The sequence below is a fragment of the Parasteatoda tepidariorum genome, chromosome X2 (assembly GCF_043381705.1).
Source record: "Parasteatoda tepidariorum isolate YZ-2023 chromosome X2, CAS_Ptep_4.0, whole genome shotgun sequence".
Taxonomy (NCBI): Eukaryota; Metazoa; Arthropoda; class Arachnida; order Araneae; family Theridiidae; genus Parasteatoda; species Parasteatoda tepidariorum.
In genome coordinates, this window is record NC_092215.1 from 33,935,208 (window position 1) to 34,079,386 (window position 144,179).

At 27.3% G+C, this 144,179-nt stretch overlaps 1 protein-coding gene across 2 annotated transcripts; it reads left to right on the forward strand.

Annotated features, from left to right (window-relative positions):
- Window positions 1–47,987: 47,987 nt before the first annotated feature.
- LOC107450205 (nuclear receptor subfamily 1 group D member 2) lies at window positions 47,988–115,428 on the forward strand. Of its 2 annotated transcripts, XM_016065950.3 has the most exons (5): window positions 47,988–48,182; window positions 56,848–56,913; window positions 81,908–81,985; window positions 104,279–104,423; window positions 113,525–115,428. In XM_016065950.3, exons 2-5 carry the CDS (start codon window positions 56,869–56,871, stop codon window positions 114,304–114,306), a joined length of 1,050 nt encoding a protein of 349 aa, XP_015921436.1. In that variant the 5' UTR covers window positions 47,988–48,182; window positions 56,848–56,868; the 3' UTR covers window positions 114,307–115,428. The 2 variants fall into 2 exon arrangements, with proteins under 2 accessions (XP_015921436.1, XP_015921437.1); XM_016065951.3 differs by lacking the exons at window positions 47,988–48,182; window positions 56,848–56,913 and adding an exon at window positions 68,869–69,366.
- Window positions 115,429–144,179: the final 28,751 nt, after the last annotated feature.

A 144,179-nucleotide genomic window follows, 5' to 3' on the forward strand; every position in this document is an offset into this window, starting at 1 on the left:
AACACACACTGTACAAGCCTCGCTTTTATTGTCATCTTTTATCCTTAAGTTCTGACTACATTGGATTTATTGGCAATAGGTCTTGCCAGTGAATGGCACTTTCATTTCTGTTTTGCATACTTTATTATCATGGAATAAGCTATATCCATACCAAATTTCATTTATTTATATTCAGCATTTTTTGAGATATTTGGGAAAATGTCTTCCATCTCTTAATTTTGTCGACCAGTGTATTAAGATTCTAAAATAATGCAGTTTTACACCAAATTAAAATAGCTTTCACTTTATATTTTTGAAACAAAAAATTTATTTTTAACCTCTACTATTCATGAAAATCCTCCGTATTTGAAATGTAAAAGTTTCGAAATTGAAAGAAAATGATACACACGCAATTGATTCCCCATGCAATTAATTAAATTAAAACCTGTAATGTTCCTTATACATTTTATGAATAAAAATAAGGATTTCGAATATAAATAATACAATATAACACCTTATTTGCAGAAACCTATGAACTGCAAAAACCCTGAAATAAGCAGGACAAGAATTATTAAGATTCTAAAATAATGCAGTTTTACACAAAATTAAAATAGCTTTCACTTTATATTTTCAAAACAAACAGTTTATTTTTAACCTCAATGTACTATTCATGAAAATCCTCCGTATTTGAAATGTAAAAGTTTCGAAATTGAAAGAAAATGATACACACGCAATTGATTCCCCATGCAATTAATTAAATTAAAACGTGTAATGTTCCTTATACATTTTATGAATAAAAATAAGGATTTCGAATATAAATAATACAATATAACACCCTATTTGCAGAAACCTATGAACTGCAAAAACCCTGAAATAAGCAGGACAAGAATTATTAAGATTCTAAAATAATGCAGTTTTACACAAAATTAAAATAGCTTTCACTTTATATTTTCAAAACAAACAGTTTATTTTTAACCTCAATGTACTATTCATGAAAATCCTCCGTATTTGAAATGTAAAAGTTTCGAAATTGAAAGAAAATGATACACACGCAATTGATTCCCCATGCAATTAATTAAATTAAAACGTGTAATGTTCCTTATACATTTTATGAATAAAAATAAGGATTTCGAATATAAATAATACAATATAACACCCTATTTGCAGAAACCTATGAACTGCAAAAACCCTGAAATAAGCAGGACAAGAATTATTAAGATTCTAAAATAATGCAGTTTTACACAAAATTAAAATAGCTTTCACTTTATATTTTCAAAACAAACAGTTTATTTTTAACCTCAATATACTATTCATGAAAATCCTCCGTATCTGAAATGAAAAAGTTTCGAAATTGAAAGAAAATGATACACACGAAATATTAAAAAAATATATATTATTTCAAGAGCAATATTTACTACGAACAATGAATATCTTTGAGCCCAAGGCGAAAACGAGGAATTATCCGAAAGTGCCGAAAACATGACAATGTCATCTTATCTTTGCACGTCATTCACAACATTGAGCATTATTCTTTAACAGTTTTAGAATCAAGCTTCTTTCTTGCATAATAAATTAAGATCAGACCTCACATTTTCCTCATCCATATGTTTACTAAGACTCATTGTTTGCGAATAATGATTAAGAAGGTTTCGAAGCGAGGCAATGGACAACTTACTCTGTTGTTATTGTCAAACAATTGACCGTTTCTCATTTTGATCCTAATGCTTATTCGTTTTTGTTTGAACATAGGAAGTTGCGTTTTATGCGTATGTCATCACCATCTTTCGAAATTGATTTCTGTAGAGAGTGAAGAAAGACTAAAAAACTTGAACACTAGTTAAATTTTAAATCATTCACTTAACAATGAAATAATTCAATTATCTATTCGCTAGTTGTAAACATTTATCAATCATTTTTATTACTGTTCTTTTAACTATTATTCTAGTTAAATTAAGAGATTATTTAAGATAATTTTAAGTGCAGTAAAAGATTGTTGCATTGCAATGCATTGATTCAAATCAAGCAATTATTTTTGATGTTGAGTGAAGTGCAATTATGGAGTTCTAATTTTTTTCCCGCTCAAAATTGGTGATTATTTGGATTGATCCTAAAAGCAATTATAATCTTTGATAAATTATTCTTATTTTTGACCGATGTGAACTGGGCATAAAGTTAAAATGATAATCACCATATAAATCGATAACATCATTATCTAAAATGCAATATATAGCATTATATGGAAGTGGACGGATAGCATCATGCTCCATAATGTAACATATTACCTAAAATGTAAGTAGGTTGGTAATTCTAGGGGCCGTATAGGGATATAGAAAAGCAATCGATCAAATGGTTTCTGATTTATCAAATTTTTAAAAAAAGTCGTATATTTAAAATTTGATTTCACAACATTCAACTTATTTCGTTCTATTTTTGTATTTTTCCATATGAAATTCCATTCTTTAAAATAAGTTTTATATTTGTGTAAAAGTTATTCAGATCATAAGTTATTCAGGGTGTTCCCTTATTTTATTTTATTTTTCTCTCACTGTATTAAGGTTAAATCTCAATATACAGTTAGATGTGTACTGAGAAAAAAAGTATGGTTAGAACTATCAGAATATGGTAATTCTGGCTTTATGGGAACACTAAAAACCCAAGCAAAGAATTTTGATAAAATTATTATAAAAATCTCGTTTTAAAATGGGTAATAAAATTTAGTAAATGTAGTAAAATTTTTTAATTTTATCATAATACCTTAGAGCAGGGTATCAAAAGCATTTATTCGGTTAAATTCACTTTTCAGTTTTGTACTTTTCAGAAAAAGTGTTGCTTAGAACTATAGCTTTGAAAAACAAAATTTCTGGTAAATCATTACCATATGAACAGAAAACTTATCAAATGAATAGTTTTATTACTGTATATTTTGATTTTAATTACTTTATATTTTTTTTTACCACAAAAGTTATTATCATACAGTACTGTAATATTATTTGGATATTTTTCTCCGTGTGCCACAGACGATGTTGTCTGACAACTCAGGATTTAGAAGTAGTGTGAGACCATCACTGAATTTAGCTTTCAAAAATATATGGAAGTCTTAAAACATTTAAATGTTCCTCGTGTGTGAAATTTTAAAAACGATTTACAAAAATCTGTGTTTAAAATATTTCAAAAATATATATAAAGAATTGTTTCGTTGGATACACAAGTTAGGAATAGTAAGAAAAAATTAAATTGTATTTCTTTCCTTTTTCAATTTCAAATTTCTTAGTCTTTCTTTAATATTTTAAACATAAATTTATCTAACTATGCAATTTTTTTTTAAAAAAAATAGAAAAATGTTTATTTATTTATTCATGTAATTTATTTATTTATGTGAGTTTTTGGGGGGCGTTAAATCACATAACTAGATGTTTTTTTACTGGAATAAAAATACTTTTTTAATATTTTAAAATATAATTTGCATGTAACTAAATTAATTTTATTTAAAAATTCATAATAACTATTGCATTTTATGCTAAAAGATGGTATGATAAAATACTTTAAATACACCAACAATTTGAAGATCCACTAAAAGTAGTTCATTTAAATAAACTTTCTCTTTTTCAATTCATTAATATTATTTTCAAACAAAACCACTTTACATACCTTCAACAGGAAATCTAGTGCCGCCATTAAATTCAAACATAAGCAATTCATAATTAAAAAAAGCTAGTATGAATTTAAAAACGAAATAACATTTTTTTACTTAACAATTGCATAAAAAACACAAACAATTTTAATTCGCTTACAAATTAAAAAAAATAAAATCATTAAATTCCGAAGATTTAGCTCAATGTCAGCTTATTATTATTATTATCAAAGGAACTTAGACGAATTAACTCACGCTAGTAAAAATGGTTACGACGATTAAAATATTTTCAACTAATATATCGATGAATTTTAATTCATTCCTGTTCTATCCTCTAAGTAAAGTATAACCTTTGAAATTCTAGAAAATTTCTCATTTCGTAGGTAATGATTAAATCTATCCCTTTGTTGGATATAATGAGTGTGAGTCTAGTTTTGTTTATTGGCCACAAAGAAAAACATATAAGTGAATTTCCTGTTGGTAAAGTGCCAATATAACTTGCAAGAAATACCACTTAATTAATAGAGACCGGGGTCACTATCTTGGTTGGCTTAAACGATGATGATGACGATTAAAAATAATGCGATTATTAGAAAAGCACGATTTCGTGATCGTAGTGCTCCGATCGTACGCCCACACTGTGACGTCAGTTGTGGAAATTCCTCAGTAGAATCCGAACTAAGTATGTTGGGTTGGATCATAAAAGGAAATCCGGATCTGAGAAAATAGTTGCATGATTTCATTATTTCTCTTATTGTTAAGATTATTGGAAAATATTAGGTGAAAGAGCTGTTTTTTTGCACTTGAAACAATTACTTTAAAGAATGCCGTAACGCGTAATTATTCGTTATTATTTAAACCTTATTATTAGTTTTGTTAATGACGCATATGTATTTAAGATGTTGAGTTAGTTTTCTACTAAATTGTTGTTTTAAATATAAGCTTGAAACAGTTGCTCCATTTGCCTAAATTTTTTGGACTTGAAGCAATTACTTAAAAATAAAGGACAACGCATCTTCAAACTATTTAATCCTAACTATTAGTTTCCTTATTGCCGTTTTTGTAGCGTATATGTTTAATGAATTTTTGCTACTAAATTGATGCTTGATATATAATATTTAATATATGAAGGGCTGGATCATAAAAGAAAATCCGGATCTAAGAAAATAGGTGCTTGATTTTATTATTTCTCTAACTGTTAAGATTATCGGAACATAATTGGTGAAAGAGTTGCTTTTTTGCACTTGAAACTATTACTTTAAGAATGCCGTATCGCTAAATTATTCATGATTATTTAAACCTTATTATTCGTTTTGTTAATGACGCTTCTAGTTGTTGAGTTATTTCTACAAAATTGCTATCTGAAATAGAAAGTTGAAACAGTTGTTCCGTTTGCCTAAATTTTTTGGACACGTAGCAATTATTTAAAATAAATAATAACGGAATTCTAAATAATTTATAAACTATTAGTTTCTTTATTGACGTTTTTGTAACGTATATGTTTAATGGGTTTTTTCTACTAAATTAATGCCTGAAATATATCGTTTAATATAAGTTGGGTTGGATCGGAAAAGGAAATATAGATCTTAGAAAATAGTTGCATGATTTTGTTATTTCTCCTATTGTTAAGATTATCAGGATATATTAGAGGGAATAACTGTTTTTTTGCACTTGAAACAATTACTTTAAAGAATGCGGTAACGCGTAATTGTTTGTGATTATTTAAACCTTATCAATATTCTTGTTAATGACCCTTCGTATTTTAGTTGCTGAGTTAATTTTCTATCAAATTGCTCTTTTAAATGTAAACTTGAAACAGTTGCTCAGCTTTCCTAAAATTTTTGGTCTTGAAACAATTACTTAAAACTAAAGAATAACACATTTCTAAATTATTTACAAACTGTTAGTTTCCTTATAGACGTTTTTGTAACGTATATGCTTAATAAAATTTTGCTACTAAATTAATGCTTTAAATATAACGCTTAATATATGTTGGATTGGATCATAAAAAGAAATCCAGATCTAAGAAAATAGTTGCTTGATTTCATTATTTCTCTTATTGGTAAGATTATCGGAAAATATAAGGTGAAACGGCTTTTTTTTGCACTTGAAAAAATTACTTTAGAGAATGCCATAATGCTAAATTATTCGTGATTATTTAAACCTTATTATTAGTTCGCTTATGTATTTAAGTTGTTGAGGTAGTTTTCAACGAAACTGTTATTTTAAATATAATCTTGAAACAGTTTTTCCATTTCCGTAAGCTTTTCGAACTCGAAACGATTGCTTAAAAATAAAGAATAACGCATTTCTAAATTATCATTCCAATGAGATGACCCAAGTTCGAATTGAATCGTTGATACGAAATCTCTTCTCGGCTTGCATCGACATCAGTGGGAATGTAAAATATCCTCAGAAATAGACGGCTCGTGGGCTATAATCTCCTTGTCATCGGGCAAACTGTGGGGGGAGGTTTTCGTGGCTTTCTTTTCCATGTAGCGCAAATGGGTGTTAGTTCCTTCACAGGAGTTCCCTTGTCTTCTGGGTTGGGCTCAAAATTACAAGGCTCTGAGTTGAATTTTGATTGTAACTCAAAATTGATTCTGCTGTAAAAAAATATTAACATGAAAATCAACTGGAGAAGATGATTTAACTTTGAACTGTGCAAGATTTACAAACAACCTGATATTATTAAATACATAAAAATAAATAAAAATGAATTGGATTACCCACTTGATTCAAATGAGTGACGACAACACAATAAAAAAGATACTGCTTTTTAGACCCTCTGGAAAAGCAAAGCGGGGAAGGCCGCGGTTGAGATGGGCTGACTCAGTGGAGTCTGATTTTCTCGCAATTAAGGAAAAAAAAATTGGAGATCAAAGATAAATCGGAACTGGTCATGGAGAAATCTTCAGAGGAAGGCATTGGCTCACATTGGGCTGTCTGGGCAACTATGATGATGATGATTAACATGAAAATCGAAAATATAACAATAAATTCAATGTAATATTATATCAGTTCTAACAATAATACATTATATAATTTCTATAACCTAATATTCTAATTTCTAATAATTTAATATATATAATTTCTTATATTAACGTATACAAGCTGCAAGTGAACCAGTTATTTATAAATTTTTTAACCTATACATAACTTTAATTTGTTATCAACCTGTCGCAATCTGAACTTGAACTATGAAGTGCTTTATTTCAAGGACTTCGTCTTTTAAGCAGGTAATGACAAATATAGTATAAACCACAAGATTTAAAAACGCTGACTTTTTCTTCATCAAGATCAAATTCTTCGCGTTCACCTATGTCATAATCGACCACCATTATCATATTGACGTTACTCTGTAATACAATTATGTAACGCAACAAGATCGCTTTGGAGAACAAAAACAATGAAACCGCAAGATATTCTTAACATTGAACAGAAAGTTGAAAAACGAACTGAGAATTAAAAAAAAAAGCCACCACAAAATATTAACCAGCAATTGCGTAGTAAAAGTTTCTTGCACACGCTTGGAGAGTTTAACCGCTGAACCATCAAATAGTAAAAGAAGCATCAAATTATTATCCACAGTTCACCAAAGATTTTTAACAACTGGACCTTGAGGGATCATAATTTGTTATAACAAACCGGAAGTTTCTACTGTGGTCATCGCATTTAACAAAAGAATTCATCAACCAAAAAGGAATCCTTTTAATTAAGTATATGATGGTCAAAGGCGTCTTAAGATATCTTTGAAGGTCGTTTTGAAAAGGGCAACTTCAAAGCTTCCTACTAGACAACCTTCTAGATAAAAATACTTTAAAGCACTATATGATAGTCGTTTTAATAAATAAGAACTGTGTATAAATCTATTTTCCTTATAGTGCCATGTTTTAATTAGATTTCTCAAATTTTTATCACTGCAGGAATAGGAAATTTATTACCGAAGGATACAGAAATCTAGTAAAATACCTAAATTACCATGGTACTGAAGGAAATTTGTAACTGAAAGATACAGAAATCCTGTAAAATACCTAAATTACCATAGTACTGTAGGAAGTTTGAATGATTTTATGGAAATTTATAACTGAAAGATACTGAAATCTAGTAAAATACCTTAATTACCATGGAACTGAAGGAAATTTGAAAGATACTAAGGAAATTTGAAACTGAAAGATACAGAAATCTAGTAAAATACCTAAATTACCATGGTACTGAAGGAAATTTGAAGGATTCTAAGGAAATTTATAACTGAAATATACAGAAATCTAGTGAAGTACCTAATTTACCATGGTGCTGAAATTTGATACATAACTGAATTTCCTTGATACAGATATCCGGAAAATTTCTAGAATAAAGAAACTGAATAAGCATCCAATAAAAATGTTAAAATTATCACCATGGTACAGAAATTTTACACATATATAGATTGCCATATTTAAAGAAATCTGATACGTTTCTCATAATATATCGCATGATATTAGATAAAACATCCTACAAATATGCATGAAAAACATGTAAAACTCAAAACAAGTTTTTTTTCAAGCATTTCTTTTAATGCGCATTTTAGAAATAAAATATTTTTCTTTCCAAAATATAATTAAATTGTATGTCAAGGGGATCGAAACTTTTTGATAAACACTAAGCGATTATAAAAGACTTACGCAATTTCTCTTTTCAAAACTAGATTAATTTAATTATTCTTTAAAACAATCCAACTCAAATCGAAACATATTTTGTTCAAAAACTTTCTTACCATCCAGTTTTAATTTAAACTTTTATTCTTATCTGGATTTTCAAGGTATTATAAAAGAAATTTAATAAACAACTGGATAAAATTATACATACTACAGAAATCTTTTTTACATTTGGTTAACATTTGGTGCAGAAATATAAATATTATCTGAATTACCATAACACAGAAATCCAATATATACATAAATTACCATAGTACTGAAATCTGATGAATATCAGTATTTCTAGAGTACGAACATCTGATAAACATTTAACAAATATGTAAGAAAAATCACCATAACACAGAAATATGAAAGATATCTAGCGTGCCATGGTACAGAAATCTGACATATATTTCGATTATTATGTAAAAAAAATCTGATATGCTTCTGATATCAGATAAAAAATTCTACAAATATGTATAAAAGAGCCGGTTTGGCTCAGGGGATAGAACGCTTCCCTCCCAATGAGGTGAACCGGGTTCGAATCCCAGCGATGGCAGATCGATACGAATTCCGTCCCCTTCTCACACCTTCCACAGTGCTAACACAAAATATCCTTAGTGGTAGACGGATCATGGGTTGGAGTACCCCTGCCGTCAGGCTAACTGTGGGAGGTTTTCGTGGTTTTCCTCGACATGTAACGCAAATGAGTTAGCTCCACCCAAAAATCCTGCACAACGGCAAATTTCTCCCAATACTTGATCCAGGGGTTCCCTTGTCTTCTGGATTGGGTTCAAAATTACAAGGCTACGGACTTGAACATTAGTAGCCGTAAGCACAGAAATTTTTTTTAAATTATTTTCAATTAATTAATTAATTAAATAATTAATTGGGCAAAGTACAAAGGAAAAAGAAAAAAATTACAAAGAACCAGAATAATTGAGTCTGCTTTTCAACGACGGTTATAAAATAGAATAAAATATGCATAAAAAAAGCTTGTAAAATTCAAGACAATTCTTTTTTAAGGAAAAAAAAATTTTTTTGAAGCAAATTTTCTTTTTTTAAAAATTATAAAGAAATTGCATGTCAAGGGAACCGAAACATTTGGTTTGACTCTAAGCGATTAAAAAAGTCTTACACAATTTCCTTTTACAAAAGAAGATTCATTTAATTATTCTTTGGCATGAATCCAACGTAAAACCGGAGCATTTAAAATTTTCCTACCATTGCATTTTTGATTTTAACTTCTACTTATATCTGGATTACCCTGGTACCGAAATCAGATAAGCATCTTTATTTTGGTGAGAATAAAACTAGTGTTAAATCAAAATTCTTGATAAAATCATTTGACTATTCTACTATAATTTTATTGCTTTATTTTTCTTTTCATTATGAAACTTCATGTAAATGTGACGTCACGATTTCGATATTTGTAAAGAGCTGGAGAATAACAAAGATTCTCAATTATGGCATTTTCTTTTTTAGCTTAACTTTAAACAGTTTGAATTTTTAACAAAAACATTTGCAGTTATCGTTTTACATATCTTTATAAATAAGTATCGAAATTGTTCGCTAGTTTGATATCTAATCGAGATAAGTGAAGACCTGTTTGTAAATTACAATGTAGACAATCTACACGTTTCTGATGATTGTTTATAGGATATTGTTTTTTGATAACTAGGTAGAATAAAAATACTTTTTTATTCCATCCAGGAAAAGTTGTTCATTATCTTCTAGTTTCATTTTAAGAATGAAACTTTTTCTGCCGAATTCGTGTTTTTCCGTAATTAAGAAAAAAAAAGCTTTTATGAAAAAAAATTCAAAATTATTTACATTAAGTTAATTTAGATTTTAAAATAATTGTATGTCTATTTCCTTAAGCTACTTATTTGTATTTAAAGCATAGCAACTGCTAATTAAAAAAAAGCTTTTATGAAGAAAAATTCGAAATTATTTACATTAAGTTAATTTAGATTTTAAATTAATTGTAGGTCTATTTCCTTAAGCTACTTATTTGTATTTAAAGTATAGCAACTGCTAATTAAAAAAAGCTTTTATGAAGAAAAAAAATCAAAATTATATACATTAAGTTAATTTAGATTTTAAATTAATTGTATGTCTATTTCCTTAGGCTACTTATTTGTATTTAAAGCATAGCAACTGCTAATTAAAAAAAAGCTTTTATGAATAAAAAATCATACTTATTAAGTTAATTTAGATTTTAAATTAACTGTATGTCTATTTTCCTTAAGCTACTTGCTTATATTTAAAGCATAGCAACTGCTAATTAAAAAAATGCTTTTATGAAAAAAAATTCAAAATTATTTACAATAAGTTAATTTAGATTTTAAATTAATTGTATGCCTATTTCATTAAGCTACTTATTTGTATTTAAAGCATAGCAACTGCTAATTAAAAAAAAAGCTTTTATGAATAAAAAATCATACTTATTTACATTAAGTTAACTTAGATTTTAAATTAACTGTATGTCTATTTCCTTAAGCTACTTATTTGTATTTAAAGCATGGCAACTGCTTGATTATACAATAAAATATTTAAAGAAAACTGCGTAAAAACTAAAGTAATGAATTGTATACATTAAAAATCAATGTAATTGCAGAACTCGGCTCGATATTATTATAAACAGCATTTCAACAGTTTTTTTTATGATGAATACGCACGCTAATTTTTGAAATTTGTTTGTAAATCAAACATACGCATAGTACAGAGATAATAGTACAGAGACGAATTAGAATTAGGCTTAACAGAAAAAAGGCGGATAAAAAGAAAGTATTCTAAAATAATTATTTAAAAATTAGATACATGAATAATCCTTATTTATCAATTCAAAGCATGCAAACATTTTGTAACTGCGAACTTTTGTGTCTGTCTAAGTTTGGCAGCATTCTTTTTTTGTAAATAGTTAAAAAACCGTATAGTTTCGTATTCCGTAGTATTTATCCATAGTAGTTGTAAATGTTCCAAAACCGTAAACATTAAAAATGTTTTTTTTTTACCGTAAACTTTACGGTTAATTGGATGGACAGACTGCTGCCGGTTATTTTACCGTAATTTTAGAATGAAAATTCTATTCTAAGAGTGCAATGCGAATGCGCTTGAGCTTGGTGTAAACATTCTCAACTATTTGTGTTTAAATTTAAATACCCTTTTTAAAGTACACTGAGTGATTAAAATGATATTTATTTGAAATACGATGTTCTTTACCGCAATCTTTTGGGTGTTCAACGGCAAATTCGGAGAGCTATTAAACCAAAGTTTTTACAGTGTGGTTCCTGAAGCAGCCCATTGTAAGCCAAGGGGTTATGGAGGTTAAGGAGGTCAATTTCGTACTTTAGCAATATTGTCACCTTAAACCTGCTTTTTACATCCTTGACAAAATCGATATGAAGATGGGTACAAAGTGCCATTGAGGATGAAATCCCTGTCATGTACAATAACAGCTCTGTACTTTTAAAAACTGAGTTACTGCGGCTCTTTTAAGAACAGTGCAAGAGGCATTTTCCTAACTTCCTTACAGCACATGAATGGTCCTCTTCTTTATCAGACTTGAATCCAATAATTTTTGTCATTTGATTAATTTTGAAGATGTGGATTTGTACTAATTCCTCTTCACTCTTCATATAGTTTTTATTTAAGGAATGAGACAAAATATTAGTAGATGAGTTGTCTCTGATAACAAAACGCTGACACCATCAAGTTTCCATATTTGCATTAAAGCCAAATGTTGTCCCATTTAATTTCTGTAAATACGCTAAACATTTGCATATTTTCATATTTATCTGAAAGAGTGACTAGAAATTTGTTTTAGTATTTAAATTAAAAAGTTATGAATGTCGAAGTTATGCTTTGTTGTTGTTGTTTTCGTATGCCTGCTTTAGGCAGAGAGGTGCGATTGTTGTTGTTTTCCAGTTGTGCCATCTACGGCCAAGAATTCGACTTCTGCCACACCCATACGTCACGCCCGTTTATAGGGCGGACCCATTCATACATATATTCATTCATCCACAGATCGTAATTTTTGACCTGAATCAGAGAACGATCGATCTCCCATCCAGTACCCCCAGAGGTATTGATTTGTTATGGGAACAAGGAGGACTTTGCGACTCGACAGATTTAACGTGCATCAGTCACCATCTTCGGCCGGTGAGGCTCGAACCCACAAACTCTTGGACATGGACCCAGCTCCCTACCGACCAGGCTATCTCGCGCAAGTTATGCTTTGTTATCACCTTTCAAAAATCCTCATATTTGATGTGAAGGTTTACTTGTCAGTAGATTTTTAGCCTAGTGTGTGAAAATCACATTACTTTAAGATTTGGATTCTTGTGGGATTGCAATACTATTAAGTGTTGTAGAGTTTCTGAAAATAATAGCTTAAGAAATACTTAAAAACAACACGAAATAATACTGAATATTCCAAAAAAACAAGTTGAGAATCACCATCTAGCACAATTTTTCATGTCAAAATTACGAAATTGGTCGCACTCATTTTTTGTCGTAGCATAATCGGACTACTAATTCATAAACTTTGCATAAGTGGTGTCATTGGTGCAAAATTTATGTTTGTTATTCAAACATTGCGAAAAATGACACTTAAAACAAACATTAGATACGATGTGACACTAATCTTTTGGAGCTATTATTTATTACATAAACCAGCAAAACCTCATCCAATACATCACGGGCAATAAGATAGTATCAATCCTCCCTAAAAGAATGACTTTACGAACACTTTAGAATCAAACGTGAGGTGCATCATTGAAATTCTTGAAATTCAAGAATCTGAATTAAACCGTTCGATCTGAATTAGATCATCAATCCAAATTTTTGAACTAATCCAATATTAAAAGGTATTTGAATCACGTTCATCCACTCCCTCTGAAAGTTTCAAATGTCACTGTTTTGACTCAGTAAATCAAAGATGGTAAAGGTCACTTTATTCAAGCTAAGTAAATAAATAACGTTTCATTTATGTCACCAAACACAAATAATCTTGTCAGTGAAAAACTTTTTTATATCATTTTAAACCTTTTGATGAATAGTAATGCCCTTAAGCTTGGATTACACGTGTTAGAACTGAAAAAACTGGTTCACTTCGTCAGAAGCTGTCGGTTTTGTGCATTGAAAAGTGCCGGGTTTTTGTCTGTGTAACGTTTTTATTGTAAAGAGGATTATAGGTTGTGAAACGGTGTTCAATTAATAGCAATATGAATGCACTCAGCGATGAAAAAAGTTAACTAGAGCTTTTTAAACAGCTAAAATAAGCTCTGATAAAGAAAGAAATGATCCTGAAAGGTTAAAGTTCATTGGAGATTTAAAATGAATGATGATTTTCTGCTCCTATTTAGGTTTTTTTAAGTTAAGATTCAAAGTTATTTTTTGTGTGGTTTGATTTTAAAGAGTTTGATATAATAGAAGTTTACATTTTCGGCAATCTCTTGTAAATAAATCTATATTAATATTTCTACTAATTTTGTCAGTGAATTTCTCTTTCTTTTTGTATTTCAAATAGTCATGTTACAAAGTTGTAGTCAAATTTTAATTTAGAGAAATATTTAATTAGTTATAAGTTTATTGAAATGTCAATAAAATCATCCCCATTTTTTACGGTAGGTGAAACAACCAGATAATTAAATTACATTCCACAGTTCATTAGATTAAACACATCTCAACCACAACCCAACTTCAATACCGCTACATAACGAAAACCCTGGCTCCAATGTCCTGTTAAATCTTTTTTATGATTTTGAAACCATGCTAGATACAAATAGTTGACAAAAAAACCATATAATTTTGTATTCATGGTTTTTTAATCATACTAGTTATAAACGGTTTCAAATCCGTAAAGGCAAAAAATGATTTTAGCCGTAAACTTTACGGTTAATTTGATGGATAATTGAACTGCTGCTCGCTACCATCATGTAATTTTAGAATACAAATTTTAGCAGTGTGTATTAAAACATTGCAAAAGACAAAAAACGTAATTACACATAACTAATTATTTAAGTAACCTTCGAAGATAATTTATTTTCAAGCAAATATATCTTGTTCATTCAATTCAATAACTTCGGAATTAAACTTGAAAAGCGTGAAATTAGTGTTTCTAATGTTGATTTCACGATTTTAAGCAAATTGTGTTTCGAGGAAATGTCACGAAATATTTAAACAGTTATTTTAACAAAAATGGTGTAGTTTCTCTAATTTAATAATTGTAACCTAAGAGGTTAAACTTAATTGGTCAAGAATTACTTATCTTCATGCATTTACAAACAAAATAGAAAGTACAAAACTAGCATAGCTTTATATTAAATACCTTTCGCATCTTAATTGATTAATTTATTTCATGAATGTTTATAATTGTTATGGTATTTTTTAGAAAAGAAATAACCCTTCAAAGTGGGTTAGGTGATTTTTCATAAAGAGGATAAGCTGTATAATTGATTTATAATTTATGCTGTATAGCATAGCATTTTGAAGAAAAGAGTATTAAATAGGTTTCACGGTTTTTTTAATAAGAATTATTTAACAGATTCATTCAACATATGTGCAAATGAGATATTGAAGGTATTGAAGAAAAAAATAGCGCAACAGTACAAATATAATAATTTAGTTGCATTTGAATATAATTTATTGTCATGCAAACAAATTTAGTTCAATTATTTCAATAACTAAGTATCAAATTTGAAAGGCGTGAAATTAGTGTTTCTAATGCTGATATCACGAGTTAAAGCAAAAATTAATTCATAAAATTTGTCATGATGTATTTAAAAAAATCAATTTACAAGAAACGGAACAATTAATTTCAATAAAAATTAATTTCAATTCTGACCTTATGAGTTAACCAAAGTAGCCAATGACTAAGCATCATCAATTTGAAAATATGATAAAAAGAGCCTAACAGCCCACTGAGAGAATTAAGTGTGGTCAAAACTACCGGAATGTGGTAAAATTTACCGTGTTTCTGGCTCTATGGGAACACTAATAACGATAGCTCTTGTCGAAGCATTTTAGTAAAGGCTTTTGATAAAATTAACAAATATGATTTTTTAAATATATTTATCAATATGTATCATTGTTTTTTTAAGGCTACTTTAATACGTTATTAAAGGAATTCAAGTATGGAAATATGTTTAATTGCTTTTTTTTAAAAAAAGCTACTTTTATTGGTTATTAAAGGAATTAGCTGAAAATATCGAAACTATATAAAAATAATTATTTAGTTGCTTTTGAATATAATTTACTTTCAAGAAAATTAATCTATGTCAATTATTTCAATAACTTAGTAGCAAATTTGAAAGGTGTGAAATCAGTGTTTCTAATGCTAATACCACGAGTTAAAAGCAAAAAATTTTTTTATAAAATATGTCATGATGTATTTAAATTTAAAAGAAACGGAAAAATTAATTTCAATAAATAAATTTGGTCTAAAGCGTTAAACAAAAGTAGTCAATGACTAAGCATTATCAATTTGAAATTATGATAAAAAGAGTATAACTGTAAATAGAGAGAGTTAAAGTGTGGTCAAAACTACCTGAATGTGGTAAACTTTACCGTATTTTTGGCTATATGGGAACACCAAAAATTGCGATAGTTTTTAATGAAGCTCCTTGGTAATAACTTTTGGTAAAAGTAATAATTAAATGCGGATTTATGACTGTGCTGTTTGGTAGTAAATGTGGTTTTATAAGGTAATTTTATTATGATATTTTAGGGAATATTTTGATTTTATTAATTTATCATAATTATGGGTGTTTAACCAGAAATGTTATTTGCCATTCAAGTATTGTAATTTTACCATAACTTTTTCCAGAGTATAATGCATGCATTTCTCCTATTAATTAAATCTTTAATGTTATGATTATTTAGAATCATCCTGGTATTCAATTTTTAGAATCATCCTGGTATTAAATTTTTAGAATCATCCTGGTATTCAATTTTAAGAATCATCCTGGTATTCAATTTTTAGAATCATCCTGGTATTCAATTTTTAGAATCATCCTGGTATTAAAATTTTAGAATCATCCTGGTATTAAATTTTAAGAATCATCCTGGTATTCAATTTTTAGAATCATCCTGGTATTCAATTTTTAGAATCCTCCTGGTATTCAATTTTTAGAATCATCCTGGTATTCAAAATAAATTGCGCCTCAAAATGCGAAAGGAAGTTTTGAACACAAATGCAAGTTTAATACTTCATGGAGAGAAAAAATCTGGTAAAATAACCGTACTTGTGTGGCAATGGGCAATGACATTTCTGGTTTAAAAAAACAACATAGTTTTGACAATTAAGTCAAACTATGTGCGTTTAAATCGTTCATTTGGTAGTTCTAATAATTATTCCTTTCATATTGTAACGATTTACTGGAAAATCTGGTTTTTGAAATTATAGTTCTTATATCCACGCAATTAGTAAAAATACAAAACTGGGAAGTTAATTAATAATATAAAATATCCTCTCGGTTAAGCAATGAAAGCCGTTTACTTGCCATAACGCAATGTTGCATTTACGCCTATTCGCAAGGAGTAAGTTAATTTATTTTGGTTAATACGAAGGAAGAATTTTAAAAAAAATATTTTTTAAACACCACTTTTTACTTTTTTAATTAATTTATTTTCAAAGGATACTAATCACTTATGGATCGAAGCTCTCTTTAACTGATTTGCTTAGATAAAAAGTAATAAAACTGAAATTGAAATCATATTGAAAATAATACGTTAACAATCACAATTGTAGGAAATAAATCTAGCATATTTTTGTGAAACATTCAAAAGCAAGTAGAAAATTTTAGGCGGATTTAATGTAAGATAGTGTCTTATCTTAATAAATGAGGGAACGCCTTTTTGACACGTGCATGCCCTATCTGGGCTGACCAACTATTAATCCTATTGTAAGGCTTAAGATAAGACATTGTGGTGAGGTTTGACCTTTTTTTTAGAAGTTGATCGGATGCTTGTCTCTAAACTTCGAGATATGCTTGTAGTAGCTGAAAAACGAATAATATTTTTGGCAGGAAATTAAAGGTTTTCATATCCAGTAACCCAATATATATATATATATATATATTTATATATATATATATATATCATATCATGTATATCATATCTTGTGGTGCATACTCAGCACAAAACAATTTAGAAATTAAATTGTTTTGAAATTAGTTGTTAAGTTAATTAATTAGTTACTTACTTTAATTTATAACTGATTAAGTTAATTGAATTAGTCAGAAATTAGTTGTTCTGTTAAATTGAAGTGGTTTTACAACTTGTTTTTTCCCTTTCTGTAAAAAATTCTAGATCAAATTACGGTAAAAAGCAATGGCACCCAGGGTGCATCATCCGTAAAAACCATTTTACTGTAAAATTCATTTTTACTGAAAAATTTCATACTGTAATATTTACAATAATATTTATTTACTTACAGTGACTCATTAATTTTACAGTAAATAATACTATATATGAAATTTGCGATACACACGATTTTACGCTTTTTACCGTAAAATTTTAAGGTAAAAATGTATTCTACAGTAAAATGTACCGGCATCTCGAGTGCCGATACTTTTTACCGTATATTTTTGCAGTGTATTTCCTATTGAAATTCCTTGCGAGAGTGTTTCTCACAGTAATTGGTCCTTGGAAGCTTTTGGATAAAGAATAAAATCTGTCACGATATGATTTGAGTGTAATAAATTCTCTCTTAGAAAAATTATATCTTAAAAAGTTTCTTGTCTCTCATAACCATGCATTTGTATTAGATGAAAAGAATCCATTGCATTAAATGATTAAATAATCTTTATAAACTCGAAAAAGATGATTAAGAAAGGATGATTAAGACTTTTTCTATTATTAAGTGATAAATAACAATTAATTGATTAATGTGAAATACGTTTTCTTGTTGTTTCATCCTTTGCTTTGTAATGGATATAATTTTAATTTTTGGTAAAGACATAATTGATGTTATCTTTTTCTTTTATTTGCAGCATATTCTTATGCTTTGCATAGCAAGTCTTTTACAATAGATTATTATATTTCGATTCCTTTTGAATAATACTAGTTAAAAAGCATACCACCAATACATTTTAAAGCATATTCTTAGTTTTTCATACAGCCGGTGTTCTTACCTTCTACAAGGAGAAAAAAAATTCTGTTAAAATTACCGGGCAATATGATAAAAAATAAATAGTCTTAGTTAATTAAACCAAAATATACGGTATTTAAATCAATCATTTGGTAGTTTTTTCCTTCATATGGTAAAGATTTACCGGAAATCCTGGTTTTCAAAAATATAGTTCTTATTAACACATATTTAATAAACTGAAAAATAAATTTAACCGAATAAATGGGTTTTATGCCATGTTCTAAGGTATCATGATAAAATTACCAAATTTTACCACGTTTACTAAATTTTATCACATAGTATAAAATCATATTTTATTGTTAGTTTTATCAAAATCATTACCAAAACGCATCGGTAAAAATTGCATAGCTTTTGATATTCCCACAAAGACTGAAATGCGGTAAATTTGCATCAATTCTGGTAGTTTTGACCATACTTCTTTCCTCTGCATAAATTTGTAATATCATTGTCACTCTTGTTTTCTTCGTCATCTTCACTTTATTAAATTAAGGAAATTCTTAGAAATCTTTTAAAATATTAAATAAAAGGAACAAATTTCGTCAATGTTCTAGCTAAATAAAGTAACATTAGTGTAAAAAAAACAATTATAAAGATGATTGCACAAATCAGGGAAATATTTCCGCCGCAGACATTTTTTATATATTTCTCTTTCCGTTCCGTTTTGCAAGAACGGAAGTAACTGTGTCCGTATTAGGCAGATTTTAGCACATGCAAACTAAAATATTAGTGTTACCTATTGCTGACGCATCCTACAAAATATGCGAAATAGTTTTACCAATGTTAATGGTCTATATCGGAGATGTTTAATTATTATTTTTAAGTGGAATGTTTTCTAAGCCAATTTAAAAAAAAATTTAAAAACATTTGTTAAGAAAAAGAAATTTAAATAAATAAATTTTACAATTGGAAAAAACAGTTACTTACACTTATTGTATTTTTTTTCTAGTTCGAATTGTTTTTATCATATATTTTAGCAGACATACAAAGTATTTCAAGCTATTAAGCTTATTATTAAAAAAAATCATTAGTAATTTCAATGCAACGTAAATCCAAGAGTTAAAAATGCGACATTATAGAAGAAAAATAAGTAACACTTTCAATGCAATAAAGAACTATAATATTATATATAGAGAATATTGAGCGAATCGGGATATACTTCATCATTGAAGAAAAAATGAACTTTTTACTTTATCTAATGAGATGTATTTCATAGAGTCATCTAACTTTCATCAAAAAAACCCTGTGTAAAAATTCACATCAGTTACGTTAAAAAGAACCGGCGCTCTGAGTGCCGCTCCTTTTTACTGAAAATTGCACTTTTATTGGAACATGTTACGGAGCAAAAAATCAAACACCCTGTAATTTTTACAAGAATAATTTCCGTAAAATCACTGAATTACTCTAATTAAATAAATATTGATGTAAAAATTACGGTATAATATTTTAAGGTATAAATGGATTTGACGGTAAAATGAATTTTACGGATGATGCGTCCAACGTGACGTTTTCTTATACCGTAGTTTATTACGGACATTTTTACAGTGTAGTTTTGTACTTACATTACAAAAAAGTTATATATTGTGTATTTTATTTAAAATGTGCCACCCCCATTTTGATATCGATCTGTTTAAAAATCAAGTTCAAGTTCAAGTAAAGTATAATACCGGCTTATTTACAGTGTACTTTTGTACTTGTATTACAAGAAAAATTATATATTGAGTATTTTATTTAAATTGTGCCACCCCCTTTTTGATATCGATCTGCTAAAAATTAGTGTAAAATTTGCATATTGCTCAATTATTCTGTACTTACATTCAGAATTTTTAAAAATTTTTAAACGATGTAATTTTTTTCATTCTTTGATGAAAAATGAAGTATTGTGCTACTATACAGTAATGATAAATTTTAACGAATTGGTTTAAAAAACACAATTGTATGATTTTATAACCAAATACAGATTTTCAAATTACATATTCTCGTTGTTATGCACATCCTGGTAATAATTATGGTTAAATACCATATAATATATTCTGGTTAGTATGATTATTTTTCCTCCTTATAAATAATGCTAACATTAAAAGAATTGAGTTACTTTTTTGCGTGACGTTTTATTCAAAATTGGAACATTGGTGCTCAAGCGGTTAAATTTAACATTAAATTACGTAAAGTGCATTAGCAGGAAGTCAATTATAAGGTGTTACATTTCGATTAGAAAAAGAGAACAGACCTTCCCCCGCCAAAACTCAGACATGAATCGCCCACGTCTATAAGTTTCCCAAATAGATCGCTGAAGAAGCGCAAACAACAGATTGCATACACCCTTTTCCCAAGCCGATAAAAGTGTGCCAGTCGTTGTTTAACGCCAAGCAAATAATTTAGGCGACCTCGAAATGTTCGCTTAGGATACACCTTAGTCAACATCAAGAGTATGACACCAGCATTCCATTTTTTTCCCTAGAACGACAATAGTCTACCATGGCGAATCCTTATCGCCTGGTACTTGGCGAAAGGAAATAGATCATCACTTCATTATCATACTTAGCTTGTAATTGCCGTTAACTCATAAAAGAACCAAGAACAATTCAAGGTTTTTTCAACATCAATCATATCCTCAACTCATGCTGTTCGTTTCCTGTGCTTTTTCTGGCTGATAATTTTTAGACCTTAGCTAAAGCATAACTCGATAACTTTATGTATTATTTATGCTTAGGGGTACATTTATTTTTTCTGTATTTAAGAATACAATCGTCTGTATTAATAACAGAGGCTTTCAAAAATGATAATAAATTTTTATGAGAAAAGAAAACATAGGTTTTCATGATGGTTTACATAATTACAAAGGAACAGTTTCCTATTTTTATGCGTCATGTTATGCGTTCTATTGATTTCGGTTGCAGAACTTTGCAATTATACTATGCCTATCAGTAATAAAAATTGTAAAATTATCAGAAGAAGGGAAAAAATTCAGGTAAAATTATTGCATTAAATGGGAAGGACATTTCTGGTAAAGAGAAAACTTAATTCTGGTTAAAAAAGTAAACTATATGGTATTTAAACTATTCATTTGGTAATTTTTCAGTTCATTTGGTAGTGATTTACCAGAAAGTTTGGTTTCCAAAATTATGGCTTTAATATCCCACATATAGTTAAAAATACAAATCTAAACATTAAATTTAACCGAACGATGGTTTTTAGGCCATGCTCTAAGGCAGGGGTCGGCAACCTGTTTGTCCTCAAGGGCGCAATACTAAATTTGAAAATCACCGAGGGCGCATATTTTACAGATAATCATGCACAATCCTAAACTCAACTGACAACTTGCTGTATATCGCCGTTTGACAAGAGTTAAGTAAATCGCTCTTACTATCATACATTTACATTAGTCCAGCGAGGGCGCATTAAAAATCGATCGGGGGCGCCATGGCGCCCGCGGGAGCCGCGTTGCCTACCCCTGCTCTAAGGTATCATGATAAGATTATCAAATTTGACCACACTCACCAAATTTTATCACATATTAGAAAAAAGTATTTTATCGTTAGTCTTACTAAAATCATTACCAAATCGCTTCCTAAAATTACTGAGCTTTTTGGTGTTCTCATAGAGCCAGAAACACGATAAATTTCATCATATTCTGGTAGCTTTGATCATACTTTTTTTCTTAGTGTACATAAACGTTTAGTTTTGTTGTGCAAGAACTATAAATTCTGCACTTTAAATTTTTTATGTGTGTATCTATATATTAAGACCAAGGGGAAAGGGCGGTTAATACCCATTTTTCAAAAGAATGACGATCGAATCGTCATCTATTGCATTTTGAAGATTAATAAGTTTTGATGTTCAAAAACATGAAAATAACGGTAATAATAGAACATGAAAATAACGGTAACAAAAATAATGGTACAATAACAGTTTTCCCCCGAAGAGTTCTACACGGTGGGACGCAAAAGGAAAAATACCTTACTTTCCGGCCCTTAAATCAGATTTTATGGACACAAACCGTTATTTCATAATACATTTTTTTTCTTTTTTTTACAAATCAAACGTTATTAAATTAAGACTTATTTTTTTAGCCTACATTGCATTTTTGACTCTAAATATCAAGACATTTTTAAGAAAATGAAACTCAAAATTTGATTAATTTTGTTTTCCCGTAATTGAATGTGAATTGCTGCAGAATAACCGTGATTAAGATAAAAGTGTAAGTCACATTTTTAACAGCTATCTTACTATCTCAGAAAACATGTCAGAAATCAAAACGCCCAATGAAAATGCAGAGTAAACATTGTAGCAAAAGTACAAAAAAATGAGAGTATTTTTAGATTTTTTTAAATTGGGTGGCCTATTATTATTGACATTATATCTGATAAATCAAATAACAATACAAAAGTTGTCAACAATATTTTTCTAAAATAGTCAAAAAAAGTAAATTGTTAGACATCTACAGCATGATCGGAAAAATATATGCTGTGTCATAAGTTAATTTTTTATTTTATGTCTTGATGGATATACAAGTTTTGAGTTTTTTCATTCAAATAATAGTAAAAACAGGTTTTTTCCCCTGAAAACTTAAAATTTTATTGCTTAAAATTTTGATTTTCATTTAACATTTGTCAAGAATTCAAAAATGTACGTACTAGTAATACGCAATACGCTATAATATATCAGTAAGTGTTAATATAAATCATATATAAATTCTCAAATAACTACACTTGTGAACACTGGATTATTTCGGTACTTTCATCTTTAAATTTACATCCAACTGAATTTTAATTCATTTTAGAAATTTAATAATCAATCCAAGAAACTTTTTTTTTTTTACATCATATACTAAATCAGAGAACTCATCGAAGTTTGAAAAGTTTCTTTTTAATAGTTTTGAATGTATTTGGGTAAAATATGAAAATAAAAGAAGTATTCTTCATTAAAAATAAAATTAAAAATTATTTTTTTAAGCAATTCAGTTCTGGTATGAATTAAGGCAGGCATTGAATTTTTTCCCGACACTGTAAAAGTAAGTTTGATCAAAACTATATGACAATATGGAAACATCAAAAAGCAACGTCATTTTTACCGAAGCTCTTTGGTAATGGCTTTTGGTAAAATTAGCTGTAAAATATGGTTTGATTACCATACTATTTGGGAGTTAATGTGGTAAAATTCGGTAATTTTGTCATGACACTTTAGACCATGGTCTGAAAGGCATTCATATGATTAATATTCATATGATTTACTTTTCAGTTTTGTATTTTTGCAAAATATGTAGTAAGGAGATAAAATTTTGAAAACCAGAATTTCTGTAAATCGTTAAAAGAACAGAAAAATAGAGAAATAAATAGTTTAAACACAGTATATTTTGTTTTATTACCAAAATTATGGTTCCCTTTTTACCATTAATTACAGTAATTGTTTTTCTTCCAGCAGGATTGGCTAAAAATAAAATTTACTCCATCCTTTATTTTTTTTTCGAAACATTCGCTTTTCCTTTGCTTTCAAAATATGAGGGAGGTAGAAGCAATCTGTAAAATATTGTCCAAATGGTTAAGTCAGAATAGTAAAAGTTCGGACAGTTCAATTACCCATAAATACCCATTCAAATAAAAATAATTTAAAAATTTGCTTATCAAAACGAAAATCTCCTACTGAAGTATGTGCTAATAATTACTCAATATTTCTTATTATTAAATTTATTGTAAAGTAGACAATTTTTTCCTTTTTATTAAAATACATAATTTGCAGTTAGAAAAAGTACAAAATTTGAACAAATTTACCATTTGATAAAATTGTTAAAAAATTGTTTAAAAAACATTTCTCAAGAACTATTTGATGAATTTTGTTTTCTTTTTTTTTTCACTTAAAATGGCATATTTTAAAGAGGCGAAAAAATTTGCGTACACAAAATAATTTTGCATTTGCATATACAAAATTTAGATTTGAATTTGAAAAAAAAAATCCTAAAGGCGATAATCAATGTTAATATTGTGATGCCAAAACAAGTTTTCAAGCTTTTTACTAAACTAAACTGCATCATTACCAAATCTTATAAATGATAGAAATTGCTGTAATCATTGTTTGAAGCTTGTGTTATTAGTTATTCGCTTTTAATTTACGTGATAAGTAAGTAAAAAGTAATAAAATTATTTTGCGATTATCTTGTTTACCTATACTGCTTTAAGATATAATAAAATTACCAAATTTTATCACATGATACTCGTATTATAATACCACATTTTATTGATAATTTTAGAAAATCATTACCAAAGCGCTTTGGTAAAAATTATCTAGCTTTTCGGTGTTCCAAAAGAGTCAGAAATACGGTAAATTTTACCATATTCTGGTAATTATTACAACACTTTCATTTCCTGTTTATTTCTCTTTACAATAGAACCTTTTTCACGACATTTTAAACTGTATTAAAATGCAAATTGCAGAGTGTACTTCTTTGAATGTCTCTTTTCAAACAAATTAATTTAAATAAAATTTAATATACGCACTCTATTTATGTCGCGGTAATATAACAGAACCCCCACTGAGCGCATTTATATCTAAATCCTTATATAATGTACTTTATAATATAATATTTCTTAAACGTGAGTATGTTTAGCCATTTTTTCTGGGCTTAAAGTGCTTTTCTTTATCAACTCTTGCATGTTAAAAACTCGTATTCACGTTGGTTCTAAGAATTTTGAAATTTATTATAAAACCACCTGTTGACTTTGACGTGAATAACCGAAAAGATCTTTTTTCGTAAGATAACCGATTATATAATTTTTCTAATGTTGTTGTCTGGAAAATAAAGAAATAACATAAAAAAATTGTTTGATGTGCCGCAAAAGATTTTTTGCAATTTGTTTATTTCATCTTTTAAGGTTATATGTCATTTGTGTCGAGTTATTTTGCAGTTTATTCTTCATATTGTGAAAAAATCGTAAAACATTTTAAGGTGATAGTTATGGAAATTTTATAGCTCATCTAAAGCTATTTATAACACTTAGAAAAAGGTATGGTCAAAACTATCAGAATATGGTTCCGTGTTTCTGGCTTTTTGGGAACACCAAGAGCTAGGTAAATTTTACCGAAGCGCTTTGGAAATTGTTTTGAAAAAATCATCAATATATTATTGTTGTATAACATGTAATATAATTTGGTACATGTGGTACATTTTGTTTTTTCATAATATATTAGGGCATGGCATAAGAACCATTTATTCGATTATATTTACTTGTTAGTTTTTAGTTTTTTCTAATCTGTGGTCAAGAGAACTATAACTTTGAAAACCAAAATTTCCGGTAAATCGCTATGAGCGGAAAAATCACCAAATGAGTGGTTTAAATACCTTATTTTTTTAAACCAAAGCTATATATATATATATATATATATATATTAGAGCCAAAAATGTTATTACTATATTGTAAGATAATGCATAAGACCTTTTTTCTCCGTGTCAATACGTGAACAAAATCTAGTAATTAACAATGGTTTATGATAAGCTATTGTTAAACCGATTTTGAAACATTCCAATTTGATGATGAAAATTAAATCATTGTATTTATGTGAAACAATCTAAAACTTCTAGTAAAGGTATTGAAAGATACCAAGTATTATCAACGTATTATGAAAAGCTATTGTTAAAACAAGTATTGACAATTAAAATTAAAAATGAATTCTAATCCATGGTAATCACGTGCTGTTGATTAAAAAATAATAATAAAAATAAAATTATTGCGTGAAAAATTTACACTGTATTTGGAACAAACATTGCGATATTAGTAAAATTAAATTTTCTAAGAAAATGAAAATGCTCTAGTTAAAGAAGCAAAAATCAAATATCATATTTTTTTGAATTGATTATGTTAATTAAAAATTTATCAGATATTACCTGAACAGGAAAATTTAGATCCTATGAGCGTTTATTTAATTTAACTTTCAGTTTCCATTAAATTATTTAAAGCCTATTAAAGACCAAACCATTGATAGTAAAACAAATTTCATTACTGGACCAAAATGACAATTCTGAAAATCCCTTTATTTTAATTTTTAGTCAGAAAATGTTTTCTAAGAACTTCCTTTAGAATAACAGATTTAGAATAAAGTAAGTTTAAAACTTTGGAATAGTAACAATTCTAAATGCTTTTTCTTTCTTTTCGCTCACAAGCAAACATATTTGATACATTTCTTTGAAGTTTAATTCATAGACAAATAGGTGTTTCTCAGAATTACTCCTTTTATTTAATTTTTGCTTCCTGTTTTTCACGCTTCATTTAAAAATCAGTATAGTTTAAGAACACGGAAAACTTATATGTAACAAAGTAGAAATTTTAGTTTGCATTATGGATTTGGCGACAAAAAACTGCCTCATAATGTATCTCTAAAACAAGAAGGGCGGTACTTTTTTTGGAAAAGTGGCAAATTGAGAACTCGAGGTCACCCTCAAGGTCAAATTTGGAGAACTGTATTTGTTCAAGTTCACAGAGTCAAATCCTTCAGATTTTCTTTCACCTTTTTTTTATTTATTCTTATACTTGTGGGATATGTTTGGCGAAATATGCTAAAGGGTCGTAGAACTGCATTTTTAGGGCAAACTCTAATTGATGAGCGTCTTCAACTATTTCCATAATTGCATTAGTTTGAATTACAATGGTGTAAACATGCTCATTTCGGAAAAAAAGAAGATGGCAGAAATAGGATATTTTTGTTTTTAGTACCTTCCAAGGAATAAATTCTATAAAACACTTGAACCTGATGGAGCACTTTAACCTTTAGTAACTGAATATAAATTTAAAATTATTTAGTAAATGAAGATAAATTTGTCGAAGGCCAAAAATTTAGTCGTGCATTAATTAATCTTCAGAAATATTTTTACATGAAAATATAATAAAAATAGATTGAATATTGGAAATTAATCAAATAATATAATATCACATTTAATATAATAAGTTGTATAGATTGATATTATTTTTACCATCAATTCATTTGTCATTACCGTGAATATATTTGCCAGCAGTTGGTTTGTGTTTACCATTATTAATTGATACTGTCTTAAATCGATTTTAAGTGCTAAGATATTCAGTTAAAATTTGGTAATCGAAATAAGAACAAATTCACTTATGAAAAAAATTCAAGGGATTTTTACATATTCTAAATGAGTTTATTGTTATTGTAATTGTGAACGGAAAAAAAATCTGGTAAAATTACCGTACTGTATTGTAATTATTTTTTTGATAAAACTCCACATAATTCTGGTTAATTAGGCCAAAATATCCTGTATTTAAACCATTCATTTGAAAAATTTTCCGTTGATGTGTAAACGATTTAAGGGAAATTTTGGTTTTTATTAGCACACATTAAGTAAAAAATACAAAACTAAAAATTATGTTTAACCAAATAAATATTTTCTTTTTCTTGCCTTGCTCTAAGAAGGTATCATCATAAAACTACAAAATTTTACCACATTTAACAAATTTATTGTTAATTTTTGAAAAATCATTACCAAAGTACAATCGTAAAAAAAACTGAGCTTTTTGGTTATTCCATAGAGCCAGAACCACGGTAAATTTTCCCATATTTTGGTAGTGTTTACTTTTTTCTTAGTGTGGCAATTAATAATTCTATTTATTAGTATGGCAATTATTAATAATTAATTTTTATATTTAAAGCTTAATTGATCCTAAATTATACATCGTTTTAAATATTTTAATTTTATTCCATTTTACTATTGGTTATTACTTTGTGTTTAGGATTTAATAAAATAATTTTGTAGAAAAATACTGTATAATGTAATAATAAGCACTTTACAAACTATCTAACAAATTTCTAATAATATGATTATGAAAGAATTTATCTGAAGTAGCTCTATCTTCGCTGAAAGTAAAACAAAATCTTTGCAAATAATGGATTCCGTGTCTATAAATTGAACAAAAAATAAAAATTTATGGAATCTATTGTACTGATGTACAAAATTGGACATTTCCTTGGATTATCAATTTATTTGTTTATTGTCATCTACATATTTGTCATCAATTGGTTTCATATTTCTCTATTCTAATCAGTTTAATTTATCATTATTTAATTTTTAAAATTTAGGAAGCCATAAAATTTAGAATAAAAGTGGATATTACGATCTAGATTAATGAAAAAAAAAAAGAGAACAAAAAGATAAATTTTTTTATGCATTTTTACAAAATTTTAATAAGTTTTTCTGTATAGTAATAGATGTAATTAATGTTTCCATACTTAATGCTCATTTTCTCAGAAGGACATTTCTTTTAGATAATTTAATCTCCTTCCTTTTTACAACTCGCCATTACTACGTGTTTGTTATTACGTTAAAATTATTTTTATGAAACTTGCAAAAAATGTTATACCTATTAAAAACAATTTAAAAGCTATATCACAAATCCAAATTAAAAAAAAACTCTTAAACAATCTAACTTATGAGATTTTATCTCCGTTGAAGATATAAAAAAAAAAAATTTCTTTTGATATACATTTTCCGAAACTATAAATTACACTGAACAAAAACATGGTTTATCAAGAGCTAGTTATTACCATGATTGTAAATCCATTCCCTTAAGGCGCTGTGTATTAAATACGAAAAAAGATCTGCATTAAGCATAGCAAAAGAATCCATTCTTTTGTAGCTGAAGTAATTAAGGATCTTTATTAACGTCACCCTCTGACCTAATCCAGGAAAACAACCATGGATTCTACGTGCTTTACTGCCTGTAGAAAACACGCGAGGTTTCACGTTCAAGACGAAATTTTCCCCTCAATTGATGGAAAATCAATTGAGAAGATAGCACCTGGAGCTATAATTTCATCTGACCTGTAAGCAAAGAAAAAAAAAATATAGAACCAAATAATAACAAATAAGGATTGCTTTGTAATGATTACCATGGAAAATAGATCACGATAGTTGCTGAAAGTGACTTTAAAGTTAACTCAAACAAATTTTATTCTAAGTTCAAAATACTTCACAATGTTATGTCTCGTAAATCCATTTTACTACCTGACTCAGATCACGGAATTTTGGTGTCGATTTTTCTACTGCGTTCGCAATAATTGAACGAAATTAACAGGTATTTCAAACTGACAATACTATCCGATGGGATTTTATGATTTTTTCGCAGTGATTTATGTTTTAAGTTCTTAACAGGTCGAGTACTGTACATGCATAAGAAAAGTCTTTTGCGCCGAAATTCTTTACTCTTGTTTGAAATTTATATCCTTCTTTTTTTTGTTGTTTTTGGAGTTTTATTATCTAGTTTATGACTTGCTTTGTTTTTAACAATTGAAAAGCATGACCAATTTGCTTAAGACCATACTTTACAAAACTGTCACTTTTTGCGGGCATACTTAATATCTGTTCTAATAATCCTTCAGTGAATTAAATTGTTTTAATGAAAGTATATAATAAAATCTGTAATTTTTTAAAAACATTCTTATGAAAAAGCAGTTAATTTATTATTTTTTCCGATTGTCTTAAATTTCAAAGAAGACCAATTACACAAAACTGCGTTTATGAATATCTTAATCTTATGAATATCTAACCTTTTAAAAAAATAAAAAAATATAATCAAAAAGAGATTTTTGTTAAAATTTTATGAATTATTTTTGAAATCTTCATTTTGATGGTGACAAATACAAAAATTCTCGACAAATGCTAATAAAGTAATAAGTTTGCGTGTAACAATGAATTAAAATATACCAAAGAAATTATTAAAATAATTAAAAAATATCAGAAACAAAAAAGCGGTAATTTTTCTTTAAAAAGTGGTGTTTTACCAACAAAATTTATTATTAATGTAAGTATTTTTAAGAAAAGAACTTGAATTATTTTATTACATAATAATTTCATTACATTGTTTTCTTGAAAATGTACCAAATGAACATATATTAAATTATTACCATTTAGAAAATCATTATCTTAATTTCTCTAAGGATATGAATTTTATAAAAAAGCATCCAGCTTTATGTAGCAAATTGATTAACACAATGAATACAAAGTAGTTACAACATAAAAAAGAGGCATACATAAATGAAAACTCCGACACAGTCAAGAATCGAACCCTAGAAACCAGCTTGGTAAGCGAGCTCACTAAGTTTTCTACTACGCTTCAATACGAAGGGCAGAAAAAAAAAGAAATGTATTAAAGACGTTATCATTATGTTCAAATATATTGAATTTAAAAGGTAACGTTAAGAAAATCACTATATTGCAAAACAAATAAATTAAAACATCTTCATGTTCAGTCTTAAAATTTTGCACACGTAGTAATTTATTAAATAAAAGTCTATTGATGCTTTAATTTTGATCATACTTAACCACCCATATATTTGGTTTGTTTCATTTCAGTGTGTTGTTTCGCTGTTTGCTTCACAGTGCATTGTTTGATTATATTATAGTACAGTGCATCTTTATTACAGTACATTATCAGTTTGATTACCTTGTTCAAATGAACTATTACTTAAATAAGATAATTCGATCGACAAATACTTACGTAAGATGATTAATTTCTTACATACAACTATAACAAAAGTAAAATTTCCTTTAACTTACAACTAATTTAGATTGCAGCAAATACGATTAAGTTTACCGGTATTTTAATGTAAACGCATACCAATTATAACAAGGTAAACTCGGAGAAAAATGGGTAAAATTGAAAACTAATATCGATTGAACACTGAACCACATCGGTTCACCAACGAACCCAAAATTTTTCTGAAACTTTATAATGAGGTATTAACTTTTCCATTCAATTTGAACTTTAGTGTGTTATGAATTTTACAATGGTTTAATTCGTATGCTAATCTAGTTCAACTTGGTACTACTTTTATGTGGATTTAGAAAATTTGCTAGATATTATGATTTAGCACGGTCTGAAATTTCTGTATGGAACTATATGGATAATATGAAACTGTATGGTTGTTCAACATGAACTACTTTTAATGAGCGTAAATGACGTATGTTACCCGATTGTTTTGATTTAAATTTAGGACTATACGTAAACAAGACTAATGCATTCTCCCGGTTTTATGTGTTATTACTTTTTTTTATACCCAAAGCTCGGGAAATATTGTCAAAAATGAGTTCTTTGCCCTTTAGAAAACACGTAGTAGGTTAATCAACTTCAATGTTTAAACTTCATGCAGAAGAATATTTGAACAACGTCAGAATTGCTGTCATAACCCTGAAGTTTAAACGAGTCTTCTTTGACATAGATTGTAACTTTTGAAACTACGGAATTTTGAGAGCCTTATTAAATAACAAAAGGCTCCCCTGAATATGCGTTTTAGTAATTTCAGATGCTTTTTCTCATTTATTCTGTTCACTTTGTTTGCAGTAGCTGAAACTGGAATTTTGAACACGACTTGTCACAACAGGTCAGATTGCTGAACTTTTTATCTTGGTACAATTTTGTTAATTTTTGACAAGGATATTTTCCTGCTAGCAAATTGGAAAATTGAGCTCAGCAAACCTGACAGCAACAGGGGTTCTTTAATCGATGTTCATTGTGCTTGCTTACTCTTTTTTCCGGCTTTCCCATTATGACGGACTTTTCAATTATCTTTGCCGATAACTTACGAAATACAGGTTGCAAAAAAGTTAAGTAATTATCATACATATCTGTAGACCTCTTATTCTTTTCAACAAATTCTAGAAGTGAACTAGCTTTGCATGATAAGTAGAAATCTCAATTTCATTCCGGTTATTGGCAGCTAACTAATCTAATTTATTCTAAATAGGTTACATATTGACAATTAAATTATTTGGATACAAATTTGTTTTAAGGTATCCGAATCTGTGAAAATTGGAAATTTCGACAAAAATTTCGATTTTCGTCGATTTTTTGTTTAAGTAATTTACCACTCGAGTTTTACCATGTTCTTTTTGGTTCGAACATATATTTTTCCTCAGTAATAAAAATACTAATTGAAAATAGAGTACTGAATAAAAATTGAATAAAAATAGAGTAAAATGGCAGTTAAAGAACAAAATAAGAATTTATTTTTCTCCCATTAAGACTTCATTTTTTTAATTAACAAATTAACTATCAAGTGTTTTCTCTTGTAACTACATATAAAAGTTTGACACAGTTTTGCCAATCTGTCAAAAGTTACAGAGAAAATTCGAGTAGTAAATAACAAAATTTTTCATTTGTCTATTTTAACACCGTATTCTCACCACGGTTTGCAAGCATCTGGAAAAAAATTAGACATTGGAGTATCAATTTTATTAAAAAGAAGTCAAAATATTTTTAATATTAACTTCCTTTTAAAATTAAAATTTCAAATCCCCATTCTTTAGATTTTGGTATATTTACTTTGTAATGATTTTTCGGTCTATTTGCTTTGCAATGATTTATATTTGCTTGGTAATGATTTATATTTACTTTGTAATGATTTTGGTATATTTTCTTGGTAATGATTGATGTCCTTAACTAGAAAATATGGTTTTACAATGTGCGATAAAATTTGGTAAATAGGGTAAAGTTTGGTAATTTTATGATAATGCCTTAGAGCAAAGTATAAAAACTATTTATTTGGTTAAATTTACTTTTCAGATTTGTTTGTTTTACTAAATGTATGGTAATAAGAACTATAATTTCGAAAACCAGAATATCCGGTATAAAATTACTATATGAACGGTTAAATTACTAAATAAAAAGTTAAAATACCATATATTTTAGTTTTATTAAAAAGAATTAATGTTTCTTATCAGATATGTCGTTACCATGTAGTACGGTAATTTTATAAAAAAAATTTTCTCCGTTTAGGTGTTATTTTAATTTTAAATAAATAATATAAGACGCTGTGAGACTTAAACTATTTCGGGTTACTGTTGTGTGAACGCAAAATTTGGCGTGATGTATATTTACTTTATTAATACTGACAGGGAACAGAAAAATCTTTATTCTCAAAGATAAAAGCCAAGAATTAAATAAACGAAATATTGGTATTTTAGACATAATTGATAATTCCCTATTTGTAGTAATCAGGAAAATTTAAAATTATCTTAGTCACACAATGACAGTTTAAAAGAAATGTATATTTATTTTATTAATATATAATAGGGAACATAAAGTATTTATTATCTTTTGATAAATATCAAAAATTAAATGAATGAAACATCGCATTTTAGACAGACAGTTCCCTGTTTCAGTTACCAAGAAAATTTAAAATTATCTCAGTCACGCAATCTCAGTTTAAAACGTGTGTATATTTGCTTACGTTTTAAACTGACTTATTGATTTATTATGATTACTTATTGATGTATTATGGGAAACAGAAAATGTTTTGTTCTCTAAGATAAATATCAAGAATTAAATATATGAAATATTAGTATTTTAGACATAACTGATATATTGAAGTTCATGCATAATTGATAATTCCCTGTTTTTGGCTACCAAGAAAATTTAAAATTACTTCAGTCACACAATGTCAGTTTAAAACATATGTATATTTGCGTTATTAATATATTATAGAGAATGAAAAAGTCTTTATTCTCTAAGATAAATGTCAAGAATTAAATAAGTGAAGTATCAGTATTTTAGGCATAATTGATATATTGAAGTTCAGGCATAATTGATAATTCCCTGCTTTTGGCTCCCAAGAAAATTTAAAATTATCTCAGTCACACCATATCAGTTAAAAACATATGTATATTTGCTTTATTAATATATTATAGGAAACAGAAAAGTCTTTATTCTCTAAGATAAATGTCAAGAATTAAATAAATAAAATACCAGTATTTAACTCTTTTAAAAAAAATTACAGAAATGTTGGCTAGGAAGGGATTAAGCATTTTCATAAATCTGCTTTAATATATTTGAATCGACAAAATTATTTAAAAAAATATTCCTAGATCATCAGGTAAAGATTTATATCTAATTCAATTTATTGATAAGGCTCCACATGTTTATTTACTGTTATGTATACATGTCTAAAATAACAAATTACGCCTGACATTCTGACATAGTGAAACGTGATACCATATAAATTCATGACACATTCAATAAAAATTAAATTCTAAGATTGGTATTCCATAAGTGAAAATAAACAAAATTATAAAGAAGAATATTAAATGAAATACATATCTTGCCCCTTCACGTTTTACGAATAGACTTTTCATGATAATATTTATACATCAATTACTTAAAAAAACAAAATTGATTCCTTCTGCAATAATAAATGCCTTCATATTTTATCGCTTTCTTAAAAATCTGCATGAAAAAAACAAACGCAAAAAAAAAAACTTTTTAATACTTTCCGCTGTCAAAAAAGTAACAGATACGCATGCTAGACACGCGTATCTTTTTCCGCAGGCACAAATAAAATGCTTTCAGCCTAAGGCAAACCTTTTATCAGAATCAATCTCATACGCTTCTTGTTGAGATTGCTGTTTAACACAGAAGCGAAAGTATCCGTTACGTAGGTGTTCATAAGCATTTTAACTCTGTTCACGTTCATTTTTACTTAATAGGGATACTCATACTTAAAGCAAATCAAATTCCGTGCGATAAAATTCGATTAAGAAGCGTTATTAAATGGTCCTCTATCATTTAACAAATTGAGTTATTACGTAAGAACAACAGTAAAAATGGATGCGTAAGAGTGAAAACGTATACTTAGAGAGAAAATATTTTTTTTCACTGAAAAATATTAGAATAATTTGAGTTATTTTGATTAAGATAATAAAGAGAATTTTTATTAGTAATTTGTGTTTTATATTATGACATAAATTGAAAAATTTTAAAAAAAAATTAAAAAAGGTATTCTTTTTTTAATACACAATCGAAAAGAGGAATTTTTTTTTCAAGTCAAATTCTTGGAATAATTTGAGTTATTTTTATTAAGACAATAAAATGAATTTTTATTAGTAATTTGTGTTTTATATTACGACATAAATTGAAAAATTAAAAAAAAATTAAAAAAGGCATTTTTTGATACATAATCTAAAAGAGGATTTTTGTTCAAGTAAAATTATTAGAATAATTTGAGTTACGTTTATTACGATAATAAAGAGAATTTTATTAATAATATGTGTTTTATATATTTTGACATAAATTGAAAAATTGAAAAACAAAATTAAAAATGGCATTCTTTTTTAAATACATAATCTAAAAGAGGATTTTTTTTCGAGTAAAATTATTAGAATAATTTGAGTTGTTTTGATTAAGAATATAAAGAGAAATTTATTAGTAATATATGTTTTATATTATGACATAAATTGAAAAATTTAAAAAAAAAATTAAAAAAGGTATTCTTTTTTTAATACACAATCTAAAAGAGGAATTTTTTTTTCAAGTAAAATTCTTGGAATAATTTGAGTTATTTTTATTAAGATAACAAAGAGAATTTTTATTAATAATAAGTGCTTTATATTATACCATAAATTGAGAAATTTAAAACAAAATTAAAAAAGCATTATTTTTTAATACATAATCAAAAAGAGGATAATATGTTCTCAGAATTTCTCAATTTTCATACAGTTATATTTTTTTTGCACAATGCAATAAAAAAGCGGTCTTTTGGTTTAAAAATTGATCTTCAAGTTCTAAAAATTAATCGTAATGATTTGAAGGAATCACCTCAAATATGTTAATTAATTAGTGCACACGATATTTTACGCGACGAAATCAGGTACAAAAACGTACTTCCTCTCAGTAAACAAACCTCTTTTTTTCCGACGCTTTCTGATTTCTGATCTTAAAAATATACGGGGTAACCAAAATCGGGAAAATATGGTCTCAATACTTTGGTCAGACGAACGGTTGAAAGTTTAGATCCCTTAATGTTAATTTTACATTCTGCATATTCATATCTCTAGAATTTTTAATAGAATTAAAAAATATTTGCACACAATCATAAAATTTGTTTGTGCAAAAATAATTCCATGCAAAGAAAATTTAGTTAATATTCATTATTTTGTTTAATAATAGTCGAAGAAAACAAAATACAAAACTAACAAATTATTATTCACAACAGTATCATATAAATTTCCGCATACAAGTTATCATGTGTCTTCATATGAGCTGACACGCAAGTAAAAATGCAAAATTTGAGTGATATCAGTCGTATAGTTTCTGTGTGGAACCGAATTTTAAAAATACGAATTTTTAAAAGCCGAATTTTAAATTTACCGCTTTTTAAATTCTGTGGAAGCAACAAAAGATTGGTAATTTTTACGAAGCACTTCGGTAACGATTTTCATAAAATTAACAATAAAATATAGTTTTATAATGCGTGATAAAATTTGGTAAATGTGATAAAATCTGGTTATTTTATCATAATATCTTAGAATATTGCAATTAATATGAGCTGAGAAATTACCAAATAAATGGTTGATATACCGCATATTTTAGTTTTATGAGACAAAATTGTGTTTCTTTGCCTGAAATGCCATTACTATTGAGTACGGCAATTTAAAAAAAAAAAATTTCCGTGTCATAAGTTCATCGTTTTAATTTTTATTATTGTTATGCTTTTAAAAAATATTCATTTAAATTAATTATAAAATTTTTATGAATGAAATGACCTAATATGTGGCTTAGGGTCTAATTATTTGCCTAAAAAAACATTTTAAATAAATGTGAAATATATCCTTTTACTAAAATAGCGGAAAAAGTAATTCATATCAGCTTATAAAAATTCAAAAAAAAAATAATCCTTTTTATTTTCTGCTTGCTGCATCGTGACAATAAATATATCTTCTGAATTTCGAATCTTTCGCTTGAGGCTATGAATTCTGATCGGGTACATGACAGGAAAGCTAAAAAACTGGCAGTAAAACTTTTATTTTTGGCTCGTTTACGGAATAAATATTCATAACTAATATTATTTATGTAAAAGTGTGTACTATTTATATTACTCTATTGATACCTAGATTCTATTGAAATAGTGATGGATACTCTATTGATACCTAGACTCTACTGAAACAGTGATGGATACTCTATTGATAAGTAGACTCTATTGAAATAGTGATGGATACTCTATTGATACCTAGATTCTATTGAAATAGTGATGGATACTCTATTGATACCTAGACTCTATTGAAATAGGGATGGATAGTTTAAAGTTAGTAAAAACTTTTAGCCTTCAAGTTTTTTTTCACTTTACTTTGAATACTCTTTAAATCAAGCAAATTCATATTTTTTCAACGCATTTTCAGGATATATTTTCTCTTCTTTCATTCTTTTTTCATTTTTGCTCATAATTCAAAATTTTGAACAAAACCTGCCTAAATAAAAAGATTTAACACGTGATGTTAATTGTAAAGCTTATTAAAATGAAAATTTATTCAGGCAGGTAGAAGATGTGAAGGCTTAAAAAATAAGCATAAATATTCATAAGATCTCCATCGAAAATAACCGCAAAATTCGTCCTAATTTATGATTTTTTTAAAGTTGAAATTCACGTACAAAATCACGCAAAGTCGAATGCTAAAAGAAATTAAATGGTTAGGTTGGAAATTATTCTGCAAATTTTGTAAAATAATATCTCAGTTAGTTTTTTTCCTTTGAAAAAATTAAAACTAACGTTACGAAAAGTTGGAGAAACTTGTTATATCTTTTATGATTCGAAATATGAAGCTCTCAATGTTAATAGTTTTTCCGTTCGGTTAACCACGAAATCGTAATTTTAAAGTTTAAAAAAAATGTGTTGATAAATCAGAAAAAAAATTTGCTTTAAATTGCTGGATTCACGGAATATTATTATCTTAGAAACTGGAAAGGTAGGAAATAGGGTCATAATTACGTAAAACTTGATAAGCGCCGTTTACATTTTTTTTTTATGATCACTGAAATAATTTTTGAAAATTTTATTGTTCCTTCTAACTACTTATAGAGCAGCGAGTAGATTTGATGGAATCAATTAAATAAATGCTATCTTTTGAATTTGTTTTCACTTTTTAAACAATATATTCGTATGCCACTTAACGAGTTCCAAAAATAGCGAATGATCTGAATAGCTCGTTATCGCTCGTTATCTAAAATAGCGCATAACGACTGCTATTGCTAAACTTAAATTCATTGCCAAACACTATGTTATTTTCATTACATTTTTGTTCGTATAATGTCCAATTTTTTAAAAGTCCTAATTTTAAATTTTTTCAAGATTCATATTTCAATATTTCAGAATCTCTATATTTCAGGATCAATATTTCAGAATCTGAAACGCAAACCAACTACTTATAAAAAAATGAAGTAATTTAAACATGATCATTAAATTTACCAAAAATGGTTTCAAAGCTGAAATTTTCCTGATAAAATAGCAAAATTTTGTTATTAATAATTGTTACGTAATTAAATGAAGCAAAGATAATGCAATATTTTTCTCAGAAAATAAAAATGCACACCTATTTGAGATTTTAGAAATCGTGAAAAATTATTCGGCAAAATTATCGTACAGAATTATAAATTAAAAAATACCAATCAGTCCATACTACACTGTAAATAATTTCACTGTAAAAAATAACTACTATACTACAATGTAAAAACTCATTTACGTTAAAAAGTACCGGCATTTTTTACTGTAAAATCCATTTTAACAAAAGCATGTTACGAAACAAAAATTCTGATATACCAAAATTTTTACAGTGATAATTACAGCAAAATAACTGAATCACTGGGATTAAATAAAAATTAATGTAAAAATAACGGCATGGTGTTTTACGGTAATAATGGTTTTTACGGATGATGTACCCAAAATGCCGGTATTTTATATCGTTATTTGATCCGGAATTTTGTGCAAGTAGAGATAAACATGAAGAAGTAAATATTTGACATTTTAATGCCGGGATTAAACTCATTATTAAATTTTTATGTATATTGTTAATGAATTCGAAGCTAAACACAATTTCATTTAACACATTAAAAATTAGCAAAAGAAGAACCATCTACAGAACCATGAGAAACATAATTCATTAAATTATATTTATAGCAAGGAGCATATCTAATATTTAAAATGCCCCCCTTTTAAACGAAATTAGCTTTTTTGTGCATTTTCCATTTTCTCAATTATCTGAACTAGATTTTATGCAGTTTACGACTATACGAAACTTGCGACACAAAAAATGCTAGGTTTATTATTTTCTTTAAATTTATATTTATGGAGATGATTGCTCTCGACTGAACCAACAAAACACAAATATTTTATCCAAAATTTCCATCTAAATTACAAATGCTATTTTTTATTCCTACTGGTTTGGAGATTAAAATTTTTCCTCCTCCTATTAGAAGAAATAAACATTTTTGAACAAAAGAAAAGCATCCTGTTTTGTAAATAGCAAATATTATAAAATGATTTGAATAAAATGTCAATTTCAACCCAACAAATTAAAATACATTCAGAAGCCTCATTAAATATACAATTGTTGGGCTCAGTCAAAGAAATAAATTGAATGCGACTGTTGTTTTACCTGTTCATCTCCAAATTCAAAATTATATATATATATATATATATATATATTGGCTGAAAAATTTCTAATTTACAGATTTTCAAGTAATACACTTTATATAATTCCACATAAAATTGCGTTTAAAATTACAGTCCCCTTAGTGCAACATTCATTAAGTTCATTTTACCGAAAAATTCATTTTTGTCTTAAAATTTTACGGAACAAAAAATTTTATGTACTGCAATTTTTAAAATATTATTAATTGTAAAATCACTGAATCACTGTAGTTAAATAATTATTACTGTAAAATATATGGTATGAAATTTCACTGAGCAAAAAATTTTATGTACTGTAATTTTTACAATATTATTTGTGGTAAAATCACTGAATCACTGTAGTTAAATAATTATTACTGTAAAATATATGGTATAAAGTTTTACAAAACAAGATATTTGATGTACTGTGATTTTTAAAATATTTTTTACTGTAAAATCACTGAATTTCTATAGTTAGATAATTATTACTGTAAAATATATGGTATAAAATTTTACTGAACGAAATACTTGATGTACTGTAATTTTTACAATAATATTTATTATAAAATCTCTGAATTTCTATAGTTAAATAATTATTACTGTAAAATCTATGGTAAAAAATTTTACGGTAAAAATGAATTTTACGATCGATTCACCCAGAGTGCCAATACTTTACACCGTTACTTGCGCGATTTTTCTTTTCAGTTTAAGAGGTATTCTTAATGTCTCAATGTTATATTATCATATCTAATACTTTATCTATTAATGAAACAAGACATTATGAAAATTCAAAAATTGAATAAAACCTGTAGAAATTCTACTATAAACAAAAATTTAGTTACGTGATTTTCTTTTTAATTTCATTTCATTTTTCAGAAAATATTTTATCATTGTTATTTCAGATTGTCGCGTAAAATTTATGACACGAGAAGCACTGATAATATGCAAGAGCAAACGCGTTTATTATACACTTCAGGAATAGTTTAAGAAAATAAGATCAGAACCCTACACTGTAAAAAATTTCGGATCAAATTATGGTAAAAATTACCAGCACTCTGGAAGTTTTTTGTCATAAAATCCATTTCTATTGAAGCTTCTTACGGAACAAACAATCTGATATATCGTAATTTTTGCAGTAAGAATTATCACAAAATCCATTAATTAAATCTAAATAAATAAATAATGCTATAAAAATAATGGTTTAATATTTTATGGTAAAAACGGATTTTACGGATGGTGCACCTAAAGTGTTCTTTAACCCAAGGTATTGCACCGAAAGTACTTTATACCATTGCTGCTCCAGAATTTTTTGCAGTGTTAATAAGGACACTGATTTTCGAGTATTTTCGCAATAAAAATTAAATTATCTGAAGTTTTTTCTTCATGCTGTAGCAAAAAAAAAAAATCAAATTTTTCAATCGGCATTTCTGAAATATTCATTTAACTGGTTTATTTTTTAAATATTAATAAAAAATCCTCCGCAAACGGATGGAGTTTTGTTCAAAGAAATAAAATTAACATAAAATTATTTGAGAAAAAAATTTATTGTAGAAGAAAAAAAAATAGTTAAAGAAATTAAAAAAGTTAAATAACTTTTAAATTTCACACTTACAGAAACAACTTCGAATTTATCGTCATTTTAATTGCTGATTCAAAAGGTCAAAACAATAACGTCAACAAATTTCCTGGAAAACTTTGAACTGCTGGGCAAACTAGGGAAGTTAGAGATGGAATATGGGGAGGTAATAAAAGGGTTGCAGTAAGTCTTAAGTTGTCGAAAACCCATAAAAACAAGTTTTTGTCAGTCGCTTACTACAACGCCTGAGTTACAGCAACGTCTCACGCACATTTTAAAACAGCAGGGTGCTTTGAATTAAACATGTAATTAGAGCTAGTCAACATACATTCAAATTCTCGACAACTGTTTTGAAGTAAGGGAAATAGCATTTCACATCTAAATAAAAATTCTTAAGTTGTAATAAATTTCCTGAATGTTTTCCAACTTTAAGAAAACATCGCAATACATTCTACAATTTCCTTCGTGCTAATTTAATTATACAACTAAAACTATTAAAGTGTCACATAATTTAATTATATTTTATTTGATAATTTTATCTTCATACATTTAAACGTTTGAAATTTGAGTTTACACTTTTGAAATAAGGCGTTTCATATTAAAATAAGAGTTATTTCGCTAAAATTCACAATATCTTTTGTCTCTTACTCGAATAATGAGGACACAAAGAACAATTTTTAGGTTGTATTTGCTAAGTAATAACTTAACTTCATGTAAAGAAAGATGTGACAGCTTTAATATGTTTTGTAAAACCATAGTTAACAAGCACTATATAAGATAAATTCTTAGAACCACGGGCAGAAGACATGGCCTTTTTCATTCGTTATCGTTACAGGTAATTTTCTTTTAAATTTAATTATTATAACTAAAAGTTTTAGAATAATTATTGGTTAATCATTAATAATAGTTATATTATGATAACCGCTTTTCTAATACCCGATTTACTGGTCTAATATCAAGTTCCCCTTCTAATAAAGAAAAAAAAATTCTGGTAAAATTACCCCATTGTATAGTAATGACAATTCCAGTAGAAACCTTCATAATTCTGGTAAATAAAATCTAAATATGCAGTATTTAACACATTCAGCTGGTATTTTTTCCTTTTCTATGGTAATGGTTTACCGCAAATTCTGGTTTTAAAAATTATAGTTCTTATTAAAAATGAAAACCTGAAAAGTAAATTTAACCGAATAAATAGTTCGTAGGACATACTCTAATGTATCATGATAAAATAATCGGATTTTACCAAATTTTAACATGTATTTTAAAACCTTATTTAATTGTTAATACCATCAAAATCATTACCAAATATCTTCAGTAAAAATTAACAAGCTTTTTTGGTGTTCCCATAGAACCGGAAGCACGGTAAATTTCATCATATTCTGTTAGTTTTTACCATAATTTTTTTCTTAATGAATAAATAAATATTTGAACTCAAATGCAAAAACTATTTGATATCATTTTATAACTTAATTTTTAATTCATCAGCTGGTGATAGTTTAAAACCAAATGACCATCACGAGAAAATAACGCAACTGCACTTAAACTTTTTTACTTTTGATTTGGGTTTTCTAATGAAAAGAGAACATAATTTAAAATGCAAAAATATATTGATCCTCCTTTTTTGATAAGATGCAGTTAAATTGAAAAATTAAGACTTTTTCTATAAATATTTAGTGTTAATGTTATGGAAATAGAAATATTATTTTTCGTGAAATGAAGCAAAATTAGTTTGAATTCTCTGAAAGTTATAGTATTGAAACCAAATAAGAAATTCCCATCTTAAAATAAGTTCAGTTAAAATAAATTGGGAAAAAAAATCAAGTATCAAACAATCTTGTTTTTCTTTTATATTCTAAAATATCCACAGTTAATTCACCACATTATTAACATTTCAAAAACGTTTTTTTTTTTCAATATAAAATAAATAATTCATATTATGCATATAGTATTCATATTTGTATGATTCTTCAGAGCATCATCTAACACCATAACAACAAATTATAATTCTCACATCGTATCTTTCAGTGGCGCATGCATTCAAAATATTATTTTGCGTTAATGAACTTTTAAAAATTTATTTAAAGCAAAAATTTATATTACGAAATACTTTTCCAACAAAAAAAGCTTATTATTTAAGCAAAGATTGTGATTATTGATAATTTCAAACTGAGAGAAAAGTATAATCAAGACTACCAGAATGTGGTAACATTTACCATGTTTCAGGCTCCATGGGAACACTAAAAAGCTCGATAATTTTTTCTCAAGCTCTTTAGCAATGATTTTGATAAAATTAACAATAAAATATGCTTTTATAATCTGTGATAAATTTTGGCAAATGTGGTAAAATATGGTAATTTTATCATGATATCTAAGAGCATGACATAAAAACCATTTATTTGGTTAAATTCATTTTTCAATTTTGTATTTCTTACTAAATGTGTGGTAATAAGAATTGAAATTTTGTAAACCAGAATTTCCGGTAAGCCGTTACCATATGAGCAAAAAAATTACCAAATAAATGGTTTCATTACCGTATAATTTTGTTTTTAATACTAAAAGTATGGATTTTCTTCTATTAAAATCATTACCATACAGCACGGAAAATTTACCAGTAAATAATCCTTGCAGTAAATAATTTTTTCGCCAGGCTAATAGAAAATAATTTGTGTTCAATTAGTCGTGATAAAGTTTGCATATTTTGTTATCTGAAACTTATTTAGATATGTTCATTGTTTTTGGTTATATTTAATAACAATGTTTCGTAATTTTTTTAAAACTATATTGCAATCTCTCTTGGGTTATCAAAAATATCTAGGATTTTTTTTCCAAATATTCTTCGAAATTTCTTCATTGTGACTTAAATTTTTTAATTATAAACATATTATAAATTAATTATTTTTTAATTATAAATTAAATATTTTCAACTATAAATTAATAATTTTTTAATTATAAATTAATTATTATTTTTCTAATTATAATCATATTGTAAATTGATAATTTTTTAATTATAAATTAATTATTTTTAATTATAAATTAATTATTATTTTTCTAATTATAATCATATTGTAAATTAATATTTTTTTAATTATAAATTAATAATTTTTTAATTATAAATTAATTATTTTTTTATTATAAATTAATTATTTTTTAATTATAAATTAATTATTTTTTAATTATAAATTAATTATTATTTTTCGAACTGACATATTATAACTAAAGATTTTCTTTGATTGAATCCACTAATTTCATTAGCACTCTCTATGTAGGCATGAGAAACATAGTCTTGACTTTATTTGATAATATTCTAAACTACTTAGGGTAATCAAAAATATGTCTATTATGAAAGGAATATTTCGTCAATAATGTTTAAAAATTTATTTATTATGCTTCAGAACATATGTGGTTATTTAGAAATGCAAATTTCTAAATAATGTTTGTGCAAAATATTACTCTCGTAATTTATATGTAAATATTTTTAAAAAAGGATTCAATATGTTCCAAATATAAAATTTAAAGAAGAAACATTTTATCTAAAGCAAAAAAACATTTTTGCCAAAAAATCCATCTCTACCGTAAAAATTTAAGCCGAAATTCTTTGAGTAAAATTTATTTAATTACAGTGATTCAGTAATTTTACAGTAAATATTACTATAAAAATTACTGTTGAATTAGATTTTTATTCCGTAAATTTTTAAAGTAAAAATGGATTTTACTGTAAAAAATACTAGCACCCTGAGTGCTACTTTTTTAACAACAATTTCATTGAGAATTTTTTGTCGTATATCAATTCAGAAATAGTAAAAATGAATGAATCAAGGAATGTTAATCGAAAACTTGTTATTCCATTTGCTTTAATAAAGTTCTCAAACTTCAATAGAATTTAAAAAATATAACTTCTTCAATTTAGATGACGTTTTTTTTTTCCTATTCGTTGCACGTATTGAACTTTTCGGTCAAGATAAATGAATCAAAATTTATCAAAACACCCTTTTTTAGAGCCTCTTTTGACTCCTCGATCAATTACAATATTTTCCCATCCATTTTAAAATTTGATTTGGCCTTGTATTTTACAATTGTATATTCTTCATGTTAAGAAAAGAAACTTGAAAGCACTTTTTGATGAACAGTGTATTTTAAAAGTTCAGCCATTTCCTTTCCGACTTTTGAGCTCCTTTTCATATAAAAACAAACCCAGCTGCACTCGCAATCAATTTAAGTCTAGTTGTTTTGTCAACTCAAAAAACTCTACCTGATCCCCTCTTCAACAAAAAACTCAGTAGGGAGTGATATCGGTTAAAAAATTTGCAATTTAGAATTTATCGTTTGAACTGTCGGTGTCAATAGTGTTTTAAATTTTGAAATATTACAATCTTTGAACAGTTTGAATAAAAAAATAAAGACACTTCACATAAAAATTTGAGTTTTGGAGTTTATTGTTTAAAGTGTAGGATTAGATATTATTTTAAATTCAAAAATATAATTTTAATAAAATCTTTGGTCTCTGTAAAAATTCTGTATCAAATTACGGTATAAAGTACTGCCTCTTTAGGTGCATTGTTCGTAGAATTAATTTTACCGTAAAATATTATACCGTAAATTTTACAGTTATATTTATTTAATAAGAGTTATTCTGCAATTTTACGATAATTATTACTTTGAAAATTATGGTTAATCAAACTTTTTATTCCGTGGCATGTTCCGGTGAAAATAGATTTTATGGTAAAAAGTACAGGTATCCTGAGTTTTGAGAATTGGCGCCTATTTTTAAGCGCTTAAAACGTTTTATTTCCGTCTTCATATTTTTGAAGCCAATGAAGTTTTTTTAATCAAGTAGCACTTTTCAATTATTTGTTAACCTTTAATAATGGAACAATGATTATTATTACTTCAATATTTAATATAATTGTTATGAAATAATAGTCATATTTAAAATTGAAGAAATCTTTATGAAGTATGATTTATCAGACATAAAATATAAAATATTGTTACTATAAATGATAAGTGATAAATTTAGCAATATTTTATGAGAAAGAGTTTTACGATGTCTAAGATGGCTGATTTCTGTTAAAAAAATTTCTGTTATATATATCAGATTTAAGTTATAAATTTCTCTTCATTTCCTTTCGGATAAGACATCCGGTATATTGGACATCGACTTAAAACTTATACACAAACTCTGTTGAAAATACAGACCCTATACACTATGCAAACTCTTATATTCAGATTTTATTACTTATATATAAACTCTATACAGTATGGAATTTCCGTAATCTCAGAAAATATTTCTCTTAGTGCTTAAAATTAGAATTGAAAGTGTTTTGTCCACCACAACGTATCAATGATTTAAATGTAGTATAAAAAGTAAGAGAGATAAGTGATCAAGATCTAAGTTCTGATCAACGCTTTTTGAAAATCATATTTATTTTGAAAAAATATCTTTAAAATGTAAGAGAGATAATTAATCAAGATCTAAGTTCTGATCAACGCTTTTTGGAAATTAGATTTATTTCGGAAGTAAGATTTATTTTAAAAATTATATCTAAAAAGTGAGAAAGATAAATGATCATGATCTAAGTTCTGATCAACGTTTTATGAAAATTAAATTAAATTTCTGCCAAAGTTTACTACGCTGAAAAAAAATCTGGATCAAATTACAATAAAAAGTACCGGGGCACTCAGGGTGTCAGTACTTCTTTTCGTAAAATTTTACGGAAGAAAAATTCGCATAAACCATAGTTTTTCAGCAGTATTTAATATAAAATCATTAGCACTGTAATTAAATAAATATTACTGTAAAAAGTACGTTATGAAATTTATGGTAAAACGAATTTAACGGATGCTACATTCCGAATGCCAGTAATTTTTACCGTTCTTTGATTCGTATTATTTTATATTGTAACACTGGCTTAAGAATATACCATCAGAATTATCAATTAATTTAATTTTCCTTTACGCTTGCAGAAAAATTAATTAATATTATTCATTCCAGTTGTGCCTCAATATTACCGAATCCATGATAAATAAATTACAAGACATTTTCTGGGATTATGTTTAATTATCGAAAACATGAAAAAATTCCTTGAAAACTTGAAAAACTTAAAAAATTCCCGATCAAATTGCGATAAAAAATACGGTCATTCACATACTTTTTACCTTAAAATTTTACGGATGTAAACTCAAGGTGCCAGTTCATTTTACCGTAATTTGACCAATACTGCTCAATACCACAGTACTTACCTCAAAGTCGATGAACTTACAACAAATTATTCCAGAATACTTACAAATTTTTAAAAATGATATTTAACATGATAGCATATTATGAACCAAAAGAAAATTTCCTACCACTGTAATTTTAAAATTCTGACTATAGGGAATTTAATTTTTCTAAGAAATCCATACATAATTTAAAATTTAACAATAACATCATCTTCGGGTCAACATCGAGAGAAGATGTTACGGCATAGGTCAGAAACTTTGCTTTTGCCCTTAGAGTTCTGACCTCAATTCTTGCAGCAGCTTCATCTCTTACCTTACTCACTTGTTCTTAACCATCCACCTTTAACAGTAGTGATTCAACTCTCTCTCTATAGATACTGGATACTTGTTCATCGCCTATCCTTTGTGAGCTATTGTTGATGAACGGCGTGTTTGTAGTGTGCTCCCTCAACTATTCGTTCATGTGTTTCCCTTCAGCTTTTTCGGATAGCTTTGGAAGCGTAAGCCGAAAAGGTAAGCAATACTCGATCCTTCAATAAGTTACAGTTTACTTTTTTAAGAAAGTGTTAAAAACCTTAACAATGCTGTCAAATAAAAAGCAAAAAAAGCATTGTTTTGTAAAACAATAATATTTATTAATATCGTTTGCCGAAAAGAGTTCAAATAATTAAAAAATTACACAATAGTAGCTTTTTTAAAAAAAAAACTTTTTTTTATAAAGTAGTTAAATTTTATTTTAAACTTTTATGATGAAATTTTTTTTTTATTTAGTTATTTAATATTGTATGCTATTTATATTTATTTTATTTTTGAAATCTGTTTCTTACTTCATTTCTTGTTAAATTACAATTTTATTCATAAAACGAAATTAATTTAATCAAAAAATATATCATTGTTTCATTTTTCTTATAAATGTTTAAAAAAGTTAGCGAGAAAAATTAAAAAAATTAATTTTTATTTATTTATTGTTATAACTTATTTATTTATTGTAATTGATTCATTTTATTTTTGAAATCTGTTCCTCATTTCGATTTTTTTAAACTACAATGTTATTCACAAAACAAAATCAATTCAATCTAAAAATATGTCATTGTTTCATTTTTTATAACTGTTTAATTAAAGTTAGTGAGAAAAATTAAAAATTTAATTTTTATTTATTTATTGCTATAACTTATTTATTTATTGTTGTTCATTTATTTTATTTTTGAAATCTGTTCCTTATTTCATTTTTTTTAAAATTACAATTTTATTCATAAGACGAAATAAATTTAATCAAAAAATATATCATTGCTTCATTTTTTTATAAATGTTTAATGAAAGTTAGCGAGAAAAATTAAAAATTTAATTTTTATTTATTTATTGTTATAATTTTTTTAGATTTTTTTTTACAAAGACTTAATTTGACAAACGGTGAGATTTGAGAAATAAATGTGAAAGATTGCCGATTCAACTGTTTTATTAAGTATCCCGCTAAATTTACTTTTATTTTATTATTATTCTAAGAGGAAGAATTGATAACATTTTGTAAAATCGTTATAAATTATATATTTTATTTTATTTTGTTTTAAATTAAACTTAATTAATTTTTCTAAAATACATCAACAATATTAGTTCTCTTCTTGCATTTTAATGAAACAAAAATAAGGGTAAAATCACACCGGATTTTTAAAATTTTATATGGTACAGTTTAATAGTAATTCAGATGAATAATTAATGTTATAAATATATTTATGATATAAAACAAAAGCAAATTGAAGGGATAGGAGAAGCATAAATTGGAACAAAAAAAAATTATTTGTAATTTCCTTGTGAATATTTCTAACATTTTTTCCAACATTCGGCTTTTTTACTTACAATTAGACTAGTTTTAATAATAAACTTGATTATTTTGCTTTGCAAATAAATATAGCTTTGTTTAATTTGCTATGCAAAATATTTCCAATTCCAAACAAACATTTATTTTGTGGAAGATTGCAAGAAGTTAAAAAATTTAGAAACTAAGTTGGAAAGACAATTTTTATCATAACAAAAATAGTTCAAATTGCAACTTATTATACGCTTTCAGCATGGTGAAAATTTCTCAAATGCTACACAAAGAAATGATTATTTTATATTAAAGTTACTTTCGCGTATTCTAGAAAGTCCAGAATTTAAAGTTTGAAAAAAAAAAACTAATTTTTGCTTCCATTTTTTGGAATTTTGTTTAATTGAAAAATTTAAAGTTCCATAGTTAATATTAAGTGCATAAAACATATTTTTTTTAGTTATTACCAATTAATTTTTTTTTCCTTTTAAATATTTAAGGATTATTTTTTCAATTAAAACTTGTTTGAGCTCTTAAAGAGCTATATAAATTTAAATATTAAAATATATTTAATATATTTAAATATATTAATATATTTATGTATATTAAGTAAGCTTTATTATTAAGTAAGCTTCTTAATATATTTAAGTATTATAATATTGTTTTATATATCAAGTATTAATTTTTTTAAAACGCGTATTAAATGTACTAAAAGATAATTTTAAAAAAAAATTTAAATATTAGTTTTCATATGATTATGAAATGATTACTTTTGAAATAAACTCAGGTACTTTCAAGATATATAAGCCTTTGAGAAATTTTGTCAATACTTTTGAAAAATTATAATTTTTTAAATTTTTCTATTAAAATATTTTTACAAATACTTTACAAATACTTGATACCTTTACGAATACTGGATCTTAACTGGAAATGAAGTTTCTTAAAAATCAGATATATTATTTAAAAAGTGTTTTTTTTTCTGGCATATTTCCAGCATGTAGTTTTATACATACTTTATTTTTAACGAATTTTAAAAAGAAAAATTATGTTTTCCTGCTTCTTAAGTTTAAAGAAACAATAGCATTAAAACGTACCTATTCAGTCACTTAGTTTGACACAATTCCATTGCCATATTTAATATGATATTTTAAATCAAAGATGAGAGAAAAAACTGGAAATTTATTTTAATTACAGCTTGTAGAATAGTGTTAGCGATTTTAGAGCATATTGAACATTAATAGACTACAAATATGATACAAATTTGATATGGTTCAAAATTGAACCCCATTATTGCATTTTTCAAGTTTAATTATCCGAAACCATAGTTCAACACTTGAACGGGAGCAACAATGCTCCTGTCCAGGTTGAACTGTAGAACAATTTAATGCTTTATTAAGATTAGAGAGAATTAGCAAAGCATTATGATTAATTTTAACGAAATTATAATTCATATCTGTATATATTATAATTTGAATTAATATTTCAGAGAGAGTAGACTTCTTTTATAGTATATAAAGCTCATGTTTTTTAAGCTTAACCCACTTAAGAATTAGTTTAAGGAAAGTTAATATAGTTCGCTCATTATGGTATTTTTCTGATTTAAATAAAAAAAAAATTTAAAAAACTATATTTTTAGTTTGTAATAATTAAGCCATCATAATATACCATAAAAAGATATATTAGTGAAACATAACACATACATATTGTCCAGTGAATTTGATATTTTATTTCATTTATTTATCAAAAGTAAAAAATTTTTACGATTGAAAAGTGTTTTTACAAGCAGAAAAAAATTCTGGTAAAATTACTACCTATTGTATGGTAATGACATTTCTAGCACAAAGACCTATTAATCTTGTTAATAAAATCAAAACATAAAGTATTTAAACCACTCATTTCGTAATTTTTCCGCTCATATTGTAACAGTTTACCGGAAATTCTGGTTCTAAAAATCATAATTCTTATTACCATACATTTTGAAAAAAATACAAAATCAAAACCAAATAAAGGGTTTTTATCCCATGCTCTAAGCTATCGTTATAAAATTACCAAATTTTAACATGCTTACCAAATTTTATCACAGATTATAAAACAACATTTTATTGCATTTTACCAAAATCATTACAAAAGAGCTTCGGTAAAAACAATTGAGCTTTTTTGTGTTTCCAAGAAACAAGGTAAAGTTTACCATATTTTGGCAGTTTTGACTATACTTTTTTCTTACTGTAGGACGGATTTGTGTATTTGTAAGTCACATTCTTACTTGAACGGGATTACCAATTTGTTCGAATTCTTTTTAGATTCCAAAGCAAACTGTGTATATTTTAAATTTTAAGTAATAACTTATTGAATGTGAATTACATAATAATTTCAGCATGTGACTTACATAATAACTTCATGTTAGTTTGTTAAAGTGACTACGGCGAAACTTTGATTAAAGAATTAACTACAACTGAATAACTGACTTCTCATTTTCTCATTTCAAATTCTATCTCTATGCTGAACTCGGTTTGTTAAACAAAATAAGTAATTAAATCTGCCATTTTTTAACCAATTGATTTCACTTCTACCAACTTCTCATTTTTTTGCGTGACTATGAATACCTTGATCTGATACGTGAACTTATTTAAAAATTTGAGCATTTGAAACGCCTTAACTCTTTAACAACCTTAGAGTTTCTATAATTTATTCATTTTCTTATTTCAATGTGAATTAGAATTTTACAATCATCTAAAAAATAACTTCCTCTTACTTTGCTGTTTCTTTCCCTTTTTAAAGAAAATATTAGTGTCTTAGTATTTTTATTTCGTGTGTACTTAAAAAGAGCAAATATTGTTTACAGTCCTTTTCTTATATTCGTAACACAGTCACTAGTTTAAAGAGCTTGTGATTCAAAAATTTCAAAAGAAAGCATTTTTAGCAGCATATGATTTTCCTCCAACCAATCTATTCAGCAGCATATCCCTTCGCATTGGTTAGTTAAGTCTACAGCGGGCTTACATAATAACTTCATGTTAGTTTGTTAAAGTAACTACTGCGAAACTTTGACTAAAGAATTAACTACTATTGAAGAACTGACTTCTCATTTAAAATTCTAATTTAACGCTGGAACACAATTTTTTAAGCAAACTAAAATACTGATATAATTTATCTTTTTCTATCCGGATTGTTTTACTTCTAATTTTTTACGTTATTGTAAGTGATCTGAAACTTGAAATTATTTGAAAATTTGAGCATGAAAAATTTTATAAAGTTGAAACACCTTAATAGTTATAAAGTTTCTTTAATTAATTAATCTTTTACTTCAATGTTCATTAAAATCTAGCAATCATCTACAAAATAGATTGTTTTTACTTTACATTTTCTTTTATTTTTGCAAAATATTAGTATTTTAGTGTTTTATGCACCGTATGTCCTTTAAAAGAGAAAATATAGTTCAGAGTCTTCTTTTTAAACGAAAGAATTCATTCAGTAGTTTAGTTTTGTAACATATATTATATTTAAAACATGTATGAAACATATATACATACAGATGTTAAATAAAATAATGGAAACACTTTTGCACTTATACATTTTTTCATAATTCTCAAGTAATAATTAGAGAATTATTTTATAACTTCGGAAGTGATTATATAAGGCAATTTCTCATACTTCTCAAGGAAGTTTAAAGCTTTTAGACGTTTGAGGGATCGCCAATAAATTACAAACGGTAAATAAAGTTTTTGAACACCCTATGCCAAAAAATGTAGGAATAAATTTGTAAAAATTATTCTGGTTATTATATGCAATTATTGAAAAATTTCGTTAACCTAGCTTAAATAACTAAGGATATATAGACATTTTTATAAAAATAAACCTAATTTTTTTTTGTCTCACGTTTTTTTCCCATAATTTAAAAATATTCAGTAAAATTAAACCAAATTTTTAGAGCAGTTTAATATTGAACACAGAATTATCGCTTTGAAATTTTAGAAAACTTTGTTTAAAACTGCACAAGATATAGGCAATTAAAGTTACTTTTACACTAAGCATGCGGGGAAAATAAAAAAAAATTTTCACATAATTTTGTAGAAAATGTATTTGGCAACTGATATAAAAGTCCAAATTAAAATCTGAAAAATCTAAGAGATTTTCAGCAATTTTCCATGTAGTTTTCGTACTTTTTAAAGGAAAGCTCAAAATGATAAGGGGTTTACCACAAATTTCATTTTGTACTATTAAACAAGATTTATTACAAATGACACCAGCATAAAAGCATTTTTTCTCTCTCCTATTTACTTTTCTTATAGAATCATATTTGTGTTCAAAAACGTTTATTGTAAGGAATTACCATTTGTTATTTAATTTTGTCTTATGATACAAAGTAATATTTTTAGAAAACACCTAATTATTTTGAGTTTCTTTCAAAAGGTACGAACACTATTTTGAAAATTACTTGAAACTTTTGAAATTTTCATTAGTTGCCAAATACGATTCACAACAAAATTATGAGAAAGAATTGCTAAATAATTTTTTTTCGCTCATGCGCAGTATAAAAGAACTACTTTGATTATTCTTATCTTACGCAATTTTAAAACAAATTTAAGCAATTATTTTGTAATTAATTATAAATTATTGAATATTGAATATTTCGAATATTTTTATTGAGTTTATATTTCATTAAATATTTTTAAAGTTATAAACAACGTAAGACGACCAAAAAAAAAAAGATTTTATAAAAATGTCCATATTTTCATAATTATCTAAGCTATCGAAATTCTGATAAACTATCGCATACAATAACCCAAATAATTGTTTCAAGTTACAAATTTATTCCTACATTTTTTGGCATAAACACTATCTTCTATTTCTGATTGATTGTTGGTCCTTCAAACCTCTAAAAGCTTTAGACTTCATTGAGAAGCATCATGATCTAAAGATTTCTGAAGTTATATAAGGATTCTTTAATTATTTCATGAGAAATACAAGAAAATGTATTAGTACATTTTCATCATTTTGTTCACCCCCTGTGTATTACATATACATAGCAGTAAAGCATATAATTCTCAAAAATATTCATAAATTAAAAATTTCTATATTAATTAACTAATTATGCGTTTTTAATAGCGTAAAAATATTATTAAGGCAATTTTTAAATTTCTTGCTAGTTTCATTTCTTACATTTGAATAAATAAAAGGAAAATTAAGGGATATTATTGATAATTGTATATAAAAATGTGACACACATTTATTATAAGTTATGAACTTTTTTGCCAAAATATATTATTCTAAACAAAAATAAGTCTTTTTATGAGATAAAAATTTATTTTCCTTTGGCGAGTTCCATTATTACTCATTGCACAAAAAATTAATAGTTAAATATAATTTTTAAAAAAAAAACCTTCTTAGTTTGATTTTTTGCATAAAGCTTAAGTAGTAAGCTCCTGTTACAAGAAAATGTCCTTGTATTTGTTGCTAACGCATTCTTTATACTTCTTCTGCACATTTGTAAAGATTAACAAAAAAATTCTTAGAAAAGAAAACAATTACACAAAAGAAAAGTAAATACGACAAATAGGATTGTAATACACTTTCTATATTGTTTTTGTGGCATGTTTTACATCGTGTAATTAAACTTTCCACAACTTATTATAAATGTCTTTTGAGAGAAAGGTTATAATTTAAGAATTGACATTTATATAGAGTATCTCATGAGACGTTTGCGTATAGTATTTCACAGAAATGGTATTGTTAAATCAGGTCGTTCGTGTGATTTAAAATTTCAGACAATTGGTGCCATCGATTCTTCTTCGAAAAATGACAGGCATGTATTTTTGCCTTTTTTTTATAGTTCATGAGAAATAAATCTTTCATCTCATCTTATTTTGGAAAACTACAAAAAAATACTGATATTAGTGTATTTATTTACTTCTTCTTAATTATGATCAGCTAATATTTTTTAAAGAATAAGTCGATGTGTACAGTTACCTATACACTAAGATATTTCAACAATATTTAAACAACTCTGAACACAAAAAACCATGCTGCAAAGCTTTTACATTTCTTTTCGATGCAATACTTTTTCTGAAGCTGAATTTGAAAACTACTGATTTGTCAATTTTTTTAAATTTTTTTTAATAATAATGAGGTGGTAATCATAACTTTATTACAATCCTTCCAAACGCTGTAAGTTAAATTGAATTTTAGAAACTTCAATTTACTGGTTACACTGAAACAGAGATGACTAACCTTTTTCAATTAGTATATCAGTAAATTAAAATGTATTATTTTCTGGTGTCTAGTGTGCCATTTTGTAGTACCTTGGTTAAATCTTCTGGTGTCTAGTGTGCCAGTGTGCAAAGTCTTACTTTTTTCTGATTCCGTTTGTGACAGCTGCTAATATTGAAAATGTTTTCTTAATGCTTCTGAAAATATCAATGAATTTATTAAGCGATTCTCGCGTGCCACCAAAATACTAGTCCTGTGCCACCAAATGGCACGCATGCTATAGGTTCCCCATATCTGCCTTAAGTGATGATATTGTATATTATGTTCTGTAAATAATGTCTAAGAATAAAATGAAAAATTTTTTAAGCAATTATTTTTTTTTTTACGAAACGCAATCTTAATTGGTCCCAAAGGAACGATGTTATAATATCAAAATGTAATTTTGTAGTTCCGCTTTGCTAGATATTACTGAAAACGTATATTTTGTATCAATGTGACTCGTTTTTGATCACAAATGTTTATCTACTTAAAGAAGATTCGTTGTTAAAGCTTTCTCCATTTAGTGATTATTTTTTGATTGCTATTATCTCTAAATAAGCCTTAATATTTTGGAGATAAGATATCTTAGGATCAATATCGAACCTTACATTATTTATAATTTTATATTTTTTAACAAATGTTTGATATCTTCCAATGAATTTGCATTTCAAGCAATCTAATGATAGATTGCTTGAAGTTACATATGTTGCAAACTTGTATTAGGGGAATTAGTTTATCAGTCTACAATACAAGAAAATAGTTGAAATAATTATTTAATATAATTAAAATGGAAGAGGTTTAATAAACTTAAATTTATTTTTTCTCCTTGCATAACTTACTGTTAATTTTTTTTTTCTTTTATTTTATGAGATACCTAATATTTTCGAAAATCTCCTTTAAAAAAATGTTGAGGAAGAGATGTCTAAATGTTTTATGTGTATTTCATTGTGTGTGATTTAAAATAATTTCATGCCTAATTTTAGAAATCATAAAACTGCACAAATCAGTTCTAAAAGTTTTAAACTTTTGGAAAATTTTGTAAGCGTAGATAAATAAAGTTATATATTTTTTATATTAAAATACGTAATTATTGATTTAATTTACTTAAATTTCTTTTTTTTTTTACAGGTTCTGCTTGTGAGATAAATCATGATTGCTGACACTTGTGACTCGCATTTTCATTCTTTGGATAAGGTAAGATTTATCATTAAATTGATACATTAAGAGTATTGATTAATTGATTAAAGATTAATTAATTGATTGATTGATTGATTGATTATTGATCAATTGATCTATTATAATAAAATATTTTATTATAGGAATCAAAAATGTAACAAATCTTATTTAAATTCAGGAAATTACAGTCTAAATAAACACAAATTGAAATTTAATAATAGTCTAATGCACTACTAACAATATATTACGAGCTAACAATATGTAAGTCTAATTATCTATAAATTTGTATTTAGTTGATTACAAACAAATCGCGAAGAAACTGTCTGATTTCAATTTAAAATTTTAAAACCGTTTCGGTTACAACAAGAGAAAAAATTCTGGTTATATTGCCGTACTGTATGTTAGTGGCATTTCTGATTTAAAAAAAAAGAAAAGAAAAACGTATTTCTGGTTAATTAAACCTAAATGTACGGTATTTAAACCATTCGATTGGAGTTTTCAAAATTATAGTTCTTACTACCTCACATTTAGTAAAAAATAAAAAACTAAAAAGAATAGAAAAATATTTTTTATACCAAGCAGTAAAAAATCATGATAAAATTACCAAATTTTACCTCAGTTACCAAATTTTATAGCATATTATAAACCCATATTTTATTTGTAACTTTGCCAAATAGCTTCAGTGAAAATTACCGAAATAATTAGTAAAAATTACAGAGATGTTTGGCGTTCCCATAGATACAGAAGCACGGTAAATTTTACCGCATTCTGATAATTTTGACAGTACATTTTCTTTTCTCATAATAAGAATAAAAAAAATATTGTAAACTGCATGAGTTTATTATTTAGAAAACTGCAAGTTATTTGAGCAACAACAAAATATCAAATAATTTCGTTAGAAAAATGTGTTGATATTAAGATTATTAAATTTATTAATAGACCAGACATTTCGAAATATCAATACCGATCAATAATTTTGAAATATGAAAAAGTAGAATTGAAATTAATTTTTTACCTCATATCCATATACTTAGAGCATTAAAAAATTTATTATTTTTTAAGATGATTTTCGATGGTTTCATTTTGTTTATGTCATTTTTTGCAAAATAACATAAACGTAAACTAATTTTCATTTCTAAAGGATTTTTAAAAATTAATTTTTATTTTCTCTTATTTTTATAATAATGCATCAATTTTAAGTTCTCTTAATTTTCAGATGTCCTATTATGTTTTCTCCTAATCAGTAAGAATTAAAAAAAAAAAATAATAATTTAAAAACGTAATGCTTTTTTTTGGATTTAAGTAATAATCAATATCAATATTAAAAACCATACTTTACGAATTTATTACTCTTTACAATTTGTATATTTGAAAGCAATAAATATATATATATATATATATAACACTGTTAATTATTTATCTATATATATATATATATATATATAGATAATTAACTTAAACAATTTACAAAAAAATAATAACGGAATTTTCATAGAATTAATCATATAGAATATATTAACAAAGAACATAGTAACATATCACTTAGAATACATTAACATATAACGGAACATTGTAATGACTTATTGTTTGGATCATCTGCCACTTGAAAAAAATATATATGTAATGATGTTTTTTAATCGAAGATATTCCTAATTCATACATCAGGGTTCATTTTTACCGGAACTCTAAATTACATATTTGTTTTCATTTAAATAAAAGAGAATAACCTAAATAAGGCAAGAAAAAATCAAAGTTAAAAACGCTGCATTTTTTTAAAGTAATTGCGTTGGAGAGAAGTAGTAATTATTGAAATGCACCATAGGTAGAAAGATGCGCAGTAGCAGGTGATGAAACTGAAAATGTCAACGCACGAGAAGTCAAGAAAAAGCAGACGATTCAGAGAGGGGCGCTAAGTAAGGGGCAGATGGTGTTACAGTGGAAAAATCAAAGCACCCCAATCAGTTAAAGCAGCTGCTGTTGTCTAACGGATAGCATAAAGTAGATAATTACGGGGTGGTATAAAAAATAAAAGAAAAACTACCGTATTTATGTGTTTTTGTTTTATTTTTGAAGAAAATCTTTGCACGCGAATACATAAAAGGAAGTGAGATCAAATTACAAAACAAAAAATATGAGGGAGTGATACAAAAAATTAGGTTGCTTGTTTTTTTTAGATTAATCAGATTTTAAAAATTAGAAATTTACGATTTTTGTTTTTATATATTCAAATACACACATGTATATGTGAGTGTTTGAATATGGTAACATTTTCAATAGTATTAAAATCGTAAGAAAAATTGGGTTATGGGGACAGTAGAACTTTTAAATTACCACTAAATTTAATTAAGTTATATATCTATATTATTAAAATTTATCTAATTACTAAATTTAATTAAATGGCTAATTTTTTATGTAGCATTAAATAAAACATTAAAAAGAACTACAATATAAAATATTAAAAATAAAATATTAATTTTTCAAGTTTTAAATATCATACGTTTCTTTTAGTTCTAAAAATATAGTTTTTGTTATTTTGGTGTAATGTTGAAACACTAATCTTTTCGAAAACCATATTTTCTGTGCATACTTTTTAGTACTAAGATGCTTTAAATCTTTCCTTTATAAATTTGATTTAAATAAACTGAATTTTTAATTCATAGTAAAAACATATTTAGTTTTACGCTTACCTAATAAATACAAAATTAATTGAGACAAAACTATGAAAATAAAATGCGGTCGCTATATCGGGAGGGACATTTTAGTTCTGCCGTATTAAATATAAAAATAACATTGAGTCCATAGAATCGCAAACGGTTTTGTATAGAATGTTATAATAAAATGTTCTCTGTAAAGGGGCTTCTACTAAAAAGCCTACTCTGTTTTTGTTCTTCATTGTTATGAAATAAAATCATAATGCATTTTTAAACATAATATTGTAGGTAACAGAAGAAATTATCCACTTGAATTAAGCATATGCTTACAGCCGCATAAAAAAGGCATTTTTTACATTATGACAAAATTCGTGGATAAAATTATACATATCCAAATGTAGACTCTCTTAAAGTTGATCGTAATTTTACTTGTATCAAAAATTTCCTACGAAAAATAAATCTATTTTCTTTAAAAATTTCATTTTACACGTGGCTGTAAAAAAATACAAAATAAATAGTAAATCCTTAAATCCCTAAGACATTATTTTGTTGAACAGTTACTGGAATACTATAGTAAGCTTTTTTTATTACTGTTATAAATTTTTTATGTTGAAATAAAAGATAATAAAATTCGTTTTGTGTAAATATGTATTAATATATGTACTTGAATTTTAAAAAAAAATTAAGCAATAGTTAATATGTAGAAGAAAGTTTTAAATGTAGTACTTTTTTTATACGAAATACAAACGCAAATTGACTTATATGATTAAAATTTATTTATAGGATTAAAGCGCAATAGTCTTAAAGCTATCACACTCGGTTAAAAATAACAGATTTTTTATAGGGATAATTTTTATAGTAATTGTTAAGTAATACACTGTAAAAAGTCACTCTAAAAGTCACTGTAAAAATAAATCACTGTAAAAAGTCTAAAAATGTCAGCTGGTGTGCCAGTGTAAGACTATTTACTTCACTGAAAAATACTGTTATTTAAAAGGCGGACGCCTGCTTTCTTAAGCAATAAGAACTGCTTTTTTTCGTAAAATTTTTTTTAAAAAGAGCTACGTTAGAACTATGGTTGGTGCGAAGCGAGAGTAGAATTCGCGTGCCCAGTCAAAGCGGGGATTCGAACCCAGGCCATCTCAATGACTCGCGGGTACACTTTCCCCAGATCCGGTAGTTCTTGGCTATAAAGAAGGATCTGAAACAATCATTTTCTTAAAAGCCTTACTCATTTAAATCAAAGATACGTGTAAAAAAGTTTAAAACTAAAATGTTTAATGGTTATGAATAAAAATGTCTGGCAATTAAACTTAACGAAAAATTGTATCTAAAGAGAGATAATAATCAGTTAGAGTATCTGTTCAACAATAAAATAAAATCGCGATTTTATTTATACGATGTTCAAAACCATAAAATAATTGCTGATGAGTAAAAACAAGCAAAGAAAATAATCATAAAATTATTTGTAGAAAGATGAAACAATCTTACAGTAAGCAAAACTGTTAAACTTGCAAAAATTTAAATTGACAGTTTTTATCCTTTTATGATTATGGTGAAAAACAGAGAAAAACTGTTTTGTGAGAAAATGAGCTTTAAACTATCAGATCTATGAAAAGGTGAGAGAGAAAAATAAATAAAAGGAAAAAAAATGAGAATTTTGTAGCTCGCGGAGAACGATTAAAGCCGAAAAAATCTGTCTCTATCTTTATTCAGTTTTTTTCTACATTAAAAAGGCCTTTTTTCTGTAAAATTTACAGTTATTTTTTAACTGTAAATTATAAAATAAAATTTTAATTTTTCTAAAAAGTAGTTTTAGTAAATTTTTTAATAAAAAATTGTAAACGGAAATTCAATCTCATTTATATGATTAAAGGGAGCAGTAGCCTTGAAACAATTGCACTCTGTTAAAATAGATAGACTCTTTTAAAGAATCTAAAAAGATCAGAAAGTACAATTTTAATAAATATACTTGACAATACGTTAATCAGCTGTAAGACACAGTGTCTAATACAGAAAATTATAAAAAAATAATATTCTCTAAACGAGTAAAAAAATTAGATCAGATAATGAGCAAATTTAATTACCACATATGGATCTGACTTGAGAGTCAACCACAAATTCGTGACAAAAGATCATTTAATGAATAGTTGAGCAGAACAGGGGAATATCACCAAGCAATTCCAGAAATAAAAAAATTTTAACTACAAGGGTCTTTTCTTTACCAAAACAATCCCTTCCTTCCTGTAATAATCAATTAAAAGCAACGAATATCTCTAATTACGAATTAATATTAATCACACAAGGGGTAGAAAAACGCGGGAAGAATACAAAAGACGAGGCACCCCTACCACCAAGGATATCCTTTTTCAAGCCCAGTTTATTAAGATCACGTATTTAACGACAACGGTTAGACTCATTTAGAGCTGCGACCTAAATGAACCAAGATCACGCTTTTCTTTTGGTTGGTGTTGGTTAATATCCGGTTCCTTTTTACATCCAAAATTTTCCAACGGTTTCCTGTATTATATCAAGACCAGCGCGACGAAGTGTTACAGTATCACCTGCCAAGGTATGCCTGTATGTGCGCAGAGGATGAGGTTAAAATGTATGGTGTCAGTCTTTTAGGGGATCTGATTTGCTGTTACCCTATTATATTTATCATTGACCCTTAAGATTCATTTCTGGGGCTATTAAAAGACCCGCTTAAGTTGTTCAGAAATTCCGCAATAGAGCATAGAGCGTTTCTGGTTGAACGAATCTGGTTAGACTTTTGCACCAGTCAAAAAGTTCCCGTTATATCCGCTGCATTTTAAAAATTATTTTGCTTCGATGAATTAACGGGAAACCGTTGAACGAATTCTTCAATTAGTTCGTTAAAAACTGAAAAAAGGAAACAGATTTATATTTGTTTAAAAGTCAAACTGATTGCCTGTAACGTAACAGCGGTTCCCTACTTTTTAACCTTTACGAACCATTTACTATCCATGAAAGTTTTTGCGCACCATCTGAGTTAGAACTTTTCAAAATTGTGAAAAGTTAATTTTAAAACTGCTCTCCTCATGTGATCTGATACAATGATAAAAATTTCGGATGAAATTACGATAAAAAGTACCGGCACTCAAGGTGCTGGTTTTGACCGTTACGTAACATATTACAGAACCAAAATCTGATGGACGGTAATTTTTTGCAATAATAATTCCTGTAAAATCACTTAATCTCTTTAATTAAATAAATATCACTGTAAAAATTATGGTATAATATTTTACGATAAAATGCATTTTATGGATATTGCACCAGTATGTGCCGATAGTGTTTACCGTAAATAATAAGCAGAATTTTGATCCAGGTATTTAAATAATTTCGCCAACCATCAAAAATGGAATTTATTACTAACTTGAAAAGAATAAATTTAATTTTTTTACATAAAGAGCTAAAAAAGATTAATAAATATAACTGGAAATTTAATTCCAGTATAAAGGTAAAATAATTTATCAAATTATTGAAAAGTAGAATTTGATTAAAAGTTAAATAAATAAAAATGAAGTTGTTAAAATTTAAAAAAAAAATTAAAATATTAAATTATCAAACACGAATAAAAGTGCAAATGGTAAAAATTTAAAAAAGTTTTTGGCTTTACAACAATATAAAGAGATATAAAAATTGTGCTTATCGGTACAATTGCTTTAATAATCTCTAAACAAAAGTACTAATAAATACATGTGTTATAATAATCTCTTAACAAGTGTCCTTATAAATACAATTGTATATTGTTTACCCATTCAGTAGCTTTTGTCATTAATGGTTCAAATAGCATGATTTGTTAATAGTATGATAAACAAAAGCCATTAAGCTTTTACTCAATGAAGCAAAGAAGTACAACACTTTTAATCTGCAAACTTCTTTAAAATGATTGAATCACTTTCCCTTTTCAAAAAAGAATCACGTTTTTAAAACTGGATTTTTATTGAAAGTATGAGTAATTCTTAGTAAAATAGTTTCATCGAATCGTTGAAGAATTTTAATCAACACTGGAGTACTTTTGCTCATTCAAGATTTGGTGAAAGAAAGAATTTAACCATTTGCGGGACACCGGTTTTTCAAGGAAACCATTTATTTTTGGAAATGATATAAACAAAGTTTTGTGTATCAGTTTTATTTTTCATCGCCACACTTTTTTATCAACCATTTTAAAGTTTGAAAATATCGTGGCAAAGTAAATGGCCTCAATCTTAAAATGAATGATCCGGCCATAATTCGTACACTAAGAGAAAAAGTATGGTTAAAACTACCAGAATATGGTTATATTTACCATGTTTCTGGATCTATGGGAACACTTAATAACTCGGTAGTTTTTACCAAAGAGCTTTGGTAACGATTTTGGTAAAATTAACAACAAAATATGATCTTATAGTATTTGATAAAATTAAGTGCATTTGGTAATTTTATTATGATATTTTAAAGGATGGCACAAAATCCACTTGCTTGGTTAAATTTACTTTTTAGTTTTGAATTTCTTCTAAATGTGCATTTGTAAGAACTATGATTTTGAAAACCAGAATTATCAACAAACCGTTACCATATAAACGGAAAAATTACCTAATGAATGGTTTAAATACTGTTAATTTTCGTTTTACGCGATAGGATTATGGTTATTTTACCAGACATTTTATTACCATACAGTAAGGTAATTTTACCAGAACATTTATCTCCGTGTATGACTCTTCTTTTCCAACAATTTAGTTCATTCTTTTTCCCTCTCTAAGAGTTAATCCTTTGAAGGTAAACATTTATATGAAATTTCTTAAAATTCAGAGCACTGTTAGATCAATTATTTCGCTTTTAAAATTCCTCTTAAACAAACAAGATATTCATGTCTTAGTTCATAGTTTATATAAATATCTATATATTCTGATCTAAATTTATAAAATTGTGATACTTTAATTCTAAAGTGCTGCCAGGCAGCAAAAATATTAATTAATCTAAGCATTAAGCCTTACCACTACTTTAAAGGTTCTTTTTATATTTTTAAAAGTGTTGCGTTTAAGCAAAATAATAGTAACTTTTGTAGACACGTAAACTGATGTAACTTTGTAGACGCATATTGTTCACAAAAACTAAAGATGCACAATTATAACACTTGCACCTGAGGCTTAAAAATTCTCAACTGGGCTATCCAAGTTAATTTAAATTTTTCAACCAAAGAGTGACTGAATGACTCAAAAATAGCCAAATAAATAAATGAAAGGCACAGACTCTTTTTTTTTAATGCTTAGCGTAAAACAACATTCATTTTGGCATTTGTTGTTGTTGTTACAATAGGATTATATCTGATAATCTATTGTAACCATGTTCGCTAAATTGAGATAAAATAATTTGCACTCATACGGTAAAAGATTTATTTTATATGATGAATTACTGCCTGATAACAAAATAATGTATTGTTATGTCACAAAATGTAGTAATTAAGTGAATAATTAAACCACTCGTTTTAAATATTTTGAAAAACAAATATGTAATATTCATTAATAATAACTTTGTCGGTATGCACTTTTAGAACAATGAAATAGGTAACAAAATAAACTTCCGCAAAATTTCGCCGATGTTTGTTTCTAAGAAAATAACAAAATCTGCACTTTTGCTTACTCAAAACCATTGTTGAGATGAAAGATGATTAAAATAAATGACTTAAATAAATTTCTTTTACCATTTATTTAATTTTTTTACCATGAAAAGAAAACTATATCAAGGTAAGCAAAGAAGAAAATTATCCTGAATTCTCTTTCAAAAGCGAGTATAGCGCGGGAAGTTTAATAAACGGAAATATCTGAGGTAAAACAGAGAAAATAAAAATCAGAAAATGAACTTCCGAGAAAAAATTCATAATAAAAAAAGAATGTCCCGTTATTAAACGGCTCAACCTGCCATACCAAAGGGGGAAGAAGCGTCTCACCTAAAGAAAAAAAATCGAAAAAAGAAAAACGCAAAATAAACCGAGTGAAAAAAAATCGACTTCGCAAAAGTCATCATCCTTATGCGTGGTTGAACCGTTTCACATCGCTGGTCAGTCCAGAAAACGTCCACAACTGGACCTTGAAAGGCGTTTCCCCGGGGGTTACCACACCACGCCACAATTTGTTTATCATAACAGGTGACTTATTTGAATTATTGCGTTTATTTTATAATTAGAATACAAGACAGACTAAAATAGTTTTCCATTGCCGCCAGCAGAAGTCATTATTTTCTTGTCATAAATGGTTCACACGACGATGATAAATAAGATGGTGGCTTCTGCTTACCCAAAGGCTATTGTAGAACTTATTAGAAACGAATAGAGATGTATTTATTAATCGTTTAATTCACAAGATTGCTGCATAGATAAGATCAAGGCACGCTATGTCGCATACATAGATAAAGCATGAAAACAAATATAGATAGGATTCCAACACTTTCTCAACACGGCAAAGATTATAATTATTCTAGCCTGAAACAATTTAACACGCATACTTCCGATTAAGCATTAAGTTCGTAATATATCATTAAAAGAACTTAGAATTCAGATTATACTGCCTTAAGGTTCTATTTTGTCACATGCCACATTTTTTTATCGATGACCATTAGACAGTTTTATCATCTATATCCCACTACCTAATAATTTTTTTAAAAGAATGTATTACTTAAACCATATAAGAGATATTAAATTTTTGCGATTGGATCAAATAATAGAAAGAAATTTCACCCTTAAATGTTATAATTTTTTTTAAATAATTCAAGGAACTTTATTACCAGAATATGCAAAACCTTACACTGAAAGCTTACATTAGCTGAAAGGGCTAATCGATCATCTCATGACTGGCTAAACAGGGGTTCAAATCCCAGCGTTGACACCACAATATTTCTTCCATTCTTTCAATACATGAAGAGTTTCTAGCATCCTTTACTCTTCAATAGGTGACTCTAGACTATTAGAAAGAACCTTTTAACTATTAGAAAGAACTATTAGAAAGAAACTTTCATTCCCGCACAGACCTCCAATGTACGATTTCATCATTTAGAAACGTATAGTTTTGTACTCGCGGTTTTTTAATTGTACCAGTTGTAAACGGTTTCAGGTAAAGGAATAAGGTAAAGAAATATTCTTAAAACCATAAACTTCATTGCTAATCAAATGGACAGACTGATGTTGGTTATTTACTGTAATTTCATAATGAAAATTCGAACAGTGTAGAATATTAAATTAATGATATATTTCGTCGGTATGCTTTGTAATATCGCTAAACTGCCAAATATTCCGGATTAAATTATGGCAAAAGGTACTGGCACCCTGAAAACAGAATCCGTTTTATCGTAAAATTCTTCATTATGGTAAAAGTTTATACCGAGATTTTTGCAATCATATTAATTTAATTACAGTGATTTTACAGCACTTGTTACTGTTTAAAAATTGCGGTTTATCAGATTTTTTGTCCCATAAAATTTCATGTTAAAAATTATATTTTACGGTGAAAAAACTAGCACCCCGAGTCCCGGTACTTTTTACCGTAATTTGATCCAGAATTTTTTACAGTGTACTAGCGGAACTATTTTTAGAATGCAAATTTTAATTAATTAATAGAAAAGGCTTGGTTCACATGAAAATGATAAATTAGATAGCGGTTTTGGTTTACCCAAAGTCATCTTTAGCTCTATTTAAAAAGGAGAACATTTGGAATTTTTAAGCGTTCATATTGTGGAATTGCTTACATTGATGCACACATACGTACGTTACAACGGCACGTTAGCTGCGCGTTAGATGTTCAGGAGATGCTTAGATTATGCAAAGCACGTTAAGTTGCGCGCAAGCAAATAGAGATAGCTTTTTAATATTGTAGACAAATATAGACAACCAAAATATAAACCGAAATATTTGGAATTTTTTAAGTGATTCTAATTTGATTAAATTTGAATTATAAAATTTTGTATTCACGAAAAATTATCTTCTACTATCTAACGTTATAATAAATATGATGTAAAATTGATAAATCTGATATTAAGACGTCTACTTAATATTTAATGGAAATTAAAATTTTAATTCAACGTATTTTAAGTAAGTTGCCGCGCATAATTAGCCCGTTTTCCACTAAAAAATTAGTTTTTATCATTGGCATGTTGTAATTAAGATAAAATAGTTGAAGTAATTATAAGATTAAATTTTTTGTGCTCGCATTCCCTTTCTATTTTCTTAGACAAATATGTTGCGTTCACAGATATTAAGATGGAAAATAGAATTATTCTTTATACTTCAAAATTTGCTATTATACTGGAAATTTCAATGTTAATCAGAAATAAATGCAGATAAAATTAAGATGTCTTAAGCAGCCCCCAGTACTACTGTAAATTATCATCTGTACAGTTTATGGCTTTAGCACGTGAATATTTTCTTCAATATAGCATTTATTGGACATGAAAAGGGAAACATATTGAGAATATAATATATTAGAAATTCCTACTCTGTATCTTGAAGATTTGGAACATTTAAGTTTTCAGTTATATACTTGAATTAATTTTAAAAAGTTCAAATACGTCTTTTATCATTACTGTGTCTTAATTACTTTTTTAAAGTGTTATATTCTAAAATACAAGCCAATTTCAATATTTAAATTAAAAGAGTGATTAAATCAAACTGTTATTGGCTTAAGACAATAGAATTATGCATCCTTGATACTTAATAAATATTAAAATATCGGGAAACAAAACAACATGACAAAGAAACCAAATTCTTTATTGTTTCATACAAAACAGAACAAAAAAATTCTTCTTGCTAAAAAAAAAATTCTTAACTGACATTCCCGAATTTGCCTTAGTGATCTTCTTTAAATGCCCTGTTATTAAGGAACGGTTTGAACCATTTAAAGTTTGTTAAATATAATTTTAAAAAAACATGTTTAAGGAAACCAACTTTTTGATTGTTTAATACCTGACAAAATAAAATATTTTTTCCTAATAAGACAAAAAATCTTAAGTGATGTTGCCAAATTTGCTCTACTGAACTTTTTCAAAAACCCTATCATTAAGGAGTGTTCTAAATAGAGGAAAAAAATGTTCTTGATCATTTAATTCCAACACCCTCCCCCCTTCCGCAAAGTTCCGTTAGAGATGAAAGTCCGCAGTAAAAACATCCCTCACAAAACATCGTTTTCTCCCACTAAAAGATCGTCTGCCTGCCGTATCCTCACTGGTAGACTAGCCGATGCACGCTACAGAGGAAAAATCACCTGCGGAAAAAAAATCAAAACAAAAGCAAAAAAAAGACCCGCTCGCGAGCGATCCGTCCGATCTTACCGAGAAGCAACAGGTGAAAGTGAAGAGAGCGCACCACCACAATACTCAGATGATAATAAAATGAATAAAAAAAGGACACAACAATATAATCAACAAAATAGAATTTAGTTCCGTTGAGCGCGTTGTGTGACGTCACGGAAACCTTGAAGACTACTTTTTAGTGTCAGGTAAATCTCTTAAGAGCGGCAAACGTGATTCTGGTTTTGATTCGAACAGTTCTTGAATCCTCCATCCCTTTAACTTATCCTTTCTTCATCTTTATCCCCATTCCCCGAATGATCTTAGGATAGAGGGACTTTTGTGTTCGAAGAAAATGGATTATAGGGGGATTCGACTAGTGATTGAATGATTAAGATCGATAATTTTTTAAATTGTTTTTATTGATTGGTTGTGGAGGGACTTGGAAAAAATTTTAAGGAGAGTGAAACTTATTGTTTGGAGTGAAACATTTCATCCTTGGATTAATTTACTTGTGATTTGTATGGCTCCTTTAGATATGGTGAGAAATTTATATTTATTTAATTAAATTATAATTTAAATTAATTTAAAATTATAATTTTGCATTTAACGGGATAATAAAAAATAAACTTAAAAAAGAATAATAATTTATTTCTTGCAATTAATTGAGATTTTTAAGCTATAAATTAGAAATAATTATTTTTCTCTAAACTAAACTACAAAATTTTGTTATCAGAGTGTAATTTAATTATTTATATCTCTTAATAAAATACAAATTCAAATGAAATTCTTAATGCAATATAAAAATTTTTTTTAATAAATCTTTAATTATTTTTTAAACAAACAATATTTTAAAACAAACTTTTTAACCATCTATTAAAACAAAGTGTTTTTTTAAATGATTTGTAAATACATCAAATGGAGGGAAAGGCATATTTTTAATACTTTTGAAGCAAAATATTAAGAAATTTTCCATTTTTTCTTCATATTATTTATGTCTTTAAGATTAATATCAGTTTATTTTACTTATTTCAATGCCTAAAGAAAAGAAATTAATTAACTTAATGTGAGTTTATTAATTTCAGTAAATATTTTTCAAACAATCACAGCAAATCATTCAAGTAATAAATAGTAAAAGAAACAGTATCACTGGTTTTACATCATGTTAAATATTATATAAATAGTTATAATTCAGTATTAATGTGTATACATATCGTGAATTTCTCACATTGAATATTGCATAGCTTTTTTTCGACCAAAAAAAAAAGGAATTAATATACTTTTCAGGCAATTCTAGCTTTTCACTTTAGGAAAATTAACTAATCATTTTCTGATATTAATTACATTCATTTTGAAACTTTGTCTGTATACATTTTAGTGTATAGGATTTTTAAAAATCTTACTTCAGTCTATTTCGTGAAATTCCATTTTTTTATATACATATAAAACTGCTTTATATCTTATCATAGTATAAAAGATTGGAATTGGTTGTAAGAGTTAGTTCTAATAATGCGACTTTAAAAATATATTTTACTTATTAGTTAGTTACTTGTCTGTAATTGTGAGCTACCTCAAAAACTGTTAGTTGCCGTATTCTGAGACAGTAAAAATTGCTTCATAGAATATATTGCTTTCCAAATTATATATTCTGCTTTTTTAAATGTCCACAAAAATTTACAAAAATTATAATTCGAAACTTGAAACTAAATTATCTTTTTTTTTGCAAGTTTTCGATATTTTAATGTAACATCGAGGAAAAAAAGTATAGTCAGAACTACAAGAATATGGTAAATTTACCCTGTCTCTGTCTCTAAGGGAACACTATAACCATAGTAATTTTTACTGAAGTTCTTTGGTAAAGAATTTGGTAAAATTAATAATGAAATATGGTTTTAAAATATGTGTTAAAGTTTGATAAATGTGATAAAATTCAGTTCCTTGGAATAAAAGCATAAAAATCATTTATTCGGTTAAACGTACTTTTCAAAATTGTATTTTTACTAAATATTTGGTAATAAGAGCTGTAATTTTGAAAACCATAATTTCCTGCAAACCGTTACCATAAAAACGGGAAGAGTACAAAACGAATGGTTTACATACAGTATAATTTGGTTTTATTACCAGAACTATGTTTTTTTTTTACCCTAAGACCGTTACCATAAAAACGGGAAGAGTACAAAATGAATGGTTTACATACCGTATAATTTGGTTTTATTACCAGAACTAAGTTTTTTTTCACCAGAAAATTTTTCTCCATGAAGTTTCGACTTTGTTACAATACAACGGAGAATATTCAAAAAAGTCGCAACATAAATCAATAAAATTATGTTTTATGAATTTAATATAATAAATAAAAAAAATTTTTATGATAATGAAAAAAAATTCATAATTTAATTTTTTTAAAAATATAATTTTTTAAACGTAGAATATCTGCTTTTCTTTATTTCAAAAAGATTATAGACATTGCTTTGCTAATAAATTGATCGAATTTATTATATTGATGTAAATTTTCCTCTAATATTTTCATTACTTAAAAATGTCTTACACAGTAATGAAAAAGATTAAATTGTTTTCGAAAAAGTATATATTTTTTAATAAGTATATTTTGAGAATAATAATAGAAGAGAGATTATAAAAAGAAATGTAACAAGAGAATATAATGAGAGAATATAAGACGAAATATATTTGTGAAATTGATTTTAATGTCTATTAACATCGATTATAATTTCAAAAACTTTTAAACGTAGGGTGTAGACTATTAGAAGCATCTTCATTTTTCCCAATTCATTAAATTAGCTCAAACAATTTGAGAAAAATAATGCGAAATTTCACCTTTATTAGAACACTCGTTTTGTTGAAAATAATTGTCTCTGTTGAAAATAATTGTCTCTTTTGTTGAAAATAATTGTATTTGAAATTTAAAGGTCTTAAAAAGCGTAAAGAAAATACATTTCTCAAATTGCTAAACAAAATTGTAAAATACATTGAAATAGTTGAAGAAATTAAATTGGCAACTGTGTTTTGAATTTTAAAAATTAATAAATACATTTTAATACTCTGAAATGTGCTTTCATTTCTAACTAACAAAATGTAAAAGCTTAATAGGAGAGATATAATGTAGAATATATTTGGTAAAAAATGCTAAATTTTTGAATTTTATAAGTTAGATACAAGATATTTTCCTTGTAATTGGTTATCTACAGCATAAATAAAAAAGCTTTTGCTTAAATTAAAATATTAAAATATTTTGATAAATAGAAAATCTAAAATTATAACAAAAATAATAAAATAATTCATGTAAAATATGATAATTTTTTTATTTATCAAAAACACGTATATTTTAGTACGAAATTTAGAGTCAAATCATTTACGAACTAAAAAATATCATTTACAATCAAAGAAAAAAACCATTTACAAAGCGTATACTTTAGAAAACAGTCAAAAATACGGGATCGCTAACTAACTTTTACAAATTGTTTCATACAAAGCATTATATGACTCCTTTCTTTTGAGTTCCGTATTTACCCTCTAATTAGAATTCCACTAATTACTTGTACAATTAGAATTTGTCATCTAATTGAGTTTTAAGAAAATTTCCTGTACTTTAAATGTTATTCCATATTTGCCACTCTAATGGATTTCGAAATCAATTCCTCTAGTTGAAATCCATACTAGTCCTTATATTAGAATTCCATATTTGCCACCCTAATGGATTTCAAAATCTATTCCTCTAGTTGAAATCCCTACTTGTCCTTATATTAGAATTCCATATTTGCCACCCTAATGGATTTCAAAATTTTTTCCTCTAGTTGAAATCCATACTTGCCCTTATATCAGAATTCAATATTTGTTATTGAATTAGAGTTTCATACTTGTCCTCAACTAGGAATTCCATATTTGCCATTTAAATTAAATTTTACATTAACTAATCTTATATTAAGCTATATCAGAGTTATTGCCATATTGGTTATTTTATAAGAGTTAATATTAAGTGGTTCATTTCAAAACTTTATTAGATTTCATATTTTTGATCGTATCGAAGCTTCATACTAAGAACAAGATTTATAATAAAGAAGTAGATCCGTTTAGTTTAATACATTGATTGCTTACTTTAAAATGTTACTTCTAAGGATAAATGATTTGTCTGTGAAAAAAAAGGAATATTTTATTTTTTAAATTTTTTATTTAAAAAAATCACTAAATATATTAAAATACGTTCGATAATTCTCCATATTGTATACATTATTATGTAGACCAAAAATTGAAATATATATCGAATATGTAATTTAAAACTTATTTTATATATTTTAATAAGTAAAACTTATTAAAGTACATATTTACTAACTTTTCTCTCGTCAATAATTGCTTTATTGAATTAAAAAAAATTTTAAATATGCCTAAAAGTTTACGGATTTTTCTTTTCATACTTTTTTTATAAATTAGTTGCTAAACTGATGAAAAGAAAATTTCTGTGGTCCAAAAATAGTTTAAGAAAAGATGTTTAAGACAACATCTATTTAAAGCTAGCCAAGATCGATTTCTTACATCCAATATATTTTCACGCAATGGAAATATGGTTAAATATTTAAATTTAAAAATTTCGAAGTAATTTCGACTGATAAAGTAATTGAAAATCTAACTGGGAGGCTATATATTTACATTATATCATTAAAACCCAAAATAATGGTTTTTATCATTCAATCGTTATATATTATATTGTTATACGATGACTTATAGGTTTCTCAAGTATAGGCTTAAAAAACTCCCATTTTTACGAGTTATTGACAAGCGCGTGCTCTTATTTCAATTATTGTTAGACGGAAGAAGAAAACATGATGACATAACAAAAATAAAATTTAGCTAAAGAATTGTGACCTAAAAATCAAAACAAGGTGCAGAGTCAGTCGCTGTTTTCTCAAAATTTTCGTTAAGTCATCCAGTTCAATAATATAGATAAACAAGATGCTCTGAATAATAAACAATAAATATAAATGATTTGACCCAAATTAAATGAACCATTTATTTTACTTCCTAGAAAAATATGTAATCACAAATTTTCGAATTTAAATATTTAAAGTAAACGCAATTAAATTTTCTTCAAAATGTCGAAATTTGCAACCAAAACGTAATAAATCTATGATTGTATAGTTTTTAATCATAGAATCAGACCCGTATACGAATAGATCAATGAATCACCAATTCCTCTAATATTCCTAAATTTGCGAAATTTATCAAAAATTTTAACAAACTTTCCGTTTATTCGTATTTCGTAACTACACTGAACAAAATTCCGGATAAATTTTTTCCTGATCAAATCAAATCCGGAACCAGCACTCAGGCTGCAAGTACTTTTTACAGGGAAATTTCTTTTTACCATTAAATTTACTACGGCAAAAAATTTTATGTACCGTAATTTTTACAGTAAAAGAACTGAATCACTGTAATTCAATAAATATTAGGATATAAAATTTTGCGACAAATAAAATTATAAAGTAAAATTATTTAATTTACGGTAATATGTATTTTGCTGATGCTGCACTCAAATTGTCAATACTTTACACCCTAATTTAATTGAGAAATTTTTACTTTGCATAGAACCGATGCTTTATTTTCTCCACTTTTAAAATACAAATTTACATCAATTATTGTGTATAAGACATAATTTAAAATTTCGTTAAAAAGAGTAAGCTGAATTATCTGAATTGAAATTATTTGAAATAAAAACTTAAATCTTTACCAAAATAATACTCCATGATTTTGAAGCGAAAAAAAAGTAGCATTCACTTAGAAATAATTTAACGTAACTTTTCGTTGAAGAATATTTAATAGTAGTAAAATTATATTTTTAAATAATAGAAAAATAGTATTTAATTTATATTATCCAGATAATTGGAAGTATGGCTGTTTTAGATTCTTCAGTTTCTGTTCTACTTCAGTATTATATGATAATAATAATTTTTATTTACAAACTCTAAGTTCATATATAGTAATTTTATAACACAAATTCATTTAAATGCATTTTTTTCCACTTTTTTTCATATCTCTTTTATTTGTAATTTTATGTTTTTATCACCGGAGTTGTAAGATACCATAGATACTATAAATGTTAGTTGTATTTTATATTAGTTTTTTATTTCCTTTGCATCATTTTAATTTTTAAAATAGTTTTTGAATTATATATGCTATATTAAATAATAAAGGAGCAATGCTTAAAATGAAAAGAAGAACATTAGTTAGTTGTCAATAAACGAGGAAAATAACATGCCAGGCGCATGAAAGCTGCAGTGCAGCGAAGAAAGACGATGACTACAACCAAAGCTGAACAAAGGTTTTATGGGCCTCAGAATAAAATTTATTGAGAGCACAAAAAGAATAATTTTCATATTTTTTAGAGTTATTGAAGACTCTTTATACGAAATTATAGTTCTCATATAGATATAAAGAAATTCTCAGCAAATCTTTACTAAAAAAAATATCCAAACACGATATTTTTTGTAAGAAATTGGAACAACAGTCGTTGGCTCCGGGATAACTAACTCTTCCTCCCCTCTTGAGTACGGCCTTGACTATATCACATGTAAGTTACATGAATACTTTGTATAAATTTCCTTATAAAATAAAAATGTCTGCTACTTTTTCGCTGAAATTCTAGTTTTTCTAAATTTCTCATGGAGTTAACATCTATACAAGGGTTTGTCTCTCTAGTGAGTTAAGACAGGGTGATTTGAATGTTTCAAGAAAAAATCATTTGTAAAAAAAGTCGCATATGTATGACTTTTCAGAAGTGGTATATAGTACACAACTTAACAATGAATTTCAATTCAACTTAACAATGAATCTGTCATTTTCTAGGTTGAAGGGTTAGCTCTAACAGGCTTTCGAATCAATCTACCCAGTTTTGCCCAAATTTTCTCTACACTCACAGAAAACAACTCTTTATGTTGAGTTATAATATTCTTACTTTGAACCATAATACGGAAGTTTATTGCATAATTTTTGCAACCTTTGCTTCGTACAAACTAATTATGACAAAGGTATTAGAACTAATCGCTTTTAAAGGTGTATTTTTTCCCTCAAATAATTTCATTCAGATAGAAATAATACCTCAAAATGAAATAAAAACTATAGAAAGGAATTATTTAATATTTAAAATTCATTTGAATAAGGCTTGAATAAATGTTATGTGATTTGAACCATTAAGAATTATTCACCAGTTTCTTTAGTTCATAAATATTTAACTGTAATTTATTAAAAGAGCTATTAAAAAGATTAATTTAGTAAAAGTACTTTTTACAATGAAAAAAAAGTGCAACGTAAAGTATGAAAGTATAAAGTATATATAAAAGTATTAAAAGTTAAACTACTAGATTATGGAAAAATTACGGTGTTTCTGGTGCTCTGAGAACGCCAAAAAAAACTCGGTGATTTTTACTGAAGCACTTACGCAATGATTTTGATTAAAATTACAATAAAGTATGATTTTATAATATAAGATAAACTATGGTAAACGTAGTAAAATTTAGAAATTTTATCATTATACCTTAAAGCATGGCATAAAAAACCATTTATTCAATTAAATTTACTTAGCAGTTTTTACTAAATATTAGGTCATCAGAACTACAATTTTAAAACTAGAATTTTCGATGACCCTTATCATATAACGTAAAAATTTCTAAATGATTGGTTTAAATACCGTATATTTTGGTTTTATTAACCAGTATTATTGTTTATTTTTTTCTAAAAGAGTCGTTATCATGCAGTCCGGGAATTTTAATAGAAATTTCTTTTCCATGTTGGAATCGGAAAGTTATGAGTCATAACTTTCCGATGTGTCATAACTTTATGTGTCATAACTTTCCGAAAGTTATGTGTCATTTACGAAATGAAACATTAATTATTAATTAATTAATAGTGGCTATGTAAAAGTAGCAGTTACAGGTCTGTCAATTTTAAATTTTGAGTTGATTATTTTCTAAATTATGTTTCAGTTAAGTCTGACCATTCATTAATAATACGGGGCTTTATGTATATAATTTAGATGACAGTAATTTTATTTATTATTCAATGTTGGAATAATATCACCAAGAAAATGTTTCGATACTTTAAAAGTAGCTTTTTTAAACCAGATTAATACTCTTATTTGCTTAAAATATAAATAGCAAAGATCATAAAAGGCAGTATTTCAACTAACAAACGTTTTTTCAAACAATAGTTTTACGTCAAACATATGATAAGATAAAATCTAATTTATTATTAACGAGTTTAAATGAATTATAAATATTATAGAATAACCAAACTAGTTCAATTATTCAATTTGCTATTTAAATTTTATCCAATTGTGTAATTGATAACATTAACTATCTGGGAAGAAAAAAATATTTAAATACATTTACATTAGAACATTACGTAAAATTATGATTAATACTCTTTTTATTGAATGGAATATAAATTTATAGCATATTTACTACGAAAACTAATTGTTAAATTGCGATGAATAATAGGATTTCAAGACCATTTAACAATTATTTTCTTCAAAAAAAACAGTTTATTTTATTCTTACCGTAATGCATTTAAAAGAGGAAAGATGTGATGAAAATTAATAATTATTATTCGCGCGGGGGTTTGATATATAAACAAATGCTGTTTGTTTACATTAAAAATCTTGTACAGGTTTACCGCGGACACAACAATCCTTGACACTGATTATTCAAATTAAGATGCTAACAGATCTACTCAACTTGGTTAGTTATTAGTTTTTTAAAATATTTTCCAAGGTGAAGTTCATACGATAATAAAAACAAAAGACATCAAATCGACATTCCGTTGTGCGGCATAAACAAACAGTTTTGTCGAATAAATGGTTTTAATATAACTTGTTTTGTTATTTCCTCATTCGAGAAAGTATTTTTGAGATTGTTATGACAGAGATTGTATATGCATTTAAAACTTCATTACTATTATCGTTCAAATTCGTTTAAAATAGACTAAATTATTTGGTCATATCTTTACACAGAAAAAAATATGATCAAAGCTATCAGAATATGTTAAAATTTACTGTTTCTGGCTCTATGAGAACACCGAAAAGTTTGATAATTTTTGCCAAAGCGCTTTGGTAATGATTTAGGAAAAATTAGCAATAAAATATGGTTTCATAGTCTATCATAAAATTTGGTAAATGTGGTCAAATTTGATCAGGATAATATTATCATTATATCTTAGCAATCATGATACACAAATTTGTTCGTGATAATTTTATCATGATGCCTTAGCATACAAACCATTTATTCGATTAAATTTAAATTTAGGCTGTTAGTGTTTTTTTACTAGTTGTGCAATTAAAAGAGCTATAATTTTGAAAACTAGAATATCCGGTAAACTGCTATCATATGAATGGGAAAAATTGCTTAATGCATGGCTTAAATACCGTATATTTTGGTTTTATTAACCAGAGTTATATTTTTTTTAAATAAGAAGCGTCATTATCATACAATATGGTAATTTCAATAAATTTTTTTTTTCTCCGTGTGGATTTTGTCTAGAATAAGGTTAGATTATTCGTTCGTTTGATTATTCGAATTGAAATGAAATTCTATTTAATTTAAGAGCTTCAGATTTAGTCAAAATAAATTGATTTTTTAGGTTTTGATATTTTGTTTTCATTCTAAATTTCAGTAGAATGTATATATATATTTTTTTTGTACATTTAGGGTTGGTAGTTTTACGTAGAAAAATCGATATACATTTAATATTAACTCCTGTGTGCCATTTATGAAAGAAATATAATGTTAAACGCGTTATTTTTTCTGTCGAAAACCAGATTTTTTGCATGACTACCCTCAAAAACTGCCAAATACGTATAGAGACAGACATTTTGTCGTAAGGCATTCAAAATTTTTATAGTATATTTCAGACATCTATGTAAAATACAGTTATATACAAACATATTCAAATGTATAATTATAAGCAACAAATGAATATTAATATGTAATTAATAATTATTAAAATAGAAATTATAGTTTTGGGTAGAAGAAACAAAATTTTAATTTATTTTCAGATTTTTATTTGTGAGTCTTAATTAGAATTAATTTGTGAGTCTTCTTTAGAATTTTTAAAATAGAAATGTTGAAATCTTTGCATAATGCAATTATTATTCTAGTTTTCAAATTATTTAAATAGAAATATTTTGGTTTGATTTTATAATTAGCAAATTTTTTTTCTTAACTTTGCTGTCTTAACAACACAACATTAAATCCTAATTAATATATGTTATAATTCCAATTTATTTATTGCTTTTAGAATTTACATGAGAAAAAATTAAGGAAAATCGTAAATTTTATTATCATAAATAATAAAAGATTCCGTAATCTCTATTTTTAGTAAATTTTTTTCTAAACGCATTATTTATTTTTGCGTATAGTTGATAATTTGTTAGTAAATTTTGGTCTATATTTTAAGTTCATTTAAGTAATAAAATAGTTTTTAGAGACATTTACAATATGCGTACTAGTCTCATTCTTTGAAAAAACAAAGATTTTTAAAACTTAAATAGGATTTAAATATTTCTTAATATTAGCTTGGTTCATTCAGAATTTCTTTTAAATATAATTTGGAGAAAAACACTTTTTAATTTCAACTGAAAATAGTATTAGGGATATTTATATCGAAATCCAGGTTATATTTTAAAAATAATTTTATATGCGTTCTAATAATTTTAATATCGTTTTTTAATTAACTGAATAATTAATTAATTTAAAATAATTAAAAAAAATATGCATTAGAATTAACAGTTTTAAGAAAACTATCGTGTTTGATTAGAAAATGTGATGTTTGGTTGAAAAGTCCAAAATTTGTTTCATAATGCTGTTATTAACTTTCCAAAATTATTATTAGTTCAAAATCTGATCCTACTTAATCACTTAAAACACCTTTCAAATAATGATGTGAAAAAATTATTATTTTCCTCAAAATTTTTAAAAAAAAAAAAAAAACGCAATGCAATGCAATATAGCGTATTTTATCATGAGGCTTATAAATATTATGCGCAAATTTTATTTCAAAAACATTTATAAGAAATATTTGGACCGTGGTCATGATATTTGTTTTAAGTTTGTTATTTTAACAATGTCTTTAAGAATATCGTTATTTTTAACAAATCCTTTTTAACGGAAATATATTTACGCTAATATACACAAGTTTGTAAACAAATAAGTAATAGCATCATTTTTATTTTTTATCATTTTCCCACACAATGGATCAGAGTAATTAATATTGAGCACCATGCACAGCCATTAGTGTTGAACACCAATCAAGAGTAATTAATGTCGAACACAAATTGATATTTATTACTAGTAATTTTCAATATTAATTGCAGTTTTATTAGTCCTATTAATTTAAAAAACATAGACTTGAATTATCTCTGATTGTTTCAAACACAATCACGAACTTTAACAATTACTATAAAAGTTGTGATCCGCAGATTCACAGTGCCGCTTGAATTGCATATATCTTTGAGATATATTTAGCAAGTTTACTAATACAAACGTTCTGCATTAAATCTTTACTTTTATTTTATAATAAATCTTCCTTCTACTTTTTGTCTTTCATTTAGTAGAAATAAGAAAAAAAAGCACTTTTATAAAAAAGGGTTGCACATTCGAGTTTAGATTAAGTTTCAAATTTATTTTTGTTTTATTTTTTGTTATTGCTTTGTTATTTATTTGAAAATAAGGGTTAAAAAAATGAAATTCGCATGGTTTATGAATCAAAGAGATATATTAATTTTATCAATATATTTTAATTGAAATAAAAGTAACATAATAACAGTAAAAGTAACAGCATAAGTAACTCAGTTTAGTACCACATTTCTTTGTGATGTATGCGTGAACCTGAGCTTTATGTTTACATATGGCATTCGTTTATCTTAGATTTACTTTTTTGGGTTTACTTAACTTAAGTTTCTATATTAGTCTTGTTATATTTACATACATGAATTTCCCTAAGTAAATCCTGCCCTTTACAATTACATGGAGAAAACAAATTCTGGTAAAATTACTGTACCGTATGGTTACGGCATTACCAAACAAACATAATTTTGATATCAAAAACCAAAATATATGATAATTAAAATATTCGTTAGGTAATTTTCAGTTCATATGGTATTGGGTTCCGGAAGTTCTAGTTTTCAAAATTATGGTTCTTATTATCACACATTAAGTAACAAATAAAAAACTGAAAAGTAAATTTAACCAGATAGATGGTTTTCATGCCCTACTCTAAGGTATGATAAAATAATCAAATTTTACCTCATTTTCCAAATTTTATTTACTTTTTCGTGTATTCGTCTGCATTTGTTTCATTTTGTTATTTTATTTAGTTATGATAGAGTTAGTTATGTTTCGTTGTTTCATTTTAGTTATGGGGAATTAAAAAATTTCCCATTTCATAGAAACTGATTGCGTAAAGTTTGTACTAAGCTAAATTTACATTCTACGTGAGGCATTCATGATAGTCTTTCGCCCCTTTGTCTATGGGTAGCATTCATTTATTCTTTCTTTAAGATTGTAGATTTTCCTTGCTATATTACTAAAGTTCCGATTTCATTGAAACTGTTTACGTAAGTTTTGCATGGAACTAAATTTAAATTCTACTTGAGGCATCCATGATAGTCTTTGGTCTCTTTTTCCATAGGTAGCATTCATTTATTTTTTCTTTAAGATTGTAGATTTCTCTTGTTATATTACTAAAATTACCATTTCATTGAAACTGATTGCACAATGCTTGCATAAAACTAAATTCAAATTCTACGCGAGGCATTCATGATAGTCTTTGGTCTCTTTGTCCATGGATAGCATTAATTTATTTTTCCTTTAATATTTTAGATTCCCCTTGCTATATTACTAAAATTCCCATTTCATTGAAACTTACTGCATGATGTTTGCATAGAACTAAATTTAAATTCTGCGTGAGGCATTTATGATAGTCTTTGGTCTCTTTGTCCATGGGTAGTATTCATCTATTTTTCTTTTAGATTGCTGATTTTTGTCGCTATGTTACTAAAGTACAGTTTTCTTTTGTCATTTCAGATGAACCAGTTGTGTAAAGTTTGCGGTGAACCAGCCGCGGGGTATCATTTTGGCGCTTTCACGTGCGAAGGTTGTAAGGTAAGAGACTGTTTCCATAATAATTAATGTTCATCAAAGATAAATGCGATCAACTTGTATGCAATAAGTGATCAAAGTCAATCGCGTGCTGCCTTCTTGCGTAACAGGAGGTGACAGATGTTAAACCAAAAATTGAACGCAGGTGCACAATGCGGTGAAGAATAATTGACCGCGACAGTAATAATTTAAAATTTTCGTTTTGAGAAGTACTTTACGTGATTGAAGAACGAAGAAACTTGTTCCGACGTTGAACCCAGTGCTTTGCCAAAAATGTAAGCCGTGATTAAAAGGGGATTTATGATTTTATTTCTTATAAATAAGAACTTTTTACGAGCACTATATTGTGTTTTCAAAGTCGTTTGGTGTTTGTGTGTGTTATGCAGAGGTTTAAAATTAGTGTATAGAACTAGCCACGTGTAAAACTTTAAAAATAAAACATTTGAGTGTACAATGCTAAAATATGTTTTCTTTGATAAAAAGAGTTAATTTAGGCACTTCAATTCCAGATTCCCATTCGAACTCTAAAAATTTCAGCGTAAAATTTTGAAATATATTTCTTTATTGAAGAATGTCATTTAGGCATTTCTTTTTCAGATTGATACTCTTTCAACCCTAAAGTAAAGTACGCAAAGATTTGTCAATAGAAATCGATCCATATTACACAAACGTTCTTTTGTGTATTAACATCTTTTTTGGCACTTTTTTGTAGTACCAAATCGCATTTGAATTTGAATTACTCTTGTTGTTTTTGCGTAATATATCATAAAAATGATTTTAAAAAATCAAATCATATTTAACTTCATATATCAATTCATATTTAACTTCATATATCAATTCATATTTAACACTGTAATGTTATTTATTTTTTTTTAGTATTTAACAATTTAGTTTAGGGAATCAAAATTATATATGAAAAAACATACTTTTTCTATATTAATCATTTTTTTAAGTATGAAAAAAAAACAATAAATTCCTTATTGTCCTATTACAGGCGTGAATAAATAACCTTAAATATAATAGGATAACAGTTATTTTTTTCTATTATGAATGGTGTATGATTTCGTTCAGCTAGTAATTATCAATATTAATGCTCAACCTGATTCTAAAAGTTTTAAACATTATGTAAAACAGTAAAAAATAAAACAAATTACACCGAAAATAGGTCTTAACCATACAAGTTAATATGAATTAGGTATAATGCTCTTTAAGAGTTATTATAATTTAAAATAACAATCGATTATTAAGCAGGTGTTACGATATCTTCACGTCCTATAGCAATATGACAAAACCATATAACACCTTAATTTGGATCATTATTGGATTCTCAGATTTAATAGATTTAGGAGAAGGTAATCAAAATTATAAGTGAAAAATATATGTTTACAATATCACTTTTTTTAATTATAAAAAAAATTTAAATTCGTGAATGCCCTGTTACACTCGGCAATAAATGACATTAAATATAATGGGATAACAATAATTTGTTTTTGCTATAAATGGTGTATTTTTCCATTTAACTTGCAATTACCAATACTAATGCTAACCTTGACTCTAAAGTTTTTAACATTATATAAAACCATAAAAAAATAAAAACATTTACACCGAAAATTGATCTTAACCTTTCAATTTAATATGAATTATGTATATGGCTCTTTAAGAACTATTACAACTTGCAATAACAATCGATTATTACGCAGGTATTACGATATCTTCATTTTTTCAGTGAAAAGTCAAAATCCTTTTTCGGTAATTGCTTCGTGTAAACACTTAAATTCACAAATACCGTAAAGGAAAAAGTCCTTCATTTGCAAAAACTTTTAACGAATCATTACGGATCATCACAGTTGATTGCTACTTGTTGAGACAGTTCAGTTTCACTTTTATTGGTCCATTGCACTGTATCTTGAGTAAATAGCCTCTTAAAGCTAGAACTTTTCTAACCTTGTTACAGTTTTACCAACGGAAGCAGAACGCTTTTACTACTGACCGTGATTTTCACGTTTCAATTACGTTTCTAAGTTTAGGTAAACTATATTTCTGTCTTATGCAACGTATTTCGGAAACAACATTAATTTCGCTCGGATTTGTTGCAACAAAACTATCCTTTTTTGATTAGTTAATATATTTACTACATAGAAAACTTTATAAAGTAATAAATAATGAGTTTAAAAGAATTACACAATTTTAGCGCAATTAACGTTTTTTTCGATTACTAAAATAGTTAACTAGAATAAATATGAGTGTTATTTTACTACCTATGCCGGAAATGCAAATTCTTGGTTCTAACAACATCTCAAAAGATTTTTAACTGATTTTGGTGCTATATTGGCTTTTCTAATGTTTTAAGGAAACCTAGTACAAGATTACCAGGTTATTCTAACTTTGGTACAGTTTTACCAATGACGCATAGCGCCTTTCCTACTGTCTGTGATTTTCACGTTTCTAAGTTTAGGTAAACTATATTTCAGTCTTATGTATTGTATTTCGGAAACAACATTAATTTCGCTCGGATTTGTTGCAACAGAACTATCCTTTTTCGATTAGTTAAATATATTAACTACTTTAGTAATCGTTCTGCAATCGAGAACGACACTAAGTTTTATAAAATTGCCTAATTCTTTTAAACTCATTATTTATTACTTTATAAAGTCTAATAAGAAAACTTTATAAAGTAATAAATAATAAGTTTAAAAGAATTACGCAATTTTACCAAACTTAGCGTCGTTCTCGATTGCAGAACGATTACTAAAGTAGTTAACTTGGATAAAATATGATTGCTGTTTTACTACCTATGCCGGAAACGCAAATTCCTGGTTCTAACAGTATCTTAAAAGATTGTTAACTGATTTTGGTGCTATATTTTTATTTAGTATAGCAAAATTAAAAATTTTGGTTTGTCTAAGTTTTTAAGGAAACCTAGTACAAGATTACCAGGTTATTCTAACTTTGATACAGTTTTACCAATGACGCATAGCGCCTTTACTACTGTCCGTGATTTTCACGTTTCAATCACGTTTCTAAGTTTAGGTAAACTATATATCAGTCTCATGTAATGTATTTCAGAAACAACATTAGTTTCGCTCGGATTTGTCGCAACAAAACTATCTTTTTTTGATTAGTTAACAATAGTTAATAAGAAACTTTATAAATATTTAAAGAAATAAGTAATGGGTTTAAAAGAATATCACGATTTCACCACATTTAGCGTCGTTCACGATTACAGAGTGATTACTAAAATAGTTAACTAGGATAAAATATGAGTGTTGTTTTACTACCTATGCCGGAAACGCAAATTTCTAGTTCTAACAGTATCTCAAAAGGTTGTTAACTATTTTTGGTGCTATATTTTTATTTAATATCTATAGCTAAACGAAAAATTTCGGTTTCTTTGATTTTTAAGGAACCCTAGTACAAGATTTTAAATATATAGATAAAGCTGCCTAATGATTTTAAGAATTTTTATGTAAGACATTCAAATTTTTTCTTGTAGAGTTTGCGTAAACTATGAAAAATAAATTCTTAGCATAGTGGACGAAATTCCTGTTTTAATTATAGTAAATAGTAATGGCATCCTGAGAGCAGCAACAGTAAAATTTTATGCCGTAATTCTTACAGTATTATTTATTTAAATAAAGTGAATTATTGATTTTGCAGTAAGTATTGTAAAAATTACGGTACATCAGATTTTTTGATCCTTTAACCTTTTGTGGAAAAAATGGATTTTACAGTAAAAAGTACTAGCCATTTGATTGCTGGTATTTTTATCATAATTTGACCTGGAAGTTTTCAGTATATCAATCCTGTTAGTATAAATGAATGGTCAGAAAAGTCCCTATAAAAGGTCGTCCTATTACTAAAAATTTATTTAGAAGTAGGATGTTGTTCGAATTTTAAATCATCCAGAAAAAATAATCAATTGAAAATTTAAAATTTACAAATCCGAATATGTTAATTTCAGCTAGTTTACAATTAATTAATTAATAATCAATGACTTCTTTGGTAAATTACACATAATTTTGGCATTTATAGATAATTCACTAACTCCAGCGATTTGGATCTAACACGAACATCGAGAAAAAAAAAACTCTATCAACTTTACCAAACTGTATAGTAATTACATTTCTGGTTTAAAAAAAACTTAATTCCGGTTAATGTGCACAAAATATATGGAATTTAAACCATTCATTTGGTAATTTTTCAGTTCATATGTTAACGATTTACAGAAATTCTGGTTTCAAAATTATAGTTCAGTAAAAAATATGTAAAAGAAAAGTAAATTTTAAAAAATAAATGGTTTTTATACCTTACTTTAAGGTATCATGATAAAATTCCCAAATTTTACCACATTTACCAAATTTTATCATATATTATAAAATCATATGTTATTGTTAATTTTACAAATTCATTACCAAAGCACTTTAGTAAAAATTATCAATCTTTTTATTTTTCTTATCGAGCCAGAAACACGGAGAATTTTACCGGTGAATTTTTCTGGTAGTATTCTCGAGTACGAACATAAATTCTCGATTATGAACATTGATTCTCAAGTATGATACAAGTTAAATTCTCGAGTATGAACATTAAAATTGAGACATTAAATTGGAGGAAATGTTTTTATTTTTGACCAGTGCTTAAAAAAACATAATTATTTGTAATAATAAACATAGCAAAATACTCTTCATGCGTTTGATTTCTTATAAAAAGGCTTAGCATTATAAAGCCAATAAAATAACTTTATTAAAAAAGCATAAAATATACAAATTTTGCAATTTAAAATTCAAAAAAAATTTTTAGAATGAATCGTGCTATTCCTGGTTGACTCATAAACTCATATGCCCTTGATCAACAACAGTTAAAAAATTATAATTTCTAAGATTACGCATAAAAGGTTGTATTCATAAATAATAAAAAAACAATGTTTTGTGTAATTATTCAGTTGAAAACAAATTATCTATTTGTTTATGAACAGGAGATTAAATTTTTGTTATTCGATTATCTTTTTTGATGATCATGCAATCCAAAATCATCCACTGTTAAACAACAATGTTTTTATACGATTGAATATTCGAAGAACTAAAAATGAATTTTTGTTTAATAGTGATTTTCTTTAAACCGTATCAACAGTTACTGTTTTAATTTATACATGAGTGCTTTTGCCCTTGAAAAGGAGTGTTTTTTCCCTAAACTACTAAAAGAACACCGCTTAATCATAGAAAGAGGCTAGAAAGCCACTATGCGACGAGATCTTTCAAGCGTACCAAGAGCGGAAGAATGCTTTTACTTTTCTTCAGAAAAAGACATTGCATACATTTTTTTCTCCAAACGAAACAGAGAATGGCATCAGTATTAGAAACAACACAACCGCACATCTAATGACGTCATCGTTACTAGTCCAAGAAAACACTTTGTACCACGCACTAGCTGGTTAAAAAGGGTAGAAGGCGAAGGGAGGAACATGTTAAAAAAAGACGTCAAAACGGTTGATGAGATGTTCAGACTGAGGGGTCAAGTCTCAATGGGCTTGTCCTTGAGAAGAAGGAAGTATTTTACCCATTAATGTGTTTGGACTTTCCTGTGATGGTAAAATCAGATTCCCATAACCCTAAAAAACGAAACTTTCAATGAATTTTGTTTTTGTATTTATTATAATAGGCGACAAAATTTACTGGAATTTTCGTCTGTCAGTAGAGACTAGAAATAGGGAAGATCCATTTCTGTTTCAACTGGAGCTTTCTTACGGATGTGTAACAAGTTTTTTTTTAAAATTTGCTTACGTGATGTTCGCGTAATGTTCGTATTGGGCGTAGTCTACTTAGAAAATTATCACAAACAGATTATATTTTCGTGGTTTTTCTGTTAAGTTGCATAATCTTTAAAATTATGGGGCTTTAATAATTTCGCTTTCACATTCAGTAAAAGAAAGTGCCTCGTAGTTTTGATTAATCGTTTTATATTTATATTGCTTTTGAATAATTAGAAAATAATTATCTTCATTAAGCGTTCTGGTGTATCGGGATTTTTATTAGTAATATAAATAATAAAAAAATTTTATATTTCAATGAATTGTATTGTTTAAGAATTTTAATTTGTCTTAACCAATGAGAATTTAAAAGAAACAACATAGTCAACAAAAATTTAAAATTTATTGTTATCTGAGTAACTTATAGGCTCCAAATCATTGTGTAATCTACGGAAAGTCGTTAAAAGTATCAACAATTTAAGTGACTTGGTGTTCTACGTTTGCATTTAAATATACTATCTTATTTGTAAATTTCTAAGAGTATAATTTATTAAAACTGTGATGTAAGTTGGTACGAGTTATTAGTTGTATTTTATTTTAACACTTTTAATAAAGCGAAAAGAAATTGCGAAAAAATAGAAACACAAAAATAATAAAAATAGAATAATTGTTGAACCGTAAAAACAAAATAAATGTGATTAAAAATGTACAGTGTAAGTGCTAAAAGAAAACAAAAGTTTTCTAAACATGAATAATTTCATCTCCGTCAACAATTAAAAAAAAGAATGAGAAAAATGGTCAAAATATTTTGGTAAATATTTTGTCAGTAAACTCTATTAAAAAAAGAAGAAAAATTTTGTTATTTACATATCTAATTAAATTAGATTCTTTAGGAATTTGGTCTCCTTACTCAAATCGTCAAATGATAGTGCACAATTATTAATAGATGATTGTAGATTATCATGTTTTGAATTTTAAGTTTGATTTAAACCTCACGAGTTATAAATAGAAATAGTTAAAAAAATGTTACTATTGGGCAGAATTTGAATATTTGGAAACATATAGGTAAGTAAACTTTTTTAAATCTATTGTAGCATCCCTACCTTCAGGAATGAAGATTTAAGGTAAGGTAATTTACGTGATCTTTTTAAAAAAAGTACTTTTAAAAGTCTCTTTATTGAATATTATAAGCAACAACTTAGAAAAAGAACCAAAACAAAATAAATTTAAGTACTCAAAAAAAAAATTAACGATAGTGCTTCATAAGTATCATAAATTCAATTTTTTCATTCAATTAAAAATTGCGAGTATGGACAAAATAAACAAACAATCAGATCTTTAGAGATCCTATCGAAATTTTTTGCTGCTTTATTAATATTCAAAACTATATTAATTATAAATTTACTCTTATGAAATAAATTTATAATTATAATGAAAGAAAGAATATATATTACATTGGTAGGTAGAGAGATTTCGAATCTATTCCATTGCTAGTAGACAACACAATGTTTTAGATTTGCTTTTATTGTTTTAGAAAACTTTTCTGCACAAGATATGGTCAATGTTTCATGGAGTTTTTGTTATTATACTCTTTTTAGAGGTGTCGCAAAAATTTATGTGGTCCATTTAAGCTTCGTACTTATGTCAATATCATTCCATAAATCGAATAAAACTCCAGTTCGTTTTTGTTTTGTGTTCTCATTCAGTCACCGTATTTCATCGTTTCTATCGATTGTTTGTTTCTTACTTATATAGAATAACACAAAGTGAATTTCTCTTGCAACTGCTACGAAGAAACAATAGATAAATTACTTACCGAAATTGACTCGAAAATTTTACAAGAACGCAAAAAATTCAATGCCTGGCTGATTTCTTATGAAGAAATTATAATTTAGTATGTACGATACGTTAGTTTTCCTGTTCCAATTCCTTTTATCTTAAAACATTTTTTCGTAAATTTTGATAGATTAGAAATAAATATAGTTTAAAAAAAAGCTATAAATCATTCAGCATAAAATATTAAAAGAAACGACATACTAATTCTGACACTAACTTAAAAAAATATTCTCTACAAAAAATATTGCCACACCCAAGTTAAGTTAAAAACATTGATTGATTGAACTTTGAAAACTGTAACATTCTATTTCTGACAAAACACTTGAATATAAATTAAATATTCCTGACATTAAATATTACCACACCTAAAGTTTTGAGTGGAAAACAATATTTAAAATTTTTAATCTATATCGTATTATTTTTTAACTCTAACTTAATTGTAAATTAAATATCCCTTACTTAAAATATTACTGTATCTAAATTTCAAAGTTACAAATATTATTTCAAATTTAAAACAATACTATTCTATTTTAGGTTACTAGAGCTCTCTATCTCACTTTAAAGCTATAATTTTTTTCATGATAATTCTTTCAACTAAAATTTTTTGTTTCTGTACTTTTAATAATCTAATTTACTTTTAATTTCATTCTCCTCTATACTTCTACTAATTCAAATTTACTTCTTTTATTGTTCTTGATATGGATCTTTTGATCTTTATATTATTAAAATATTACTTCTTAAAATCAGAAATCTATTGGAATCTGACCAAGAAATGGAATCAAAAAAGTTTGTACACTGCTTTTAGCATTCTGCTTAAGGTAAACAAAGTTTATCTCTTTTCTTTAGTTTCTTGGCAATTTTGATTCTTTTGAAACATTTCCTAGCTCATTACTTTTGCTTTCTCTAGTTTGTTCTTTGCCTATAACATTTCCAAGCAATTCTTATGCAGTCATTCAACATTTCTGCCCAAATAGTGACATTTTACGGAATTGAGTTAAAAAATAAATAAAATATCAGGGAGAGTAATAAGGTTTGATCAAAATAAAAACTAGTATGATTTCTTAATGAAAAGGTACCCGAAAACAATCACAAAACTGAAAAATTGTATTACAAATATTCACTCAAAACACTTTTCAGATTAGGTTTCATAAGCAATCTCACAAAAACACGTTTACACAAATCCTAAAATCCCGAGAAAGTTATTAAACTTACTTTCAATTTTCAATGTCAGTAGTTTTCAGGTTATTCTTCCCTGCAGCATCAGTTGGAAATCATCTACAGTGTCTGAACGTAAAAAATGGCGGAACTTCGTAAGGTAAGCAAATGTTATTTATTTATTTTTTTATATGGGTGTCTCTAAAAAGTGCATTGAAATCAACAAAGACTACAATAAAAAAGCACTAAAAACTATATTTTAAATGCTTACTAAAATCTGAAAATAAAAAAGAATACTTTTTAGCAAGTTACAGTTATCGTTTGGCTGTGAATAATATAAAATTTCCAAATTTTTGAATCGTTTGCAATTTTCAAAAAAGTCGCTTGGCAATATTTGTTTGTTTTATGGCTTACTTTCACTGCGGCTTTTAGTTTTTAGACTGCATTCAGTTTTAGAGACATCCATATTTATGTATTAAAGTTAGCTCTCGAGCAATTGAAAAAAGTAAGAAATGAAAATTAAATTTCCAATACAACTTTATTTGGAAATATTCTAATATATTTTTTATATAATCTTTTTGCGATTTTGGTTTAGTTAAATAGCTTCAGAAATTCTCCCAATTATTCATAATTGAATTTTAAATTTAATTTAAATTTATGAGAAATAGTTTCTACGTCTGTCTTTATGTATAAAATTGTATCAATTCTATTTCTGAATTTCTATTTAAGAAAAAAGTTTTTAATTGTTTCTAATATTTTTTTTCTATGCTGTAATAACTTAAAAGAATCAGTGTTTTCTGCAAAAACTAAAAAAAAATATTTTCCTCTCTACTACTTACATTATTTTTATCAGGTATTTAGATGCACATTCGTTTGAAATTTGTTTAATATGATGCATTTTAAGTTTTAAAATACTTTTTTCATATGTTTTATAACAATGTAATAAAAACGCAGTCTACATTTTTTCCTTTTATTTTTCTAGATACTGCAGCACTTAAAGATGTGGCAAGAGTGTGAAGAATGTTTTATGAATCTTAAGAAAAAGAGAAGACATTTTGAATATTTTTGATTAAAAATGAAGAAAAGAAATGAAGAAGTTAGACATTGTTTTATTGAAGATACTGAAGTAACATATTAAATGTATAGGTGCATCTGGAAAGTGCAATTCCTCTGAAATATTGGCATGTTTTCGAGATGGTGCTCAGTTTCAAATACATAGCTGGCTGAATATGACATTCGATATCTAATTCCACCGAAATATTGGCAACTTATTTTCAAGATTGTGCTCATTTTCAAACAGAAAGCTGATTGAACATTCAGTTCAATATCAGATTCCAATGAAATATAGCCAACATTGTTCCGAGATGGTGCTCAGTTTCAAATGCGTATCTGGCTGAATATGTCAATGCATAGCCAATTCTGCTGAAATATTGGCAACATGTTTTCAAAATGACGCTCGTTTTCAAGTATGCAGTTGCCTAAGCATTTAATTCAATATTCGATTCCATTGATATATTGGAAATATTGACTGAACATTTTATTCAACATCTAATAAGATAAGATCAATCATCCAAATTCAAAGTTGAAATACTTTTGAAATTATATTGAATAATACTTAAGATGAGTTCATTAGATGCAAGTAAGGAAGTTATTTGCCGTTTTTTGCCATAATTGAAGAACACTTACAATGTTCAACAGAACAATAGAGATGTAAATATCTTTTAAAAGCACCAAAAATATAATAAATGCGTCAAAAAACTAAATCAAATATAAAGTAAACTATTTTTCTTCGTAAGTAAATTGATTTTTATTTCTTAAATATTATATTATTATACTTAAGGTAAGATAAAAAAATGAGTAAATAATATATTTTGAGATACATTTGTAAAAACTTCACGTTATTTAAAAAATACTAAAATAAAGAAATGAATATCTTTAAATGCAGTACCTATGTGCTGAAAATAAAAGCTTATTTTCTCGATATCACAATATTGCCTAAAGCAAACGAAGTCGACAAAATAGGTAAAGTAGGCAAAGTAGCCAATGGGAAAAAAACGTTCACTATTTTAAGTCTCTCAAATTTTAACAGAATTTCAAAAGCTTGCTTAAATCAATATTTGTGCAATAATTTCCATTGTAACTTTCATCTCTTTACATTTGTTTTTTCGCTGATTATTTAACCAAACAAAGAATTTAAATTTAATGTTATTTTCTTAAACCTCAGTTTGATTGCATTTAAAATAACTTAATTTTTAATTTTGATACGTTTGGTTATTTAGATACAAATGAAGGTACGAAACTACATTTTTAATATTTTGTTACTCATATATTTTCCATTAGAGTTGCAAGCAATATTTTGCGACCCAAAATCATTAATCAAAACCATTTCTTGTGAAAACAAATGCTAAACAAATCTCTTGTGTGCTAAACAAATCTCTCCCCGTTTTATAATGTATCATCTGTGACAGCATAAAGTATATTTCACTCATGATCTCAAAAATTAATCATAAAAGCAAACAATAGCGGACTATAATTATATATTATTGTAAGATATTTCTGTAATACTAGTCAAAAATTGTCTCATTCACTGTGCTTTAAACTAGAGTATTTATAAGTAGAATGCTTTCGGAAGTTGTCTCAATAATATGATAGTTGTACAAGACAAGTGTAAAAAATTAATTTTCTTTTTTGCAATGGGAGTTTTTAATATAACGATAGAAAGTTAATCATCGAAACATAAGCATTAAAATTGCTTAGCGACTTCTATAATGAGTCTTTTGCATGTCATTTTACTTGGACAACAATTTCATCAAAGACAAGGATTTGATTTCTCAACCTTAACCTACGAAAGAAAATTCAAGGTCTTAACTCTTCCATCAAATATTTTTTCTAATTTTGCTTTATTATGATACGAAACAAATTAGGACAACGAGGTCATATCAACCAGGGTGTGTCGTCTTCTTCAATCAAGGTCCCCACGTCTTGGACAGAACACAACATTTATTGATGAAAAAAAGACGGAAATGTAAATTATTTGAACAGCTTTACATCTTGCAGTGAATTACAAGTGAAAGTGTAGATGATATAATCTGATATAATTAAATCATATGATTTAATATTATTTAATTGAGACGTGCTCATGATTGAGTTATTTTAAAGGTACTTTTAGTTGAGATAAAATCAGAAATAACTCTCGATACGTATTTAAAAATTGTTTTTCATTGTATCGTTTATCTGCTGATATACGAGTGTAATATACGGGAGAAATTGTTAAATAAATAATCTTCCATTTTGTGCTACTTTTAGATAAGTGTTATTTATGAATTACTATGGCTCTACAAGTTATACGCAAATCTTTTTAAAATAATGTTGATAGTTTTCTTATGATCTATGAAACAAATAGAACATAAAAAAATCGATTTGAAAAGAAAATACATTTCGTATATTCTTCCTCTTTTGAATTAGTGCAATATTTCAACCATAACATTAAAAGTTTTAGTTACCTTTTATCCATATTCAATATCACAGACATTATTAGGAAGTTAAAGGTAAAGAGAAGTTAGTCTAGATACTTAACATTAGATCAAACTTTGTCTTAAATTTGGCCATAACAGAATGCAGCTCTTTTATATTCTACTGAAATAGGCAACACAGAGGGAAATTCCTGGCTTTTCTTGTTTAATCTGAAAATCTCTCTGAGTTTACCTCAAAATTCCAGACTCTGGCTAAGTCCAGGTAAAAACCTTCTTTACCATATTCTTTGAGGCCATTATATTCGAGATAAATAGAAAGATTCCTGGAATGTTTTTAAATACACATTTGCTGTCAAAATTTAAGTTGACAATTTGTTCTGCATGGTAAACTTAGAGGTTTTCATGAAGTTTAATGCTAATTGTTAAAATCTAGGCCTATTAAGTAGGAATAGTCAGGAATAACTTGCAAAAAATATTATTAGAATTTAAATAGAAAGTGAAGTTTTAATGGGGAAAAAACATAAAAATAAATTTATCTGATAAATCAAATTTATCTGATAAATGAGGAAATTCTCCCGGTCGATGAAGAAATTTTTCCGAAAAATAAAAATTTTGCGGTTGCTTGCTGATAATGTAAAGAATTGTAACTAATAATTGTATTAGTGTTTGTAATAGGGATGTAAGGAATTGTAATACAGTTTGCCTTAACTTTGCATAATTTGTAAGGTTTCAACTATTACGCTGTAAGCTTTAATAAATTAATACGTTCAGTTTTAAAAGGTAAGATAAACAACGTTCTGTTTAAAAGCTGATAAAAATATTCCTTGATATATATAATTATTTAGTTTGACCCGTCTGAAAGTAATGCATGTTTATGATACATTTTTTACGAATGGTTTAAAGTGATATGCAGATCCAGAGCGACTAATACGGTATTTACGCAATTTATATAGATTTTAAATCCGACTGCGGTTTCAGGGAACACTTTTGAAATTACCTGAAATGTACCTAATTTTCTGATACGCAATTGTTTTCATTTCTCACCTGATACCTTATTTATAATATAATCTTTAAAATTTGGAGAAGTGCCCTTGTTTATCCGTGTTGTTATACCTTATTATCTGATGTTATTTATTTTTTATGTATTTAAATTCGAGAAAGGAAATATCCTGACACTCTTACAATAATGATTACTCATCATTTTAACAATTAATTAATTTTGTTATTTGAAAGAAAAAAATTAATTGGACATTTCCTTCTGCTATCTAAAATTAATTTTTAAATTCATTTACCGTGGGAAAGTAGTTTCGCAAATACCGAATAGAGTTTCTGAAGTTTGGTATTCCTCTATGCATGATATAAAATTTAGATCCTATAAAACAAAACATCTTTACAAAGAGATAAAGGCTTTTTAGAAATTGGAGAATTTACACCTGCCAACAACACTTATGCATTTTGTTACTGACCCCTCTTGAAAATCGCTCTAGTTAAAGTTCTATTGACTTCAAGAGTAGGTAAAGGTTGAAAGGTGATGTATGATTTCAATTGCGTTTATAAGCAGTAAGAAAGCTCGCAGTGGTTATGCTGTTCAAGTTTTTGGTTTTAAATAAAGTTTATTATGATAATAATTTAACTGTTGATGCGTAACACATAGATACGTATTTCAAAGTGTTCAGATAAATATACATATTGTATTCTAGAAATACGTTTAGCATTTACAGATAAACATTATGTAAATATGCACAGGATAAAAAAAAAATAATAAGAGAGTTTTTTAATGTTGATCTTAATTACTTAAACGCCTTACAACCCTTCCCGTGTCTTGCCTTTTTTGTGAATTAACCTACGTTTTGTCGTTAGTTTAATTGCATTGAAGGTGTATACAATATATTATTGTTTGTTAACTTCCAACGAAGTGGGTGCTAATTTCTAGGACACACAGAAAGACGGTTAATTTAACTGGGCTCATAATGTTTTGTATGCAATATCGTTTAATATTTTAATACGTTTACATTAAATTAATTTAAAAAAATTGTGTTAATTATCATGCATGGCAATATTTGCTTCAAATTAAAGTCACGAATTACGCAATGAAATAAATGCACTCATTTTAGTTTCAGCTCACAACTAATGCAAAAATTGATTTTTAAATCAATTTAGCAGTTGTTGTTGATTATGTAACATTATTTTATTCACATAATTATATTTGTTAATTTATTCTTTCTAATTAACAATGTTAACCCTTATATGACTTGCGTCTCAAAACTGGAACATTTGTAAAATGTCTTATTCTTCTCTACATAAATATTTAGCATAATAAAGAAAGTTTTTTTACGTGATTGTGTTACAATTTTAATTATTATTACTATTGTTACCATTCTTTTTAAGTTATGTCATTAATGTAAATTCATTAAGAATTGCCATCGAAATAAAATTACCTTTGTATGTAGCACATATTTATATGAAGTATGCATAATATTTATATTAATATTACAATTAATGCTTGTCAAAATATTTATAGACTATCTTTAAAAATTGGATATATTAAATGGAAAAGTTTATTTTTACAATTGAAGCATTTTCATTTTTTCTTATTAATTTGATATGATTTTTTTTTAAATTTTTATATTCCAAATTCGAAAACATCGTTATTTTAATAGCACCAAACAAAAGATATAATCAATCATTTTTTCTCAATATTCCTAATCAAAATTTTCGACATTTTCAATCGATTCGCCTTGAAGAAAAAATTTATGATTGATTTCAGTATCCCACAGACATTAAATAATAAATCTCAATCCTTTCTTTCTAAATTAGTATTACTTCTAATTTTTGGGAAAAAAAATAATCAAATTGTTAGAAGCAAATTTAGATAAAAATGCAATTTCAACAAGTATTCTTACATTAATTACATTTCCTGACTCTAATTTTTGCACTTTTTCATTCCCCAATTAAATAAATGTGGTTATTTCAATAGATTATTCTGGGTCCAATTACTGCACTAATAAATCATGTCTGTCACAATTTGTAATGAAACTTTTAGACTCCAACTGAAATTGAATAAAATTCTCCTGCTTTTTGTCACCTTGAAGTTAAATGAACTGAAAATTTATGAAATCTATCGATTTGAGAATCTCTTACAAACATTAATTGATAAATCCCGATCTACTCCTATTTATGATCTGGGCGTGAAAAATGTCCTCAGGCTATAGTTCCTCAGCACTTTTCCTCGTTCTACCAAGGCTGCTATTAGTACCCTAAGTCTTCGATAAATGACCTTGCGCTACTTGCGCAAGTATTGAAAAAAAAAGGGGGAGGTCCTTATATCATTTCTTGCATCAAAATAAACAATGCAAATTTTATCGTAAAACATTGATTTATGAAGCTCAGATAACAGTTTGGAAATAATCAATCTTCATAAATAGAGGTGTATATAATGCTTAAGACCATGTAAGAGTATTATGAACATATTCAATCAGTTAAGCCTACTTTAATAGGCTTAATTGAAAAAGAAAATTATCAAGAAAACGGTTAGAGCATGAGTTAATATTTACATCAAGCAAACAAACTGGTTAATGGTATTCTCTGCTTCAATAATACAAATTAAATCATTCATGGTAATTGCTTCCCATATACAGAAAAATTACTTATAAATTTTTTTCTTAAGCACTTTTTTCTTATACACTGCGGGAAAAATCTGGTAAAATTACTCTACTGCATAGAAATGACATTTTTGGAAAGAAAAAAAATAATAATAATAATAAACAGTATTCTGGTTAAAACAATCAAAAGATACAGCATTAAAGTTTTCATTTGATAATTTTTCTGTTCAACGGTTTGTCGGAAATTTTGGACTTCAAAATTATTATTCTTATTACCACACATTTAGTAAAAAAACACAAAACTAAAAAGTAAATTTAATGTATAAATAGCTTTTATGTCATGTTCTAAGATACAAAATATGAAATTTTACCAACTTTTATCTCACATTATAAAACCATATGTAATATTAATTTTACTAAAATCATTATTGAAGCTCCTTAGTAAAAATTACCGACCTTCTTCGATGCTATCATAGAGCCAGAAGCACGGTAAAATTTACCACGTTCTGGTAGTTTTGATCCTACCTTTTTCTCAGTGTAAGATGCAATACTGATTGATGATAGATCCTACATAATACAGAGGCTCTTATAATGTTTTTAGCAGAAATATATTTTATCATTCATGCAATTTAAAAAAATGTATGCCAATCAAAAAAAAATATTTTTTATTTAATACTCAATTTATAAATTACATTGTAATAAATATATTTAATCAAAGTCAAATTGCTTCTTTAATCATTAAATGTGCTAACTAGCGAATTGAATATTAAAAGATTCTATTAACTTTTTAGAAGTTTAGATAAAGTTTTCATTAAACATGCTATATAGTATTTCACACTACACTAAGAATAGATTTATCATATATGTTACCACATCTATACGTGGTAACAGAAGCTCTGCAGCACGGCAGTGGGTTCTGCATACTAGCAAAGAATCTGCAAATAATTTTTCATTTCAGTTTATCTAATTTCTTCAATTATAGTTTCTGTTTGACTAAATTGTGGTAGCAGGCAAATTTCAATTTATGAATAATGTACTGCCCTATTCTGATAACAGGCGAATATAGTAACACATTTTCACAACTGCTATTTTGTCTGTAATGAAATGGAAGCTACGACATTGTAAATTCGAGAACAACCGCATATTCAACATATAAGATATTTACAAATACATACTGAGGAATTATAAGTAAAAGAAATTCCCAACAACTGAATAAGTTCTATCTAAAATTTAAGTAGAGCTTAAGAGAATTTAGTTAAAAACTAGTTTGAATGTTATTAATCGAGTTTCAAAACTCAATAAAATGAAGTTTCATCTGTATCTAAAATATAACAGACTAATTTAAGTCTTAACAATGACAAAACAGATCTAAAGTTTCATTTTAATCTATAGGTAAACAAAATACAAATGAAAACATTTCATAATGCATTTCTTAAATCAAATCTTCTTACAATTATTGCAATTACCATGTAGTGAATTTTACGAGCATTTTTACAGTCAAAGAAACACAACACTTACGGCTGCTATGATGTCGTAAATTCACTTGCCCCAGTTGTAAGGATGTGCAATGATTATCATTATTGCGTAAGGATTATTGTTTTATATCCAATTTTTAAACAGCTGGAAGTACAAATCATATTTATTTTGTTTTTTGAAGTTTTTATTGATTTCAACACATTTGAATCATTTTCGTTTACGAACGAGCTATATTGGAGCTGTATCTGTTGTCATTGTATTTATAGCTTATATTAAAATGTCAGTGATAAACCTTTTGTTCAGAATTGTTTTGTTTCTGTATCGTGGGCTCAGTGTGCTCTGCGAAGCTAATTTTATTTAGGGAATAATTTATATAAACGACAATTAAATATGATTTAGTGATATTTTGGTTCTTAAATGATATTATTTTCCTTGAGTAATGTTCTATATTACACAAAAAAAGTTATGGTCAAAACTACCAGAATATGGTAAAACTTACAGTGTTTCTGGCTCTATGGGAATGCCAAAAAACTCGGCAGTTTTTACCAAAGCGCTTTGACAATAATTTTGATAAAATTATCAATAAAATGTGTTTTGTAATAAGTGATAAAATTTGGTAATTTTATCATACCTTAAAGCATGGAACAAAAACCATTTATTCAGTTGCATTTACGTTTTCTTTCCAGTTTTGTATTTTTTACTAAATAACTATAATTTTGAAAATTCAAGTTTTCTGTAAACTGTTACCATATGAACGGAAAAACTGCCAAATGCATGGTTTTAATGCCGTTTAATTTAGCTTTATTAACCAGAATTATTGCTTGGTTTTTTTCATCTCAAATGTCGTTTCCGAATAAGTATTTACGGTCAATTTGCAAAGAATTACCTATTTATAAATATTATTTTAAAAGAATAGTCTATTTAAAAGAGATCTCATTAATTTCATTAATTCATATATATAACTTTTCATAATTTTAGGCATTAATTATCAATATTTTTTATTTACCACTTAAAAAGATCGCCCTCCTGGTCTTGAATAAGTTCTTTTTATTTGTCTACTAGTCTGTTTATTGAAAATTACAAAAATTAAATTAAATTGCTAAAATTGTAAATAAATAGTTAATTTTAATAAATCTCTTTCCATTCAACCATATTTATATCATATCCTTTTATGCAGTTTAAATACAGTTATAACATTAAACTAACAATAGTTTGTTTTCAACTTTAATGTATTTTTTTATTTCTAATGATTGAAAGCTTTGACAATAGCATCAATTTCTCCTTTTAACTACAAATAAATAGCTTATGACCTTAAATTATCGCCTTAAAAGAATCTTTTTGTTTACTATCTAGTTCTCAATCAGCTTAGTTTTCTGTCATGTTTAAGGACTTTCCTGTACTAATAAAAGCCAGCAATTAATGTCATTCCATTGACGCAAATAACCCTTGATACTTTATCTCAGTATCAATAGCGAGAGGCTAAGCAGTCTCGTTTTAATGTTTTCGTATGCATTCGTAACAGTAGAATGAATCATTTATCCATTGCAAAAGAATTAATTTCTTGGTGATTTTTTAAATCGAAAATTAGACAGCAAAAGAGAGCTTCCTTGATAAATATGAAGTAACCTATCAAGAACATAGAAAGTCAAACTGTCAGTTGTCTATTTTTTATTTGATATTTTCCGTCTTCCAATAAAAGCGCCAATTTTTTTTTACAAATAGCTACTTAGAAAAAGGAAAATTTTCCTTATGGTTTTTCATATGAAGGTCTTAAGATATAGTAATACTCAAAATATTTATGGCTAATTTCGACGAGAAAGTATTAATACATAAAGTGCATGCGGGTTACTTTTTATTCCTTATCATGTTTATACGTGTATAAGAATGTTAATGCTAGGTTATGTACTGATTAAAGTCTTTTCGAAACAAAGCAAACGATTTTTTCTCTCCGATATTCTAAATGATCGTAATTTGTTATACATAGAGATGTCATTATTGAGCAATTCTACTTCTTATTAGGATTTTTTTTCTTCTTACAATTGGACTTTAATGACTAATAGTGGCCATCTTGAAACTTTGGGTTTAAAACATATTCTATACCAATCCGCTGAACTGTAAAAATGAAAATTCGGTAAATGGGAAAGTTGTTCAAATACGTAGCTTGTTTTTCAAATTTGTTTTTCTTGCTGCTTTATTTACTGAAAGTGAGTTTACTAAATTCCTTTAAATGAAAAGGGTCTACCTAACCACGTATTTGCTTTTCCGTTTTTTGTTTTTTAAATAATTTTTCCATCACGACTATTTATAAACCATCTTTTGCTGTATATTCACGAAAAAGTTACTTTTCTTGCTTTTAATACTCATATTTTTATGAATGTATTTTATTATTCATCTCTGAATTGTCTTACATAACTGACTCGTCTGGAACTTTTATTTTGACTATGTTTTATCCAAATAAATATCTAAGACAAATAGATAAAATCTGGTTTAATGAATCAGCAAAACCTTCTTCAAAACAAGTGTTTATAATAATCGGAAAGAAAAAAACAATTATTTACGAAAAAGCGGATAAATATATTAAGTTTTACAGAAATATAACCTTAAAGTTAGATCTTAAAGGAAAGCAAACTAGATTTTTATTTAAAAAATGACAATTCATTGTTTTATATTCTTCTTTCATCCGCAAAGACATTGTTATTTTATTTTAGATGACGCATTATCTAAACATGTTCAAAATAGTTTCATTTTAAATGTCTATGTATATCTAAAATATTTTTCCTTTAAAACCATACTTAATATTTCTTTTTCTGTCTTAAAGAACGAAATAAGTTAATTTATTTTATTTAATGAAAACATTCTTTGTTCATTTTACGATGTATCTTGTGATATAGATTCATTCAAAGTCTTAAAATTTATGAAAAAAAAGCTATACTCAGTAAAATAGATTCAGAGTCAAAATTATATAAGAAGAAAGTTATAGCCAGAATATATTAATTTGTAGCCAGAATTATTAGCTCAAATCTTATTAAGTGCAGTAAAAGAGATATAGTTGAAGTCAGAATTATTTATCGAACTATTTTGCAAAATGCAAATAATTCTGATAACAGAATTAATTGTAGTTGGCAAAACAAATGTACTCTGAATTAAAAATATTAGAAATGAAAAAAAAGCCAATAAAATCGAAATTGAATAAAAATAAATAAAAATTAGTCAATAAAAACTACTAAATAAATAATTTTCGGTTTAAGAGCTTAAACATTACTGCTAATAGATGGAAACAATATAAATTTAAGAACTATCATATAAAAAACTAATCATTTTTCGAAGCCCCAACAATAAAAAGAAATTGATCTATCAATTACATAGAATTTCATTTCCGAAATGCATCAATATTATTTCATAAACAATATTTTTCAGAAAATTGCTTATTGTGTTTCATTACACAATATAATTTTAAGCAAAAAATCATCGGAGCAGATATATTTCCTTAAAATATTATTTCTTTTTCTTTAATTCCGGATTGTGTTTCTCTTTCAGTAATTCTAGTCATTATGAAGCAACATATTGCTTAATCTCTTTAAAAAGAAATTAACTCAAAGCTCATTTGCAGTAAATGAAAAATAAAATGTAAGATTAACTATTGTTAAAGAATGATTATAATTAAGAGGTTAGGCTTGAATGTTGAAGCTAATTAACGCATTTTGAAATATCAACAAGTTCTTTCTCGAGAAATATAGATTAACAGCTGGTGTTTCGATTATGCCTTCATAGATTCATATGGTGAACTAATACTGTTTCAAGTTCAATGAGAAGTAATGTAGAATAATAAACGAGTTTGGCATCAAAAGTACTTGAAAAAATAATGATGATTAAAAAATAATATCCCTTAAAATTTCCGTGATTTTAATCATACGCGGGGAGAAAAGTTCAGCAAAATTACTTTACTGTACGGTAATGATATTTCTGGGAGAAAAAAGCCGTAATTCTGGTTAAAAAAAGGCTAAATATGCTAAATTTAAACCATTTATTTGATAATATTTCCATTTATATGACAACGGTGTACCGGAAATTCTGAATTTCAAAATTATATAGTTCTTATTACCACACATTTAGTGAGAAATTCAAAACTTAAAAGTAAATTTAACATTGGTTTTTATGCAATGCTCTAAGTTTTCAATTACTAAATTTTATCTCACGTTTTAAAATCATATTTTACTGTTATTTTCATCAAAATCTTTATTAAAGCACTACGGGATATATAACTGATATTTTTGGTGTTACTATAGAGCCAGAAATACGGTAAATTTTACCACATTCTGGTAGCTTCGACCATACTTTTTTCTTAGTGTAAATAGCTGAATATTAGTCAATGCTACTTTATTAATTAAAACTCCCTTCATGGAATAAAAATAAATCATCTGTAATTCTTTTTACTATTTTTTGTTTGTTTAAACGACTTAGTGTGAATTTTGAGAAACCAATTTCTCATCTATGAGACCATTTTTTTGTTGAAGTAATAACTAAATTTGCGATTTAAAGTATGATTATTGATAACGAAAACATAATCTAACGTGAATTTTGCAACCAGGACTTAACATTTTTTACTCGTTTATATGAAACGCTACTAAATTAGTTACCTCTTGGTTTGACTAATTTGGTTTAAACTATCAATAAATTTTAGGAAAAAAACATGCAAGTTTTAGTTTTAAATTCTCCTCCACTACTTTTTAAAAACTTTTGTTGAAAAAGGAACAGTTTGCCTTCCTTTAACTTAGAAAAGGAACTTATTTATTTTTACTAAAATATAGCAACCTTCTTAAAAATGACGTGTAAAATCTTGGCAGATTTTAAATTGTGTTTAATTGCCAAAACCGTCTTGTTGTTGTAGTTGTGTACGCATTTTATCATAATAAGAATTGCTTGTTTTTCTTTTAATTTCACCTAAAAATTAATTTCCTTTTTTTCTTTAAAAAAAAAGACTGATTTTGTATCAATTATCTTTTTTTTTCAGTCATTTTTCGGACGCACATACAATAATCTAGCTGCATTGGGAGAGTGTAAAAACAGTGGACAATGTGTCATCAACAAGAAAAATAGAACATCTTGTAAAAGCTGTAGGCTAAAAAAATGCCTACTCGTAGGAATGTCTAAAAGTGGTAAGTCTCTGTCTCAAAAATTTTATCCTTTTCTTATTCTTAACTCAAAGTTTTTTAACTAGTGGCATTTTTTAATAAAAAAAAAGCAATTTTACGCTCTGAAGCTAAATTATTTAATGCATAACAGAAAATTTTTTTTTATTAGTTCTTATTTTCCAATTTGCACTCAGAGAAAACAATTCTGGTAAAACTACCATTAAAAAAACGATGAGTAAGAAATAAACATTGTTCTCATAAAAATTATATGTATACGCTATTAAAAACATTCATTTTGATAATTTTTTCATTGGTATTAAAACGGTTTACCAGAAATGCTGGCTTTTAAAATTATAATTCTTATTGCCACACATTTAGTAAAAAATACAATATGTAAATCTAATATGTAAAAGCAATGAATCAGTGGTATAGAAACAGATATTCCCGTCATTATTTCAGAATAGTATTTTTACAAAAATACGACACGCATGACAATAATTAACAAGAAAACTTTTTTATTTATATTTTAAATGTTATAATAAATAATTAACAATGCTAAGATAATAACAAGTTGACGAAAATGCTTTTTAATTCCAATATTTCTATAAACTGAAAGTGCATAAATATTTCCTGTTATGGATGAATTTGAAATTATACAAAAATAAATGTCTTAAAATGACACTTAAGATAATTTGAAGAGTTAAGTAGACGAACGTTTTAAGTGACGTTAAAAAAAATTCTAATGTTAAAATCCAATTTTAGTCTTATTTAGCAAAACAACATTGCTTTATTTAGCTAAATCAGTGAATTTCTGAGATATCAGTGAATATAAATTTTACCCATTAAAAAGTCACAAGCAAGTTATAAATGCAAAATGCAAGAATTTACTAAAAGTCATAAAATATTGCTTAAACCTTCCTTTACTCAGGTCTGAGATGATATTAAAGGAAGAAAAAGAACCCTAGCTCTCAATCTAAATTAAACAACATTAAAAAGTCACAAGCAGAATCAATGCAAAACGCAAAAATTAAATAAAAGTCATAAAATATTGCTTAAACCTTCATCTACTCATGGCTGAGATGATATTAAAAAAGGGACCCTAGCACTCAATCTAAATTGAACAACATTAAACATTCTCCCATTAAAAAGTCACAAGCAAGATATAAATGCAAAACGCAAAAATTTAATAAAAGTCATAAAATATTGCTTAAACCTTCATCTACTCAGGTCTGAGATGATGTTAAAAAAAGAACCCTAGTACTCAATCTAAATTAAACAGCATTAAACATTCTCCCATTAAAAAGTCACAAGCAAGATATAAATGCAAAACGCAAAAATTTTATTAAAGTCATAAAATATTGCTTAAACCTTCATCTACTCAGGTCTGAGATGATATTAAAAAAAGAACCCTAGCAGTCAATCTAAATTAAACAACAGCAAAAAAGCCCTTAACTAAAACAAAAAGAAACAGTGCTGGAATCCAATAGATCACATGGAACTCCCGTTTAAATTGATGATTCAAAGAAAATGAAGCACATCTATTTCATTTCATGACGGTATTCCGTAATTCTTGTTTTTTCAATACGTGAGGACATTCAGAAATGACCCAGCCTCTTCATCCATTTTAAAGATCTGCGCAAGGGTCAGTGCGCAGGTAAGTTCTGTCACGAGTATCTCTACTAAGGGTCAGCTAAAAGGTTAATTGTGTTAAGCGCGTACACAGCAATCCCATCCGCATCTTTCCTCAGCGATAGGGTCAGGGACCAAAATAATAACCATAAAGGGCCCGGAAGGAATAGAAAATGTATTATAGATAGTGGAAGATGATGTATTTCAAGTGGTAAAAAGGAATGGTGTATAAATTTTGAAACACTATAGGTGTTTTCCTCGCATAATTATTTGCTTTTAATTAAGGAAAGCTTACAGTACACATAATTTGGTCATGTAACGTGAGCAAAATTGAATTTTCTTTGTAAGGACTTCTGGATTAATGTCGCTAGGTGAATGGAATTAGGAAGAGTTATTGCCTGACACGAAAAGAAAAAAAGAAGAGAAAATAATAATTTCTTTTTAAAAGGAAAAGAAAAAAAACTTGAGTTTATTTTATGCAGTTGTTTACGGGTCATTTTAATGCGTATTTAATTTAATCTTTCGAGTGTGAAAGGAAAAAGAGTTTTAAATGTAACTCTTTAACAAAAGCAACATAATTATGGCTATTTTTTTGCAGTTTCTTTTTTTAAATAAGAAAAATAAATTGGTAAAAATATTGTAAGTTGTCTGGAGAACTTACAATACCTCCTTCCATATTTAATATTTCATTCAGAGAACTTATATAGATTGTTCCAACAAATCGAAATTTCAATCGGTAATAAAACGGGCTTTGACAAATTGCCTTTGTCAGTAGTGATTTGTCTGATTTTTATATCGCATTTTTCCTAGCTCAAATATTGATTATTGACTCTAAATATGTATATTTAGTGTCTCCCTTTCCTACTTATCTGTTTAAAATTATATTATGAAAGTTCTTTATGATACATCTTGTATATTTAAATATAATTTTTGCTGCTGTTGTTAATATCAATTTCTAGTAATATTCCATGCATGGTAAATCTGACAAAATATTTTAAAGAAAGTAGTAATATAAGAATCGAAAAAGTAAAAAACTGCATTTAAAATTTGCATTTTAAAAACTGCATTTTAAATGAATTACCCTATATATATATTTAGAGACACTGCACTGAGAAAAAAATTCTAGAAACAATATCGGACTGTATGGTGCAGACATTTTTGGTAAAAAAAAACATAATTATAATAAAAAAACTAGAAAATAAGATATTTAAACCATTCATATGATAATAGTTAACCGGAATTGTAGTTCTCAAAATCAGAGTTCTTATTACCACACATTTATTAAAAATATAAAATTGAAAAGTAAATTTAACGGAATAAATGGTTTTTATGCCATGCTCAAAGGCGGCTGGTTAAAATTACCGAATTTTATCACATTTACCAAATTTTAACACACATTATAAAACAATATTTTATTGTAAATTACTGTGAAAATGAAATTAAAAATTATTGTACCTATTGGTGTTTCCCATATAGCCAGAACTATAGTAAGTTTTACCCTATTCTAGTAGTTTTGACTATAAATTTTTTTCTCAGTATGTTCATATTTTAAGACCTTATTATGGTTTAAAAAAAGTACTTCCTCACTTAAAGGGACGATAGCGAAATCAACAAATTAAGTAATGCAGATTGCTTTTATGAATAACAGTAATGAATAACAGAAAGATGCTATAGAGGTTTATATTTGAAGGATATAATTTCGACCATCTTACGCTGAATAATGCTAAATATAATGTATATAAAGCTATTAAGGCAAGCGTACTATATAATTTGACTGAATGAAATATATGTGTTTACACTTTTCAATATATTACAAATTTCAAAATCAAAATGTTTACTTATTTTCCAGTTATGTATTCCGTATTTCAGCTTTAAAATTAAGAATTTCTCTATCATTTTCAAAATTATGATTAATTAATGCAGAAAAAAATATATTTTAAATTGTAAAGATCTTTTGTTGTAAAATGCTGTAAAATAGCAAGCATTTAAATTTTGTTTATAACTATTATTAAAAGGCCTTTAATACGTTAAAAGCCAATTAAGAAAATGACAGCCCGTATTTTTCTGGTTTGGTTAATTTTTTAAACATGAGAAATATTTTAACAAAAAGAAGAAAAAAAAACAGAATAAAGTTAAGATCGATACAATTCCCTTCAAATGAAAGAAAAATATCTTATTTTTTATTTATTTATTATTTCTTCTAAATACTAACGGTTTCATTTTCTCACCAAAAGCATTAACTGAAAAAAAACATTAAAACTCAATTGCATTTCCTTGATATTACCTGCTATTTTGAAGAACAAGATTTAAACCGCTTACTCATCACACATGTTTTACGAGTTTCATTTCTAAATCAATCAAGCGAATCAAACCACTTAACATCATGAAAAAAAATTAATCTGATCGCTTTTTATTAGCAATTTAATATGTAGACGATCCCGTTGCCTTTTACCTTTATCGTGAATACACAAAGATAGAATGCGTAACTTTGAAAGAGTTTAAATTTTCTCCTCATCTATAGTACCTTCTTACTTTTGAATCGTGATTCTTTAAATTATAGCGTAGGTGACTTAAAAAGATAATAGAGCCGCTAGCTTACATATTACCTCACGCATGTTCATTTTAACCACTTTATGATTATCTTACTTGAATCTCATCGATATTATGAACATCTTCATTTAATCGATTGTATAAAAAAATAATCGTATTCTGTCTGCTTTTACCCATTTATTTATTTATTTTTATGCCAACTATTAATATTATTCTCCGTGAAATATTGCCTTACTAATGTATTATCTCCGCATGGGGTGTTTAAGGACTAAATGGGTTGCGATGAAATGTAGGTTTCAACAAACCCAAGGTCGAGTTGATTCAGATTTGAGGCAGTGATTGCCTCTATGATTCGAGGAAGTCAATTTGTTAGGAAACTATTTATTCATTTTGATATAAAAGCGGGGGATAACGTTAGTGTTACTTGCTCGCAATGATTTAGTGAGTGGCAATTATTTTCGTGTTTTTTTATATTAATGTAAATTTATAGCTACATAATTATAACTTAAAATAAAATATAGTTAAATTTTACAATATCAACAATTTATGGCTATATTGTACTATATAATAAGGGATGATTATTCGTCTATAATTTGCGTCTCTTGCAAGAATTTCGAACGTGGTAATAATCATATATTTTTATTGCATTGGTTAATGTTTATAGCTGTATATTTACAAAATAATACATAATAAAGTTTAATTATGCATTACCAATAAACAAAGAAATAATAGACCAGTGTTTCCCAAACTTATGACTTTTGTGTACCCTTTCTAAATTTTTCGTAACGCTGTGTACTGCTAATAAAAAAAGTAAATGCATTTATTTATATAAAAAATTGCACAAAAGTTAATAATCACAACTGGCTGTTGACACCACTAATTATTAACTGTTAACTCTGCAAAAAATAGAAAATAAAAAAATACGTAATCGTACATTTTCCGGCTAGCTTTGCTTTTTAATAAAATTTTTTGAAATTTTCGTTTGTTGTAAGATATTTCGCATAAGAACGCGTACCCCAGCTAAACTGTTCGCGTTCCCCTAGAGGTACGCGTACCACACTTTGGGAAACTCTGTAATAGACAATATAATGAGGGAAATTTTTCCTTAGGTTGCGTTATTTTCTTTTGAGTAACAATTATCGTCATGACTTTTGTTACATAAATATTAATGTGTAGTTAAAATATTATGTAGTGCTGCTTAATTATACAATAACAATCTACCTAAACATAAAAAGTGATCTGAAATAATAGACAGCGTTGCTCTAGAAAAAAATTAACTTTTTTATGCCATGATACATATTCAGAAAAAATCGGTATCTCACTATATATCACAATATTTTCATAGTTTGTTATTTTTACTAATTTATCTAATTTTAATTATTTTTACAACAGTCAGCATTTTTGTTACGCAGATAAAATTTATCAACTAAAACCATATTTTATTTTTAATTTTACCAAAATCATTATTAAAGTGCTTCGGTAAAAATTACCGTGATTCTTACTGTTCTCATAGAGCCAGAAACAATGTAAAATTTATCATATTCTGGTATTTTTTACCCTATTTTTTTTCTCAATTTCAATAATATTATTTTTCTAAAATATTATTGCAATTTTATAACCTATTAGTGCATACGTTATCATTTTTTGCTAAATTATGAAGTAAATTGCTTTCATAATTCATAAATTTTTAGAAAAACCGGTAAAAAGGGTATTAAAATATTTTTTTAGATATGAAAAAAAAACGATGGAAATCGTTAAATATGTATTGAAAACAATTAAATTCTTAAAGAATCTGGAGAATTTTTCATAACAAAAACATAATTTACAATTTTTTGAAGAAAAAAAACTTCCAAAGTTACAACAAAAAAGGCTAAAACGCTCTCTCTGAAAACAGAAAATAACTCACCTTTTTCTTAAAACTGAAATCATCTGCAAACTGATACCTTTTGTATAAAGTTATTTATTCAAAGTTTTATTTTAAATCTGTTTTCTTCAATGCAATTTTTACGCAAGATTTCTGAACTTCCAATAAATCTATTAAGTTAAAACTTGGTAGTTGCTTTGAGTTTAGCATGCTACATAAATTCCTAGTAGCATTTGAATATTGTTGAATATTTTTTTTTGTTTAAAAAAATTTTTTTCTCATAAAAAAAAACAAAAAAAAGTAAGTTTATTTTAATTTGAAAAGTGCAATTTATTTTTCAATTTCTTTGAACAATACTCTGCTGCAATTTTAAAAAAAAAGAAGCAATTATCCCTATGGCGGAAGTCTGTTTGCATCTAAGTGCACGCGAAGTGCATGTTAAGCTCCCAGCTCGAACGAATATCAACATCGCCAACTTTTGAAACGATATAGCATGGCCTTCTTTTTGCTTATAAGAAATACCCCGAATTAAACTTCTGCCCGACGAGTTTAACTTTTAAAAGCTTTTTTACTGTTTTAAAGGCATAATCATATAATTTGATAGCTAAATAAAACGGAACTATGCAGTAGCGGATTATTACTTAAATCCTATACCACAATGGTCCTTTCTTAACTTGCAACGGAGTATAGTAGGATTTTAAAAACAGCATATTTTAATGCTTATTAAATGTAATTTCAACCCCTTAACATGGTTTTTATGAGTTTGATTGAGTGTGCAAGACGTTATGGTATCTTTGGTATTTTTAAAATTTTAGCTCTGTTAAAGTTAAATAATAAAAATTCTTTGCTTAGTTTCAAAAAAATTTTTAAACTTGAATAATATAAGTACTTATGTTAAGATTCAATAAAAAATTTAGAATCCAAAGTTAAGTTTTAGATTAGTTATAGGAAGACGAAAAAAATTATACTTCCTCAATAAAATAAAATCTATCTGGATCTCTTAAGTTAGTGTTTTTTTAAAGATTAATAACCAAAGGAAAATTTGTATGAACCCAATAAAAATTAGAGTTTCTGAGTATCTAATAAGTAATTTTTAACTCAAGATGAATAAAAATATTTGATTTCCATCAAACATGAAATATTCCAACCAAAAAACTCTATTCAATGAAAAATAAAGCGATCAACCACTTTTTATTTCCAATTCATATCTATTCCTTTGATAGATATATTAGATATTATATTAGATGTGTATATGTTAGATATAATATATCAGATAATGTGCATAGATTTTGATTCAGATATGAACATATGTTAAGCTTCAATAAAACATTTAGAATCTTAAGTTAAATTTTAGATCAGTTATAGAAAGTTGAAAAATGTTATACTTCCTAGATAAAATCAAAACCATTTAGATCTCTTAAATTAGTGTTTTTTGAAGATTAATAACCAAAAGAAAGCTTGTATGAACCCAATGAAAATTTAGAGATTCCGAATATCTGATAAGTAATTTTTAACTTAAGATTAATAAAAATAACTGATTTCCATCAAGTGGGAAATATCCCATCAAAGTAAATCTATTCAATGAAAAATAAAGCGATCAACCACTTTTCATCTCTGATTCCGATCACAAAAAAACATCCGCACCATTGTAAAACATCATTACTCAACTTCATATAATTTGTATTCGCTTATGCCCAGAAAGTAAACCACACTATTCTGCCCATATGAAAACCCCTCCTTAGAGGCCATAAGATTCATTTTGCTTTTCTTGTGGGAACTAGGCTCATATTTAATTTCTTTTTACTCTTTCGCTCCTATATATAGAAGCAAAAAGAAAAGCAACACAATTAAGGAGCGTTCTCTTTGGGTAGTTTTTGATGACCTTTTCTATTCTGTTTTGCCAAAATGTTGCATTTTGATACCTATAGTATAAACAGGGAATTGAAAAATAAGCACCAGAGAAAATTAGGTCTTCTGATTCTGCTAAAATGACCGTGAATAATTGTTTAATGACACGTCTTGAGCTATATTTAACTTGCAGAGCATGGAATGAAAAAGAAGACAAATCCATTATCATAGACCAGTGGGTTCAAAGGTCACGATCTGTTGGCGTACTTTTTTTGAAGTTTATTTTTCCATACTCCAAATGCTTTCCTCTTTTAAAGTTGTCTTTTGTTGGAACAAAAATAAAGGCACATTTTGTTCCGGAAATAATTGTAATAAAAGGAAGAGAAAATGTTCACGAGTCATTGCAGAGAATTTCTGTGAAACACTCGACCTTAATGCTTAACGGATTCAGATTATAATTAGTACCCACACTTTAACATGTAGCATCAAAATCGTGTTCAGCCCTTAGCAACGGGTGTGCCCCGTTGTTTTTTCACGATCTTTCGCATAATATATATGATTTATAATTTAATTATAATTATTTTAAGATGAAAACAGATGTTATTTTAAGTGGATTTGTGAGTATAAGACTCCAAATTTTTGACATTTATATTTTTTGAAACAACTATATAACTCAAATAAAATTTTGATTTTCATGCATTTAATTAACTAAGGATACTAATTCTTAAAACATTTAATCTTCAACAGTCTAATCTGCCCGAGTTTTAGAGAATTTGGAATAATTTGGATTTTATGTTCGTCTTGTGAATTTTATTGAAAAATACTGGAAGAAAACATAACTTTTTCCCCATCTTAAAGTACAAAACTTGAAGATTGACACATAACATTTATTCTTACTCATATTAAGATGAGATGATAAGATTTTTATACAGTGAAAAGTACTACAATTACCAAAAGAGGTTTTAGATAGCTTAACTCAAATACAGTGTTCATTGTTTTTTTTGAATTGCTTTAGTAAACAAAGTTTTAAAATTGAATAATTTATAATTATTTTTTATACGTACAATGTTTAAGTTAGTATCGAACTTTTTTTTCCCTTAACTAAATACAATTGGTAGTAGTGAAACATATCAAATAAAAATATTACAGTTCAAAGTTTTAAAAATTGTAACGATTCAAATTAATAAGAATCTAATTATTTTCATTAAATATGTTTCATTTCATTTTTTTTCAGGATCACGTTATGGCCGTCGATCAAATTGGTTTAAGATTCATTGCCTCATTCAAGACCAGGCAGAAATGTCCAGTAGGTTATCTGATCAAGGAGTACTATCCAATAATCACTATGATTCCAAAGAAATGGTTCACCATTTCCGCTCTGAGTTTAGTGATGTTGCTCTACCAACCAACGGTCACTCTAACAGAGGATCACCGTCATCTGATCCAGGAACTATGGACACAACTACAAGTCCCGTTTCTTATAACTATTTCCCTTCAAAAAGTTCTTCGAACGGTTATTCCAATGGGTATTATGACACAAGCAGTCCATCTTATGAGAGGAAAGAAAATGTTGCTCTTCATCATCATCACCTGCCCTTGTCTCCGGTGTCTCCACTTCATCCAAGCAAATTCTTCTTCCATTCAGCTAATAGTAGTTTCTTTGCTAAAAACTTCAGCTCTTTGCCTAAAGTGTTTAGTCCAGAGATGAACTACTCTCCTCCTCATAGACTACTAGGTGTGCCAAGTAGTATTTTGACAAATCCAGCTCTAACAACAGCAAGAGATGGACCTTTGATAAATACAGAATGTTTCAGAGACGTTCCTGTACAAGACACACCGATAGATTTGTCTGTCAAAAAACCAGAAACACCTAATTCCGATGCTACTGTAGATGGTATGAATGGTAATGATGAAGATGAGTATATTAACATGGACGATAATGATGATAATGATAATGCCCCAACCAGAGCCGAAACTCCTTTAGATTTGACTGCTAAAAGAGCTGTATCTTGTTAAATTTCTGTTACTTAAATGATAAGATATTTTTATCATTGTGTTTCTAAAACGTTGTTGTTATTGTTGTGTTTTAAAGTAATTCTTCTTAAAAAATACTTTTTTTTTTTTTTTACATTTCATCGTGCGAGGTGCTACAGTCAAGTGTGGACAATCATAAACTTCATCAGGCTTTGACGATTAGCTTCGTCTGTCAGATACAGTATTAAAATTATCTGAGATTTTTTTTACCAGCTCCATCCACGTGGCCAGTTCTGATGTGATTAGATTTCATCTAACTTATCTGTTATCTTATCACCTAAATAAGGTGATCTTAAAATGCGATGTGCCTAACTAAGTCATAAAATGTTTGTGATTGAATCTGAACAATTTTGTAGATATATGAACTATATGCAAAGGACTTATTTGTAATAAAGTGGTATTATGCATGTAAAACCCACCTTGTACAGTAACCTGTTGAACACAATGTGTTCAACAATATTTACAATGGAGCACATACTTACTTTTATTATATTCGCATGCTTACTATGTAAACAATCATTTGTTTACTATTACGCATACCAATATAATGAAATATTTGTTCCAAGCAAATAATGCTTTGTTACATTTTTGTTTATCAACTACCATCGTACTTATGCCATATGAAAACTTGTTTTATTATTATTATTATTATAGATACTATAAGTGAAACCTACCTCCGTATTTTAGTGTTTTTGTTGATTTGTTTAATTCATTTTTGGTTCACTTTTGTTTCTCCTTCCTAACGAAAAATTATTGTGTCAGGTAAAATTAGTCATGTTAACTAAATTAGTACCATTTCATGTTAATTAAATTAGTACCATTTCGTGTTAATTAAATTAGTAACTAGTACTTGAAAAAGAACTTTTGTCAATGATAAGTTTTTGAAATATAAAATTTCATAAAGAAAAAAATAAGGAAAAGAATAAATTTCTTTAAATACTTAAAAAGTATGTAAATTACTTAAAATGTATGTTAATTACGAAAGAAAACCCTAAAAACATCGAAAGCTATTTTTATGCCAAAAAATTAACTTGATTAGATTTTAAATGAATGTCGTAAGTATAAACAACGAGCGCGGTAATCAATCTTCCAAAAAATTTTCACTGGAGCAACTTCAAAAAAAATCTTTTTTGTTTCAAGACTTTTCCCGTAATATTTCAGAATATTTTTTACTACACATTATTTTACTGGAAATATTTTTTTTATTCAAGTCTGTTTTTCTAAAAAACATCGAATGCTAATGCATTCTAAATAAACAACAGTAAATATTTGACTTCATTAATACAAAATGTTTGTAATTTTACTCTCTACTTCTGTATCAAAAACCAAAAATGCTCCTCGATTATTAACTAAGTTATAGAAAAGTAAAAATCTGAGCCATTTAATATGAGCATTAAAAAACGAACAAAAGGTGCCATTCCGCTTGTAAAAATTATTGTTTACTGCATTCACAAAATAACGCGACGTCAAAACCCATTTGAGGTCGAAATAAATTTATAAGCATGACCAACCATTGTTTTGTGATTATCAAAAGTGAAAGTAACAAGCACTTTAAGTCTTCCAACATTTCTTTTAAAGATTTGCTAATAACTTTCTCCCAACCATCTATCTATGTCAATAGGTTAGCGGCTACGGTCTGAATGTACCTTAGACTCATCATTCTAAAAATCCATTTTTTCCACAAGTGTAAGTTCTGACACGGTTCTTTTTTCGTTCGACGGAACAATCTTCATTGTTTCCATCATCAGAAGGTGTCGTTGAGAACTGAATTTGTATCGGACTTACGACATAAAAGGAACATAATTCCCTCAATAATATATCATAAAAAGTGAATTTAAAAGTTTCGTTAGTTATCCTCTCTCTGATCCGTAAACTCGGCATGATTTTGTATGACTTGTTTCGAAAGAATGATTGGATGGTCTAAAGATAAAAAAAACTTAGACAAAAAAAAAATTCTCGGATATATCTACTAAAATTTTGTTTTGTAGGAAAACACTGTTTTATGATTAATTTAACTCCATCATTGACTTATTTGATCTTCATCGTCTGATTTTTTAAAATGAATTGTTCACGTATTTAAATAAATAAGTTATGTTTCTTCCCCCAATTTTATCATCTGCTTTCTTAAACATAATCTTCTGTTTCCCTTAATTTTAGCATGTGTTTAATCAAATCTTATAATATACCAAGTAGCTCAATTATATGCTTAAATTAACTTAACACATTCTTAATTTAATGAAAGTAATTATTGGCTTATTTGAACTTAATGGAATTTTCTGAATATTAAATTATATCGTCTGCTTTCTTAAATTGAATCGTCTGCTTCTTTAAGTTTTATCGTCTGATTCCCTTAGTTTTAATAAAAGTTTAATTAAACTTTATTATATGCCCAAGAGTGTGCTTATTTTAACAAATGTTTATTCATGCCTAATCATTGACATAACCTATGAATGATTAATTTACCGTTATTGTTGGCTTATTTTAACTTTTTCGCGTGATTTGAATTAATCATCTAGGCATTTAATAGTATCGCCTGCCTCTTTAAATTTCATCACCTGCTTTTTTTTAATTTCATGATAATTCATCGAAATATATAATAACCTAAGCACTTTATCGTCTGTTCTGTAATTCACGTATTAGGAAGGAGAATTCACAAATTAAAGCAATTTTTGTTTTGGAAATATGTGTAGGCAGTATTTCAAACACATAAAAGAAAAAAATCATTGTCAACTATATATCACTGTAATTTTATTAAACAAATGCATTGCTCCGTTCTAAATTAAAAGCATAATCAAAATATTCATGGAACGGCTAAATTCAAAAAGGATTACTGTTACACAAGTAAAAACTAAAATCAAAACGTTTTAAAATTAAATTTAAAACACTTTGAAAATTTATCTTGTCGTCCATTTACAACTGAATGTGATTTAAAGATCAAAATTGTTATTGTCAATCAAATTATATTTTATATAGTTGTATTCTTACAATGTTGCAAAATGTTATGTACCTTTCGAATTATTATGTTTTAACCTCTATACTTCATTTTTGTTAAATATATTGTTTATTGTTAAATCTTCATAAATATTTAAACTCCATATTGTTCAACTTCTTATAGCTAAATGTAACCGATAAAAAATATTTATGCAACATAAACATTGCTTGAGCTAAAATGGAGTGATTTCGCTATATCATTAGTAGTTCCTTTCATTTATTCAGAAATTATTCCGTACAAAACTGTCTTCCTGTTAACCATTAATCATTTTATCAGCTTTCATAGGCCAGTTATTTATTTTGATTATCATATTCAGTTTCTATTTGTCTGATTATGAAATTTGAAAAAAATATGTAAATAATTGTTTAAATTTGAAATAATTCAAACATTTTTCATGAATGTCATTTTATTCAAATGCATAACATAAGTTAACATTTGAACGCTAATTGTTAATAGCATATTTTCTACAGTATTTTTCATTATAATATTTTCATAAGCACGTAGCAAGGCTACCAAGCATTCCACAGGTAATGCCACAATAGCAAAAAATAGAGATAATTGTTTATGCAAATTCAGTAATATTACTTGAATGTTTTAATAAGCATATTTAAAAAATTACGAATAAAATTTTTTTAAAAATAAAAATTTAGAAGATTTTTGAAAACTGAAGGAAATTATTCAACGTAATACGTTGAGTAAAAAGTGCATGTTTTCAAAAAAGAACAAAAATTATTCGAAAATGATTCTAAAAAGCATATTTAAAAAAGATAATTGTATAATTTATCACCATTTTAAAATTTTTTGAATGACAATTATTGTGAAACGTAAACCAATTGGAATTGTAATCAATCAATCACTCTAATAATCATTTACTCTAATAATTCCTTTCAATCAATTACTCTAATAACTCCGTTCAATCAATTACTCTAATAATTCCTTTCAATCAATTACTCTAATCAATTACTTTACTAATTATTTTCAATCAATTACTCTAATAATTCCTTTCAATCAATTACTCTAATAATTCCTTTCGATCAATTACTCTAATTCCTTTCAATTTAAAATTTCTTAAGTGGCATTACCGCTGAAATATCTTAACGCATTCATAATCAATTGCATCGTGTAAAAAATACATTCCAACATAAAATTTATTAGGCCATATAAATATTAAATGTGATAATTTTACGGTGTTTAAGAAGAGTTTGATTTTCAAAATCAATCTCAAGAGCTTATAAAGTTACGTCACTTTACAAAGCGCCATAATGCCTTAAATGATAATAATATTTAGAATAATCATATACTTACTTATTGTATTATTATTATTTTTATTCTGCGGACTAGCTACTTAAAAAGTTATAGTTTTATAACTATTTTAACTCGAATTAAAAAATATATTTTATAAACTCCATCATTTTTTTCTAATTTTTAATCTCAAATATTTATGCTCTTGTATTAAGAATATTTCCGCCATGTCTTCATCTCATTTTTTTTTAATTCATCATTCTTCATAAAAATTCTACTTGGCATTTTTTTAATGTATACTTCTATTTAATTTCTACTTATAAAGATCACGTTTAAAACATTTGTTTTGAACACGTTGAATAATCCTTCTGACGGAAAGCCTTTTTGAACAGTGTCAAACGATAATTCTGAACAAATATAGAGGATATCATGAAAGATGTCTTTCAACATGTTATTGCGATCATTTTATAAAAATGTATCATTTTGTAACATATAATTGTTATTGTTGCTATTGTTCAGAGAAGTCTGTATATTTGGGAATGGAAATTTAATAAATATTTTACACAAGAATTTTATTATAGATTCTTTTTGTTTGGTTTTATTATTTCTCCCAGTTCTTTCAGATTCTATTTTAAATTAAAACACACTACAAACTATTTATTGGTGCAATGGCTCAGTGGTTAAGACACTGGGAATTGACTCTCAGTGGGAGTTTGAAAAGTAAACAGGGTCAGATAGATGAGTAAAAGCTTGCTTGTAAATCAGGCTTTTTGTTTTATTTCCTAACTAGGGATCATATCAACAATCAAAATATAGTGGTCCCATAGAACCATCTAGGTATTTATTTAGTGGTTCAAAAACTTAATATAGTAGAAAAACTTGAGAAATAAAATAGTGCAAATTCTCAGTGGTAAGGACACTGGGAATTGATCCACAGTGGGAGTTTGAAGCTTTACTAGGATCAGATAAATGGGTAAAAGCTTGTTTGGGAATCAGGCCTTTTATTTTATTTTATAACTAGGGTTCACAACAACTATGAAAATTTAGTGGTATGATAGAACCATCCAGGTATTTATTTAGTGGTTCACAAACTTAATATGGTAGACAAACTTGAGAAAAAAATGGAACATTACAATTGCCTGCGTCGTCTATAATACACCGAAACTTTAAGTTCATTACTCTATAATGATTGAAGATAAGTATTTACTAAAATTAATCAAATTAAATAAATTATAAACTAAAATAATCCTTCCTGGGGGACTTTTTAATGAAACTGATCTTTGCTTTGCTTTGCATGGAGAGGACAACTACGAAAACCTCCTATGGTTAGAACAACCGTACAGAGATTCTAACCCATGATCTACCACTGAGGATATTTTATGCCAGCACTGTGGTCGGTGCTCGTCGATCGCAGGATTCATGACAGTCAGCCACTGCTGGTATTCGAACCTGAGTCGCCTCAGTGGGATGCGAACGTTCTTTCACTTAAGTTACTGCGGCTGGGAAGCAAGGTTCGAAATAAGCGGTCATTAGTCGTCACTTACAACAAAGAATTTAAATTTGAGGCCTAAAAAATTAAATCCAGACATCATAACTTTTGAAATGCCTTTATTTCCATGTGATTCAACTCTCCTGGCTAAGCTATGCAGCTCATGGGAATTTACAAGTGAAACGTTACACGCTCTGAGTATATCGGGGGGGGGGGGTTCAGATCAGAAGTTACGACATCCGAATTTGAGCTATCACTTTTTTGAAGTGTTCGATTCGCACTAATTTAGGATTTTTAGACTGTTATCACGTGTTTTTTTCAAATTCCGATGTGTTGAATATGGTTTGATTACGACGTTCTAATTTGAGTTATGATTTTTGAAGAGCCTGATTCATGACAATTCCATTGTAACTTAAAGTCATTGGATGATAGTTTTTCAGTTGTCATCTATCCTTCTTCAGCCCATTTCACGTTGTTTTCAAAAATCAGTTGTTTTTAATACGTTATTACGACACACAAATTTCGATTTTGAGTTATCACTTTTTGTCGCTTCCGTTACTCAACGATTCTATCTTAAATCTACGCTGTCATTTTTTATCCCATTTCTACTTGCTTTTTTCCTATACTGAGTCTTTATACAATGTAATAACGATAAGCTTGTATTTCAAAATTATTATAAAATTATATTTCATTGTTAATTTTACCAAAATCATTACCAAAGAGCTGTGGTAAACATTACCGAGCTTTTTGGTGTTTTCCATACAGCCAGAAACACGATAAAGTTTACCATGTTCTTGCAGTTTTGACAATAGGTTTTTTTCTCTCATTGCAATTTCTCCATTAAATGATGTGTAGAGACAAAAAGGTTTTCCAAGTGGAAATGCAACCAGCAATTAATAGGTTAAGCTATTTTATTTAAATAAACAAGATACAACAAATATAGTTTAAAACGTAAAACACACCTTTAACTGATTCGGTATTTGGGTAAATTTATGCAAAATTTTCCCCAACAAGCATAGTTTCTTCATTGATTAACATGGATCCAAATGGTTTTATGTGCTTCTGTGCAGAGAAACAAGAAGTTGAACAGTATTTAATTACATATATCCTGTTACACTAATAATTATGATTGATTTTTTTAGTCATTAAATGTATCAAGCTGTAAAATGGCGTTTATAATCGTTATTTCAGGAGCGAGAAATTATAGAATCTAAAAGGCTCTAGATTCATTAAATATGGGTATCAATATTGTAGGTACTAATAAGTTTCATTAAATATAGGGAGGACATTAACCGATCTTCAATTGCTTTTCATAGTTAGAATTCTAATCACAGGTTCATTCTTTCTTCTGCTAAAATCATTTAACACTGTTCTTCAACAACTGAACTTGATGTTTGGAAGTCATTCCATTTTTCAAAAAATTCTAATATATTTAGTTAATGATCTTTCTAGTATCCCACCTTTTCTCAATGTTTAGAAGTCTATTCTAATTTATTCCTTTGCACCCTGGGGTTCCTGGTAAGTCCCCCTACACCTGTTTCTTACATCCCTTTTTTTTATCTTGTTGAAAATTTGTTCCTCTGCCCCTATTGTTTAAACCACATTGCACGCGTTTGTCTTTGAACTTCTCAACTATCATTTGGTGTTTAGACACTGTGGAAGTTTCTTGTTTGTAGAACCTGAATCCTAGTATGTCCATTTCTGTACTTTCATTTATGCTTTATTCACGTTGTTTTGTTGCTTTAGTCCACATAGCACAAGGTATACCCTACCCTTTTTGAATATTAATGCATTAGAAAAAATACAACTTATAATGTTATGACACATATCGAATCTCAAATTTGTAAAGTGCTTTTGATTTTAACACTAAATTTCCCAATTTCTTTTTGAAATACTGCGACTTTTATAAAAGGGATTTTGAGGGTTTTATTTCTCATTAAACTTCGAATGTTTTCAATTTTATTTTATCTTATAAATATAACTGGATTCATTACAAAACTCATTAAACTATGGAACTTTTTTAATATATTTTCCGAAAAACATTTGCGTAGATAAGAATATACCAACAAACCCAAATATCTTGAAGTACAAAATTCAACTTAGACTTATTAGAATCAAAGTATGGAAATATAATTCTAGTCTAGTGTTCTTTTTCGAACAATAATCGAAGAGGAGTCTCTTAATTGCTTGAAGAAGAAGAAAAAATTACCACTTCACTTTCAACTTAATGTAAACAATACCTGACCTGAAATCGAACTCTAACTCCTCGCCAGTTTTTGTTCTTGGAACACCCATCACTTTTAACGACAATTGGTTTGTCTTTTAATGCCTCTTGTTACACTTGCCCACGATTAAAGTATAAAAGGTCCTGCCCTATACCATATAAATCTCAAACTAGATGCATAGACTTGCCGCCTAAGTCTACAAAAGGTTACTCACTTTATGAATATTCATCAAAGGGATGGGGCACTTGTTGAGTAGAACCAAATGACTAAAGACGGAATTTCGAACATCTAGTTCCTTAGCATCAACAGAGACTTGCTCTTGATTAAACGAACTCTAACCCCAATTTTCCAAGGTCGGAGGGTGGAATATTTCAAAGAACCGGTAGTCACATAAAAGTGCACAGAAAATTGAATGAACATGCATAATTGAAATTTGAAACTCCGTGGGAAAAGAATGTTTTCCTACTTTTGCCAATATTTAAATTTAAAGTAGCGATGCTAGAATAGACGTTATAAGAAATGGAATATTTCAAAGAACCGATAGTGCAAAGAAAATTGAATAAACATGCATCATTGAAATTTGCAACTTCAAAATATCAAAGCATGTTCATTTCAAAGAATAATTGAATGAACAAGCATCATTGAAATTAACAATTTGCGGTTGTCATATAAAATGCATCATTGAAATTGCAACTTTGAGCGAAAATAAATGTTTTTCTACTTTTGCCTACATTTAAATTCATCGAAGTAGCGATACTAGAGCAGACGTTATAAGAAATGGAATATTTCAAAGAACTGGTAGTCACATAAAAGTGCAAAGAAAATTGAATGAAATGCTCAATTGAAATTTGCAACTCCGTGGGAAAAGAGTGTTTTCCTACTTTCACCAGTATTTAAATTTGAAGTAGCGATGCTAGAATAGACGTTATAAGAAATGGAATATTTCAAAGAACTGGTAGTCAAACAAATGTGCAAAGAAAATTGACAGCACATGCACAATTGAAATTTGCAACTCTGCGGGAAAAGAGTGTTTTCCTACTTTCACCTGTATTTAAATTTGAAGTAGCGATGCTAGAATAGACGTTATAAGAAATGGAATATTTCAAAGAACCGGCAGTAACATAAGAGTGCACAGAAAATTGAATGAACATGTATAATTAAAATTTGTAACTTCAAAATATCAAAGCATGTTCAGTTCAAAAAATAATTGAATGAACAAACATCATTGGAATTTACAATTTGCGGTTGTCATACAAAAGTGCTAAGAAAATAAAATGAACATGCATCGTTGAAATTGCAACTTCGAGGGAAAATAAATGTTTTTCTACTTTTGCCTACATTTAAATTCATCGAAGTAGCGATACTAGTACTGACGTTATAAAAAAGGGAATATTTCGAAGAACTGGTAGTCACATAAACATGCAAAGGAAATTAAATGAACATGCATAATTGAAATTTGCAACTCGGTGGGAAAAGAATATTTTTCTACTTTTATTAGTATTTAAATTTGAAGTAGCGATGCTATAATAGACGTTATAAGAAATGGAATATTTCAAGGAACTGGTATACTTCAAAATATCAAAGCATGTTCGTTCAAAGTTGCAAGTTCATATAAAAATAATGAATGAACATGCATCATTGAAATTTAAAGCTTGCAGTTGTCGCATAAAACTGCAAAGAAAATTGAATGAACATGCATTGTCGAAATTTGCATATCTGTGGGAAAAGAATGCTTTCTTGCTTTTGCCAATATTTAAATTCGTCGAAGTAGCGATGTTAGAATAGAACAGTTATAAAATATCCGTATTGATAACAGAAAGCAAACGTTCCTTTTTTGAATGAATCATGTCTTTTAATTCTTGATTTGATACTTTGATAACCTAGTTGTTCCGATAAATTGGCTTGTTTATGAAGTTTATTCACCTTAAATGGGATTATTTTTTCAAAAGCTCCTTGTCACTTTCATAATATTCAAGTGATTATATCAGCAAAGAATTTATCGATGCATTCTAGAGATAATTTATTGTTATGGTTGCTTTCTTGAAAATGCAGTTGCTAATTACAGTTTTATACGTAACATCGTCAAATTTGATCGAGTCAATCAGCAAAATCTTTTTCCAGAATACAAATGATTAGATCGTATAAATCAACCATTTTTTTTCAAATTTCGTATTTTCAAATTATTCACTTCAAATTATTTACTTTTCTGCAAAAATCAATGATATATAATTTTATATATAGGTCCATCAAATTCGATCGTACTGTACTGAAAACATTTGGGTCGATTCAATCAACAAATTTTTATTGCTATGGTTGCTTTTCTGAAAATAACAATGATAATAACAGTTTTATACTTAACATCGTCAAATTAGATCGAGTCAATCAGCAAAATTTTAGTGCTAAGGTAGCATTTCTGGAATACCAAAGATATTTACAATTTTACATCTAAAACAGCCAGATTAGATCATATCAATCAACAGTTTTTTTCAAATTTTTTATATAAGTTTTTTTCTGACAATACCAATGATATATACAGTTTTTTATTTAACTCCGTCAAATTTGATCGTGTCCTACTGACAAAATTTAGGTCGATTCAATGAAAAAAATTTTACTGCTGTGGTTGTTTATCTGAAAATGACAATAATATTTGCATTTTTATTATTTTTACAGAAATTTTTGTGGCTATGGTTGTTTTTCTGAAAATAGCAATGCTAATTACAGTTTTATACTTAACATTGCCAAATCAGATCGAGTCAATCAGCAAAATTTTATTGCTATAGTTGCTTTTCTGGAATATGATATTTACAGTTTTATATTTAAAACCGCCAGATTAGATTATATCAATAATCAACAAATTTTTCAAATTTTACAGGTATGGCTACTTTTCTGAAAATACCAATGATATATAGAGTTTTATATTTAACTCAAACAAATTAAATTGAGTCATGATGATATACTTTAGGTTGTTTCAATCAACATTTTATTATTGCTATGGTTACTTTTCTGAAAATAACAATGATATTTGCATTTTTATATTTAGCACCATTGAAATAGATATGTCAAGCTGACAAAATTTAGATCATGTCATCGTTTATTAGCTTTTGATAAATTATTGTGACTAGCTTGTCTGGAAAGCATTGACATCCTATCCCCAGTAATTTCAAAATCAAAATAACAAGAATGATCATGCACTCTGAGAAAAACTTGTTCAACGTTAAATCAAAATAATCGATCTGATAATATAGATTTGGCGGCATTTTTAGTGATATTTATCATTTATATTCCCAGCAATTTCAAAATAAAAATAAAAAGAATGATCATACACTTTCAGAAAAACTTGTTCAACATTGAATCAAAACAATCCGTTAGATAATATGATCAAATTTACTAACAAAATAGAGTAGACTGCAGAGAATTTGAACGACATGTTTTAGCATGTTTAAAAATTTCTCAGGTTCTGAATTTACTGGTGTCTCGTAAAAAGATATGTAAGTTCAAATCATAAAATATTGTCTTTTAATTTCATTCATTCGAACTATTTTAAGTAATAAAGTTGAAACTTTCAACAGATAAATTAAAGGTGAAACGTTCTACCGCATTACCTCCGATATCACGTGACTGTGTTTACTCGGAACATAAGAGTCGTTCAATTTTAATTCATTCCAACAAAAGACACTTTATATTTATAAGATTTTGACAGCGTATATAATAACACATGGCAGTTCTTAAGGAAAATTTTACGACTTTTTATTATCCCAACGTTAACGTTGTCATGATACAATTTTGTTCATTTTCCTCCCAATTGTTCATAATATTTCAGATCAAACAGGAATCAAAACAAACATTTAGATATCATTATTCTAGATTTGAAAGAGCAATTATCTTGCATTAAATAAAATGTTTTGCACATAATAAAAATACGACAGCCATAGCGAGTTTTTAAAAAGTTTGTACCTCTACATTTAATTGAAACTACAGCAATGTAGTTGATTCAGTAAGCGTGTTTTCAAGTAATTTTTTGATAAGTGAAAGACTTATGCTATGATAAAAATATGAAATTTTAATTTTCAACTCTTAAAAATAAATCCTAAAAATTTTGAAGTAAATTGCACCATACACATTTGCTGCTCAACTACTATGGAATAAGTTGATCTTTATCACCATGAAAATTAAAACATATTTATTTATTTATTTATTTATAGTAGAGACACACACTTAAGATGTAAAATAAAATTTCAATTCTGTATAATAAATAAGATAATAAACGCAATAAAAAATTTTATTTTATAACCGGCGGTAAACATCTGACTCGAGTTTGAGTTAACGACTATCACTGTTCAACTCCGTATCTTTGTAATTTTGAATCAAACCCACAACCTAATGGAATTCCTGGGAACCGTAGTGGCTCAGGAGATAGAGCATTCACCATTCATTGAGGTGAACCGGGTTTGAATCCCTGCGATGGCAGGTCGATGCGAATTCCGCCCCCGGCTCGCAACGACCTGTGCTGACGTAAAATATCCTCAGTGGTAGACGGATCATGGGTTAGAGTCCCTTGCCTTCAGGATAACCGTCGGAGGTTCTCGTGGTTTTCCTATCTATGTAACACAAATGCGGGTTAGTTCCATCAAGAAGTCTTCCACGAAGCAAATTTCACCCAATAATTGATCATGGAGTTCCCTTTTCTTCTGGATTAGGTTCAAAATTTCAAGACTACGGAGTTGAACATCGCAATCGTAACATAGTAATCGTGAGTACTTGGTATTGGTAACATAGTAATCGTAAACCCGAAATTGGATCTGTTGTTCAACGACTGTTCTAAGATAAAATGGAGCTCCTAGATTGGATCCTCCTAGATGGAACTCCTCATTGGGACAAACTAGCCTTGGTGGAGGACTTTTTGTTGGAACTAACCCACATTTGTCTTACCAGGAGAGAACCAGGAAAACCTCCCACGGTCAGTCTGATGGCAAGGGTATTCTAACCCATGATACGTCTACCATTGAGGCTATTTTTATGTAAGCACTGTGGTCAGTGTGAGCCAAGAGCAGAATTCTTATCAACCAGTCACTTCTGAAATTTGAACCTGAGACACCTCATTGGACGGTGAGCGAGCTACCTGTGTCATCACGGTTCAATTAAACGTTTTCACATAAGTTTTTAAAATCATTAAAAAAAATTTAAGATTTTTAGTTTGTCTATTAAAAATTTAAAAACTATATATAAAATTTTTTTAACCAGTTAGTCTTTTTGTAAATTTGCAAAATAAGTACATTTTCGAATAATTTACTCAATTTATTATGGATCATAAAGTGATCTATATATTACTTACACAATGCTGTCGTTTAAAAGATAGTTCAATAAAAAATTTCTTAAAAGTTGTACAATAATATGGTTTAAACCGATATTATGGTTTGGTGTTGAATCATTCGTTTTTTTTGACAATGTATAGATAAAATCATTGACGAATCATGGGTTTTAGTGTAATTACGTCTGAGCTATTTGTTAAGGGTTTCCATGGCTTTCGTTTATACGTACACTGAGAAAAAAAGCACGGTTGAAATTGCCAGAGTATAGCAACATTAACCATGCTTTTTGGCTCTATGGGAGAGCCAAAATGTACGGTAATTTTTGCCTATGTGGATTGGTAATCAATTTTTTTAATATCAACGATAAAATTAGAGACGGAAAATTGACAAGTTATATATTAAACTGGTATTAAAATCCAGTTTTTAGCAATTTCGTAGTTTACCTATTTGTAATGAAATATAGATTTGATCGATTGCATGGAAGATTTTTGTTCACAATGTCAAAAAATAAAATATGACCCTCATTATTTCTTGAATTTTATTTTCAAAATAAAATACATTCAAAATAATAATTTTTTTTATACATATTAACAAAATAATATACATATTAACAAAATAATATACATATTAACAAAATAATATACATATTAACAATAATAATAACATAAATAAGTGAAAAAATATAACCTCTCTCCCATCTACCCATTTAATATGATACAATACAATAAAAAACCATAATAAAAATCATTAATTTAGATTTTAAAAATACCTTTATTTATTTTTAAAAAAGTCCACAAATTTAGTTAATGTTATTTAATTTCAACCACTTTGTTTGATCTGCAACATAATTCTAATTAAAAACTTTTATTGCTAATGCCTTTAAAAAATACATGGGGCTTTAATTTTCTGTTCATTTCTGTTCAATTAAATGACGATATTTCTAAAAAAATATATTTAAAAACTTAAAAGTGGACCTCTGTGCGCGATTTTCGATTTCGTTTAATATTAAAGGATGTATAGGAAAGTATAAGTAGTTTTACTATTCAAAGTGAAGACATAGGAGGCCATTTTTTTTTAAAATTCGAATTCAATTTTATTTTTTTCTGCGTTAATTTCTATTTCATTTATATAGACCTATTTTATTAGAAATCCTTAAAAAAGTTCACACACACGATATGTTACTCAAAAAAAAAAAGAAAAAAGAGAATCTTAAAATAAATATAGATGCAAATTATCTTGACCTTTTGAATCTAAACATTGTGAATAAATGTTAAACTATGTCGAAAACTTGCAATAAAAATCAATAGCCGTATTCCAAGAACTATTTAAATGCAACAAAATATGAATTTTTGTTTCTACATTAACCATAATAGTTTATAGCTTAAACACACGTTGTTATTTCCTGCAACTCTTCAAAGTAGCGAGCATTAAAAAAATTAAGGACATCTGACCTTTTATTGAGAAAGAAAACAGGATAAATAAAACAACCTTTTATTTAAGCGATGAAATAATCGCTATTTGGAAAGACTATAAATCAATTTGACCTCTCTTGGTTACTAGTGTCTTCGTTTCTTAAAATAATACATCGGACCTTGGGTAGAATTTTTGTTATCATCCAGATTCTGGTAAGCAACAAAGAATACACGTGATAACCTTTTGTATACAATTCTTAATTGTTTTCTAAAGCTTCTTTAGTTTGTATTAAGTAATAATACAGAGATTGCTGTTCCTTTATAAGCATCTAGTTTGGTGGATCCACCTTTTAGAGAAAAGCTCAAGGTCTTGGAAGAGCGACATAATAGAACCATAACTTCCTATGAAGATTATCTTATGTTCCAGTCCTTGGGTGTTGGTAATAACCAAGGGAGAGCTAGAAAGAATGTTACGATGAGCAAGGCTGAATGGGAGAGAGCTGCATTATAATGTGGGCACAGGTTGAAGGTAGGGAAAAACGCCAAGGCTTGTGGACAAGGCCGATTCTTAATCGAACTGATTGGTAAGCGATAGAATGTAGACGTAAATTAGAGTGTTGATTAATTTGCAACACCCATATCTATTGTTCTTGTTTACAAGATGCGCAACGATGCGCTTGATTCATGAATTGTTGGAACATACTTAAGGATAATAACCTTAGAAATTCCTCAGATTGATAAGAAGATTCTTAAAAAAATTAATCGGCCTTCAATAACAAAGACTTTAAAAAAATGAATAGAAATTGAAGTTAGTTGTTTATTTATATTGTTTTAAATATGAATATTGCATGCAATCTGGCTGAATGTACCGTTATGCAATGTCAAATGGTAGCCATCAAGGCAGAGTTTGCGTTACAATTATGTGAGGTTTATGCTGATTACAAAAGGAAAAAACTGATCAATGAAGGTTTACAATTATATTTTCCTTAGTTTCTTATTATTTGATCAAAAAATGTTTTAGCAATAAAATTATTAAGAAGGATAATCTATGGAAGCTCGAAATGTCCCATTTGAAATATAGAAAAAGTATGTACTAAAATGCATTAAATTTTCAAAATTTTTTGCATTTTCTTTACCGTTATTAAGAACCCTGATACAATCTTCGCAGAATTTCCAAATCGAAAGTTGTAGATTCGTTTAGTATTTTAAATGCTAGCTCCAATTAAGGTTCGCAAAGTTTCTTTAATTTTACCATTAAATAAAAACTGCAACACATTAACTACAACATAAAATTTTTAGTTGGTTTTACCAAATTGCTCAACTATACACTCAAATTAGCTAATTTATCATTTAAAATTAAGATAAATATTCAAATTTATTTTTAAAAAAATGCAAGATATGTTGAAAATAATGATTAATATGCTGTGGGGGAGAAGGGCTAGCGTGGGCCAATTTTTTTTTAAAAAAACTGCCAATTAAGAAAAATTGCTCTCCTATATATTTGCATATTTTATTTTTTAATAACTCTATATCAGATATTAATGACATGTATTTTTACAAACTTTAATTATCTTATTAACCTCTATTTATCCCTTATTGAACATAGTAAGAAAAATTGGAAAATCCCCCGAATATAATAGATTTTTTTTTTTCATTTTAGAAACGTACTAAATATTATAACAATAATAGCATGATACAAAACTGAAACACTTACACAGTGTTAGAAATTTCTCGGAAAATATGGTCAATTAACAATTTATTTAATTTTTATTTTACCATTATTAGCCAAAATAGTCAAATAATCATAGAAGTGGACATTCAAACTGTTAACTGTGAGAAAAATGGTTTAATAAATGTTTTTCCTTAATACGGTTAAATAAAAAGAATTTAATAAATGCCAACTCGGTCCACAACCAATGAGAATTCATCCAAATTTTTCAAAAGGTTTATGAACTCGTTGTTTTATTTTTCATCATCAGATGTCTAACACAATAGCAGATGATCAGTAATAATATAATGCCATTTAAATCCTTCCAATAATCGCATGACTTGATCGGAAGAACGAGGGCTCGATTCCCTGCGCTGACACTAAAATATTTCATCTATTCCTCTAACACATAAGAAGTTTTCAGCCCCCTGGTCTCTTTAATTGGTGATACTGGACTACTAAAATACGAAACTCTTATTCCAGCATAGATGGCAACACCATAGGTATACTTAGCACAAAAAGTCTAGTAATTCCCATCTCTCATGATGGAAGATACCACTAGATAAACTAATTAAGCCACTACATTCTGCGGTTCACTTGACGAAACACAACTCAGTAGCAACTTACCTCCAATGTCCTGCACCTGATGAAAAGCCTAACTCCAGTGCAAAGTTAAATTTCATTTTTGTGGATTTGAAACCATGTTAGTTGTAAATGGTTACAAACCCGTGAAGGAAAAGAAATGTTCATAACCATAAACTTTAATGTTAATCGGATGGACTTACTCCTGTCGGTTATTTTACAGTAATTTTAGGAGAATTCTGACAGTGTGTATCCCGGAAATGAAGGTTTAACGTATCAATTTCTTAAGGTTTGGACAAACGTATAAATTTATCATAGCTTTCAACTTCCAAACTACTAACGAATCAGTATTGTTAAATTAACTGCGTAATTAATGTTCAATTATCTAAAATACATTTAATATCCTAAAAAACCTATATAACCTTGATTTGTTAAGAATAATAGTAAATTTTATTCAATCAATTTAAATAATGTAATATTTATAGCATACATTTCTTAAAGAAGTATTAAATTTTAACAAAGGAAACAAAAAAAAATATCCGGTATTCACAAAAGGAAATCTTTGCATTTAGCAATTCTTTTCTAACTATCAATAAAATAAATTTTTATGTTTAATTTTAACGTTGCGTTAGCGTTTGGTAACTTTTAATAGCTTTTATGATTGAAAATACTTTATGTTTGAAAATATTTTATCATTGTTTCGATAAAAATAAATAATTATATTATTAAAAAACGTGGCTCTACCAAACGTTTTTTCATTTTCATCTCCTTACAACTTTAAGTAAAATTGTACTTTTTAAAAAAAATATATAAAGAATACCAGTAAAAGTACACAAAATTTTCTACATTTTCAATAAATTCTGGACATTATCTGGATATTCTGAAATAAATATTCGGAATAATTTCAAAATAATTTATTAGACAACCCTAATTCTTGAGAATTTTTTATGCTTGAAAACTTTTTATAGTCATTACAAATTATGGAAATAATTATTAAAATAAAAGCCAGATGGCTCAGTGGTTAAGGCTTAAAATTGTTAATGTGTTGAACTAGACTCAATCTTAAAATCATTGGGTATCAGCTGGTCTTGGAAGTAAAAGCATCTTGTGCGCAATGCTAGTGCTATGTACTTTTTGTGAAATGTCCTCATCATCCATGAGCTCTCTGGTCAGCAGCAGGCTGTTGGGAAAATACTTTATTTTAGAATTTTTAAAATAACTATTGCCAAACCTTATAATATATACATGATTTATTTTTAAAAAAAGTGTGTTATAGTTTAAGAAATCACAGGAAATAAAATAATCATCGTTCTCCAAACTCTCAAAAAAAATTTCAACCATTCAATGTTTTAATCCTTTCAAATATGTTCTCGAATTAAATTGCTTGTTTGATACTCTAACTTCCAGAAAAGATTTTATAATTGAATTAACTTAAATAAAACTGATAACTTAACATTAAAACTGATAGAGATAATTACTAAAATAACATGACACTAGCATAACGTTTCTTAAAAAAAGAGGGCTATACGTTTAGGTTTAGAAAGAACGTAAAAAAGGAAAGAATGAAAAAAAGAAAACGTAACGTTGCATAATATTTCAGAAGATATTCCCGATTTTTTTTTCATATTTTCTAACCCATAATCAAAATAAATTCTTTTCTTTGATAATTTGATTCGAAGTTTTCATCACTGAATTCTCTTTATTACTATAGCAATTGACAAGAGCAATTATTAAAAGAACGCAGCACTGACAAATGTTTTAACACAAACGTTATTTCTCTTAGAGTGTTATATTTAAATAAAGGCTTCTAGAAAAAATATACAATGATCTCCTATTTCTCATCAAAAAAGAATTCTTGACATGATATTGCAAGAAGTACCCTATTTAGACCGAAGATAATCTCTTAAACAACAATCTTTCGCAAGAATCCCATTGCTAAGAAACATTTTCATCAAATCAGCAAGACATACTTTGTTCCGTTGAAAACCCACTTAAATCGGTTCAAAAGGAAACAGTAAAGGGTGGTCTCCAACGACAAGGCCACTCTAGAATACAACACCTCACTAGAAAAACTCAAATAAAGAGAGGTACGCCCTCAATTCACTTATTTCGTCTCCAGGAGCTTTCTTTTACTATGGCGTGAAATAGACTCCCATCTATTCCCAATCAGTCCTGCTTTTGATTTTTAAGAACTAATGAAGGGCAAAGTTTATTATTAAAAAGCTCTTCACACTCAATAAGAAAGGGAATTTGCGAAGGTTGGTTAGAATTAATTAAAAGGTTCTGAATCCTATATGGGCAGCTTTCAAAATAAATGTGATTCATTATTCTTTTTTGTAATAGAAAAGTAGGTTTTAGCCTTATATGTACTAGTGGTAACAGGTAAAATATATGTATAAAAGAATTAGTTAAATCTTTATACGACACAAGGCTTAATACTAAGGTAAAATTTTGTCTTCAATTCGCTTTATTTCGTCTCCAGGAGCTTTCTTTTACTATGGCGTGAAAGACCTCCTATCTATTCCCAATCAGTCCTGCTTTTGAATTTAAAGAACTAATGAAGGGCTAAGTTTCTTTTTTTTATTAAAGATCACTTCATACTAAAAAAGAAGTCGAATTTGCTAAGGTTGTTTAGAAATAATTAAAAGGTTCTGAAAACCATATGGGTAGCTTTCAAAATAAATGTGATTCATTACTCTTTTTGTGATAGAAAAGTAGGTTTCGGCCTTATATGTACTAGTGGTAGCAGGTAAAAGGTTCGTATAAAAGAATTAGATAAATCTTTATACGACACTAGGCTTAGTACTGAGGTAAAATTTTGTCTTCAGTTCATTTTATTTCGTCTCCAGGAGCTTTATTTCACTTACACTAGGCTTAGAACTGAGGTAAAATTTTGTCTTCAATTCACTTTATTTCGTCTCCAGGAGCTTTATTTCACTTACACTAGGCTTGGAACTGAGGTAAAATTTTGTCTTCAATTCACTTTATTTCGTCTCCAGGAGCTTTCTTTTACTATGGCGTGAAATAGACTCCCATCTATTCCCAATCAGTCCTGCTTTTGATTTTTAAGGACTAACGAAGGGCTAAGTTTCTTTTTTTTTATTTTTTATTAAAGATCACTTCATACTAAAAAAGAAGTCGAATTTGCTAAGCTTTTTCAGAATTAATTAAAAGGTTCCGAATCCTATATGGGTAGCTTTCAAAATAAATGTGATTCATTATTCTTTTTGTGATAGAAAAGTAGGTTTCAGCCTTATATGTACTAGTGGTAGCAGGTAAAAAGTTTGTATAAAAGAATTAGATAAATCTTTATACGACACAAGGCTTAATACTGAGGTAAAATTTTGTCTTCAATTCACTTTATTTCGTCTCCAGGAGCTTTCTTTTACTACGGCGTTAAATAGACTCCCATCTATTCCCAATCAGTCCTGCTTTTGTATTTTAAGAACTAATGAAGAGCTAAGTTTTTTTTATTAAAGATCACTTCATACTAAAAAAGAAGTCAAATTTGCTAATTTTGGTTAGAATTAATTTAAAGGTTTTGTATCTTATAGGGGTAGCTAAGCGCGATTTATTCATTTTCAGTGGAAAAGTAGAATTAAACCTAATGTAGTGGTAAATTAAAAATAGTGGACTCCGGATGCTTTCTTTTACTGCGGCGTGCAATGGACTCCCATTTATTCCCAATCAGTCCTGCTTTTGATTTCGAAGAACTAAAGAAGGGCAAAGTTTTTCATTAAAGAGCTTGTCACAGTCAATAAGATGTCGAATTTGTGAATTTTGATTGTAATTAATTAAAAGATCCTGAATTCTATATGAACAGCTTCAAACTGGGTGGTGATTCATGCATTTTTAGTGGAAAAGTAGGCTTCAGACTTATGTGTTCTAGTGGTAATAGGTAAAAAGTATGTATAAAAGAATTAATTAAACCTTTATACGAAATTAATCTTAACCCTTTCCGGAACAGCAAATTTTAATTGAAAATTCTAGTCAGTTAGCACAATAGCAAGTCAGGCCTTAAACAGTACATTTCTGTGAAGTGCTTCTTCTTTTACTGTTTACTATTAAAGAGTTTATTACTTAAGATCTCTTTACACTCAATAAGAAGTCGAATTTGCGAAGGTTGGTTAGTATAAATTAAAAAGGTTTGAATTCTATAAAAGTAGTTTGAGTCCTTTATGAGTTTGTTCCCTAGAAAAACTAGCTACAACTAATAAAAAAACAGTTCCCTAGAAATCCTTAGTGTGATTCATTCATTTTTTAGTGGAAAAGTAGGTTTCAGCCCAATGTGTACCCGTGGTAATATGTAAAAATAAAGCACTGAAGAATCAATTAACTCTTTGTTTGATCCTTGGTAATACCTTTTATTTAGAGGTAGCATAAAATAAATTATATTTTATCTTTTAACGAAATGGGTGTCTGTGAATGTTTTGATAAAAATTGTTTTATTAAAAAGGAAATCAATAAATGTGTGTTTTAATATTGTGCTCAAGATATAGTCATTTTTATTTATATTTTTTTTATAACCTGCGTTTAACAGGCGACCCATTTTGTGGTTTACGACCCATTTTGTGGCCCATTGTATGTGGTCAATATTCAACTCTGTAGCCTCTATATTTTGAACTCAAACTAGAAAACATGGGGCCTTTGTGGAAGACCTTCGCAAATTAAATAATTGTCTATTCAAATTAATTAGCATATTTAAGGTTAAGCTCTCGAGCTATTACGATTGAATTCTAATTCGTGAAAATCCCATCAATGGTCCAAAAGTTATTGAGGCATTCTCTCTCTTTTTTAAAACAAATAAATAAAAAATACTCCAACAAAGAATTCCTAATTCTTAGAAGAATTTCTTAGAATTTTTCTAGGCGAAACAAAGCATTTATATCCATCGCAATTGATAATTCAGATTAATTGATAATTGATTAATTGATTGCTTTTATATTTAATCTTATACCATGAAGCTACATGTTTTATAACTAAATTGGTAGCTAGCACTAAAAGTATTATACGTATACTGCAATCTACCGCACTACATAATTTAACACTAGCACTAAAAGTATTATATATAACACTATAGCACTGCATAGTTTGACACCAACAATATAAGTATTATCTGTAGCACTACTGCACTACGTAGTTTTACGCTAACACTGTAAGTATTATATATAACATTACTGTACTACATAATTTGACTATCGAAACACTAATCGTCACATTGTCAGTGATTTTATATACCATGAAAAATACGTAAGTAGTAGCAAAACTTTTCCGTTTACTACCAACTTTCGACTAAATAAGAGCTCTAAATGAAAATAGATATTATTCGTCTAATTATTGTTGAAATGACTTTTTATGCTTAATAAATAAAACACGAAATCATTCAACAAATTAATTACAAATTTGCTGCCCTTTTTAATGCTATTTTAGTCTCAAAATGACACCTTCATTTGAAAGAAATTTTCAAAAAATAGATCTTTTTATTTATTCAATTATGTCATAAGTTTATTCACACAGATTTAATTAGAATTCTTCAACAAAGTACAAAGTGGAAAAAAAAGAATTGGTCTTTTGGTCACCAAAATATTTCCAGATGATGACCAACATTTCAATCATAATTCCAAAATTAACGCACTTTACTTGGTCTTAACTCAGATTAAAGTTATCATAAGTATTGTTCTAAACTGGCATGAGGGCGTGTAATCTCGTCAAAATTATCGGCAGGTCAGGCATCAATTCAGTTGGCATATGCCAAAAATGGCGCAATTGCCTCATCGGCATTTAATCCCATCATTTTAATGTCAACGGCTGATACAAGACAGAAGAGGTAATAGCTTGATTGAAAAAGTATGACAGGCTACAAGCTATTCTCTCAGCTATTTACCAGCTGTCAGGGCAATTTCATGCCCAGGTCAAATATGTGTAATGAAGCATTTATTGACGCCCACTACTTGGCAAAGAACAAAAGTTAAAAATCAAAAATGTCTTATATTAAGAGATTAAACCTTTTGGCATCCATCAGAAAAAGGTTAGTCAGAAATGTTTTTTTGGCTGTCTATATTTCTCAGAACAGACTTTTAGTAGAAAAAATTATCACAACACAAAATGTCTAGTTTATGTGCTTGAAATATGTTAATACAAAACATGTTAAAAAATTATCACAGCACGAAATGTCTAGTTTATGTGCTTGAAATATGTTAACATAAAATGTGTTATATATGAAATATACTTGATAAAGAACAAAAATTAAAACACAAAAATGTGTTATATTAAGAGATTAAACCTTTTGCATCCATTAGAAAAAGGTTAGTCAATGACGTCTTTTTAGCTGTCTATATTTCTCAGAACAGACTTTTAGCAGAAAAAATTGTCACAACACAAAATGTCTAGTTTGGGTGCTTGAAATATGTTATATATGAAATATACTTGGCAAAAATAAAAATTAATACTCAAAAATGTGTTATATTAAGAGAGTAAACATTTTGGCATACATCAGATAAAGGTTAGTCAGAAATGTTATTTTTTTTTTTGGCTGTATATATTTATCAAAAAATTTTTTTTGCACAAAACATTATCACAACACAATATGTCTATTTTATGTCCTTGAAATATTTTAACATGAAATAAGTTAGATATGAAATATACTTAGCAGATATCGAAATTAAAACTCAAAAATGTCTTATATTAAAAGATAAAACCTTTTGGCATACATCAGGAAAAGGTTAGTCAGAAATATTTTATTTTTGGTGGAATACATTTCTCAGAACAAATTTTTAGTAGAAGACATTATCCCAACACAAAATGTCTAGTTCTTGTGCTTGAAATATTTTATTATGAAATAGGTTAGATATGAAATATACTCGGCAGAGAAAAAAATTAAAACACAAAAATGTGTTATATTAAGAGATTAAACCTTTTGTCAGCCATCAGAAAATGGTTAGACAGAAATGTTTTTTTGATTGTCTATATTTCTCAGAACAAATTTTTAGCAGATAAAATTATCACAACACAAAATGTCTAGTTTAGGTGCTTGAAATATTTTAATATGAAATATGTTAGATAGGAAATATACTTAGCAAACAACAAAAATTAAAACACAAATTAAGAGATTAAACCTTTTGGCATCCATCAGAAAATGGTTAGTCAGAAATGTCTTTTTGGCTGTCTATATTTCTCAGAACAAATTTTTAGCAGAAAAAAATTATCACAACCCAGAATATAATTATATGCTTGAAATATGTTAATTTCTGTATTTGAAGTAAGTTAATAATATGTGATGTGTGTTTTTCATATATATAATACAAAATGACATAAAAAGTATGGTCAAAAGTAACTGAATATGAAAAAATTTACCATGTTTCTGGCTTTATGGGAACAATAAAAAGCATAGTAGTTTTCACTGAAACATTTTTTTAAAATTAACAATATAATATAGTTTTGACATCTGGGTCAAAATTTTGCAAATGTGGTAAATGTATCATTGTTTGGTAATTTTATCATGATGCCTTAGAGTATGGCATAAAAACCATTTATTTCTCTCAATTTACTTTCAGTTTTGTATTTTTACTGAATGAGTGGTAATAAGAATAATAATTTATAAAATCTGATTTTCCGGTGAATCGTTACCATGTGAATGTTTTAAATACCGTATGTTTTGATTTTTCTACCAGANGTTATATATGAAATATACTTGGCAAAGAACAAAAATTAAAACACAAAAATGCATTATATTAAGAGAGTAAACCTTTTGTCATCCATCAGAAAAAAGTTTGTCAGAAATGTCTTTTTAGCTGTCTATATTTCTCAGAACAGACTTTTAGCAGAAGAAATTATCACAACACAAAATGTCTAGTTTATGTGCTTGAAATATGTTAATACAAAATATGTTAAAAAATTATCACAGCACGAAATGTCTAGTTTATGTGCTTGAAATATGTTAACATAAAATGTGTTATATATGAAATATACTTGGCAAAGAACAAAAATTAAAACACAAAAATGCATTATATTAAGAGAGTAAACCTTTTGTCATCCATCAGAAAAAAGTTTGTCAGAAATGTCTTTTTAGCTGTCTATATTTCTCAGAACAGACTTTTAGCAGAAGAAAATATCACAACACAAAATGTCTAGTTTATGTGCTTGAAATATGTTAATACAAAATATGTTAAAAAATTATCACAACACGAAGTGTCTAGTTTATGTGCTTGAAATATGTTAACATAAAGTATGTTATATATGAAATATACTTGATAAAGAACAAAAATTAAAACACAAAAATGTCTTAGATTAAGAGATTAAACCTTTTGCATCCATTAGAAAAAGGTTAGTCAATAATGTCTTTTTGGCTGTCTATACTTCTCGGAACAAATTTTTAGTAGAAAAAATTATCACAACACAAAATTTCTAGTTTAAGTGCTTGAAATATGCTAATCTAAAATATGTTATATCTGACATATACTTGACAAAAAACAAAAATCAAAACTCAAAAATGTGCTATATCAAGAGATCAAACCTTTTGTCATAAATCAGAAAATGGTTAGTCAGAAATGTCTTTCTGGCTGTCTATATTTCTCAGAACAGACTTTTAGCAGAAAAAATTATCACAACCCACAATGTTTAGTTTATGTGCTTGAAATATGTTAATATAAAATACGTTATATATGAAATACACTTGACAAAAAACAAAAATTAAAACTCAAAAATGTGTTATATTAAGAAAGTAAACCTTTTGTCATCCATCAGAAAAAGTTAGTCAGAAATGTCTTTTTGGCTGTCTATATTTCTCAGAACAAATTTTTAGTAGATAAAATTATCACCACCCAAAATATAATCATGTGCTTGAAATATGTTAATTTATGTATTTGAAATAAGTTAATAATATGTAATGCGTGTTTTTCATATATATAATACAAAATGAGATAAGAAGTATGGTCAAAACTAGCTGAATATGAAAAAAATATACCATGTTTCTGGCTTTATGGGAACAATAAAAAGCATGGTAGTTTTTACTGAAACATTTTTTTAAAATTAACAATAAAATATAGTCTTAACATCTGGGTCAAAATTTTGCAAATGTGGTAGATTTATCATTGTTTGGTAATTTTATCATGATCCCTTAGAGTATGGCATAAAAACCATTTATTCGGTTCAATTTACTTTTCAGTTTTGTGTTTTTACTAAATGTGTAGTAATGAGAACAATTATTTAGAAAATCTGACTTCCCGATGAATCGTCACCATGTGAATGTTTGAAATACCGTATGTTTTGATTTTACTACCAGAATTATATATATATACATATTTTACCACAATTGTCTTTACCATACGCATCGGAAAAAAAGCCAGATCAAATTACGGTATAAAGTACAGGCGCTTTGGATGCATCATCCGTAGAATCAATTTTACCGTAAAATCCATTTTCACCTTAAAATATTATACACTGATTTTTACGTTTTTTTGTGCTTTAAAAATTTTTTTTTCAAGGAACCAAGGTTCTATAAACTTGAAAGTAAGGAATTTAGTAGAAAATAGAACATTTCTGCTCTTATTTAACTTTTTCAAACTTGGTGCTGTAACTTATCAATGCAATTTAAACGGGTTATGCTGAATTCACATTTTGGTTTAAAAAATATTTACGGAGAAAAAATTCTGGTAAAGTTACCGTACTAGTATGGTAATGACATTTCTGGTTGAAAAACGATATTTCAGGAAATAGAAACCAAAATAAATGGTATTTAAACCATTCATTTGGTGATTTTCTGCTCATATTGTAACGGTTTACCGAAAATTCTAGTTTTCAAAATTATAGCCCTTATTACTCCTTATTTAGTAAATTATACAAAACTGTAAAGAACGCTTTACCAAATAAATGCTTTTTTAATAAATGCTTTTTTAATAAATGCTTTTAACCACTAACCATATTTCAGTGATGACTTTCCCAAAATCATTACCATAGCAAATCAGTAAAAATTACAGAGCTTTCTTGCGTTCCCATCGAGCAAATATGGGAAATTTTACCTTATAATTTAAATATATTAATTATAATTTTACCGAAATTTTACCGTGGATAAAATTAGTTATTGTTACTATTAGAAAGATTTTCTCAATTAGTTTTTATATATTTCTTTTTCAACTCGATAGTTTAGAAGTTAAATTTTATTTTCAGATAACTTCATTTTTTTATGGAAATGTATGGGGAAATCATTCTTTCTCAAATAATATTTATCCAGATATGAAAGAAATTCGAATAGAATTCAAAAAGGAAAAAAGAAAACAGTACGTTTTACCGAAATAAAATCAATAAATAAAAAAGATATTTTGTTTGTTATAAAAAAATACATGAAAGTGTGATTTTTTTAACAATTCAGAAATGAAAATAAAATTAAAAAAAAATTCAATACATTTGAAAGAGTAAATATATCGCTGAAAGTTTTAGAAAGTTTTTAAGACGTTACAAAGAGATAGTAATGCTACATTTTTAAATAATTTATGATTTGAAAGAAATAGTTTGTGAACAAACTAACTTAACTTAAAACTTGAAATAGTACAGCCAAAGCCATTGTATGTAAATTATTTGAATTTCTTTAAATGAAGTTGAGAATGTAGCATTTTAGAATTATTCTTTATTGAAAATTTTTCCATTACAGCAATTTTCTTCAAGTATATTTAAATCAGTTATTGTCTACGGAAAATTTCTTCTTGAGAATATTCTTTCACATTGTTAAACTTGAAATTGCATTTCGATGCGAAGGTTTCTAGTAGATTATTAACTCGAGTTTTTATACTCGGCGTTATATCAGTGATCTGCCAAACCTGTACTTAATATAAGCTGCTCTCTAATTTCAAAAATATCAGAAGTGGCTCGCGATCTATCCAATCGTCGACTACTGCATTAAATGATTATGTAAATGCAAGTGTTGATAGATATGTTTATTTTTATTTTTGAATTTAATTACAAAATATGGAAAAAGTATTTGACCCAATATTAAGCGAACAAATGAAGTTAAATTTTAATTGTTGTGCACAAATTCATGCTAAATAGCAAACCTTGATAATTTTCTTTAACTTGCTGGCATCGACTAAAATGTGAAAGTATGGCAGACTATTCATTCGCTGCAAAAAAAAAAAAATATATATAAAAAAATAACAAAATTGAATCTGTTAAATTGGTAATTTTCTTTAACTTGCTGGCATCGACTAAAATGCGAAGGCATGGCAGACTATTCGTTCACTAAGAAAAATAAATAAATAAATAAAAAAAATTAGAAAATTGAATCTGTTAAATTAATAGACCTTGATAATTTTCTTTAACTTGCTGGCATCGACTAAAATGCGAAGGCATGGCAGACTATTCTTTCACTGTAAAAAACAGTTTTTTTTTGGTCGTAAAAATTTTTTTTTCTGAAAAACTTGCATTAATTTTAAAGTGTTACAATGATTATCTAGACCCAAATATGAATAATTTAAATTATAACCACGTTTCCTGATCTGTTCGTGTTAGCGAGTGTAGAGTGCCTCAATTGGTGCAATCCATTTCATATAATTGCAAGTCATTTATAATTTTTATTGCGCTTGTGAAATTGTGCATGCAATTGTGCATGTGCATGTACTGATGTAACTTTTCAAGCAATTTAATTCTATTTAATGCAAGTGATAGAAGGATATATCATTATTTCACCCGATCTGAAGAATATAGATTAATGAATATTGAGTTTTTTTCGTAAATTATCGAAAGAATTTATTGCAAATAGTAGAGTATACTGCAAATTAACGAATGTTTCTTGATTGTAATTGTGTTCCAAATTTTTCTAACCAAATTATCATTAGGTAAAAGTTAATTAATTTTTTGGTATAAGTTAACTAAATTTAAATTTTCTTGCGTCACTTATCTAAATCTTATTTTTCAAATATTGAACACTGAGAAAAAATAATGGCGAAACTACCAAAATTCAGTGATATTAATCGCGTTTTTAGCTCTATGGAAACACCAAAAAGCTCGATAATTTTTACCGAAGCGCTCTTGTAATGATTTTGATAAAATTAATGATAAAATAATTTCTTATAATCTGTGATAAATTCAGCTAAATGCGGTAAAGTTTGATGATTTCACCATGATACCTTAGAGCATGGCATTAAACCTATTATCGGTAAAATTTGGTTTTCGGCTTTGTATTTTTTATTGAATGTGTGGTAAAAAAAATGACATTTTTGAAAACCAGAATTTTCGACAAGTCCTCATCATATGAATGGAAAAATTACCAAATAAATGGTTTAAATAGCGAATATTTCGGTTTTGTTATTGTTATTTTTGATGCTGTTATTGTTTTTTATTTTTTTTATTTTTACAAGAAATGTTATTACCTTAGAGTACGGTACTTTTACTTGANGATAATTTTCTTTAACTTGCTGGCATCGACTAAAATGCGAAGGCATGGCAGACTATTCGTTCACTAAGAAAAATAAATAAATAAATAAAAAAATTAGAAAATTGAATCTGTTAAATTAACAGACCTTGATAATTTTCTTTAACTTGCTGGCATCGACTAAAATGCGAAGGCAGGGCAGACTATTCTTTCACTGTAAAAAATGAAATAAATAAATAAAAAATAAGAAAATTGAATCTGTTAAATTTGCAGAAAAAATTTGTCAGCTGGTTTGCCAGTAAAAAACCGTTTATTTCACAGAAAAATACTGTTATTGAAAAAACTGGTGTTTACTTTCTGAAACTACTGTTATTTCAACAAACAAACTCTGTTATTTTAACAAGCAAATTCTGTTATTTTAACAAAATCAGCATAGTGGTCACATAGTAGTTGTGGCATAATTCGCTTGATCACTCAAAGCCGGGAGCTGGATTGAACCGGGTCATATCTTTAGGAGGTGAGAGCTTAGTCCGCT

Excerpts from the sequence above, each read along its gene's own strand:
- LOC107450205 (XM_016065950.3), top strand. The coding sequence starts at position 56,869 with ATGATTGCTGACACTTGTGACTCGCATTTTCATTCTTTGGATAAG. Across the intron at positions 56,914-81,907 it reads ATTTTCATTCTTTGGATAAG|ATGAACCAGTTGTGTAAAGT; the intron begins GTAAGATTTATC and ends TTGTCATTTCAG. Across the intron at positions 81,986-104,278 it reads TCACGTGCGAAGGTTGTAAG|TCATTTTTCGGACGCACATA; the intron begins GTAAGAGACTGT and ends TTTTTTTTTCAG.